Below are 144,179 nucleotides of genomic sequence, written 5' to 3'. Positions count from 1 at the left end.
ACGGAGTAGATGGTTGTTACAATTGCAATCCCTATGTTAGAGGATGTGAAACAAAGACATCTTTGTTTCTATTTATTTCCAGCTAGTTTGGTTAACCGTGACACGGATACCAGCCACGTGGACAAACCGTGATGCATACCTCGTGTACTCAGGCGGTATTTGATTATGAGACCCCCAGTGAAGATCCGGGTTAGAATCATCTTCCCGAGGCAAGTGAGTTAACTGACTATAAAAGTCCAGTTTCCACCCTTGCCGAACTAGGCTGGTATTATGGAGTTACATTTTGGCTGGACTAACGAGTCTATGCATAGTCCAATCAAAATCGCGCACTGAAATCGAAATCCGGTTCGTAAACGGCACGACAAACTCTAACAGCATGAATTGGCAAATTTACATATCTGTCGTATTTATGTGACAGATATATCTTATGCGGGTTACTAACTGTAAATAGATAGTTGAGACTTAACAGCGACAGGCTCAAAGCCGTTCTGGTATGACTGTATTAACATCTTGTAGCGTCAACCCCCTGACTGTGTATGTATAAACCCCCCTACCCACCCCCACCCCCCAAGACGTCATCTCCCCCACCCCAGCTTTGTCTATATGGCCTCTATTTAACAACCAGGCGTTTGTCGGATCGTAACCTGGTGATATAGATAAGTACACCCCAGCGAAAACGGGGACGTCGGTAGTGATACCGTTCCTGCTGCAATCTCATTTAAATCAGACCTCAGTTCTCGCTACCGGTAAACAAAGATCTGTGGACATCCCATTACGGGTCACGTCAGAACGACCTTCCATCCGACCAGTCAGTGAATCGCTTACCAGATTATGAAAGTGACAGTCGGAATGTGATTTCTAATCATGCAACCTCGAAAACTTTAACTCCGAACGATAGTGACGGGTTTAACGACTGAACCCATACAATCTAGACCATCTATTAGCCATACCAGAATGTCCTTTTGTTCAGGTTTCAAATTTGTAATCGAGAATTTGTCAAAATATGTTTCGAAGCGTAGTCGCCAATTTGAAATTAGTGCCGTAAAGCACGAGAAAGCTGCCTTCTGATTGGTCATTCCATTGTTCGGTCAAAGTTAATGGGATGTCCTCAGATCTTTGTTTAGCGGTAGCGAGAACTAAGATCTGATTTTAATGAGATTGTTCCTGCTTCAACATACACCATGGAGGTGAGTAAGAATATAAACACGCCTTGTTTTTTTTAAAACAGTATTTGATGAATGGTCTTGATAATTTAAAATGTGCCACACCCAAGATGTTGTAAAATACACCCGACACACGTGTTTCCGTTCACACCCTGCATACGCTTGTAGAGCATCGGGTACCTTCACTGAAATTTGCCGAAACAGAGTATATTTTATGTGCGCTTTTTGTAGCTCAAAGACAAATACGTCATCACTAGTCTTATCCAGACTCTAACAAATGTTATACTTGGGATAACACTTGCTTTGAAAAGTACAAATGAATGTATTTTGGGGGGCTGAGTCCCATCCGGGATTCGAACCTACGCTCTCAGAGTGAGGCACCTCGTCGCCAGCACAAAAAGTCAGCGACCTGTCCCACTCAGCCACCGTAGTGCAATTTCACGTTCGTCTATTTCCGTCAAGTCAGCGCCCTCTTTTGGCAGATTGCCGTACATGATCTGGCCCCACTTGCACAAAGCGATCTTAGCGCTGAGATGATTGTGACTCCCATACTTTAACACAGGCTTAAGATAATTTTAGCGCTAAGATCGCTTGGTACAAGTGGCCCCTGGACTACCAGTTGTCAGAGTTCCATTGTGGGGAAGATCGCTGACATTGTGTGATGGCGACTAGGTGCCTCACTCTGAGAGTGTGGGTTCGAATCCTGGATGGGACTCAACCAAAAAAATTACTTGAATTTGGAACTTTTCTGAGAGAGTGTAATCCCAAATAGTGCATTTGTTACATTTGACATCCTTCTGAAAAGGCATTGTGTATTCTTGTCCAGATTCATATCTGATGTCAGTGTCAAAACATTGTTGGGTGCTACGGTAGACGGTTGGCTATCGGGTGCTGGGGTCGAATGATAAATAATATTTGCAGAATAACCTGGCGAATTGTCTTTCCCGAACAATTAATTTTGGAACTTTGGATTTGAGCTATGCTATGTTGCTGCCAATCAACGTGTACAACTCTCCTAACAACTCACCTAGCAGCTCGCCTAGCAACTCACCGAGCAACGCACCTAGCAACTTGCCTAGCAACTTACCGAGCAACTAGCAAGAGACCAGGCAGCTCACCGAGCAACTCACCGAGCAACTCACCGAGCAACACAACTAGCAACTTACCGCGCAACTCATCAAGCAACACACCAAGCAGTTCACCGAACAACTCAACTAGCAACGCACCTAGCAACTTACCGAGCAACTCACCTAGCAACTCATGTAGCAACTCACCTAGCAACACAACTAGCAACTCAATGAGCAATACACGTAGCAACGCATCTAGCAACTCACGGAACAAAACACCAAGCAAAGCACCTAGCAACTCACCGAGCAACTCACCTAGCAAGTGTACACATTGTGTTTCCAGATATGTTTTCTGAAGTCACGTGGTTTTCCAGTTGGCGTGTATTAAGTCGTTAAATGAGTCAATGCGGAGTTCAATATAACACGAAAAATAATTCCAACCAATTTCAAGCCAGTTTCCATAGCGTGTAACAGATGATATCAGTTCCAAAATTGTTATTGTTAATAAGAAACCGTATCAAAACATCTCGCATGTAATAAGGTCTGTTCAATCTCACATTCTTTAATAACAATCATTTTATCAATTTTGTCGAACAAGGAATAATTACGCCATATTGCTCTAAATTACCCCGCGTGTCCCATTCGCGCTGGTTTATGACAAGTTTCAATTGAATAAAAATAAGAGAAAAACTGTTTCTCATTGAAGTTCTCATTATATAGGCAGCAGGGAGATAGGCGCGGAGGGAGTGTGTACATAAATTGTTATTATAAAATGATTTGGACATGATCCTCCAACGCTTTTGTCCCTTCCTAGTGTGTAGAAGGTTGCACGGAACTATCACGTGACAGAGAGCCCCACGCAACCATCACGTGACCGAATATTGTAATCATGGAAGTGGACACAAAGTCAATTAAACTAGGGAATTCTGGAATTCGAAATTGCAGAATATAAACAATCATCCCCCTCCCAACCCGTTTCATGACCCCCCACCCCATCCTAATCAAATACCCACCCGACCCAAAATCCCCGAAATCCCATGATGAAGTTGGGATATTGCTCCCTGTAACGTAAAACAACATTCACTCACTTTGCCCACAGATGATCACGAGCGCTGTAGATGTGCGTTCTGCACGTGCATGTCATGCACATGCCGACACGTGGCTGTTGCTGTTATTGGGCATCTATTACGTTTACGCCGGTGTCTACAATTATCTTCTATGCCCACGACTCATACTACTACTTCTGAACATATACATACATACTCTGTTTTGTATAACCATTTTTCTATTTTAGGACCATAATCTTGTGTGGAATACAAATTCCATTATGGCGTACTTAAACCACGTGTCTCTTCAGCCCTTAGCCTCAGGCTATCTATGACAGGACGTCGTATGCGGGCCAACTCTGTTATGATGTTCTGATAGTACAGTTCCAACAGACATATAAAGCCACCCCACCCCACCCCACCACTCCCTCCACCAAGGTCTAAACACCAGTTGCATATAATGTCAATTCCCATTACATCGCTTCCATTTTAGCCATACTTGTTTCGAGTGGCAATACCTATCGTTAGTTTTTCCTCCGTGTGTTTATCTGGTTGGGGTTCTTCCAAAAGATTATAATTGTCATTTGCGATGTCTGACCCTGGGTGGGAGCGGAGATCCCCCAAGACCTATGTGTGCCAGTAATAGATTCACGAATAGCCATCACACGCGAGTATATCTAGACGTTAGGGCGACACCTGGCGCCATCAGCGCTGATGGACGATCAACTTGGGCCTCAGCAGGCGCCTACAGTAGTCTGTCCCAGTCCTTGAACCATATTAGTTTCCCTTCCGCCCAGCCCTTCCTGTATTGTAAAAGCCAAAAATGAAGCAAGTCTAGATTTCCTTAAGTCCAGGTTCTGAATCTTCGATCTCACTGGGGCTCCATTTCAATTTAAATGGAGTTATTTGTTTCTATCAAAAATGTTTATTTTTGTACTGCTGCGTTGTGCAAGGCAGCGTACCTTATGTTTTAAGTGGGCCCCGCTTTATCCGGACGGTAACCTTCCAAGTAAAATCCGTATTCTTACATTTCCGGATTAACGAGTCTTGCCTATTTTAAATGTCAATATAATCATGTATGGACTTTCCAAAGAGTAACTGCTCAGACACCGGGTGTCCAGTTTTACAGGTTCCGGTCTAACGTGGCGTCATGATTTACGTACGTTTCTGCATAGATAGAGTTTTAGCCAGGTTAGCTGTGTATATTTTTCTGAATTAAGTTTCGGAGTGTTCGCTGAGAGATCTAATGTGACGTGCACACGGTGACAAATTCATGTTTTATAAACTCGAATTTCTTTAGGCACACGTCAATAGTTTTCTCATATAAAGTGCGGTATCGCATGTCAAAATGTGGTTGTATCTGATTACATGCTGCTGTGAATTGATTGTCTGGGTGAAGTGGATTTACTGCTGTGCGTTACTGTTACAGCTATATAACATGTAACAGCTATATGACTAATGAGTGAGTGAGTATGGTTTAACGCCGCTTTTAACAGTATTCAAGTTATATCACGGCGTGTCAGCTTAATGTGGGAGGAAAGCCCGAAGTGATGCAGGTCTCAGACGTTTACTACTTCGGTGAAACGCACGAGCACGGGTATGGTGCTGAAAATTTACTGCTGTGTGTTACTGTTACAGCTATATAACATGTAACAGCTATATGACTAATGGGTGAGTGAGTATGGTTTAACGCCGCTTTTAACAGTATTCAAGTTATATCAGGGCGTGTCAGCTTAATGTGGGAGGAAAGCCCGAAGTGATGCAGGTCTCAGACGTTTACCACTTCGGTGAAACCCACGAGCCCGGATATGGTTCTGACAAACCTAGAAACATAATCGGGGCGAACCGGGATTCGAACCCACAATCATAGGTTTCTGGCGTGCCCAAGGGACGCAACTCTGCACAGCGAATCGCGGCGCCTCAGACGACTGGGCCACCCGTGTCCCCCTATATGACTAATAGCTATATAACATGGTATCAGCTACACCACCTCGTGACGGCTATCTTCCATTGTATCTGATACATCCCACTGTAACACATGTTTACTATCTCTAGCATACCGAAACCACTTGAACTAATGGTACATATATCACCCGGTACATGTATCACTATAGCACATAACGACGACCATAGCACATAGTGACGACTATAGCACATGTTGACGACTATAGCACATATTGACGACTATAGCACATGGAGACGAAAATATCACAAACTGGCGGCTATAGCGCATGGTGACAACTATATCACATGATGACGACTATAGCACATGATGACGGCTATAGCAAATGGTGACGGCTATAGTACATGATGACGGAAATATCACAAGGTCACGACTATAGCATGTGGTGACGACTATAGCAAATGATGAGGCTATAACACATAGTGTCGGCTACAGCACATGATGACGGAAATATATGGTGACGGCTATAGCACATGATGAATGCTTTAGAACATGGTTACGTCTATTGCACATGATGGGGGCTATATCACATTGTGGCGACCATATATCATGGTACCGCTATATCACGTGCTGTGGACTATCGCATGCCCACTGCTATATATGACATAATTATTACTATTATAACATGGCAATTATATTAAATTACAGCGTAGACAAAGGTCTTATCGATTCATGTCATGCAAGCGTATGTCAAACTATAGCAGTGGAAGTGGTCTTAGCGATACAACTGTTGCAAGCGTCTGTTAAAATAAACGGTGACAATTGTCTTAACGATATAACTGCATCTTCCCGAGGCAAGAGAATTAACTGACTTTTAAAGTACTTTTAGTCCAGTTTCCACCCTTGCCGAACTAGGCTGGAACCCCTGGGCTCGATCGTAGCGCCACCAGTGGCAATTACCAGTTATGTCCCTTCTATGCCTCTCCGATTGACCAATCAGATTCCACCTCTCATATCACTTGCATTTGCTTCAAACAAAATGGCGGCGCCCAGTCAAGACGATCTGATCGATAATCAAGATCTATATTATGAGAAAACGGGTCTTACATAGCGAAGTGCATCAAATCACGTGAGCATCTTGATTAAAAACTTGAAAAGATTTGGAAAATATCTGTTGACAACGAGTTGGCGGTCCACATGCTGTGCAAATCCTGCAATCGACCGAAATCTGCATGACAGTTTACGAACCGGATTTCGATTTCGCTGCGCGATTTTGATTGGACTATGCATTGACGCGTTAGTCCAGCCAAAATCTAACTCCATAATACCAGCCAAGGGTTGAAACTGGACTTTTATAGTCAGTTAACCGTCTTGCCTCGGGAAGATGTACAACTGTTGCAAGCGTATGTCAAAATATAGCGGTGACAATTGTCTTAGCGATACAGTTGTTGCAAGCGTATGTCAGACAAAAGCTGGGACATTAGTCTTAGCAATACAACTGTTGCATGGGTCTGTCAAAATATAGCAGTGACAATGGTCTTAGCAATACAACTATTGCAAGCCTATGTCAAGGTATAGCGGTGACAATGGTCTTAGCAATACAACTGTTGCAAGCGTCTGACAAGGTATGACAATGGTCGTTGTGTTTATGAATCACATTCAACTTGTGTTCAATATTAACTATACCGTGCTGAAGAATAAATTGGTAATATCTCCCAAAACACTCTCTCATAAATATATGTAATTACCACATGCCATACCAAACACAAATGTTGTTTACCAATGTGATAGCAAATGTACCCTCAAATATTGCAACACACACAACACACAAGCTTCGTGTTCATCACAATGAATGCCCGTTACAAAGAGGAGGCCCATGAGGTGGAAGGCCATTAAGGCGATGACGTCGCCCCTGGGGGTGCGGTTTAAAGCTGGGGACAGCCCGACCCCCAGGCAGCTCTCGTGCACACACTTACTATTTTTCATGTCTCTGGCATCTGATGAGACGTCCCAGGGGTTGGAGAAAATGACATTTTGTATTTGTAAAACATCGTTATCTGTCATTGAGAGTGGCCTCTGCTTTGTGAAACGGTGTATGGACGTCCTAGGCGGAAACTATAAACGATGATGCATTGTGGGTTTTCAGAAGGATTTGTTTGATCGTTGGCTGACTGGTGACGTGAAATATGCATGCTTCTAATGACAATGCATGGTGATGTAACCACTGCTGTGTAGGCTGTTCTTCATTTCCTGAAGTTCACAGGGAAACCGAACGCTGTGGATGACAGAAGTTGTGCCAGGGGACGCAATCAGACAAGCGAAGTTTATGTCACTGGCCAGCCACCAAACACGCAAAATAGAAAAGGATTATTGACGCATGTTCACAGTGACAAAAAGGAATAATACTGCAAACCAATACTACAACTCATACCACCACCAATACTACCGACCCGTGAAGATCCGGGGTAGGATAGGTCTTGTCGTCTTGTTATGCTTGTCGTAACTGCGACTAACTGGATCGGGTGGTCAGGATCGCTGACTGGGTGAATGCATGTCATCGTATCCCAATTGCGTGGATCGATGCTCATGATGTCAATCAATGAATTGTCTGGTCCAGACTCGATTATTTACAGACCGCCGTCATAGAGCTGGAATATTGCTGATTGCGACAACACAAGTGATTCCGGCTAAGAACTGGTTACGACATTCTGCCGTTATTACATGGTTCTGTTACCCGTGTCTTCGTTAATAAATCTCCCCGTTATTACATGGTTCTGTTACTCGTGTCTTCGTTAATATATCTCCCCGTTATTACATGGTTCTGTTACTCGTGTCTTCGTTAATATATCTCCCCGTTATTACATGGTTCTGTTACTCGTGTCTTCGTTAATATATCTCCCCGTTATTACATGGTTCTGTTACTCGTGTCTTCGTTAATATATCTCCCCGTTATTACATGGCTCTGTTACTCGTGTCTTCGTTAATATATCTCCCCGTTATTACATGGCTCTGTTACTCGTGTCTTCGTTAATATATCTCCCCGTTCTTACATGGTTCTGTTACTCGTGTCTTCGTTAATATATCTCCCCGTTATTACATGGTTCTGTTACTCGTGTCTTCGTTAATATATATCCCCGTTATTACATGGTTCTGTTACTCGTGTCTCCGTTAATATATCTCCCCGTTATTACATGGTTCTGTTACTCGTGTCTTCGTTAATATATCTCCCCGTTATTACATGGCTCTGTTACTCGTGTCTTCGTTAATATATCTCCCCGTTATTACATGGTTCTGTTACTCGTGTCTTCGTTAATATATCTCCCCGTTATTACAGGTCACCCGTTACTTCATGTCCCCGTTATTACATTACCCCCGCCATCCTTCACTACTAACCCCCATCAATCACACACACACACACACACACACACACGCACGCACGCACGCACGCACGCACGCACGCACGCACGCACACACACACACACACACGCACCAACGCACGCACGCACGCACGCACGCACACACACACACACACACGTTACCACACACGTAACAACACACGCAAATACACACGTTACCACACACGCAAATACACACGTTACCTCACACGCACATACACACGTTACCACACACGCACATACACACGTTACCACACACGCAAATACACACGTTACCACACACGCAAATACACACGTTACCACACACGCACATACACACTTTACCACACACGCAATTACATACGTTACCACACACTCACATACACACGTTACCCCACACACGCACATACACACGTTACCCGGCCACACATACACACGTTACCACACACGTTCATACACACGTTACCACACACGCAAATACATACGTTACCACACACTCACATACACACGTTACCCCACACACGCACATGCACACGTTACCTCACACGCTCATACACACGTTACCACACACGCACAATCACTCGTTACCACAGACGCACATAGACACGTTACCACACACGCTCATACACACGTTACCACACACGCACATACAAACGTTACCACACCCGCACAATCATTCGTTACCACAGACGCACATAGACACGTTACCACACATGCTCATACACACGTTACCACACACGCACATACACACGTTACCGCACACGCACATACACACGTTACCACACACTCATATACACACGTTACCACACACGCACATACACACGTTACCACACACGCACATACACACGTTACCACACACGCACATACACACGTTACCACACACTCATATACACACGTTACCACACACTCATATACACACGTTACCACACACTCATATACACACGTTACCTCACACGCACATACACACGTTACCACACACTCATATACACACGTTACCACACACGCACATACACACGTTACCTCACACGCACATACACACGTTACCACACACGCAAATACACACGTTACCACACACGCACATACACACGTTACCACACACGCAAATACACACGTTACCTCACACGCACATACACACGTTACCACACACGCACATAAACACGTTACCACACCCTCACATACACACGTTACCACACACGCAAATACACACGTTACCACACACGCACATACACACGTTACCACACACGCAAATACACACGTTACCACACACGCACATACACACGTTACCACACACGCACATACACACGTTACCACACCCTCACATACACACGTTACCACACCCGCACATACACAAGTTAGCACACTTGTCATAATTAAATGTCCCCTCTTTGTCAGCTCCCGCAATAACGCCGTGAGGTTGCCGGAGCTGCCTCCCAGTGTTGATCACAAGACGAGGACGCATCTATCAGTTGAAGAGTTGTTGGAGATACCAGATGACAGCTCAGCAATACCAGGATTCCTAGTTTCTTATCAAACCCAGTTCTCAACATTCCATCTTATTTTCACCAACTTAAAATTCCAATATTTAGAGACCTCTCCAGCCTGACATCGTGTCCATCAAAACTATTTAGACGTGACAGCAAGGGGAAGATTTAAAAACAGATCGAGCTGAAGATATCTCGGATTCATGATTCTGTCGACAAAACTAAAGACGTGGGTGCTCAGCTGAAGGAAGGACGAATATGCCCTCACTGTGATCCAGCGAACAACACGGGTGTTCAACTGTAGCCTAGACGAGCCTCACCCACTGTCGGTGTTCAACTGTAGCCATGACTAGCCTCACCCACTGTCGGTGTTCAACTGTAGCCACGACGAGCCTCACCCACTGTCGGTGTTCAACTGTAGCCACGACGAGCCTCACCCACTGTCGGTGTTCAACTGTAGCCACGACGAGCCTCACCCACTGTCATCCAGCACTTATGACTTGGTGTTCAACTGTAGTCATGACGAGCCTCACCCACTGTCATTCAGCACACAACACCGGGTGTTCAACTGTAGTCATGACGAGCTTCACCCGCTGTCATCCAGCACACAACACCGGGTGTTCAACTGTAGTCATGACGAGCATCACCCACTGTCATTCAGCACACAATACCGGGTGTTCAACTGTAGTCATGACGAGCCTCACCCACTGTCATTCAGCACACAACACCGGGTGTTCAACTGTAGTCATGACGAGCTTCACCCGCTGTCATCCATCACACAACACGGGTGTTCAACTGTAGCCATGACGAGTCTCACCCACTGTCATCCATCACACAACACGGGTGTTCAACTGTAGTCATGACGAGCTTCACCCGCTGTCATCCAGCACACAACACCGGGTGTTCAACTGTAGTCATGACGAGCATCACCCACTGTCATTCAGCACACAACACCGGGTGTTCAACTGTAGTCATGACGAGCCTCACCCACTGTCATTCAGCACACAACACCGGGTGTTCAACTGTAGTCATGACGAGCTTCACCCGCTGTCATCCAGCACACAACACCGGGTGTTCAACTGTAGTCACGACGAGCATCACCCACTGTCATCCAGCACACAACACCGGGTGTTCAACTGTAGTCATGACGAGTCTCACCCACTGTGATCCAGCGAACAACACGGGTGTTCAACTGTAGCCATGACGAGTCTCACCCACTGTGATCCAGCGAACAACACGGGTGTTCAACTGTAGCCATGACGAGTCTCACCCACTGTGATCCAGCGAACAACACGGGTGTTCAACTGTAGCCATGACGAGCCTCGCCCACTGTGATCCAGCGAACAACACGGGTGTTCAACTGTAGCCATTACGAAACTCGTCCACTGTCATCAAGCACACAATACGGGTGTTCAACTGTAGCCATGACGAGTCTCACTCACTGTGATCCAACGAACAACACGGGGTGTTCAACTGTAGCCATAACGAACCTCGTCCACTGTCATCCAGCACACAACACCGGGTGTTCAACTGTAGCCATGAAGAGCCTCACCCACTGTGATCCATCGAACAACACCGGGTGTTCAACTGTAGCCATGACGAACCTCACCCACTGTCATCCAGCGAACAACACGGGTGTTCAACTGTAGTCTTGACGAGCCTCGTCCACTGTCATCCAGCACACAACACGGATGTTCAACTGTAGCCATGACGAGTCTCACCCACTGTCATCCATCACACAACACCGGGTGTTCAACTGTAGTCATGACGAGCCTCACCCACTGTCATCCATCACACAACACGGGTGTTCAACTGTAGCCATGACGAGTCTCACCCACTGTCATCCATCACACAACACGGGTGTTCAACTGTAGCCATGACGAGTCTCACTCACAGTCATCCATCACACAACACCGGGTGTTCAACTGTTGCCATGACGAGCTTCGTCCACTGTCATCCAGCACACATAATGGGTGTTCAACTGTAGTCATGGCGAGTCTCACTCACTGTCACCCAGCACACAACACCGGGTGTTCAACTGTAGCCACGACGAGCCTCAACAACTGTCATGCAGCACACAACACCGGGTGTTCAACTGTAGCCGTGACGGGTCTCACTCACAGTCAACCCGCACACAACACCGGGTGTTCAACTGTAGCCGTGACGGGTCTCACTCACAGTCAACCCGCACACAACACCGGGTGGTCAACTGTAGCCGTGACGAGCCTCGTCCACTGTCATCAAGCACACAACACCGGGTGTTCATGTGTACATGTGCACTGTATTTCTGTAAACTGTTCAGCACACAACACCAGGTGTTCAGCTGTAGCCATGACGAGCCTCACCCACTGTCATCCAGCACACAACACCGGGTGTTGAACTGTAGTCATGACGAGCCTCACCCGCTGTCATCCATCACACAACACCGGATGTTCAACTGTAGCCATGACGAGCCTCACCCACTGTCATCCATCACACAACACCGGATGTTCAAATGACGAGCCTCACCCACTGTCATCCATCACACAACACGGATGTTCAACTGTAGCCATGACGAGCCTCACCCACTGTCATCCAGCACACAACACGGGTGTTCAACTGTAGTCATGACGAGCCTCACCCACTGTCATCCATCACACAACACCGGGTGTTCAACTGTAGCCATGACGACCCTCACCCACTGTCATCCATCACACAACACGGATGTTAAACTGTAGCCATGACGAGCCTCACCCACTGTCATCCAGCACACAACACGGATGTTCAACTGTAGTCATGACGAGCCTCACCCACTGTCATCCATCACACAACACCGGGTGTTCAACTGTAGCCATGACGAGCCTCACCCACTGTCATCCAGCACACAACACGGATGTTCAACTGTAGCCATGACGAGCCTCACCCACTGTCATCCAGCACACAACACCGGGTGTTCAACTGTAGTCATGACGAGCCTCACCCACTGTCATCCATCACACAACACGGGTGTTCAACTGTAGTCATGACGAGCCTCATCCACTGTCATCCATCACACAACACCCGGTGTTCAACTGACGAGCCTCACCCACTGTCATCCATCACACAACACGGATGTTCAACTGTAGTCATGACGAGCCTCACCCACTGTCATCCATCACACAACACGGGTGTTCAACTGTAGTCATGACGAGCCTCACCCACTGTCATCCATCACACAACACCGGGTGTTCAACTGACGAGCCTCACCCACTGTCATCCAGCACACAACACGGATGTTCAACTGTAGCCATGACGAGTCTCACCCACTGTCATCCATCACACAACACCGGTTGTTCAACTGACGAGTCTCACTCACTGTCATCCATCACACAACACGGATGTTCAACTGTAGCCATGACGAGCCTCACCCACTGTCATCCATCACACAACACCGGGTGTTCAACTGACGAGCCTCACCCACTGTCATCCATCACATAACACGGATGTTCAACTGTAGCCATGACGAGCCTCACCCACTGTCATCCATCACACAACACCGGGTGTTCAACTGACGAGCCTCACCCACTGTCATCCATCACACAACACGGATGTTCAACTGTAGCCATGACGAGCCTCACCCACTGTCATCCATCACACAACACCGGATGTTCAACTGCAGTCATGACGAGCCTCACCCACTGTCATCCATCACACAACACGGATGTTCAACTGTAGCCATGACGAGCCTCACCCACTGTCATTCATCACACAGCACCGGGTGTTCAACTGACGAGCCTCACCCACTGTCATCCATCAAACAACACGGATGTTCAACTGTAGCCATGACGAGCCTCACCCACTGTCATCCATCACACAACACCGGGTGTTCAACTGTAGCCGTGACGAGCCTCACCCACTGTCATCCATCACACAACACGGATGTTCAACTGTAGCCATGACGAGCCTCTCCCACTGTCATCCATCAAACAACACGGATGTTCAACTGTAGCCATGACGAGCCTCACCCACTGTCATCCATCACACAACACCGGATGTTCAACTGTAGCCGTGACGAGCCTCACCCACTGTCATCCATCACACAACACGGATGTTCAACTGTAGCCATGACGAGCTTCACCCACTGTCATCCAGCACACAACACGGATGTTCAACTGTAGCCATGACGAGCCTCACCCACTGTCATCCAGCACACAACACGGATGTTCAACTGTAGCCATGACGAGCCTCACCCACTGTCATCCATCACACAACACGGATGTTCAACTGTTGTCATGACGAGCCTCACCCACTGTCATCCATCACACAACACCGGGTGTTCAACTGTAGCCGCGACGAGCCTCACCCACTGTCATCCATCACACAACACGGATGTTCAACTGTAGCCATGACGAGCCTCACCCACTGTCATCCATCACACAACACGGGTGTTCAACTGACGAGCCTCACCCACTGTCATCCAGCACACAACACGGATGTTCAACTGTAGCCATGACGAGTCTCACCCACTGTCATCCATCAAACAACACCGGGTGTTCAACTGTAGTCGTGACGAACCTCACCCACTGTCATCCATCACACAACACGGATGTTCAACTGTAGCCATGACGAGCCTCACCCACTGTCATCCATCACACAACACCGGGTGTTCAACTGTAGCCATGACGAGCCTCACCCACTGTCATCCAGCACACAACACGGATGTTCAACTGTAGCCATGACGAGCCTCACCCACTGTCATCCAGCACACAACACCGGGTGTTCAACTGACGAGCCTCACCCACTGTCATCCAGCACACAACACGGATGTTCAACTGTAGTCATGACGAGCCTCACCCACTGTCATCCATCACACACCACGGGTGTTCAACTGCAGTCATGACGAGCCTCACCCACTGTCATCCAGCACACAACACGGGTGTTCAACTGTAGCCATGACGAGCCTCACCCACTGTCATCCATCACACAACACCGGGTGTTCAACTGACGAGCCTCACCCACTGTCATCCATCACACAACACGGATGTTCAACTGTAGCCATGACGAGCCTCACCCACTGTCATCCAGCACACAACACGGATGTTCAACTGTAGCCATGACGAGTCTCACCCACTGTCATCCATCACACAACACCGGGTGTTCAACTGTAGTCATGACGAGCCTCACCCACTGTCATCCATCACACAACACGGGTGTTCAACTGTAGCCATGACGAGTCTCACCCACTGTCATCCATCACACAACACGGGTGTTCAACTGTAGCCATGACGAGTCTCACTCACAGTCATCCATCACACAACACCGGGTGTTCAACTGTTGCCATGACGAGCTTCGTCCACTGTCATCCAGCACACAAAATGGGTGTTCAACTGTAGTCATGGCGAGTCTCACTCACTGTCACCCAGCACACAACACCGGGTGTTCAACTGTAGCCACGACGAGCCTCAACAACTGTCATGCAGCACACAACACCGGGTGTTCAACTGTAGCCGTGACGGGTCTCACTCACAGTCAACCCGCACACAACACCGGGTGTTCAACTGTAGTCGTGACGGGTCTCACTCACAGTCAACCCGCACACAACACCGGGTGGTCAACTGTAGCCGTGACGAGCCTCGTCCACTGTCATCAAGCACACAACACCGGGTGTTCATGTGTACATGTGCACTGTATTTCTGTAAACTGTTCAGCACACAACATCAGGTGTTCAGCTGTAGCCATGACGAGCCTCACCCACTGTCATCCAGCACACAACACCGGGTGTTGAACTGTAGTCATGACGAGCCTCACCCACTGTCATCCATCACACAACACCGGGTGTTCAACTACAGTCATGACGAGCCTCACCCACTGTCATCCAGCACACAACACGGGTGTTCAACTGTAGCCATGACGAGCCTCACCCACTGTCATCCAGCACACAACACGGGTGTTCAACTGTAGCCATGACGAGTCTCACCCACTGTCATCCATCACACAACACCGGATGTTCAACTGTAGCCATGACGAGCCTCACCCACTGTCATCCATCACACAACACCGGTGTTCAAATGACGAGCCTCACCCACTGTCATCCATCACACAACACGGATGTTCAACTGTAGCCATGACGAGCCTCACCCACTGTCATCCAGCACACAACACGGGTGTTCAACTGTAGTCATGACGAGCCTCACCCACTGTCATCCATCACACAACACCGGGTGTTCAACTGTAGCCATGACGACCCTCACCCACTGTCATCCATCACACAACACGGATGTTAAACTGTAGCCATGACGAGCCTCACCCACTGTCATCCAGCACACAACACGGGTGTTCAACTGTAGTCATGACGAGCCTCACCCACTGTCATCCATCACACAATACCGGGTGTTCAACTGTAGCCATGACGAGCCTCACCCACTGTCATCCATCACACAACACGGATGTTCAACTGTAGCCATGACGAGCCTCACCCACTGTCATCCAGCACACAACACCGGGTGTTCAACTGTAGTCATGACGAGCCTCACCCACTGTCATCCATCACACAACACGGGTGTTCAACTGTAGTCATGACGAGCCTCACCCACTGTCATCCATCACACAACACCGGGTGTTCAACTGACGAGTCTCACCCACTGTCATCCATCACACAACACGGATGTTCAACTGTAGCCATGACGAGCCTCACCCACTGTCATCCATCACACAACACCGGGTGTTCAACTGACGAGCCTCACCCACTGTCATCCATCACATAACACGGATGTTCAACTGTAGCGATGACGAGCCTCACCCACTGTCATCCATCACACAACACCGGGTGTTCAACTGACGAGCCTCACCCACTGTCATCCATCACACAACACGGATGTTCAACTGTAGCCATGACGAGCCTCACCCACTGTCATCCATCACACAACACCGGATGTTCAACTGCAGTCATGACGAGCCTCACCCACTGTCATCCATCACACAACACGGATGTTCAACTGTAGCCATGACGAGCCTCACCCACTGTCATTCATCACACAACACCGGGTGTTCAACTGACGAGCCTCACCCACTGTCATCAAGCACACAACACGGATGTTCAACTGTAGCCATGACGAGCCTCACCCACTGTCATCCATCACACAACACCGGGTGTTCAACTGTAGCCGTGACGAGCCTCACCCACTGTCATCCATCACACAACACGGATGTTCAACTGTAGCCAAAACGAGCCTCACCCACTGTCATCCATCAAACAACACGGATGTTCAACTGTAGCCATGACGAGCCTCACCCACTGTCATCCATCACACAACACCGGATGTTCAACTGTAGCCGTGACGAGCCTCACCCACTGTCATCCATCACACAACACGGATGTTCAACTGTAGCCATGACGAGCTTCACCCACTGTCATCCAGCACACAACACGGATGTTCAACTGTAGCCATGACGAGCCTCACCCACTGTCATCCAGCACACAACACGGATGTTCAACTGTAGCCATGACGAGCCTCACCCACTGTCATCCATCACACAACACGGATGTTCAACTGTTGTCATGACGAGCCTCACCCACTGTCATCCATCACACAACACCGGGTGTTCAACTGTAGCCGCGACGAGCCTCACCCACTGTCATCCATCACACAACACGGATGTTCAACTGTAGCCATGACGAGCCTCACCCACTGTCATCCATCACACAACACGGGTGTTCAACTGACGAGCCTCACCCACTGTCATCCAGCACACAACACGGATGTTCAACTGTAGCCATGACGAGTCTCACCCACTGTCATCCATCAAACAACACCGGGTGTTCAACTGTAGTCGTGACGAACCTCACCCACTGTCATCCATCACACAACACGGATGTTCAACTGTAGCCATGACGAGCCTCACCCACTGTCATCCATCACACAACACCGGGTGTTCAACTGTAGCCATGACGAGCCTCACCCACTGTCATCCAGCACACAACACGGATGTTCAACTGTAGCCATGACGAGCCTCACCCACTGTCATCCAGCACACAACACCGGGTGTTCAACTGACGAGCCTCACCCACTGTCATCCAGCACACAACACGGATGTTCAACTGTAGTCATGACGAGCCTCACCCACTGTCATCCATCACACACCACGGGTGTTCAACTGCAGTCATGACGAGCCTCACCCACTGTCATCCAGCACACAACACGGGTGTTCAACTGTAGCCATGACGAGCCTCACCCACTGTCATCCATCACACAACACCGGGTGTTCAACTGACGAGCCTCACCCACTGTCATCCATCACACAACACGGATGTTCAACTGTAGCCATGACGAGCCTCACCCACTGTCATCCAGCACACAACACGGATGTTCAACTGTAGCCATGACGAGTCTCACCCACTGTCATCCATCACACAACACCGGGTGTTCAACTGTAGTCATGACGAGCCTCACCCACTGTCATCCATCACACAACACGGGTGTTCAACTGTAGCCATGACGAGTCTCACCCACTGTCATCCATCACACAACACGGGTGTTCAACTGTAGCCATGACGAGTCTCACTCACAGTCATCCATCACACAACACCGGGTGTTCAACTGTTGCCATGACGAGCTTCGTCCACTGTCATCCAGCACACAAAATGGGTGTTCAACTGTAGTCATGGCGAGTCTCACTCACTGTCACCCAGCACACAACACCGGGTGTTCAACTGTAGCCACGACGAGCCTCAACAACTGTCATGCAGCACACAACACCGGGTGTTCAACTGTAGCCGTGACGGGTCTCACTCACAGTCAACCCGCACACAACACCGGGTGTTCAACTGTAGTCGTGACGGGTCTCACTCACAGTCAACCCGCACACAACACCGGGTGGTCAACTGTAGCCGTGACGAGCCTCGTCCACTGTCATCAAGCACACAACACCGGGTGTTCATGTGTACATGTGCACTGTATTTCTGTAAACTGTTCAGCACACAACATCAGGTGTTCAGCTGTAGCCATGACGAGCCTCACCCACTGTCATCCAGCACACAACACCGGGTGTTGAACTGTAGTCATGACGAGCCTCACCCACTGTCATCCATCACACAACACCGGGTGTTCAACTACAGTCATGACGAGCCTCACCCACTGTCATCCAGCACACAACACGGGTGTTCAACTGTAGCCATGACGAGCCTCACCCACTGTCATCCAGCACACAACACGGGTGTTCAACTGTAGCCATGACGAGTCTCACCCACTGTCATCCATCACACAACACGGATGTTCAACTGTAGCCATGACGAGCCTCACCCACTGTCATCCATCACACAACACCGGGTGTTCAACTGTAGCCATGACGAGCCTCACCCACTGTCATCCAGCACACAACACGGATGTTCAACTGTAGCCATGACGAGCCTCACCCACTGTCATCCAGCACACAACACCGGGTGTTCAACTGACGAGCCTCACCCACTGTCATCCAGCACACAACACGGATGTTCAACTGTAGTCATGACGAGCCTCACCCACTGTCATCCATCACACACCACGGGTGTTCAACTGCAGTCATGACGAGCCTCACCCACTGTCATCCAGCACACAACACGGGTGTTCAACTGTAGCCATGACGAGCCTCACCCACTGTCATCCATCACACAACACCGGGTGTTCAACTGACGAGCCTCACCCACTGTCATCCATCACACAACACGGATGTTCAACTGTAGCCATGACGAGCCTCACCCACTGTCATCCAGCACACAACACGGATGTTCAACTGTAGCCATGACGAGTCTCACCCACTGTCATCCATCACACAACACCGGGTGTTCAACTGTAGTCATGACGAGCCTCACCCACTGTCATCCATCACACAACACGGGTGTTCAACTGTAGCCATGACGAGTCTCACCCACTGTCATCCATCACACAACACGGGTGTTCAACTGTAGCCATGACGAGTCTCACTCACAGTCATCCATCACACAACACCGGGTGTTCAACTGTTGCCATGACGAGCTTCGTCCACTGTCATCCAGCACACAAAATGGGTGTTCAACTGTAGTCATGGCGAGTCTCACTCACTGTCACCCAGCACACAACACCGGGTGTTCAACTGTAGCCACGACGAGCCTCAACAACTGTCATGCAGCACACAACACCGGGTGTTCAACTGTAGCCGTGACGGGTCTCACTCACAGTCAACCCGCACACAACACCGGGTGTTCAACTGTAGTCGTGACGGGTCTCACTCACAGTCAACCCGCACACAACACCGGGTGGTCAACTGTAGCCGTGACGAGCCTCGTCCACTGTCATCAAGCACACAACACCGGGTGTTCATGTGTACATGTGCACTGTATTTCTGTAAACTGTTCAGCACACAACATCAGGTGTTCAGCTGTAGCCATGACGAGCCTCACCCACTGTCATCCAGCACACAACACCGGGTGTTGAACTGTAGTCATGACGAGCCTCACCCACTGTCATCCATCACACAACACCGGGTGTTCAACTACAGTCATGACGAGCCTCACCCACTGTCATCCAGCACACAACACGGGTGTTCAACTGTAGCCATGACGAGCCTCACCCACTGTCATCCAGCACACAACACGGGTGTTCAACTGTAGCCATGACGAGTCTCACCCACTGTCATCCATCACACAACACCGGTGTTCAAATGACGAGCCTCACCCACTGTCATCCATCACACAACACGGGTGTTCAACTGTAGCCATGACGAGCCTCACCCACTGTCATCCAGCACACAACACGGGTGTTCAACTGTAGCCATGACGAGCCTCACCCACTGTCATCCATCACACAACACCGGTGTTCAAATGACGAGCCTCACCCACTGTCATCCATCACACAACACGGATGTTCAACTGTAGCCATGACGAGCCTCACCCACTGTCATCCAGCACACAACACGGGTGTTCAACTGTAGTCATGACGAGCCTCACCCACTGTCATCCATCACACAACACCGGGTGTTCAACTGTAGCCATGACGACCCTCACCCACTGTCATCCATCACACAACACGGATGTTAAACTGTAGCCATGACGAGCCTCACCCACTGTCATCCAGCACACAACACGGGTGTTCAACTGTAGTCATGACGAGCCTCACCCACTGTCATCCATCACACAATACCGGGTGTTCAACTGTAGCCATGACGAGCCTCACCCACTGTCATCCATCACACAACACGGATGTTCAACTGTAGCCATGACGAGCCTCACCCACTGTCATCCAGCACACAACACCGGGTGTTCAACTGTAGTCATGACGAGCCTCACCCACTGTCATCCATCACACAACACGGGTGTTCAACTGTAGTCATGACGAGCCTCACCCACTGTCATCCATCACACAACACCGGGTGTTCAACTGACGAGTCTCACCCACTGTCATCCATCACACAACACGGATGTTCAACTGTAGCCATGACGAGCCTCACCCACTGTCATCCATCACACAACACCGGGTGTTCAACTGACGAGCCTCACCCACTGTCATCCATCACATAACACGGATGTTCAACTGTAGCGATGACGAGCCTCACCCACTGTCATCCATCACACAACACCGGGTGTTCAACTGACGAGCCTCACCCACTGTCATCCATCACACAACACGGATGTTCAACTGTAGCCATGACGAGCCTCACCCACTGTCATCCATCACACAACACCGGATGTTCAACTGCAGTCATGACGAGCCTCACCCACTGTCATCCATCACACAACACGGATGTTCAACTGTAGCCATGACGAGCCTCACCCACTGTCATTCATCACACAACACCGGGTGTTCAACTGACGAGCCTCACCCACTGTCATCAAGCACACAACACGGATGTTCAACTGTAGCCATGACGAGCCTCACCCACTGTCATCCATCACACAACACCGGGTGTTCAACTGTAGCCGTGACGAGCCTCACCCACTGTCATCCATCACACAACACGGATGTTCAACTGTAGCCAAAACGAGCCTCACCCACTGTCATCCATCAAACAACACGGATGTTCAACTGTAGCCATGACGAGCCTCACCCACTGTCATCCATCACACAACACCGGATGTTCAACTGTAGCCGTGACGAGCCTCACCCACTGTCATCCATCACACAACACGGATGTTCAACTGTAGCCATGACGAGCTTCACCCACTGTCATCCAGCACACAACACGGATGTTCAACTGTAGCCATGACGAGCCTCACCCACTGTCATCCAGCACACAACACGGATGTTCAACTGTAGCCATGACGAGCCTCACCCACTGTCATCCATCACACAACACGGATGTTCAACTGTTGTCATGACGAGCCTCACCCACTGTCATCCATCACACAACACCGGGTGTTCAACTGTAGCCGCGACGAGCCTCACCCACTGTCATCCATCACACAACACGGATGTTCAACTGTAGCCATGACGAGCCTCACCCACTGTCATCCATCACACAACACGGGTGTTCAACTGACGAGCCTCACCCACTGTCATCCAGCACACAACACGGATGTTCAACTGTAGCCATGACGAGTCTCACCCACTGTCATCCATCACACAACACCGGGTGTTCAACTGTAGTCGTGACGAGCCTCACCCACTGTCATCCATCACACAACACGGATGTTCAACTGTAGCCATGACGAGCCTCACCCACTGTCATCCATCACACAACACCGGGTGTTCAACTGTAGCCATGACGAGCCTCACCCACTGTCATCCAGCACACAACACGGATGTTCAACTGTAGCCATGACGAGCCTCACCCACCGTCATCCAGCACACAACACCGGGTGTTCAACTGACGAGCCTCACCCACTGTCATCCATCACACAACACGGGTGTTCAACTGCAGTCATCACGAGCCTCACCCACTGTCATCCATCACACAACACGGATGTTCAACTGTAGCCATGACGAGCCTCACCCACTGTCATCCATCACACAACACCGGGTGTTCAACTGACGAGCCTCACCCACTGTCATCCATCACACAACACGGATGTTCAACTGTAGCCATGACGAGCCTCACCCACTGTCATCCAGCACACAACACGGATGTTCAACTGTAGCCATGACGAGTCTCACCCACTGTCATCCATCACACAACACCGGGTGTTCAACTGTAGCCATGACGAGCCTCACCCACTGTCATCAAGCACACAACACCGGGTGTTCAACTGACGAGCCTCACCCACTGTCATCCATCACACAACACGGATGTTCAACTGTAGCCATGACGAGCCTCACCCACTGTCATTCATCACACAACACCGGGTGTTCAACTGACGAGCCTCACCCACTGTCATCAAGCACACAACACGGATGTTCAACTGTAGCCATGACGAGCCTCACCCACTGTCATCCATCACACAACACCGGGTGTTCAACTGTAGCCGTGACGAGCCTCACCCACTGTCATCCATCACACAACACGGATGTTCAACTGTAGCCAAAACGAGCCTCACCCACTGTCATCCATCAAACAACACGGATGTTCAACTGTAGCCATGACGAGCCTCACCCACTGTCATCCATCACACAACACCGGATGTTCAACTGTAGCCGTGACGAGCCTCACCCACTGTCATCCATCACACAACACGGATGTTCAACTGTAGCCATGACGAGCTTCACCCACTGTCATCCAGCACACAACACGGATGTTCAACTGTAGCCATGACGAGCCTCACCCACTGTCATCCAGCACACAACACGGATGTTCAACTGTAGCCATGACGAGCCTCACCCACTGTCATCCATCACACAACACGGATGTTCAACTGTTGTCATGACGAGCCTCACCCACTGTCATCCATCACACAACACCGGGTGTTCAACTGTAGCCGCGACGAGCCTCACCCACTGTCATCCATCACACAACACGGATGTTCAACTGTAGCCATGACGAGCCTCACCCACTGTCATCCATCACACAACACGGGTGTTCAACTGACGAGCCTCACCCACTGTCATCCAGCACACAACACGGATGTTCAACTGTAGCCATGACGAGTCTCACCCACTGTCATCCATCACACAACACCGGGTGTTCAACTGTAGTCGTGACGAGCCTCACCCACTGTCATCCATCACACAACACGGATGTTCAACTGTAGCCATGACGAGCCTCACCCACTGTCATCCATCACACAACACCGGGTGTTCAACTGTAGCCATGACGAGCCTCACCCACTGTCATCCAGCACACAACACGGATGTTCAACTGTAGCCATGACGAGCCTCACCCACCGTCATCCAGCACACAACACCGGGTGTTCAACTGACGAGCCTCACCCACTGTCATCCATCACACAACACGGGTGTTCAACTGCAGTCATCACGAGCCTCACCCACTGTCATCCATCACACAACACGGATGTTCAACTGTAGCCATGACGAGCCTCACCCACTGTCATCCATCACACAACACCGGGTGTTCAACTGACGAGCCTCACCCACTGTCATCCATCACACAACACGGATGTTCAACTGTAGCCATGACGAGCCTCACCCACTGTCATCCAGCACACAACACGGATGTTCAACTGTAGCCATGACGAGTCTCACCCACTGTCATCCATCACACAACACCGGGTGTTCAACTGTAGCCATGACGAGCCTCACCCACTGTCATCAAGCACACAACACCGGGTGTTCAACTGACGAGCCTCACCCACTGTCATCCATCACACAACACGGATGTTCAACTGTAGCCATGACGAGCCTCACCCACTGTCATCCATCACACAACACGGGTGTTCAACTGTAGCCATGACGAGCCTCACCCACTGTCATCCAGCACTCAACACGGATGTTTAACTGTAGCCATGACGAGCCTCACCCACTGTCATCTATCACACAACACCGGGTGTTCAACTGACGAGCCTCACCCACTGTCATCCATCACACAACACGGATGTTCAACTGTAGCCATGACGAGCCTCACCCACTGTCATCCATCACACAACACGGATGTTCAACTGTAGCCATGACGAGCCTCACCCACTGTCATCCATCACACAACACCGGGTGTTCAACTGACGAGCCTCACCCACTGTCATCCATCACACAACACGGATGTTCAACTGTAGCTATGACGAGCCTCACCCACTGTCATCCAGCACACAACACGGATGTTCAACTGTAGCCATGACGAGTCTCACCCACTGTCATCCATCACACAACACCGGGTGTTCAACTGTAGCCATGACGAGCCTCACCCACTGTCATCCATCACATAACACCGGGTGTTCAACTGACGAGCCTCACCCACTGTCATCCATCACACAACACGGATGTTCAACTGTAGCCATGACGAGCCTCACCCACTGTCATCCATCACACAACACGGGTGTTCAACTGTAGCCATGACGAGCCTCACCCACTGTCATCCAGCACTCAACACGGATGTTCAACTGTAGCCATGAGGAGCCTCACCCACTGTCATCTATCACACAACACCGGGTGTTCAACTGACGAGCCTCACCCACTGTCATCCATCACAAAACACGGATGTTCAACTGTAGCCATGACGAGCCTCACCCACTGTCATCCAGCACTCAACACGGATGTTCAACTGTAGCCATGACGAGCCTCACCCACTGTCATCCATCACACAACACCGGGTGTTCAACTGACGAGCCTCACCCACTGTCATCCATCACACAACACGGATGTTCAACTGTAGCCATGACGAGCCTCACCCACTGTCATCCATCACACAACACGGGTGTTCAACTGTAGCCATGACGAGCCTCACCCACTGTCATCCATCACACAACACCGGGTGTTCAACTGTAGCCGTGACGAGCCTCAACTACTGTCATCCATCACACAACACCGGGTGTTCAACTGTAGCCATGACGAGCCTCACCCACTGTCATCCATCACACAACACCGGGTGTTCAACTGTAGCCGTGACGAGCCTCACCCACTGTCATCCAGCACACAACACCGGGTGTTCATGTGTATATGTACAGTGTATTTCTGTAAACTGTTCGAAGTGTTCCTTTGTTCATGTACACTTTTAGCCGGACAATTCTACCGCCACACAGAGCCATGTATGACACTTATATCTGTCACGTGTCTGTCATCGGAAGGGATTCTTATTACAAAGCAACACATCTTTTAGATGTGGGTTACCATGTATACGGGCATCTGGTTTTATAGCAACTTTAGGGAAAGTGGATTGTTGTACAATTTGTGAATGTTTGAAATTACACGCTTTCATCCTGTTTTATTAATTTATATATTTGTCGACACGTTTGTCTCTATGATCTTTTCATACTTATAACCAAAGTTTTAGCATTGGCGGGCCTCTATTCGCCACACGTATAAAACTTTTTACACAATAATCAAAACAAGCACCGCAGGTAAAATTCATTGTTTCATGATCCAAAACTGACCAATACTTAAAGAAACACTGGTCAGTAGTGCCAGATCAGCATGAAGTGAGTGAGTGAGTAAGGTTTTACGCCGCTTTTAGCAATTTTCCAGCAATATCACGGCGGGGGATACCGGAAAATGGGCTTCACACATTGTACCCATGTGGGGAATCGAACCCGGGCCTTCGACGTGACGAGCGAACGCTTTAACCACAAGGCTATTCCACCGCTTGGCAGCGTTTCCACATACGATAAAGCAGTGTTCTAGCATGAGCTTAGTATTTATATGGGATGTTTAAATAGTTCAAGTCCCCTGAAGAATCCGGGTTAGAATAGTTCTTCAGCAACCCATGCTTGTCGTAAGAGGCGACTTACGGGATCTGGTGATCAGGCTCGCTGACTTGGTTGATGCATGTCATCGAATCCCAGTTGCGTAGATCGATGCTCATGATGTCAATACTGGATTGTTTGGTCCAGACTCGATTATTTAAAGACCGCTTTCATATAGCTGGAATATGGCTGAGTGCGGCGTTAAACAAAAATAAAACTAACCAACATTGCTTGCAAATTAAGGATCATAATCAGTGTAGAATCTATCCTTTTAACAAACAAACAAACATATAGTTCAACATTTAGATTGATGTGACGGGTATGTTGGAGCCATAAATAAGAGACAGCTCGTTCTTGTGTCCTTGGCTGTCAGTGTTACGTGACAGATGCCCACATTACTCTCAATGATACCGAGGCGGTCGGGTAGCCTAGTGGTTAAAGCGTTCGCTCGTCACGCCGAAGACCCGGGTTCGATTCCCGACATGGGTACAATGTGTGAAGCCCATTTCTGGTGTCCCCCGCTGTGATATTGCTGGAAAATTGCTAAAAGCGGCGTAAAACCATACTCACTCACTCACTCAATGATACCACGACATCAGCTTTAATAACAGTTACTCCTTCACAGCCACTCGTAATTTGATGTTGAGTATCAGTTGCGTGTATATGTAGGTGTATGTTGTATTCTGGGGGCACAGTACAGTAGCACTAAGATTTAGGGGTGCGCACGCACAACGTCACCACAAACACGACCTGTTATCTTTACCAAGGGGAAGGTCGTATGGATAGATTGTATTTGATTGTGAGTTGAGCGTGTTGATTAGACACTGACAACATCAGCCTTGTGCTGAGGGCGACTTGAGTCGCCACTCACCATTGTTTAGTGTTTTTTTAGGTATCAGATACCTATCTTGTCATGATTATGCGATGTTTAGTGTGCAGACTTTGACTAAGGTACATCAGCACTTATTTAATCGCCTGTTTTTTTGTCGACGGAAATAGTGAGTGTGTGGGTTAAAATTTGAAGTCACATCGGCAATATTTCAGCCATATCGTGACTATTTGCCGGGAATATGCTGTCCTGTTCCTGTGCTCGATGCCATTGCTCGTCGAGCATGCTACCGTCGTTATATAACATTCCCAATCATTTGTTATGCAAATAATGAAAATGAAAACCATGAATCACTTCTCTTTACTCTTCAAACATCATCACATGCCTTTAAAATTTATAATTGAGAATCAGAAGAAATGATTAAATTGGTTTGTGGAATTAAATTAAAACGAAGCCAACGTCAGGCGCGAAGCCTGTTTCTTCCTTCAGATTATATAGGTCTTGACGAGTAGCTCCAAATCCTGTAATCGTCAATATTTATTGATTAATCTAAATACGACGTAATTCTGACAAAACAGTTTCAGATCACAAAATAACCAACAATTTCAATCAACCAGGCCACAGCGGCACTTCTTGGCCGGTATACTGGCCCATCTCATCACGTTTTGTAGATTCTTGTATTACCAATTTCATGCAATTCCGTAACACTGCGCGTTCCTCCCAGCCTCTCCGATTCATCTCTAATAGATAGTGTACTGAAACACGGACTTAATAACGCCATGGACTTAGTACAAAATTTGATAATGGCCAAAAGCGATGCCAGAAGTGATTGGTCAGACAACGAGGTGTGATCGCTTCAAGTCTGTCTCCGTCTTCCTGTTTCAAATGAACACCAGATCGCCACAACAGGAAATTTGATTGCGAAGGAAACAGATTATATCAAGCTTATAGCTTAACACGGCCGAAGCAGATGAAAAGGAAACGGGTTCCCACATCGAAATAAACCCAATTACTGGGAGAGACGACCCGACTGGGCATAGCGGCTATCGGTGTTGCAATGCCGTGCGTCTGTGGACTAACACTTGCTGTTCAACTGGATTGTTGATTGAGTGATAATGCTTCTATCCTATTATTACAGTTAGTTTTATTTTAGTGGTTAATATTGGTGGCGGACTGGGGACTTGGGGCTGCGTGTTGTGTCAGAACCATCTTCTATAAAGGTTGAATTGATCACTGTCAGCTGTCAACAGCGGTATGCACGTACATTTGAAGCAGGCAATCCCCCACACGACGAGATCGTCACATATATGTACTTGTAAATGTCTCCCGGTCAACCCTATAGATTGCAGTTTCAACACACAGGTAGTTAAGATCACGTAACTGATATTGTCATTTTACCATTAAAGTGAGTTTGGTTTTACGCCGCTTTTAGCAATATTCCAGCAATATCACGGCGGGGGACACCAGAAATGGGCTTCACACATTGTACCCATGTCGGGATTAGAACCCGGGTCTTCGGCGTGACGAGCGAACGCTTTAACCACTAGGCTACCCGACCGCCCTTTTTTTACCACTCACTCACTCACTCACTCACTCATCCCTACCTTCGTACTGACATCGCCGTTATATAAATAATCCGCGTAACAGATGTAAAACGGCAGTGTTTTTATTGTTAAACAATGATTGTAACTGTAATACATTGTTTCTGTTGAAGTTCAGTGCGTTGCATTTAGATAATGATTAGTTGTCAGGAATGTAGTACTATTTAATGTAAGCAGTGGTGAGGAAGTTACTATGTTTTGCTTGTGTGATGTGTAAACTTCCGGAACAGCGTGGACTGCAGTGGAGTGAGTGAGTGCGTGAATGAGTATGGTTTTACGCCGCTATTTGCAACATTCCCGCAATATCACGGCGGGGACACCAGAAATGGAAATTCCTTGTTTTATACCCTTAATGCCGAGCGACAAACAGTTAACAACAAGTACCATCTTTTAAAGTCGTTTGGTATCACGCGGCCGGGGATCGAACCCCCAACCTTCCGGGCGGACAGTCAACTACTGGACCACCTTGTCGGTCCTTACCTTATGTAATCAGCAGGTGATGACATCGTCGTGATGAATTACTCGGTGCAACAGTGAAGTAACTGTATGTGACCAGCAGGTGTGTACGTTTGTTGACGTTATTGCACATACGTGTGTATAGTCTGGAAGGTAATATAAGGTACCGACGTTTACTACAAAGGGTGCACGGGAATCACGCACGCACGATTACGGTGTTAGCGTTGGGCGTCTCAACGTGCGTGATTCCCGTGCACCCTTTCGAGTTGAGTTGATTGGTTCAACTGTGTCATATGGCCCTGTGACGCAGGGGTGGCATTATGCAGATGGCGGTTTCAATGAATGCTCGTTCCACCCGTGACGAACAGGTCTGGTTGTTGATGAAATATAGTGATAGCTAAATAGACAGATTTGTTATTCATGCACCGATTGTCTTTAAATGTAATATCCAGTTATGTGTGACTGTTTAATAACCTCATACCAACTTTGCCTCGGGTAGGTCCAATAGTTTTTCAGATATTGTAGTATACGTCGGTACCTTAAATTACCTGACCGCCTCCGTGGTCTAGTGGTAGAGCCCGGAGAGCGGAAGGTCCGGGGTTCGATCCCCGGCCGCGTCATACTAAAAGACGTTAAAAGATGGTACTTGTTGTTACCCTGTCTGGCGCTCGGCATTAAGGGCTAAAACAAGGACTGGTCGGCTCGGAGTCAGTATACTGTGTCTGAGTGGGGTATTCATGTTAAACTGCGGCATGGTATCTCAGTGAGCTAGCACTATAAATCGGCATCAGTCCGGACTAGTACAAGCAGCACACTACTACTGCTACAACTACTACTACTACCACTACTACTACTACTACTACTACTACTACTATTACAACAACTACTACTACTACTACTACCACTACCACCACTACTACTACTACTGCTACAACTACTACCACCACTGCTACTACTACTACTACTACTACTACTGCTACAACAACTATTGCTACTGCTGCTACTACTACTACTACTGCTACTAATAATACTATTTTGTTTGTTGTTTAAGACAATTTTGAACAGTATTTCAACGATACTAAAGTCTTGGATTTCAAACATCAACAAGATCCGAGTAAAGGGCTTATTTGTTTGTTTGTTTGTTTGCGGTCTGTAAATAATCGAGTCTGAACCAGATAATCCATTCATTGACATCATGAGCATCTATCTACGCAATTGGGATACGGTGACATGCATTAACCAAGTCAGCAAACCTGACCACCCGATCCCGTTAGTCGCCTCGAACGACAAGCATAGTCGCCTTTTACGGCAAGCATGGGTTGCTGAAGACCTATTCTACCCCGGATCTGCACGGGTTATTAATACTAATAAAGATAACAGTCCATTTATAACGCGCATTACTCCATGCCACACAAACACACACACGTACATGCACGTCGCTATATAAGTGCAATAATCTTGGACGCGACGTTAAACTCCATTTCACCTCACCTTAAATTACCTTCGAACTATACATACAGACTGGTTTATTCAGTAATACGGGCACGGCCTGAAGTTCAGCTGATTCTCAAACAACGTTTTATGATTGGAGAAGTTACACGTGTGTACGTTTGGTGATCTGTAGCTTGACATTGACAGGTGATGATTGTCGTATTTGCATGACTCACAGCCAAGGCATAACTGAAAAGTGTACATCACTTCCTGTAAACCTGCACGAGTTATGCCCCTTTATACTGTTCCGAAATTACTTCAAGAACCATACGGTATTCAGCTTGTTTGCCATCAACCTCATCAGATCCATGTACTACTGGGACACTCGTTAAATGAGAGATCGATGCCTGTCAGACAGTTTGATCAAGCAGATAAACAAAGCGGGGAAGTCGGAGCTAGGTACCAATTAAACGTACGCTACTACTACCACTACTACTACTACCACTACTACTACTGCTACAACTACTACTACTACCACAACTACTACTACTACTACTACTATTACAACTACTACTACTACTACCACTACCACCACTACTACTGCTACAACTACTACTACTACCACTACTACTACTACTACTACCACCACTGCTACTACTACTACCACTACTACTACTACTACTGCTACAACTACTACTACTACTACCACCACAACTACTACTACTACTACTACTACTACAACTCCTACTGCTACTGCTGCTACTACTACTACTACTACTACTACTACTACCACTACCACTACTACTGCTTCTACTACTACTACTACTACTGCTACTAATAATACTATTTTGTTTGTTGTTTAAGACAATTTTGAACAGTATTTCAACGATACTAAAGTCTGGGATTTCAAACATCAACAAGATCCGAGTTGAGGGCTTGTTTGTTTGTTTGTTTGTTTGCGGTCTGTAAATAATCGAGTCTGAACCAGATAATCCATTCATTGACATCATGAGCATCTATCTACGCAATTGGGATACGGTGACATGCATTAACCAAGTCAGCAAACCTGACCACCCGATCCCGTTAGTCGCCTCGAACGACAAGCATAGTCGCCTTTTACGGCAAGCATGGGTTGCTGAAGACCTTTTCTACCCCGGATCTGCACGGGTTATTAATACTAATAAAGATAACAGTCCATTTATAACGCGCATTACTCCACGCGTAAAAAACACACCAGCTACGAAGGCAATGCGTTAAAGGCCAGTTTCACACAGTGCCGATTATGGCTCCCGTTTGAGATCAGACAGCGCTAAGACACGAAAAGTGAACTAGTCGGATTACTATCCTCAATGATCTGGAATGTCCTATCATTGTCGTATACGTTCGTAACAGAGTCCTACGGATCGGGAAAGGTCGAGAGATGTCGACCAAGCACTCCTGACAGTATGGTGCGTCCCGTTACATTCGGGAAACTCAGCCGACTTTGTCGAGTTGGATTACAAACGTGACTATGTCGTGACAGATTCTGCCGTATCGGATCAAAATCGTAACAATGTCCTATGTTGTATGGACGGTGTCCTGTGGATCAGTACGCTGTCGTGATGAACGTGCATGAATTGTTCATTGCCGTTTCTTGTCGATTGAGTCCAGATCTTGCCGAATGCGAACCGTCTTTGTCGGTTCACTGCCCGGTCACTGTCTGATCTCTGTCGGATCGCATACGGGAGAATCGGGACGCTGTCGTTTTTTACCATGCTGACGATACAAATCGGATCAGATTCGGATAAGGAACGGGAGAATCGGGACGAATTCGACTGGAAACGATTGAATCGGGACACTTCCTAAACAGTTACTGATTGTTTGTGAGTAGTAAAAATCCTGAATACGTGACTGAGCCCTTAGACGAGTTCTGAACTTAAAGTTTCTAATTCAGAATTTAAGAATTCAGAAATCAGAAGTTGAAAGGGAAGACTATTCTATTCAGTGGCTGTGGCAAACGGGAAGGCTCGATGACCATAGTTGATTGACTATAAGGCGCTGTAGTCATTGTGCGCACCCCTAAAGGCATGCTAGTTTACGAAGTTTGAAAGCAACAGCATGTGTCATCGCCTCACCGATGGCTTGACACATATAGAAGCGCCAGTAAAATCCCACTGTAGTCCAAAGATTCAGGGAGAGAATGTTCACGTTACGGCGAGAGCACTCAGTCCTGGTACCTAAACGTCAAAATGGTTAGTTGAATCCGAGGCGGGGGAGGAAACACTTCCGCCCCTATCCCCCCTCCAAAACGTTATATGTGTTTACATGAAGCGTGTCTCTTCCATATATACTCATCAACAAAAGTTCCTGTGACACCAATATTTTAGTGTATTTTTCAAACAAGTAAAGTTTGGTTTTCAATATTGTTGTACATGTATGGAATTAAGTCACAAATCGCAACTGCTACAGAAAAGCATGCATTCCATGCAAAAGTTGACTTTTATGCAAGCCCCATGCATTTCACTACCCCAAAAACGGGTATTAAACATGTGCGTTAACGGGATTCCATATGCATTGTTTAGCATCGTGCTGACAACAACCACTCCGAAAAACAACAAAATTACGCAATTATTCAACATTACGAAATGCCACGCCTGTCCGAAAATGAGTTTCTGCGAGCCATTGGTATGCTTGAAGCAGGATCGAGTTAACGTGATGTTGCAAGACAATTTAACGTCCGCAGAAACACCACTTGGTGTCTATGGCAACGTTGGCAACAGACGAATGCAGTCAGAGACCATCCTCGGAGTGGCAGGCCACGCGTAACCAATAATCGACAAGACAACTGGATTCGAACAACACAACTACGAAATCGATCCCTGGCCTTCGACGAATATCTCCACAAACCGTACGTCGCCGCCTCAGATGTGCAGGGATTGTCGCCAGAAGACCCGCCAGACATCACATTTTGACAGGAAACCACCGCCAAGCACATCTACAGTGGTGCAGACAGCGTATACGCTGGACGGCCATGCAGTGGGGACAAGTTCTATTCACTGACGAGCTTGTTTTCACCTCAGCCAATGGACGGATTCGAGTGTACCGACGTCGAGGTGAACGTTACGTCAATCATTGTGTCATGGAAGAAGCGGGGGCGACAGCGTTAGGGTTGGATTACAGCAAGACAGGGGACCTGTTTGATAGTGGTAGAGGGAAATCTCAATGGACAGCGCTACCGCGACGAGATCATCGGCCCTGTTGTTCTACCGTTTTTGCGTCGTCATGGCCCAGGCATTACCTTTCAACATGACACTGCCCGGCCTATATTGCTCGACTTGTTCAGGATTCCCTTCAACAAAACAACGTGAATGTCATCCCCTGGCCGGCTCGCTCCCCTGATCTATCACCAATCGAGCACATGTGGGGTGAGATGGATCGGCGCCTTCGACGTCAACCACGTGTTCCACAGACACTCAAGGAACTTCGAAACATGATCCAGCAGATATGGACAGATATCCCACAGGACTTTGTGCGACGCCTGGTCCATTCCATGAGACAAAGATGTGTTGCTTGCATCGCAACCAGAGGCGGACACACACGCTATTGATTTGTAAATTGACATTTTGGCATGTTTTTTATGAAAACACGCATTTTCTGAAGTCAGTATGGCAAATTAAACCATTTGAACACTTACAGGAGTCTTTTATCTGTTGCAAACCGAAATTGTTTCAGATTTGGTAAAAAACATAACTTTGCATTAAATCTTATTCAATGTCACAGGAACTTTTATTGTTCAGTATATATTCAACAAAATTCTAACAAAAGCACATCTGAGAAAGCAATACATTCACGAACGTAAAAGTAAAAGCTGGCATTTCATTGGTATGTTCCGCGTCATTCGCATCGTATGGATAACATCCAGGGGCAAAAGTTAGTAAATACACTGTATGTGGAATCAGATTCCTTGTCTACTGCAACAGCAGGAAGTGTGAGGACAAATGATGTGCGTGATGAAGATGGGTGAGTAAAATTGGTCTGACGCCGCTTTCTGAGCAGCATTACCGTTATCCTACTGCATGCTGGCTTGTATCGTTTCAGAAACGTCCAAGACAAGCAGGTCACGTGACGCAGGGTTTTTTTTGGTGATGGCCGCAGCAATGCTGACACACTCACGATCATAGTGAGGGGGGATCTGGATCTGAACCCATGCTTAGCGGATCCTTAAAGGGAAGCAACTCTGCACATGATGTAAATGATGTAAGGTCTCTCGCCTATCTCACCAACCCTTAGTAAAACACACACGCTGTCAATCACACACATAATAACGACACAAATATAATCATACATGATTTAGGAGCAATCAGTAGTATGGTAACATGCGTTGTCAGATCAATAGGGTTAACAGGAAAACGATTGGTAAATATTGCGTTATATGCACACGTCAAGTAATATCGTCAAAATGATGAAGAGTTTTACACAAATGTGTACAATTATCTATTCTGCACCACAATGTGAAATACCGGAAACGGAAATGATTAATGAACGAAAGCTCTTCACGTCAAAATCTCGCCGACACGAGAGCTATAGCGTATGAAGTACAATCTCAGTAACTGACAATTGGCAAACAATGGTAACTTCGGTATTATACATGTTTCACATAAAGTGTTTTCAGTTTTGGTTTCAGATGTCGGACTGTTGGGTAATAAATATGTCCTGTGTAAATACACATCCTTCTAAGACATCCACATGGCAACACTGGACCTTTCCGTGCAACCGCCTCGTACCGGGATCGCGCGACTGATTACGAATAGCATTTTCCGGACACAATTGATCACTGACAAGTAAAAGTAGAAAGTGACGGAGTTGCGATGTTGATCCGAAAGATACTTGATGCACACAATTTGTCCTTCTATCAATACGATTCATACAAGTACAGTAAAATACGGTTATAACGAACTCAAAGGGACTACTTATTTTAGTTCGTTTTAACCGTAGTTCATTATACGCATATATACAGCATAACTACAGGAAATAGTCAGGACCAAAAAAGTAGTTCGTTATATCCGTCAGTTCGTTATAAGCGTGTTCGTTATAACCGCAGTTTACTGTATACTGCAACGCAGCGGATGTAGCGAGGATCCCGGCTAGTCTGACCTTGTGACATGAAGTGAGTGAGTTAGTTCAGTCTTTCAATTCTATCACAGCGTGTTAGCTTGATAGTAAGTCCATCAGGGAACAGACGTTTAGCGCTTTGGTGATAGCCACGAACACAGGTGTGGTGTGGACAAACCTAGAAACATCATTCGGGTGAAATCTGGGATTCAAACCCACGTCATAGATCATGGTGCGTCAAAGGGACGCACCTTCTGTAGAGCGAATTGTGACGTCATAGACTACTACGCCACCCGTGTCACTCTTTATGACGAGCTTGACGGTTGCAGCACATCACTTAAACTCTCATAGCTTCATCACTTTCAGGAATAGTCTCAGTCCTCCCGATATGCTTACCCTTTTTGCCTGAGATTTTTAAAGGTCCATTCGTATAATTTTCACCGCCAATTTGCCTTTTACGCCAAGTGGAGTCTGTTCCGTTGGATAATTGAGACTGGTTATTCTCTGGCGTTGACGTTATATATCATTATTATAACACATCACTTAAATTCAAACAGTTTGATCTGTTTCATGGGTCTCATTGTTTCAACACGTCACTTAAACCCAGTTTCATCTGATGCATACTGGGGACCCGTGAAGATCCGGGTTAGAATAGGTCATCAGCAGCCCATGCTTGCCTTAAAAGGCGACTATGCTTGTCGTAAGAGGTGACTAATGGGATCGGGTGGTCAGGCTCGCTGACTTGGTTGATGCATGCCATCGTATTCCAGTTGCGTAGATCGATGCGCATGGTGGCAATCACTGTCTGGTCCAAACTCGATTATTAATAGAGCGCCGTCATAAAGCTGTAATATTGCTGAGTGCGGCGTTAAAGAACAAACAAACAGCATACTGGGCCTCGTTGCTGCAACATATCACTTAAACTCGTACAGTTTGACCTCCTTGTAATGAGTAGCGACATAAAGCACACCCGTGCCGTCGCAGCAGACGCGGTAGGGGAAGACCATGCCGTTGGGGCGGGTCAGAATGTTCCTCATGAACTTCCCCTCTTGGTTGATGTGGATGACGCGATGTTGTCGCGAGTCGGCCACCAAGATTTCACCGGCTGGCGTCACGGTCATCCCACACGGGTTTTCAAGTTTCCTCTCGTGAATATATCTGAACAACAACTGGCCTCGCTCGGATACACACACAATGGCGCCGTTGTGTTTATCATAAACAAGAACCTTATTCGGGAAGATGGTCTGAACGGTGAGAGGATGGTTGAACAAAGTCTGACCCTCGTCGTCGGTGGCGATGGATTTGAGAATGTTCCCGCTGTAGTCAATGATGTCGACACAAGGCCGGCCATCAAGCGGCGCACTCACAGCCATCTTCTGGAAGCCCAAAGTCGCGATGTCATAGTAACGTCTCTGAGTAGGAATGATACTGTGAGGGTGAAGGTCAGGGATGACGCTGATGACCCGGATGAGGCGTGATTTGGGTACAGTGAGGGCAACCCTGTTGTCAATGTTTGTAATCCCCGTAGTGTCTTTGTCAACAGACAGGTAACTGGTACGTATTTCCCCGTCTTCTGTATAGAAACATTTGATCCTGCAGTTGGGACGGTCTATTGCCACAATGACCTTCTTGTTATTGTCCGTGACGACGGTGAAATCGTATACCCATGGTTCATGGGTGTCCACAGGGAGGCTGAAGCTGATGGTGGTTCTGTAAACGGGGTCTTTACCTGCCACCGCCGTTGCTGTCGCGGGGCTTAAGGGGGGGCGGCCGTTCATGGATACGAAGACTGGAGATTTCGGAGACGCGGCGTTGCCTTTCGGAGTTGTGTTTTCTGAACATATGAAATACTAAGTCAAAGATGGGTTCCTATGTACAAAAAACACACAAATGCGGCGTTATATTCACTGACGTACACTCTACCGATATTTCTTGACTGGAATTGTATTTTGAGGGGCGGTCGGGTAGCCTAGTGGTTAAAGCGTTCGCTCGTCACGCCGAAGACCCGGGTTCGAATCCCGACATGGGTACAATGTGTGAAGCCCATTTCTGGTGTCCCCTGCCGTGATGTTGCTGGAATATTGCTAAAAGCGGCGTAAAACCATACTTACTCACACTCACTCATTGTATTCTGAACTTTGTTTCTTAAAATGTACTACATAGAACTATTGCCTTACTGCAACACATTATTGGAACTTCTAGATTGATATCCAAAGTCAGTTATACATTCAGGAAGATTGGAAGCTTCCATTCCATCCCAGTTGTGTTACCTTTGACCTTCATGCAGAGCCACACGTGACTTTTCCTGGCACCATGTAGCATCACCTCGGGAATGTCCTCTGCAACGATATGCTCGAACTCAGCAAGCATCCCGCCGATATTCGCCTGCAGCTGCAGGAAATCAGCGCTGCTCACCACCCGGTAGCATACCTGGTTGTGTCTAAAGCAACAGAAATGGTAGTCTGTATCTATTTCACTAAGGATTTAACACAGATTTTGTTCGGTTTTTTTTTTGTAGTTATTTCAAAGTCATCAATATTTTATCTATATAACGACGACCTGTAAAATACTGAGTCTACGACAGACAATTCAGTGATTGGAATTAGGAGCCAAGTACCACGAGGTAGTCACAGAGCATGACACACACTCCCATCAAATTTAGCAATGGCTTGCTGGGGGCCTGTTGTAATCCGGGTATAAATAAATAAATAAATAAATAAATAAATAAATACATACATACATACATACATACATACATACATACATACATACATACAAAGGTTTGACACAAGTCTGTGGAGTCATAAAACTGTCGGTACTCACCTTGCAGATTCGCATACAGCCTTTGACCCTGACACCAGCAGGGTGTTCCCGCTTTGCTGAAGCCTGCTCGCGACTTCCATGAGGAGAGTGCTGGAACCCGTATGTGTGGATGCCCACACCACTACCAATCCAGAGGTGTCGATATTCTCCGTCAGCAGCACAAACTGATCCTTTGTAAGTAACCACAGACCCCCCTCCTCTTCGTCCTCAAAGTCTGCCTCATCCACAGCTTCCGGTGCGGGGGACTTGATCACCTGTAATGCCTTGGATACCGCTACTGAAGCCGCTAGGGCTTTTACAATGTCCCTAAATTTCTCTTCGTTCATGCTTAACGAGTCGGGGATACAGAAAGAGGATGAATGGGACCGAATTCTCTCAATGGCAGTCTGAAAGGAGGCCTCAGAGGCAAGGTCACTCTCCTGAAGAACACCATACAGGGCACTGAAGTGTTCATCGGTAAAGTTACGGACCTGAGACACGAAGCCCTTGGTAATCTGGAGGTTATAGTCAACGAGCTCAGGTGCTTCCGAATTTTTCACGACGAGCGTCATGACAACGACAGGCGCGCTTTGTGACACGATACACACGTCACAGACGACTTGCTGGGGCACCTTTTGGATGGGGATATTGATGGTGACAGAGAGGGAGTTAGCAAGATACACCAAACTCTGTTCATCTGAGGTGTATTTCTCTTCTATCCGGGAGCACAGGCTCTTCACCAGTGTAGAGGGATTCTTGCCCATATTCCGGGGGTAAAAGCTCACACCGCCTGCAACGTTCATGGAAGTAGATGTCATTAGCACTTTTACAGGTGGGTAACGCCAAATATTGATTCATTCTTTTTACCCTTGTGGTGATTATGACTGGCAAAAGAGAAAAGAAATATCAGATTTACAACTTTGATTTGAGAATCAAACCAGAGCAGAGAGATAACGGCTCTACTTATGCAGTTGCCAAGGTGACATCAAAAAAAAAGAAATTTTACTAAAGACATCGTATAATATTATGTGTGAGTGAGTGAGAGATTGGATGAGTAAGTGAGTGTGTGATCGAGTGAGTGAGTGGGTGAGTGAGATTGGGTGAGTAAGAGAGAGATTGAGTGAGTAAGTGAGAGATTGAGTGAGTGAGTGTTTGTTTGTTTGTTTGGTGTTTTACGCCGCACTCAGCAATATTCCAGCTATATGACGGCGGTCTGTAAATAATCGAGTCTAGACCAGACAATCAAGTGATTGATATCATGAGCATCGATCCACGCAATTGGGACCGATGACATGCATCAACCAAGTCAGCGAGCCTGACCACCCGATCCCGTTAGTCGCCTTTTACGACAAGCATAGTCGCCTTTTACGGCAAGCGTGGGTAGCTGAGTAAGTTAGTGAGAGATTGAGTGAGTGAGTGAGTGAGTGACCTTTGGGCGTTAAGTGACTGGCAATGTCGTCGAGGGAGTTTCCAATCTGGTGCAGCTTCGGCAGAAACGGGTCGTTGCTGGGAAGCTCGAAAGCGCGACAATTCCCCTCCTGTACCCGGGCTGAAATGAAAGGGGTGGAGTGTAAAGACATTTATCTCAACAACTGTACCCCAATACCACCCTAAACTACAAAGCGAAACACAATAACGTTTCGTGAAGTGTCTGTATTCCTTATGTCTCCGATCGTGAAGATCCGGGTTAGAATTTGTCTTCAGCAGCCCATGCTTGTCGTAAGGGGCGACTGACAGGATCGGGTGGTCAGGCTCGCTGACGTAGTTGATGCATGTCATCGTATCCCAATTGCGTAGATAGATGCTCATGATGTCAGTCACTGGATTGTCTGGTCCTGACTCAATCATTAACAGACCGCCGTCATATATCTGGAATATTGCCGAGTGCGGCGTTAAACAACAATCAAACAAACAAACAAATCCTTTTGTCTTCATATGTATGTCACTATCTGGTGGGCGTTCGCTCGTCACGCCGAAGACCCGGGTTCGATTCCCGACATGGGTACAATGTGTGAAGCCCATTTCTGGTGTCCCCCGCCGTGATATTGCTGGAATATTGCTAAAAGCGGCGTAAAACCATACTCACTCACTCACTATCTGGTGGAGGCTATCTGGTGGAGGCATGCTAGTCTACACAGTCAACACATCTCCGATATATCAGTACCAACGGCAGTACCTATATTAATATCAGTACGGCATACCTATATTAATAACGGCAGGTCCCATTTTAAAATTATCATCAAATCAAATTCTTCTCAAATGGATAGACACTGCTGTTAATATCTGTCTCCAGCATACGTCTGTCTGTTATAAACACTGTTTGGAAAAGCGTAATCATATTATTAAAACTTCCGTATTAAGTCTGAAATAACAGTTCCTACGCCCTGGGAAACCACGAAAACGTGACATACGGGAAAACACGGAAAACGTGTGACATACGGGAAAACACGAAAACGTGTGACATACGGGAAAACACGAAAACGTGTGACATACGGGAAAACACGAAAACGTGTGACATACGGGAACACACGGAAAACGTGTGACATACGGGAAAACACGAAAACGCGTGACATACGGGAACACACGGAAAACGTGTGACATACGGGAAAACACGGAAAACGTGTGACATACGGGAACACACGGAAAAAGAAAACACCACAGAAGATCAGGGTTAACGGTAAATCAGAGTAATGACGTCACCATTTATATCAGATTTACAAATCTTCCTTTTGTAAGATATTGGTGCATAGGTAAGCCGTCAGACGTGTTTGGTCACAGTGTCAAGTGAGTGACCACGCCTAATGTATCTTTATGCACACAGTAGTCGCTTGTGTAAACCAAACACGGAGATAGCTTCTGTATCCATTCAGCGGCCATCGGGCGACAGTTTGATCATTCAGAAGACCTAGGGCGATGTTAACATCTCTAAATAGTAACTCGGACTCACTCCGTGAATACTCTTGTGATATTACCAGGCCAACTACTTCCGTGTTATTAAGTGCAGTACTGTCAACGTACTTACGGACCAATTTTATCTGCTGATTGATCTCACAAACGGACTTTTCAAATTCAAAGTTTTCCTTATAACGACACTTGAGATACCACGTGACTACCTGATCTCCGTGACCTTCCACCGCAGAGTACAAAATGCAGAGACGTTACAACGTCACCAGCGTGTTTCAGTCCAGCACGACATCGCGGGAACGAGACAACACGTCCATAGTGACATAGACGGATAATGGAAATTACACCACAACGCGATTAAACTTGTGAGCTTTCCAGCAAGAATATGAATGAATTCGGATTCAAACGTTATCCACTCTAGTCAGGGACGTGTCCTTTGGTATCATCTGAATTCTACCCCTGTACTCATACTTTAACACATGAAGACTCGAGGCCCCGTAGTGATTCCATGGTAGACGAAGTCCCAGTAAAGGACCGGACATTTGATGTTCTGGGGGAAGGGGGGATATTGTTTTGAGGCCAGATTTTGTTTTCAGCTATAGCTGCAAAACCTCATTTTTTTTCTTCTGAAAAACACATTGCAGCAATATAATTTTGGTAGCAGACAAAAAACATTCTGCAATAATGTGAACCATAATTATTATTTTTTTTTATATAATATCACAGGTCACCTGTAGAGTATAAAATGGTCGGCCCCTTAACTATGCTGGTAGTAAGAGGCGACTAAATGGATCGGGTGGTCTGGCTCGGTGACTTGGTGGGTCGTGTGTCATCGGACGACTGCGAAAATCAACTACTAGTTTGTCTGGCCCTGACTTGGGGGCACTGGTGGCCCAGTCGTCTAAGGCGCCGCGATTCGCTATGCAGAGTTGCGTCCCTTGTGCACGCCAGAAACCTATGATTGTGGGTTCGAATCCCGGTTCGCCCCGATTATGTTTCTAGGTTTGTCAGCACCATACCCGTGCTCGTGGGTTACACCGAAGTGGTAAACGTCTGAGACCTGCATCACTTCGGGCTTTCCTCCCACATTAAGCTGACACGCCGTGATATAACTGGAATACTGTTAAAAGCGGCGTTAAACCCAACTCACTCACTCACTGGCCCTGACTTGATTACTTCCAGGACTCATAAGCCTTTAGGTCCCCATTTCTTTACGCTAGGCAGGGATGGGCCACTAGGTGGATTATTTACAACCAGTGAGAAACACGGACATTTAAGTTTAGATCTCGCTTTGTATGTCTGGAGTTAAGCACCACTTCCATATGATGAAAACACTCCCGCGTCGCTTTGTGATGGTACAGACGCTGACCAGACCAGACGGAGCTGGCGCCCTGGTATTGCAGACAGATAGGTGTTGCTTACATATACAGTAAACTACAGTTATAACGAACTCAAAGGGACCACTAATTTTAGTTCGTTATAACCGTAGTTCGTTATAAGCATATATACAGCATAACTACAGAAAATAGTCGGGACCAAAAAGTAAGTTCGTTATATCCGTCAGTTCGTTATAAGCGAGTTCGTTATACACTCGTCCTGCTGTAGACCTTTGTTTGTTTGTTTGTTGTTTACCGCCTCACTATATTCCAGCTATATGACGGCGGTCTGTAATTAATCGAGACTGGATCATGACAATCCAGTGATTGACATCATGAGCATCGATCCACGCAACTGGGATACGATGGCATGACTCAACGTAGTCAACGAGCCTGACCTCCCGATCCCGTTAGTCGCCTCTGACAACAAGCATGGGTTGCTGGGGATCAATTCTAACAACGACGCTACAAACTGTCGCAAAAATATTCCAGAAGTGGAGTTTGTGACATAATTTCAAAAACGGAGCTTGGGTGGCGAATGAGTCCAGGATATTTCTCATTTAAGAATGGAGAATCGAGGATGGATTCCACTAGGAACGGAGGTTTCGCCGTAAAGTGATCAAACGTAAAACAACGCAAGTTATGACGACGTTGAACGACCGCCGACGTTAACGCCGTTGTGGAATCAGGTCCCGTGGTCATCCATTTTGTGGATACACTGCAGCCGGCGTTGAGACCACGTATACATTCTCACCGCTAGACTTACCCGTCATGTCGACGATGAATCCAGCGTCCACGACGTCGTCCCCAGCGTCCTGCGTCACTGGAACAAACATGTAACCATGGTAACAACCACCAAGAACATAATTGTAACAGTCGTAAAAACTTTGGTTATACACTCGCAAAAGAACGCATGGTAACAATCGTCAATAACGTAATGTTAAACTCATCACTAAAACCACTGTTAAAATCAAAACGGTCAATCAAAATATGATTGGTTGTTGTTGGTTTGTTGTTTAACGCCGCACTCAGCAATATTCCAGCTATATGACGGCGGTCTGTAAATAATCGAGTCTGGACCAGACAATCCAGTGATTAATATCATGACCATCGATCCACGCAACTGGGATCGATGACATGCATCAACCAAGTCAGCGAGCCTGACCACCCGATCCCGTCTGTCGCCTTTTACGACAAGCATAGTCACCTTTTACGGCAAGCATAGTCACCTTTTACGACAAGCATAGTCACCTTTTACGACAAGCATAGTCACCTTTTACGGCAAAATAATAAGTTAAACATTATCACAATGACAACTGTGAGTAAAATCTTATAGTAATATTCAAGAAACACCGCGTGTTCACATTTAACGACATAATATCAGCCACGCAGCGGCTATAGTGAAACAACTATACTACTCAAAATAAGTTAAGGATCACCCGATTCTTTCACATTACAATAATAAATCTGTCATGGCATGACATATTAAATATAGTAACATGAAAGAATCGGGAGGTCCTTAACTTCTTTTGAGTAGTATATATTTTACGATCATTTTACTCATTCCGTGAGTCTTTTTCAGTTGACAACGTAGATAAATAAGTAGAAATGGTCCTACCATGGAGCTTTCGGCGTGTTTGTCAGTGGAGCCAATGTGACGCTTACCTACACGAGACACGACACTAAAGACTTGCCTGAATTACCGCCACGTGATTGTAACCCTAGCCCCAGCGGGAGTGTTCGCAAGGAGGAAGCAGTGTTCATGCCATGATCACGTCACCGGGGGATATGTTTAACGAGGAAAACATGTTCGAAAAGCGAGTGGGCCGGGTGTTGGTTTAAAGCCGCATTGAACGGTATTTCAGTTTTAACACGGCGTGTCCTCTTGATGTGGGAGGAAAGTCTGAAGTAGAACACTACGAATACTTAAACATTGACAGGGCGAAAATGGGATTCGAACCCACGTTAAAAGGATCCTGGCACGTCTACGGGACGCAACTCTGCACAGCGAAGAGCAGTGCCACACACGACTCTTGGTTAATTGATGGGACCTGTGTCAGACACTGCGGAATACCGAATGTAATCAGGCAGTGGTTTGGTTAACTGTCCGTACTTCCAACTATCAGATTACTCCGCGCCGAAACGCCGTGATATAACTTGAATGCACTTAAAAGCTGCATTAAAGCCAACTCAATCACCCACTCACTCCGCGCCAAAAAGTAACATATTTCATTTTAGCCTTTAAGGCATTTGTATAAGGTCTGTGTAAACGCTCGGACTATTTTTAACAGCATGACACGAAAAGAATATGATTCAGATGTTGTACGGAATAGAACCGTGGTAATGTTTCGTCAAGGGCGAACTCCCTGAACAATTTCCTGAACCCGTGCCTAAAAAGTGAGTTAGTGAGTGAGTTGGGTTTAACGCCGCTTTTAACAGTATTCCAGTTACATCACGGCGTGTCAGCTTTATGTGGGAGGAACGCCCGACATGATGCAGATCTCAGTCGTTTTACAACTTCGGTGAAACCCACGAGCACGGGTATGGTGCTGACAAACCTAGAAACATGTTCGGGGCGAACCGGGATTCCAACCCAAAAGCATAGGTTTCTGGCGTGCCCAAGGGACGCAACTCCGCACAGCGATCGCTGGGCCTTAGGCGACTGGGCCACCCGTGCCCCCTGTGCCTGTAAAGAATACGTTGACTTCTGATTTATGTTGGAAAGCGTGAGTTGATTTAACGGCACCGTGAACAATGTTTCAGGAACATCACGGAGAAAAGCCACAAAGTACCATTTGTCTGTGAAACCTACCAGCATGCGCACGCATAATCGGCACGAATTTTGGACTCGAACCCACGACCAGCTAATCCTGACACGATTAAGGGACGCAACTCTGAAACGCGCCTTAGAACACTGATCATGAGTAACACGGTAATAGAAATAATTACAGTGTAACCTCGTTACGACGGACAGTAGCGTTCCAAGTTAAATAGTCCCGACCAACAGGTTTTTGTTATTAATGAATGAAGGTTATGGATGCTGTAACTTTGTATAAATGAACAAGATTCAGTTGTCCGGATTGTTAGTTGTCCGGATTAACAGGGTCGGACTGACGAGGTTTCACTGTATGCGGACGGTACTTACCTGGACCACATCCTTCCATCTTCTACTTCCTGTCTTTGAAAATGTCTGTGAGTTTTCTGATCATCTTGAACCACCTCTTCCCGCCCACAGGGACAATCCCGTTCTTACCCAGCCGAAACGACTTGGGACCCGAGTTCTCGTAAAACACGATCCCAGTAGTCTGCTTGACGGAGACTTCGACGACGTAGACGTCGACGTCGGTGTTTGCGCTGTTGTTCCGAGTGTACTCACTGGCGTTGTGGAAAACAATCTCCACGAAGTTGTTCGGGATTTGAATCTTTTCTCCGTCGTAATTACAGATAAGAAGATTCTGATTCACAACGTCGACAATCCTGTCTTTCAGAGGACCGTGGACATTCACTGGCAGAGGAACGCCGTGGACTTGCACGATCTTCGTAAAATAGTCTCCATGTTTGGATCCCAATTCCTTTTCTTCGATTCCAAGAAAAAATGATCCCCCCGATTCCACCTTGGTAAAGGCACTGATGTACTCACGGAGCCTCAGGTCCCTCCAGATGTAATCACACAACGAACTAACGTTCTTCAGAAGTTCCTCGCGTTTTTTGGTTTCCACCAAGAATGCTTTGAGTTGTACGTTCCTGCTCTCGTTGAGCTGAGCGAGGTTTTGGAGATTACCTCGGATCTGAGGGTCTCTGTCCGAGAACTTCCTTCTTTGGGCTAGAAGGGAGAGGATGTTTGTGGTTGAAGGATTCTCGATCGCACTGTCCAAAGGAATCTTTGTCTTGAAGTCGGTGGTGGATATACTTGAGGATGATTTTACCGTCAGACACACGAAACTGTTCGCTGCAGCGAATTCCAGTTCATCGGACAACCACACACGACTGTAGGTATCAACAAACTGTTTCCCGTCTTCGATCAGCTTATTTAACTTCTCATCCACAAATTCGTCAAAGTATCCCAGAAACCTGTCTCCTCTATCAAGTCCTGTGATGTGCACGAGCAGGATGCCTCCCTTTGAGTTCCTCAGTGCAGTCACCTTCTTGACAAGTTCCTCCAACTTGTTCACCCTCTCTCTTTTCCTCTCCTCTTTCACCTGGTTGAATATAAAGGTCAAGGGAATGAAGGGGGGCAACCTACATGAGCCGTGTTTCACGCCACAGTGAGAAGTGCGCCGGCTATATCACGGCAGGTGTAGCCAATCGAGTCTGAATCCGACATACTGGCATTAGATTGATGTTATATTGCGATGAAACACTTACTACAAACACCAAGCAAATCAATGGACAGTTCAGTCGAAAGATCTTGTCAAAGTTAGGTAATAAATATATAACGAGATCTCGCGAGAGCTTGACTTCATTTAAGATGGCGACGCACATCGATTGATAGCGTTCAATCGTATGTTATTTGTTTGCTGGTAAGTAATTTTCCGGGTGCTTGTATATGTGACGTAAGTAAGGTAGGTTGCTTGTGGGAAGGCCGTTAGACGTTAGTCTTGATCGGGGTGCTCAGCATGGAAGCTGAGTGTAGCCGAATACTGACATGGCATGACATAAAACACAGTTGTGTCATCACTGTATCATTCCGATCTAACACTATAGGTATATGGGGCGGTCGGGTAGCCTGGTGGTTAAAGCGTTCGCTCGTCACGCCGAAGACCCGGGTTCGATTCCCGACATGGGTACAATGCGTGAAGCCCATTTCTGGTGTCCCCCGCCGTGATATTGCTGGAATATTGCTAAAAGCGGCGTAAAACCATACTCACTCACTCACTATAGGTATATAAGTATAAAACCTTTTTCTTGTATGGTTTGTTGTTGAGGACGGTGACTGCAATGTCCATACACAGGAAGGACGACTCCTGACTCCTGTCCTTCACCTTGCCCAACACTTCCTCACACTGATCACAGGAACCTGCAAACACAAAGGTCACAGAGGTCAGCGGCTAGTTAAAGGGAGACTCTGCTCCGTGTCCAGTTCAGATATTTGTGTATTTTCCCTGTGTAATAAGCTGTCACACTTGCTGGAACTGGCAATTGTCCGAAGCCATTTAAAGAGGTAACAGCCTTGAACTGGTCTGGCACGACGTTTAGCTGACCCCTTCCAGGTCAGAGGTCATGTATGTAGTCTCTTCCCTGACATTCTTCTGTTGAGAGAAATACTCAGTAACCAATCGAAACACCACAGTTCCCGAATAACGATTGCGTTTGTGAGCTTTCAAAGGTTCCATTCGTGACAACAAGCAAAGACTAGGACTCAACCACTTCTATCTAGATTGTATGTATTTCAAGACGCCGAATGCGTACACGAAAACCCCACACTTTAACTACATAAAGTATCAGTTAACTAGAAAAAAAACCAAGACATGCATTGTAATGAAAGCGTAACGAAGCGGCCATCGGGCATCAAATTACATCCGTCGCATGCCTTTTGTGCAAGCAAGTTAATGTAGGACGTACGCCAGGTTTTGTTGCAGACGCGTTTTTGCATCCCTTTCATAACTCTGGTTCGAGGACAGCACAAACTGCTATCTCTCCAAACATGCAGTATAGAGCAGCAGATCACTAGTGTACGAAAATATCACATGTGAGATTTTGTCGGACCGTTTGCCTCGTCCTTCTGCACAGATAATCACCAATAGTAAACAACAATCTTCCTGTAACGCTGTAGGGATCGTCCATTATATTTCTGGGGGGAGGGGCCGGACCAGGTTATTCAGAGTCACAAAACAAATTAAATCCCTGAGGAAGAATTCTTAATTTTCACGTTTTTGGGAACAAATTATTTTTCTAAAACAATGTGTTATTAATAAAACAATGGGATGTTAATAAACAATGTGTTATCAATAAAACAATGACATGTTAGTAGACAATGTCTTATTAATAAAACAATGGGATGTTAAAAAACAATGTGTTATTAATAAAACAACAGGATGTTAAAAAACAATGTGTTATTAATAAAACAATGGGATGTTAATAAACAATGTGTTATTAATAAAACATTTGTTCTACTCCTGCTTTCCCAGAAAAATACGCGTGGCCGAATAATAACCTGTCTCCCACAGACATCTCCGCTCCATTGTGTCATTCTACGTAGGATCTCGCATTAACATTGCTTTCTTAAAGTTTCGGCGGGATACGCTCATCTTTGCGCGAACACCTGTTATAATCACTATTTGATAGTGATTCATAAACACATGATCATGATACAGTCGGAATGGTACAATCACCTCTGCTTTATGCAGATATTTCTATTGGATATGGAAAGGGGTTTGTCGTTTTATTTATGAAACAATGAGATGTCACTGGAATGCCACGTGACCAGGGGTGTTTTCGCTGTTTGGCGGACATATGCGCCTTCAGCAGCACGGAGTAGATGGTTGTTACAATTGCAATCCCTATGTTAGAGGATGTGAAACAAAGACATCTTTGTTTCTATTTATTTCCAGCTAGTTTGGTTAACCGTGACACGGATACCAGCCACGTGGACAAACCGTGATGCATACCTCGTGTACTCAGGCGGTATTTGATTATGAGACCCCCAGTGAAGATCCGGGTTAGAATCATCTTCCCGAGGCAAGTGAGTTAACTGACTATAAAAGTCCACTTTCCACCCTTGCCGAACTAGGCTGGTATTATGGAGTTACATTTTGGCTGGACTAACGAGTCTATGCATAGTCCAATCAAAATCGCGCACTGAAATCGAAATCCGGTTCGTAAAGTGTCATGCAGATTTCGGTCGACTGCAGGATTGGCAAAACATGTGCACCGCTAACTCGTTGTCAACAGATATTTTCTAAATCTTTTCATGCTTTTAATCAAGGTGCTCACGTGATTTGATGCACTTCGCGATGTAAGACTCGTTTTATCACAATATAGATCTTGATTGTCAATCAGATCGTCTTGACTGGAAGGACATAGAAAGGACATAACTCGTAATAGCCACTGGTAGCGCTGCGATCGAGCCCAGGACTTCCAGCCTAGTTCGGCAAGGGTGGAAACTGGACTTTTAAAGTCAGTTATCTCTCTTGCCTCGGGAAGATGGGTTAGAATAGGTCTTTATCAACCCATGCTTGCCGTAAAAGGCGACTATGCTTGCCGTTAGAGGCGACTATCGGGATCGGGTGGTCAGGCTCGCTGACTTTGTTGATGCATGTCATCGTCTTCCAATCAGTGCGTGGATCGACGCTCATGATGTCAATCACTGGATTGCCTGGTCCGATTACTTAATAGCTGGAACATAGCTGAGAACGGCGTTAAACAACAAATAAACAAAACAGATTCTGAGACCAGCAAGAAAAATCATGGGTCACGTGTTAGGATCACAGAAACGTGTCATGAATAACACTGGCAAAAAACACCACAATGTTGAATATAAAAAAAAAAATTCCAAAATTTCAAAAAATATCAAATAACACAATGTATTATGTATTTAGCGATGGAATAAGTGAGTGAGTGAGTGAATCGGGTTTAATGCTGCTTTTAACAGTATTCTAGTTATATTACGGCTTGTGAGCTTAATGTGGGAGGAAAGCCCGAAGTAATTCATGTTTTAGACGTTTACCACTTCGGTGAAACCCACGAGCACGGGTATGGTGCTGACAAACCTAGAAACATAATCGGGGCGAACCGGGATTCGAACCAACAATCATAGGTTTCTGGCGTGCCCAAGGGACGCAACTCTGCACAGCGAATTGCGGCGCCTCAGACGACTGGGCCACCCGTGCCCCTAGTGATGGAACAATCCTCAACGACTCTGTGGTTGTCACACTACGATCATGAGGCGAGGTGAGGTGAAATACGGTTTAACGTCCCGTCCAAGATTATTGCACTTATATAGCGACGTGCATGCACGTGTATGTGTGTGTGTGCCTGCTTGTACTAGTCCGGACTGATGCCGATTTATAGTGCTAGCTCACTGAGATACCATGCCGCAGTTAAACATGAATACCCCACTCAGACACAGTATACTGACTCCGAGCCGACCAGTCCTTGTTTTAGCCCCTTAATGCCGAGCGCCAGACAGGGTAACAACAAGTACAATCTTTTAACTTTTTTTTGTATGACGCGGCCCGGGATCGAACCCCGGACCCTCCGCTCTCCGGGCGGATGCTCTTCCACTAGACCACGGAGGCGGTCACTACGATAATGAAAATCATGCAGGAAATACGTAATATAGAGAACATTTGTCTTTTTCTTGTCAAATAACTAGTATATCTCCTTTCCTGATCTGCAAAGTTGATATTTTCACTCGTGGCTGCGCAATTCATGACGGTGCGTCATACCAAAAGACTTTAAAAGATGGCACTTGTTGTTGCCCTGCCTGGCGCTCGGCATTAAGGGGCTAAAACAAGGTCTGGTCGGCTCGGAGTCAGTATACTGCATCTGAGTGAGGTATCCATGTTAAAACTGGGGCATGGCATCTCAGTGGCTAGCACTATAAAACAAGTATTAGTCCGGAGTATTACATGCAGTCACCCACACTTACACACGCGCAAACACACTCGCACACACGCACACGCGCACGCGCACACATGTGTTTTTAATTCAAGGTCGATAATGTTGCAGGCTAGTTCGATGTTGTTGTCGAGGTGAGAATGGTTAATATAGTTTTGGACATACCAATCCTTGTCTTTAATGGGATAGACCATTGAAGATCCGTGGTAGAATAGGTCTTCAGCAACCCATGCTTGCCATAAAAAGGTGACTATGCTTGTCGTGAGAGGCGACTGACGGGTATCGGGTGGTCAGGCTCGCTGACTTGGTTGATACATGTCATCGATCTCAATAGCGTGGATCGATGCTCATGATGTCAATCACTGGATTGTCTGGTCCAGACTCGATTATTTACAGACCGCCGTCATATAGCTGGAATATTGCTGAGTGCGGCGTTAAACAACACACAACAACAACTTTAATGGGATAACGGTAAGTACTCACTTACACCAAACACGCCGTCGTTAGGGAGGTTACGAGGCAAGTCATGTTACCGACTGAAGGGAATGCCCCCTAGGTAGACTGTGTCCTGTATCGAATATCGACCATACATCGGAAATCAATGATTTCGGCAGACAAGTGATTTGGCTGATTTCTTCAAATAACACAAACGTCGCCAGTTAGGGGACTGTGGTCACGTGATGCCGGTGTATGTCTACAGTATTCTTCTCAGGCTTCCCGGCTTCTCAGGGATCTTGTCTTACAGGTGTGCTGAAAAAGACTTGGTTGGGACTCAAGTGGCCATGGAGGGGTTGGTTCCTTGTAACGTCACACTGACCGATACTCCCTTGTTGAAAACTGCATATCACATGCACGGTATCAATAAGTCATAGGATCCATGAACTTAAAACGGGCGGAATGCTACACGAATGGTTGACACGAAAAGGGCACCCTTGGAACTTAGGGACCGACCATTTGATATTCCGGGGGGGTGGGGGATATATCGAAAAAATTAAAGTGTTCCCGATAATTTTTGTAAAATTAATAATATTTCAGACTCTTGAAAAAAACCATCTGCCACCAAAATTACATTTTCGCAAGGTGTTTTTGTTTTTCTTAAAAATAATAAGGCTCATAGTTTTAACACACACACCCTGTGACTTAAAATTGGATCTTCCTGGATAATAGTGTGTGTTGCTAAAATATACACTGTCACGTATCAGTTATTCAAAAACGTCACTTCAAATTTGGTTCTCACGATAAGACTGAAGATGAAATGTTATGTTAAGTCCCATTGTTGATACGGATAACATGTACCATGAAAACCATCCTCGATTATCCAGGGTGGTGTTGTATCTCCATTCCATTGATGTACATACCCTTGACCAATACCCCACCAAAGGCTTCGTTGCGGAAGTGACGTCACGATCACAACCTGGCACAGAATTTCTGCCGCTGATAAGCTTGAAATCCACAACCAGTCAAAATTACTCTTCTTTACGAGTTCGGCATGCGTTCTTAATAGAAAGTATGCGTTCAAAGTTGTGGCGTCGTTCGAGCCAGCCCTGTCCGACTCACGATGTCATCTCTGTTTGCATTCGTGACCAACTCGTGTTATTTCGGGACAAGCCGAATAGCAATTCGTGCCCCTCTCGTGGCCATTTTTGCGACCGGGTTCCGTCTTAGCGCAAACGGGCATACCTAAAACAATTGTCAACTCGTTGCGTAATAGTTCACACATTTTCCAAAGATTTCCCACATTATTTCAGATGCAGTTTAAAGCACATCGGGACGTGTGGAATTATACAGTATGATTGAACACATTTAACTGGGTCTTTGGTATATTTTTAGATGCAAGACATATGTAAATTCAAAAAATATTTCTGAGGGATTCTTTGACGAAGAACTTGAAATCATACGCGCATTCTGATTGGTTTGTCGTATTTTCGCACATAACATTCATCGATAGGGGGACGAGTCTTCGTGCAGGTTACGGAAAGGGGCGAGTGGTGACGAATGCTCTGTTTGTACCGCTTTTGTCGACTACTCCTTGTAACCTGTATCGTGTAATTTGATTGGATGGCTAGTTTTGGAGTCGTGCTAACGACTCAAATCGAAGTTTTGGTAGAGAATTGATCCAGGGTATCTTGGTAGCGAATGGGTCCAGGGTAGTTTCGATAATGGAATGGAGATAACATATCTCGATAATCGAGGATACATGAACTTGCGGCCGATATAATCGACTGCAGCACCAAATGTACCCACACACAGGTCTGATAATCACGACAGGAAGTTAAGAGAGTTACCTTCGCTTGTATCAGCGGTTGTGTTGTGCGCGCTGGTTGCCATGGTGAATGGCGAGAGACTTCAGTTGTTGCATTCTGAATACCCGCAGCCTGAAACATTAGATCGAGACTATGGAATACTGTGTTATACATGCAGGTAAATACACGACCAGACGGTCATCAGGACGGAGGAGGGTGGCCAAATGGTTTAAGCGTTGGATCATCGCACTGAAGACCTGGGTTCGATTCCCAACTGGCTACAATGCGTGGAGCCTGTTGCTTTTAATCCCCAACTTGATATTGTTAATATAACGACAAAAGCGGCGGTATAGCCTATTCTTTCACTCACTAACCCTTGCGGGTCGTATGTGAGTAGGGAGTAAGTTTACGCCTCTTGTAACAATATTCTACCCAGACAAGGCGGAGGACTCCATCAGGCTCACACGTTGTAACCATATGGAGAATAGAACCAGGTTCTTGGCGTGACGAGCCAACACCTTAACTACTGGGCTTCCCTATCGCTCCTCTAAAGGGGCTCTCACACTTTGCCGAGTTGCGTCCCGAGTATGGACCCGAGCTGACTCGGGGGTATTCGTATGGAGCTTGTACTCATGTCGTTTGGGTTTACTCAGTGCTACGTTGCACTCCACGTGCAAATCTACTGACACTGTTACTGTGTCGGTCACACTGTCTGGTAACGTCCCGTGGTGCAGCGAGATTGTATGTGGACTTGGTATACTGTCAAGTGTCCTCCATCACTGATAGCGTTATCCCTGCCGACAGCCGAAAGCGGGATGCACTATGCACATCTGTCAACATTACACAACACGAGCTGCTCGCGTGTGGCCTGATAAAGCCAATATTGTTTTCGCATATATCACATATGATGTGACCGATATCTCATATGAAAATATGACGGATATCACATATGATTATTTAACTGGTTTTGCATATGATGATATGACTGATATCTCATATGATTATATCACTGGTTTTGCAAGATGATATGACTGATATCTCATATGATGATATGACCGATATCTCATATGGTTATTTGACTGGTTTTGCATGATGATATGACTGATATCTCATATGATGATATGACCGATATCTCATATGGTTATTTGACTGGTTTTGCATGATGATATGACTGATATCTCATATGATGATATGACCGATATCTCATATGATGATATGACTGATATCTTATATGATTATATCACTGGTTCTGCAAGATGATAGGACTGATATCTCATATGATGATATGACCGATATCTCATATGGTTATTTGACTGGTTTTGCAAGATGATATGACTGGTTTTGCACATGATGATGTGATATTCCCGCCAAATTATTTAGCAGCTCGTCACACTGTCTGGTAACGTCCCGTGGTGCAGCGAGATTGTGTGAGGACTTGGTATACTGTCAAGTGTCCTCCATCACTGATAGCGTTATCCCTGCCGACAGCCGAAAGTGGAATGCACTATGCACATCTGTTGTCAACATTACACAAGACGAGCTGCTGGCGTGTGGCCTGATAACGCCAGTATTGTTTTCGCATATATCTCATATGATATGACCAATATCTCATATGAGTGAGTGAGTGAGTTGGGTTTAACGCCGCTTTTAACAGTATTCCAGTTATATCACGGCGTGTCAGCTTAATGTGGGAGGAAAGCCCAATTGACGCAGGTCTTAGACGTTTACCACTTCGGTGAAACCCGCGAGCACGGGTATGGTGCTGACAAACCTAGAAACATAATTGGGGCGAACCGGGATTCGAACCCACAATCATAGGTTTCTGGCGTGCCCAAGGGACGCAACTCTGCACAGCGAATTGCGGCGCCTTAGACGACTGGGCCACCCGTGCCCCCTATCTCATATGAAGATATGACGGATATCACATATGATTATTTTACTGGTTTTGCAAATGATGATGTGACTGATATCTCATATGATGATATGACCGATATCTCATATGATTATTTGACTGGTTTTGCATATGATGATATGAAAGATTTATCATATTGATGATGGATCACACATGATCATGAGACCAGTATTTAGTAATTTGATATATAATGGTGTCGTACATTATGTTAATCATATGATAATCATATGATGATAGACCAATATTGCTAAAAGCGGCGTAAAACCATACACACTCAGTCACTATTACATGCTAAGGGGAGACAACCGCTGAGGGTGGTAGTGGTTAACCGTAAACTCTTAATTTGGTCATTTCCTCATAATCTACACTTTCTTTGACACTGGCCAGCATATAGAAACTATCTACTGGACTTGTTGGACCTCTGGTGGTCTTGAACGAAGGTGTTGATAATTACAGATATATCAATGCAGGTGACACCAGAAATGGGCTTCATACGATATATCTATGCATTAACAAATGGTACACAACTACGGTTATAACGAACTCAAAGGGGCCACTGATTTAAGTACGATATAACCATAGTTCGTTATAAGCATATCACAGCATATATACTGCAAATGGCCGGGACCAAAAATTATGCTCGTTTTATCAGTCAGTTCGTTATAAGCATGTTCGTTTTAAACGCAGTAAACTTAAATCATACACTTCTTTATTCGTTACGGTTTGTTTGTCCAACAAATAGACCAAGATTGTCATACTCGAATCAGAACGATCTGGATAAACGAGGTTCTCCTGTTTACCCTACATGCATCTCGCACGCCTACTTCCTGTTCTCTTATCATTTTATTGTTATCTACTGAGTTGGACTAGTCAACACAATGGCGCATCTTACTGTATACCTTACAGTATTGTTTACAACGAGACACCATCACACAAAAGACTGTATGCTTTAATAAAAAAAATACGTGTAATTACCCGCTATTTTCCATTGAAAGGTAAACAACAATATCCAAGATAGCCTGGAATACAAGGTAGACACAATAGTGTAAAAAAGCGACGTTTCGGTATAGATCCTTCTACCGTTGTCAAACGACCAGTCAAATTAAAATTGTGTCTACCTTGTCATCCGTCAACTTCTAAGTAATGCCTATCAAACAATAGGCTGGAATAACTCATGTTTCGGAAGACGTGAAGAAAGATGGGCTCTGCTCAGCACGAAAAGATAATCAACACAAACTTAACTCGAATATTGTTTAAAGAGACTTTGAGCCAATTTGTTAAATAAGTGGTACAAAGTGCCTTTCAGAAAACCACATTATCCACCCTACAGGACTTTGTATATGTTCCATAAAATTTAAAATCTAAAAATATTCTTTCATTGTTCTCGTAATTTTGAAAGCCCTGCCCCCGGATATAAAATCAACATTTATTGTTCAATGCATTTCCGAATAACATGTTTATGTCTCTGCGCTAAGTCCCTCTGTTTATGAAACCACCGATTGTATGCACGCGCAGTTTGACAGCAAATTAAATGGTCACTGCTTCCTGGTTGTAAGGACTAGATATCCCAAAGGCAGATAAGGGCATACAGTATCTATTTAAAGCACATATATGACGTCTTGCATCACTTGAATGAACTGCGTTGTTGAATTAAAACCCACAGGTGACAATGTGGGAAAACCTTAAAAGCTTACATTACATTTCGACAAAACAAGTTTCAAAACTCAGAGCTCCAGATAAGCTTTTGGTGTTGTGGGTATTTTACTCTTGCATTTTAAAATCATTGGGTATCAGTAATTCTATCTGGGTATTCAAATTTCTGTTACCCACTAGTTTTTACACATGTGGGTATTTAAGTTAAATATTTAAAAACACTATTCATCTAGTCCCTACAAACTGGTGTCGTGTGGGTTCGAGAGCTTTATAGGACTCAAAAATACCACGATACTTCCACAAGAAAGTGTGATGGCAAATGATCATGATGTAACTGTCATCGTGGAGTTTGGCAGATTGACGGAATGCCCGTTTATAATTTCAAAATAACTTGCTGATTTGCTAATCGAATACGCAGTGTTACTTTACAATATTTTGATGATACGCACAAGTTTTATTTTTGTAGCGTATCTGTAATGTTCGTTGCGTATTTGATACGCTTGGATTTTATTTTACTGCGTATTTCTTCATTTCTGATGCGTATTTTACGCAGATACGCAGCTTATCTGGAGCTCTGAAACTAACGACGTCTTAATGTTTCGGCTGAACCTGTACTGAGTAATACTAAAAGTACTCATGCAGATGAAAAAACCCTGTTTTGCTGGATTTAATAATCGACACAAAGCATGACATGTAAGTTGTTGTTTGAGAAGGGAATATGTTACTTTTACGTTCTGATATTTTGACGATGATTCACTATCCCACAATGCCACTCCCAAATCACTAACCACTGATAAATTACATGCACGTGGGTTTCAAGCACCTGTTTTCACCTGTCGTCAAGGTGTCATAGGTCATGAACATTCACCTTGATCTACTAACACCTGGTTATGCTCAGTTTCACAATAGTCTGTTTTGTTCATATTTTTACACACTTTTACCTGTAAAAAGACATAAAAACGCTGTATTTGTGCCAAGGCCCAATTAGTACTAATTGAGTTGTTTGAATATTTATATATTTTGTATATTAACTGCATTTATTTAAAATCTGAGATCGAAAAAACAGGTTTTTTTCATTTCCGTGAGTACTTTAGTATATCAGTGTTTACAAGCGAGTCGAGGCAATGCTAATCTTGCTATGAGATAGAGCATGACTGTAAGCAGAATTCAGGGTTGATATTTGATGATATTAGTCATGATATGGCGTTAGGTTAAGCGGGAGGTCGTGAACAATCTGATTCACTACCGCTAAACAAAGATCTGAGGACATCTCATCACGGGTCACGTCAGACCGACCTTGCGCGAACTTTGACCGACCAATGGAATGACCAATCAGAAGGCAGCTTTCTCGTGCTTTGCGGCACTAATTTCAAATTGGCGACTACGCTTCGAAACATATTTTGACAAATTTTTCGAGGTTGCATGATTAGAAATCACATTCCGACTGTCACTTTCATAATCTGGTAAGCGATGCTCTGATTGGTCGGATGAAAGGTCGTTCTGACGTGACCCCTAATGGGATGTCCTCAGATCTTTGTTTAACGGTAGCGAAAACTGAGTTCTGATTTTAATGGGATTGTAATCTGATTATATTCAGATCGTAGTTCTCGCTACCGCTGAACGAAGATCTCAGGTCATCCCATAACAGGTCTACAAACTTTGACCGACCAATGAAATGACCAGCAAGAAGTGGACATTAGCCAATCAGAAAGCATCTTTCTCCAGCGTTACGGCACTAGTTTCAAACTGGACACTTCCAGTCAAGACTACGCTTAAAAAAATATCGATTCGGGAATATATAAACTAAAAAATAAAAAATGCTTGAATGTGTAATAGATGGTGGAGATTACATGGCAGTTCTCCCCTCGAAAGCCGCCATGCGTTAAAATGGCGCAAGCCAATCAGAATGTGCGTCAGGATCTGGGTATTTAAATTAATTTTTTGGCAGTATGTTTTGGTACAAATAATGTGGAAAAATGCAGATTGTCGGTTCCAACTAATCACCGAGGCCGCAGACCGCCGAATTAAATTCAAACTATACCAAAGCTGACTACTTATAAGGTTGCAATTATTTTTCTCTTAACGCCTTAAATTTGAACGGTCGTTGGATATTCAAGTGTGTGTGTTTGTTTGTTGTTTTACACCTGTATGATGGATGCTCGTACATAGTCATAACTTGACCAGGGGCGGTCGGGTAGCCTAGTGGTTAAAGCGTTCGCTCGTCACGCCGAAAACCCGGGTTCGATTCCCGACATGGGTACAAAGTGTGAAGCCCATTTATGGTGTCCCCCGCCGTGATATTGCTGGAATATTGCTAAAAGCGGCGTAAAACCATATTCACTCACTCACTCACTAACTTGACCAGGCAAACCAGTGACTGACATTGTAAGCAACGATCCATGTCGTCGGGGTGGCACCAAACCAAGCCAAGTGATCGTGTCTGACCGCCCCATCCATCGTGCCGCATGTTGTTCCTTCATAATGTAATTATGATGAATTCACTCAAAAAGTGTATACTATTTCTTAACGCTATCCGTGAAAAGACGTATTCAGTCATGAAATAAATACAGTAAACTACGGTTATAACGAACTCAAAGGGACTACTATTTTTAGTTCGTTATAACCGTAGTTCGTTATAAGCATATATACAGCATTACTACAGCAAATAGTCGGGACTAAAAAGTTAGTTCGTTATATCCGTCAGTTCGTTATAAGCGTGTTCGTTATAACCGTAGTTTACTGTAAGTATTAAATTGCCGTTTCAAGCAAGGTAAAGACAAAATCAAAACTACCACTGAATATGTCTGCGAAATTTATCGTTGAAATTATGAAAAAGCCCAAGCCACCTTCGTCATCTCATGTCTAATTTTTAAACCTTATTTATAAATAAGTAATTTGCTGAAAATTAAGGAGTTGAATTCCTTTGTAAATACACATTTTTCAAAAGGATTCATTGATATCAGAGAGGTTCAATTATTTAACAACAGGAATAAGTGAGCGCTGCTGTACGCCCATCTTCCTGAGGGAAGGGAGTTAACTAACTATAAAATTCCAGTTTCCATCCTTGCCGAACTGGGCTGGAACGATGGAGTTATATTTTGGCTGGACTAACGAGTTTATGCATTGTCCAATCAAAATCGCGTAAAGAAATCGACATCCGGTTCGTAAAGTGCCGTACAGATTTCGGTCGAATGCAGGATTTGCAAAGCATGTGTGCCGCCAACTTGGCGTCAACAGATATTTTCTAAATCTGTTCATGTTTTTAATCAAGGTGCCCAAGTTATTTGATACACTTCGCGAAGTAAGACGCATTTTATTTCCATATAGATCGATTATCAATCAGATCGTCTCTACTTGGCGCCGCCGTTTTGTTAGAAGCAAATGTGAGGCGTTATGAGAGGTGGAATCAGATTGGTCAATAGGAGGGGGGGATGGGGGGGGGGGGGGGGGGGGGGGGACAAAGAAGGGACGTAACTCGTCATAACCACTGGTGGTGCAACGATCGAACCCAGAGTTCGACAAGGGTGGAAACAGGACTTTTACAGTCTTGTTAAAAATAGTTCTCGTGTTCATACACTAAAACGGAAGCCATGTTTAAATATTTGTACCTAAGATCCTCTTTCACCAGAATCGCATTACACAACCGACACCGACCAGCTTCGACCCACACCCGCTTCACTAATTACAACACATTAACAGTCACAATGTCTGTTTGTTGTTTAATGCGGGTTTAATCTTCACGGGTAATCTAGACAGTGGAATCCGGTTTACACAGATGTGTGGATTAGGGGTGGGTGGGGTGGGGTGGGGTGTGTGTGTGTGTGTGGGGGGGGGGGGGGTGTTACAGGACTTTACATGAGCTTTTCAGTATCATGTCTCCAATAAACTCAAATTTTGCTTAATATATGACCATAGAAAATTAAGGATCGCATCGCAACTTTGGTCGTATTCGCCGAGATTGGAATTGTTTGTTATTGGCATACACCCACCTCCCCACACCTGGACAGACCCAACACCCGGCTGACTGCTGTAGGTATGTATACAGCAACGCTATGTCAGATAAAAGTAGGTTACGGTGAAGGACAGACTGACTGATCCAGTCTCTCGATGAACATTGCTAACAACTGGATGTCTAAAACAAACGTGAGGTACCTGGATGAAGACAGGTGGAAAACAGATATCATGCTACTCACCTGGATGCGACGCGCACCTGTGTGGATGAAGCACTGTGCAGCAGTTAGGAAAGTAGCCTCGGACAGATCGCCCGGGAACTGACGTGTTTTTGCGACACGCTCATGTCGTTTGTTATGTAACACTAGTTCAACATATAGATCAATGTCAGTAGTAATTTAACAACAGATACTTGTACAATATGCGCAGAATACTATATTTCCGCGTATAGGTGAACAATATGACATGTTTCGCAAACACGTTTCTGCTGTTTTCAGTTTAGAACATATCCAAGGGTGTTTATCGCTCGAACACATCTGTTTGCACAGTGATATGTGTTACACCGTTATCTCGGATCAATGCCGGGGTCGTAAATTGGGGAATTACACAAACGTTTTTTTCATTTGAATTCATCGGAATTTGAAACAAAATCTTTTCGAAACACGTTTGGGTACAGTTCTGTGTATCCCAACACGGTAACACCGCGGGTACAGTTCTGTGTATCCCAACACGGTAACACCGCGGGTACAGCTCTGTGTATCCCAACACTGTAACACCGCGGGCACATCTCTGTGTATCCCAACACTGTAACACCGCGGGCACATCTCTGTGTATCCAAACACAGTGACACCGCGGGTACAGTTCTGTGTATCCCAACACTGTAACACCGCGGGCACAGCTCTGTGTATCCCAACACTGTAACACCGCGGGTACAGTTCTGTGTATCCCAACACAGTAACACCGCGGGTACAGTTCTGTGTATCCCAACACGGTAACACCGCGGGTACAGCTCTGTGTATCCCAACACTGTAACACCACGGGGACAGTTCTGTGTATCCCAACACGGTAACACCGCGGGTACAGTTCGGTGTATCCCAACACTGTAACACCAAGGGTACAGTTCTGTGTATCCCAACACAGTAACACCGCGGGTACAGTTCTGTGTATCCCAACACAGTAACACCGCGGGTACAGCTCTGTGTATCCCAACACTGTAACACCGCAGGTACAGTTCTGTGTATCCCAACACAGTAACACCGCGGGTACAGTTCTGTGTATCCCAACACGGTAACAGCACGGGGACAGTTCTTTGTATCCTAACACAGTGACACCGCGGGTACAGTTCTGTGTATCCCAACACTGTAACACCGCGGGTACAGCTCTGTGTATCCCAACACTGTATCACCGCGGGTACAGTTCTGTGTATCCCAACACTGTAACACCGCGGGTACAGCTCTGTGTATCCCAACACAGTAACACCGCGGGTACAGTTCTGTGTATCCCAACACGGTAACACCGCGGGTACAGCTCTGTGTATCCTAACACTGTAACACCGCGGGTACAGTTCTGTGTATCCCAACACTGTAACACCGCGGGTACAGTTCTGTGTATCCCAACACTGTAACACCACGGGTACAGTTCTGTGTATCCCAACACTGTAACAGCACGGGGACAGTTCTGTGTATCCTAACACAGTGACACTGCGGGTACAGTTCTGTGTATCCCAACACTGTAACACCGCGGGTACAGCTCTGTGTATCCCAACACTGTATCACCGCGGGTACAGTTCTGTGTATCCTAACACTGTAACACCGCGGGTACAGCTCTGTGTATCCCAACACTGTAACACCGCGGGTACAGTTCTGTGTATCCCAACACGGTAACACCAAGGGTACAGCTCTGTGTATCCCAACACTGTAACACCGCAGGTACAGTTCTGTGTATCCCAACACAGTAACACCGCGGGTACAGTTCTGTGTATCCCAACACGGTAACAGCACGGGGACAGTTCTTTGTATCCTAACACAGTGACACCGCGGGTACAGTTCTGTGTATCCCAACACGGTAACACCGCGGGTACAGCTCTGTGTATCCCAACACTGTATCACCGCGGGTACAGTTCTGTGTATCCCAACACTGTAACACCGCGGGTACAGCTCTGTGTATCCCAACACAGTAACACCGCGGGTACAGTTCTGTGTATCCCAACACGGTAACACCGCGGGTACAGCTCTGTGTATCCCAACACTGTAACACCGCGGGTACAGTTCTGTGTATCCCAACACTGTGACACCGCGGGTACAGTTCTGTGTATCCCAACACTGTAACACCACGGGTACAGTTCTGTGTATCCCAACACTGTAACAGCACGGGGACAGTTCTGTGTATTCTAACACAGTGACACCGCGGGTACAGTTCTGTGTATCCCAACACTGTAACACCGCGGGTACAGCTCTGTGTATCCCAACACTGTATCATCGCGGGTACAGTTCTGTGTATCCTAACACTGTAACACCGCGGGTACAGCTCTGTGTATCCCAACACTGTAACACCGCGGGTACAGTTCTGTGTATCCCAACACGGTAACACCGCGGGTACAGCTCTGTGTATCCCAACACTGTAACACCGCGGGTACAGTTCTGTGTATCCCAACACTGTGACACCGCGGGTACAGCTCTGTGTATCCCAACACGGTAACACCGCGGGTACAGTTCTGTGTATCCCAACACGGTAACACCGCGGGTACAGTTCTGTGTATCCCAACACTGTGACACCGCGGGTACAGTACTGTGTGTTAACTGTTACTCTAAACGCATGACAATACCATCAAACTTCCTTGTCTGTTTTCACAAGGTTTTTAGTGTACTCGGTGACACTAATAACCAATCTGTAAAGCCATGGAATCCATATCCTCCTTATAAATAATAATTAATCATCAATATATATACTTATCACAGCTACGATGCCTTTAGCTATATGTTCCAATGTCATCCATGGTTAGCGCTCAGCTCTATATACTTACATAACCATAACGGGGAAAAGAGGCCTATATCGCGTCTCCACGTATCACAAAGTCTACCTTACTGCATAATGACGACGATCGTAAAGCATGTAGGCCAGGAATAAACCCAACAAAGCAGGCAAAACACTTGTAGATAACAACTCCTTTATTACACTGTAATAGCGAGGCTTCGGAAAAGATGCTATAATATACTTGCTGTCACACTATGATAAAAAAACGTCTTCTTTGTCATCCGTCAACGTCTAAGAACTGCCTATCAAGTTAAGAGTCAAGAGTTAAGTTACAGCCGTGAGATTGAATATCAGAATGTTTGTCCTATTGATGTCCATGGTGTCATCAACCTGTATGCAGGTCTGTCTGTTTGTTGTTTAACGCCGCACTCAGCAATATTCCAGCTATATGACGGCGGTCTGTAAAAAATCGAGTCTGGACCAGACAATCCAGTGATTGACATCATGAACATCGATCCGCGCAATTGGGATCGATGACATGCATCATCCAAGTCAGCGAGCCTGACCACCCGATCCCGTTAGTCGCCTTTTACGACAAGCATAGTCACCCTTTACGGCAAGCATGGGTTGCTGGAGACCTATTCTACCCCGGACCTTCACGGGTCACGGTAAAAAACAGATCCATCATCTTAAAGCTTTTGCATCGCAAATTCAGGTAATACCAAAGATAGTGAGTGAGTGAGCTAAAATTTAACGTCGCATCGGCATTATTTCAGCCATATAGCGACGAGACCAAGTTGATATATACACAATTTATTCCAGCCTGGTTCCCTGGGTATGCTGCGCTGGCGCTAAGTGTAGCGCCAGCGCAGCATACCCAGGGAACCAGGCTGAATTTATTCATGAATACAAAGTTGTATTTAAAAACAATTTATCAAACATATTTGGGTATAACAATATCATTTATACAGTTTTTAAAACATGGGCAATGCCAAGGACAAGGGATCTTCATCTCCGCGTATAACATATTCGTTGAGCTATTGACCTTTTTCACCCTTCGCTACTTCCGGTTTGAAAGCGAGGCTTGGAGAGCAGAAGGTGAAGTCTGGATAGCACATGAAACACATGGAGATGTCAACAAGGCATGCAATCGGGACAAACTGTGACAATTTAACCATCCCGGTACATTTATCGTAAGTATTGAACATTATTCTTATTGACAAACTATTCTACTGTTATCTGGTCTCCTTACCGATATAAATTTGAGTCTGGCCGTTCTGTTGTGATTTCAATTTAAAATATCCATGACCACCTGGTAACTCCCAGTGCAGTTTATGGTAGCTGGACAGACTTAATACAAATTCTACTGAAATCTTGTAAAAAATAATTCATTGTTTACACACCATTAAGCCAAACTATTTATTGTGAGTTTAAATAACTTTGCGGGTTGTATTTGAAGTCGAAATATTGACCTTTTGACCATATCTAGATATATGTCAGAAACTAACTAAATTGATATGTTGATATAATGTATTAAATTGTAACCTACAGAGAATTTACAATCGTAACAAATCAGAAGTTTGCATCAGTTTTGTATTTGATGTAAATTGTAATGGACTCAAATGCATTCCAATAAAATATTAGACCTCTAGATCTACTTGTGCTGTTGGGATTGTGAACAGTTGTAATTTTGATTGTCAATGTTGACAGATTAGATAGCATGAGGTGTAATATTTCAACTGAATTATTACATAAAGGGTGTGTAAATATTTAAAGTAAAGTACAGTTTGATCTGCAATTTTGGTAACAATTAATATTTCTACCAAAATGATATTTACTTTACTGTACCAATTTAATCATGTCATGAAATGAACAAAAACCCAACTAATAATGTCCAGTAAATGTTCAATCTACATGTGATCTTTATATAATTTACAGAAACATAACTCTTTAACAGTTTGTATTCAAATATTTATTGATTATTAATCATATCAATTTATATATAAGAATATAGTTGTGCTTACTGTGTCATTTTGCAATGATTATATTGTTATGATGTAATATTTTACTGTTGTTAACAATCTTTAGAACTTTAGTTTATTTCAATCACGTCAAGTGGTGTGATCATTTTGATATTTTTTTATAATTCAATCGAAACGAGAAAAATAAAAAAATATAAATACATAGAAGAAATTTGTTTTCCTTGTCAAATAACGATGATAGCATGAATTTATCTCATGCTCCTTGTATAGCATGCTCCTTGTGAAAATTCATTCCATTTCTTCTTCGAATGTACCTTATATGATGATTTTAGGGAGACATTACTGACAGTTATCGATAATCTTGGAGGACAAAATACTCTACATAGTATTCTTTTTGGTGATTCAAACTTAGATGTTTTCCTGAATACAAAAATATTCTTGTCTGTACACAAATTTATAGAAACGACTAACATATTCAGTAGCTAGCATATTATTGTTTCCAAACTGTTAATCATTAATATTGTTAAATCTATATTCAACACTAAAATGTATAATATTAGGATATGTATGAGATGCACACTGTCTTCACTTTCCAGCACATTGTACATATCCTTCATATGAGCACTGTATATATATTGCGCACTATGTTTCCACAATGTGAAGCTTCAACTGTAAATTGTTCATTTTCATTATGCAATATTATGTATAACTGTATATAGGGAGAAGGCGGTAATAAGTGCTGCCCTTTGTCTTTTTGGACAATAAGATATGTTTAATAATATTTCATCTTGTGATCTGACAAAGTTAATATTTTCAAGTCAAAATATCAACTTTAGTAAACCACATGAAGAGATAAATATTGCATTTGACAAAATAAATTCAAGTCTTATATTTTCTTTGTGATCTTCATGACCTTACTCAGAAAACCATAGTGTCAATGAGGCAGACTGACTGTAGGTGTGACAAAACGTGATATTTCACCTGATTTTAATAAAAATCTTATTTTTTTCACTCTAGCGAAAGTATGTTTTCAGCATGGTCATGATTAAATACATACCGGTAATACAAATATCAAAACGTGTTTCATTAAAACAAGAGTGAATTTCTGTGTGACATTGATATAAAGAGCTGTAGTACACTGTCATTAAATTGATGCATCTGTTGAGTTTACCCTTTACACAGAATATACTGTTTGAGTTTTCGACATATCAGATGAATTGATGCCTTCAAGATTGTTCTAAAGTACATGTAGCATGTAATGTTACACACTGTGATTAATTTTCCTTAAACTTCTCTATTTCAGAAGAATGTTGTTTTCTAAATAAGCAATATTTTGAGAGAAGGTGAATATGCATTGTTTATAAAAAATGTTATGAAGTAGGAATATTATTACAATATAATAGAATTATTCATTTCAGGCCAGCCAGTCAACACAATGAAGTACTAGTATCCAGTGACGGATGTCTGGAGGAGCTTTCTGCTGACAGTAACACAATGGTTACAATGTGCGTCCTGTCAAAGGACAAGGAAGTGAAAAGCCATATTCATTCAATCAACAAATGTGGTTCCTGTCACATTTCTCTTAAATAGGACGATGAACTGAAAAGCCTTATTCACTCACAAATCAACATGGCCAATATTTATCGGACACTGAAAAAGCACATTGTACCATTTGTTTACAAGCAAGAAAATTATTTTCTCCTGGAATTTAATTAGGTGCTTTTGACTGACAAAGACACCCAGTCCATGTTAAGTTTTGAAAACTTATATTGTGAGAAATAAAGATATGAAAATTTTGGTTTGTTTTTCTTTGTCAAATATGAGAAATCTAGATTGTTCCATCAACATAATTTGTACCGATACATATATTTTATCTTGGCTTGATTACCTATTGAAGTTGATTCCTTTTTATCTTTTGTTATTTTATCTGTACTCATATCTGATCAAGACATTTTCAAACTATTCAGGATAAATGTATTAGTAGCTTCCTTTTGATATACAATTACCTTTCATCATACAGGATTAGGTGAGGGTGTTCAAGAAGTTGGTAGTTGTATCAATTCTTATATTTCTTCAATTTCATGCATTATTTATATTTATCAATTTTTAGTTTCCTTTTAACTAATTTTAAACAGTTCACACATTATTACTTTTGTAGTGCACGGTACAATCTCAATGGGCAATAATCAGTTAAGTAAGTGATGTTTGAAGAACAAGTAAAGTATCATCTGTCATTGTACACACTGAATAGGGTTATCGCCCCTTCTGAATATTTATTTTGACACACGAATTATTTTCATAATTAACATTGTAATATATTAAAATGAAAATCATAGCAGAAAAAGTGTCTTTTGTCAACTGGACTCATGGCAAAACGATAGTGCGTTGTGCAGCAAACACGACTATGAAACGTGAAATAAACATGATCTCAATCTTGATCTAGAGTTCGCCAAGCCACCCATTGACTGAGCAATTTTGCAAAAGTACACTGACGTGTTTCATGTTATGCGGTTTATTTACGATAGAAAACTTCTGTCATTGAATGTACTGTCACATTGTACCTATATGCCGACGAGGTTATGATAAAACAATCTATTTCTGAAATACGTTTCTCGAAATGCACCTTTCGATTCACTTCCGGGATCCTGACAGCAAAATGCTAATTCCAGTGTATAACAGGCATATTTTAGTTGGACCTCATGATTAAATGTGAAATATCTTCTGTATTAGATACAGAGGATACCATTTTTTGTTTGTTTGAAATGTCCATCAGTGAAATGCACAACATGCTGTCTATTCCCTATGAGCTGATGTGACTCTCACTGCATGGAGCTATGCTCTCAAAGCCTCGTTTTCGATCCAAGATGGCGAAAGTGTGAAAAAGGTCAATAGGTAGTTGTGAGATTTGTCTATGTGGATTTTAGGGAAATCAGACTGCACACAAAATTGTGACGTCACGATTCGTCGCGCGCTACAATGAACGAGGCATATGTTGCAGATGGAAGGGGGGGGTGGGGGGTGGGGGGGTGGGGTGCAATGCCGTAGGTGTAAACAAAATGCGATAGCGAAGGAGGGTGCAATGCCGTAGGTGTAAACAAAATATGTAACATTAAAAAGACAGACAATAAAACAAGTTGCCAAGACAAGACCCTTAGAAATTGGGCCATATTACGACACACCATGAGCAACCCATGCTTGCCATAAAAGGCGACTATGCTTGTCGTAAGAGGCGCCTAACAGGATCGGGTGGTCAGGCAAGCTGACTCGGTTGATGCATGTCATCGTATCCCAATTGTGTGGATGTCAATCACTGAATTGTCTGGTCCAGACTCGATTAGTTACAAACTGCTGTCAAAGAGCTGGAAAATTGCAGAGTGCGGCGTTAAACAACAAACAAACAAACAAGCACAATACAGTCTTCTCCGTATATTTTCCATCCCGTCGACAACAGTCATAATCATGAGTGAGTGTTACAATTTAACGCCGCATCGGCATTATTTCAGCCATATAGCGACTCATAATCAAGAATGCACACAGCGATATCACAGGTCCATGCCCAGGTCGGGATGATTATTAGTGTATGACGCACTCTAGTACTCTGGTACTTAAATGGTCTGTTTACAAAATCCTGAAATAATTTTGGCAACACGAAATTGATGGTATTACTATGTGTACAATGTAAACACATTCAAGACATGTTTAGGAATGTTTCAATCCCAAGCCGAATACACATTTAATGTGTTCTACCTAAAGACGCTTAGGGCCTCACCACCTAAACACATCCACATTATCTAAACATGTTAAAAAAAAGAAGATTTAAAACATGTTTAAACATGCCCGACAGTGTATGTACATAAACATAATGATCAAGTATGGATGCATACTTTCGTTTGCCCGACAATGTATGTATATAAACATAATGATCAAGTATGGATGCATACTTTCGTTTGCCCGACAGTGTATGTACATAAACATAATGATCAAGTATGGATGCATACTTTCGTTTGCACGACAATGTATGTATATAAACATAATGATCAAGTATGGATGCATACTTTCGTTTGCCCGACAGTGTATGTACATAAACATAATGATCAAGTATGGATGCATACTTTCGTTTGCACGACAATGTATGTATATAAACATAATGATCAAGTATGGATGCATACTTTCGTTTGCACGACAATGTATGTATATAAACATAATGATCAAGTATGGATGCATACTTTCGTTTGCACGACAATGTATGTATATAAACATAATGATCAAGTATGGATGCATACTTTCGTTTGCACGACAATGTATGTATATAAACACAATGATCAAGTATGGATGCATACTTTTGTTTGCCCGACAGTGTATGTACATAAACATAATGATCAAGTATGGATGCATACTTTCGTTTGCACGACAATGTATGTATATAAACATAATGATCAAGTATGGATGCATACTTTCGTTTGCACGACAATGTATGTATATAAACATAATGATCAAGTATGGATGCATACTTTCGTTTGCACGACAATGTATGTATATAAACATAATGATCAAGTATGGATGCATACTTTCGTTTGCCCGACAGTGTATGTACATAAACATAATGATCAAGTATGGATGCATACTTTCGTTTGCACGACAATGTATGTATATAAACACAATGATCAAGTATGGATGCATACTTTTGTTTGCACGACAATGTATGTATATAAACATAATGATCAAGTATGGATGCATACTTTCGTTTGCACGACAATGTATGTATATAAACATAATGATCAAGTATGGATGCATACTTTCTTTTGCACGACAGAGTATGTATATATACATAATGATCAAGTATGGATGCATACTTTCTTTTGCCTGGCAGTGTATGTACATATACATAATGATCAAAACTGGATGTAAACCTTCGTTTGCCTGGCAGTGTATGTACATATACATAATGATCAAACCTGGATGTAAACCTTCGTTTGCCTGGCAGTGTATGTACATATACATAATGATCAAACCTGGATGTAAACCTTCGTTTGCCTGGCAGTGTATGTACATATACATAATGATCAAAACTGGATGTAAACCTTCGTTTGCCTGGCAGTGTATGTACATATACATAATGATCAAAACTGGATGTAAACCTTCGTTTGCCTGGCAGTGTATGTACATATACATAATGATCAAACCTGGATGTAAACCTTCGTTTGCCTGGCAGTGTATGTACATATACATAATGATCAAAACTGGATGTAAACCTTCGTTTGCCTGGCAGTGTATGTACATATACATAATGATCAAACCTGGTTGTAAACCTTCGTTTGCCTGGCAGTGTATGTACATATACATAATGATCAAACCTGGATGTAAACCTTCGTTTGCCTGGCAGTGTATGTACATATACATAATGATCAAACCTGGATGTAAACCTTCGTTTGCCTGGCAGTGTATGTACATATACATAATGATCAAACCTGGATGTAAACCTTCGTTTGCCTGGCAGTGTATGTACATATACATAATGATCAAACCTGGATGTAAACTTTCGTTTGCCCGACAGTGTATGTACATAAACATAATGATCAAACCTGGATGTAAACTTTCGTTTGCCTGGCAGTGTATGTACATATACATAATGATCAAACCTGGATGTAAATATTCTTTTGCCTGGCAGTGTATGTACATATACATAATGATCAAACCTGGATGTAAATATTCTTTTGCCTGGCAGTGTATGTACATAAACATAATGATCAAACCTGGATGTAAACCTTCGTTTGCCTGGCAGTGTATGTACATATACATAATGATCAAAGGTGGATGTATATTTTTGGGGGGCCGGCACTGTGTGTGCATATACATGTATATATATAACGCTTCCACTATACAAGGATGTGATGAACGAGTCAGGTTTAGAAATAGATCTCAGTAAATGTTTGTGGGTTATCAGGTTTTGATAACGCTGATCAGACCCCCAGTGACAGCGATATGACTCTCTGCACCCAACCCCGCATCCCCTCATCTTATCTGCCCAAGGAGAGTATTATCTGCTCAAGGAGTGTACACAACGCAACCCGGGTATTTTCTGGTCAATACGTGGATTTGTCAGCCAAAAACCTTTCATCACTTCGAGTTCAAGAAGTTTGTTTTTGACTGTGTCGGAGTTACGTCCCCTTGTCATACGTTCTCAGACTTTTCATCCCACTGTTTCAGGCGGAGATGTTTAGACGTGTCTCATACCACAGCCAGCTAATCGCAGCTGAAACGGCGTGAGACGTTATCTATGTTTCGATCCTATGTCTGTCCCAGATCAAATACACGTCACAGGTTGACGAAACATGCCCAAGTTCAAGCTGAAGGGGGACATTACCGTCAATCATCACATCTAGCATAAGGTGTGTCAAAACACATGGACAATTCCGAACATGATCATTTCCCCACAGGCCAATTCCCCACTCCCACAATCCCCCTGACATTTCTCAACACGGATGTTCTCCACATTGAATATACATATAATATAAAACAGACAGCATACAATTTATAAAGTTTTATTTACAACTTGACAAATTATGATTATATAAATTATAAAAGCCATATTTACTTGTCAAGTCCACTTAAAAGTCACCATCTAGAAGCTGTCACAGATTAACATGGATTCAAACCAAGTCTATCTTCCTTGACATAGAATGCATGAACTGGTTGAGTGACTACCATCCGCTTAGGATTGGCATTTCGTTATCTGACACCATATTTCTTTTACTTTTATACAGTAGAAATGTAAGAGATCTTGGAGATGATAAAATATTAAAGCCAGTGATGAGATGTCCTCAGATCTGTGTTTAGCAAAAGCGAAAACTAAGATCTGATTTTAATGAGATTGGTCAGAAATCAGCTTTGCGACACTTCCATATCAGACTAAGCTTGAACAATATGTTGACAAAGTACTCGATTAAAAAATTCAAAACTGAACAAAAGAACATTCTGGAATGTCTAAAACATGGTCGAGAATTTATGGCAGTACATCACACAGGCTATGCAGCGTCTCCTCCGTTCAAATCTAGATACAAGTGTACGATGATTTGACGGCATCAGTCGTACGGGCTGTAACTGTCATTCGGAAGACACCGGTAACCTTTTCGAGATTGCATGATTTGAAAACACATTCCGACTGTCACCTTCCTGATCTGGTAAGCGACGCTCTGATAGTTGGGATGTGTCGTTCTGACGTGACCCGTAATGCCATGTCCCCAGATCTTTGTTTAGAGATAGCGAGAACTAAGATCTATATCAATGAGATTGAAGACAAATCCTATCTACATTCAGACAACATGGCAGTCCGCATGTTCATTTCCAATACACCTGGAAAAACTGGGATGTTGGGAAACGTCTGGACCCAAATCAAACCTATTTCCGAGTTTGTTTGTTGCAGTATTCCAGCTATATGGTCTGCATAATCGAGTTTGGACCAGACAATCCAGTGATTTACATCATCGATATACGCAACTGGGATACATGCTTCAACCACGTGACCACCAAATCCCGCCAGTCTTCTCTTACGAAAAGCATGGTTAGCTGAAGACTAATTCTAACCCGGATCTTTATAGGGGACATTCAAGTTAATCAGGTATCTGACGCACCTGCTGATAGGTAGCTGTGTGTGATGTCATTGAGATCATCTTCCTATTGTGTTATTCCAGCGGGACATGGACACAGCCAGGTAGCTGTGTGTAGGTCATTGAGATCACCATCCTATTGTGTTATTCCAGCATGAATGGAGTGAGATCGTGATGTCTGGCAGGCTATGAATGAAACATCAGGTTGTTCTCTGTACAAAAGATGTCCATGCACAGGCTTTACGGAAGTTGCGCAGTTGGTGATGCCCATTAGGAACTGAAACCTCTGTTAACATCCACACGGTTTCACACTTAAACGTCCTGGGTCGGACACAAGTGAGTGAGTGAGTTTTGTGTAACGACGCTTTGAAAACAACCACAGTTACATCACTGCGTGTCATGAGGAAGTGTAGATGTTGGACGTTTATCACTTTGCCTTAACTCGCGAGCACGGAAATGGTGCTTACAAACCATGAATCATAATCAATCGAAACTGAGATTCGAACCCACTATCATAGGTTCCTGGCACGCAAAGGGACACAACTCTGCATCGTCTGGTCCACCACTGGGCCAAAGTGGCAATATTTCGACCATAGATATATGTGAATTTAAACAGAAAGAACATCGCGTCTGCTGTTGTTGAATGTCCAAGCTGTAGTGAGTGAATGGTGTTAAACGCCGCAGTCAGCAAAAAGCCAGCTGTTGCCATTGGTTAAGAAATCCAAGAAATCAAGACAACAAGGACAAACTATTATTCCAGCTTTACAAATTGCCTTAGAATGAGATCTTTTACTCCGATATGCCTCTTTGCGTTAGTGTGGCTCCCCCTGTGGAATTACACCCAATCTTGCCATTTGGCAGACAATTCTTACATTTACATACTGAAACTGTAGAAAAAATTCAATTGTTCAATTACTTATCTTTGATCAACATGAATATGTTCGAGCTCTTACAAAATAAAAAAAATCGTTCGCGTTTGTGTTCGTTTCGCATTAAAGCATTAAGAGTTACTTCCCTTTAGGATAATTTTGCCAAGCTCCTCACAGCGATAGCCCGTTCGCGGAGCTCTCTATCGCTGCCACCAGTCAAAACTCCCCACTGTGAATAGGTGGCCACAACCATGCTTGGAGTTGAACTCGCAACCGAATGACCGTTATGTTTACAAACAAGTGACGACTGTCGTGACGCCGAATACACTTATCGCTGCTAAATTACTTTCTTCGTTTGTCAATTTGAATTTCTGTTTCATTAAAACTATCGTGTTATTGATATAGTAAGAATGTAAGGGAGAAGTTGGTTGATTTTCCGTTAGTCTGCAAATCTCGAACCAATCTGATTATTAAAACAACAAAGTAAATTCATCTGGAAAACATGGCCAGTCGTAAACCTTTTCAAAATGAAATATCATGGCATTCCCAAAGACATAAACAAAAGTATCAACGTCACTACATATGGGGTTAGAGGGCAAATTTCAAGCTTCTTGTAATGGCCGTGCCCACACTGGTGGCAGCGATGTTACCGAGAGTGTAACGAAGGTGTCACGCGCTGGGAAGGAGCTTGTAATTTTGCGTCGACCCTGCGTATTGTCCGGACGCCATGATAGTAAACCATGTTATGTTCGGCTTGTCTAACTCGCCCGAACCCGTAATTGGGTGTGTCCGTGGCGACGGCTGTCTTCACAGAAGTTTAATCCCCAGTACAGATCAGGACACTGGTAGTTATAATGCTGGAATGCTTATACATATTCAGTGCCACCCGTGAAGAACAAGTTAGAATAGGTCTTCAGCAATCATTGCTTGTCGTAAAAGGCGACCATGCTTGTCGTAAGAGGCGACTGACGGTATCGGGTGGTCAGGCTCGCTTTCTTGGTTGTTGCATGTCACCGTATCCCAATTGCGTGGATCGATGCTCATGATGTCAATCACTAGATTGTCTGTCCGGACTCGATTATTTACAGACCGCCGTCATATAGATTGAATGTTGCTGCGTGCGACGTTAAACAGCAAACAAACATTATTGTGAAAACATATTACTAGATTTGTTTTCAAACAAATATTCAATGCAAATTACATGCCTAAATTCTCCGTGACGCCTAATTATCTTTATAGAGTCTCTGAACACTATCTTATGTGGCGCCGAAAATGTCCGTCGATCTGCACTGCTGCCTATGTAGCGCCACCTGTACACACTAAATTAGTATTTTTATTGAGTCCAACGCAGTCCATCATGTGCAACGCGACTTCTCTCATTCTAATATAGCCAGACAGTGGCACCCGTGTTCTCTTGTCGAGGGATTCACTGAAATTCAATGTCTATGTTGTGAGCTCCACATAAAAGAAACCGACAAGTAATTCTTGCAATTCTTCAACAGCTGGTACCATCGCAATGGGTCAAGGAGCAGCTTGGCTGTCTGAAGCACCTCACAGATCTGTCCCGTATATCTACCAAGAAACTAAAGCCAGCTGGATAGACCTCACTGACACCGCATCCCGAGGGTTTTGTTTTCAGCCCTTTCACAATTTCTCTCCTCCCAAAATGAGAGACAAAATCATTACCTTCTAGCTTCATGAGGGGCGTTGGGGTAGCACAGTGGTAAAAGCGTTAGCTCCTCACGCCGAAGACCCGGGTTCAATTCCCCACTTGGGTACAATGTGTGAAGCCCATGTTTCATGTCCCCGCCATGATATTGCTGAAATATTGCTAAAAGCGGCGTAAAACCTCATTCACTCAAGCTCGGGGACGATTGCCCAAGCAGCTGTCGACTTGTCCGCCTGCCGTACAAGCTTGACTCTTCTTAATGTGAACAGAAATTGATTCAGTTCTCCGACAGATTGAGGTTATATACTTTCTGTGTATTCTGCTTTCATATATTCAAAAGAATCTCATCATCGAACTTATATTGAATTGAGTTTCCTTGGTGATTCAATTCTGTAGAATAATTATTCTACACAATACCTGCACAGCTGAAGTACTTACTTACTTGCTTATTAACACACTGATTTTGTTTTCAACAAATTCCCGGATGCACGCTTTTGAGTCACACTCATCACTGATTTTCATTGATCCATTCATATTTTTGTCACCTTTATTTTACTTTTCGTGGATAATCGAGCCTGGTTATTCTCTGGCGTTGACGTTATGGCCATTGATAAAGTCAACTGTTCAGTTTCATTTATGAAATCCCTTTCAAGAGTAACCAGTTTGTCATCCAGATAATCTATAAACAATTGTAGAGAATTACATTCTCCTTTTACCTTTGACTTAGTCAGTATTCTGTAACGGTAAGTCGTGGATCGTGCTTTTCCACGTGCACCGCGCACCCTACACCACCTTGGTCACGTGACTAACGCACCAGGCTTGTATAACACGTGCTCCCAAACCAACCTGAACATTTTACTCAGCATCACTCAATTACTGTAAATATATGAATCATTTGGAAATATTTATTTCATTTTGAAAGGCTGACCAGATTTCTTAACTGAGGTATGCGTGAGGTACACAATGAAAAGTTGCTTGACTGTGAACACTTTTAAAATACTCCGTCAAAACACAAAAGATATACATTTCAATGTGTTGTCAAGAGAATATACAGAAAATAGAATTCCCTTATTTAATAGATAATAGATAATAGAATGAGTTGCTGCTGGCACCTTATCGTAAGGACCCCCAGCTATACATCTATCCCTATTGCGTGGATCGATGCTCATGATGTCAATCTGCTTTAGACTCGATTATTAACAGACCGCCGTCATATAGCTGAAATATTGCTGAGTGCGGCGTTAAACAACAAACAAACAAGAACAAAAATAATAGTACCCGACACATCCTCAGACAGGTCTACAGGTTTTAAACCCTCAAAGAAGAGGGTTCAGTGATGTATCTCTTAACGAGCTCTGAGTCCGCCATGTTGTGTGCTAGAAGTCTGTCAAACATCTCACTCTGGGCCACGGTGAATATGTTCTTCCAGTCTCCCACCACCCCTGGAACACAACAAGCATTATTTACTAAAGGGTAGCCCAGTGGTTAAAGTGTTTACTCCTCACAACGAAGACCCGGTTCGATACCCCATATGGAAACGGTGTGTGAAGAAGCCCTTGGTTTCTCCCGTCGAGATATGGCTAGAATCAATGTCATATTATCTGAGGGAATTATTACACATATTCACGCTTTCTAGCCAGAACAGGACATACTGCCTGGCTTGAACTTCTGCTGGCGACGAAATAGCTGGTGTAAATTCTCTCTGGGGGCATATGTTGTCGTAACATTCCCATTCGTCACTACTCGCCCCTTTCCGTAACCAGCAAGACGACTCGTCCTCCTATCGATGAATGGTATGTGCGAAAATACGACAAACCAATCAGAATGCGCGTATGATTTCAAGTTCTTCGTCAAAGAATCCCTCAGAAATAATATTTGATTTTACATATGTCTTGCATCCAAAAATATACCCAAGACACAGTTAAATGTGTTCAAACATACTGTATAATTCCGCATGTCCAGATGTGCTTTAAATTGCATTTGAAATATATATGATGTTCGGGGAAATATATGTGAACCATTACGCAACAAGTTGACAATTGTTTTAGGTATGCCCGTTTGCGCTAAGACGGAACCCGGTCGCAAAAATGGCCATGAGAGGGACACGAGTCGCTATTCGGCTTGTCCCGGAATAACACGAGTTGGTCACGAATGTAACATTCCATGCATGGAATACTAAAGACATACCAGTTATGAAACTTGCGGGCTGTGAAGCTTTTGTTTCTGGTACATATCCGGATCTCCGCTTCAATCTGGGGACATGTTCTGTCGTAAAAACTACGTTTGGGGTACTGGGGACATATTCTGTCGTAAAATCTAAGTTTGGGATACTGGGGACATGTTCTGTCATTGGGGAACTGGGTATATATTCTGTTGTTAAATCCATGTTTGGGGTACTGGGGACATATTCTGTCATTACGGAACTGGGTATATATTCTGTTGTTAAATCCATGTTTGGGGTACTGGGGACATATTCTGTCATTACGGAACTTGGTATATATTCTGTCGTTAAATCCATGTTTGGGGTACTGGGGACATATTCTGTTGTTAAATCCATGTTTGGGGTACTGGGGACATATTCTGTCATTGGGGAACTCAGTATATACTAGTTTTCTGCCGTGAAAGTCTAGGAATGACCCACCTTTCCTGTAAATGATGTCCCGGTTGTCGGAAAGAAGTGTATAATTCAGTTTGTCCACTGCCATGTTCTTGAATCCACATTTTTCGGCGATCCGGGAGCACAATTCGTCATTCCGAGACAACCCGAGAAAATCTGACAGCCTCTTAACAGATTCTGTAGGATTCTGAAACAATCCGAGGTGGCCTTGTGTACCATGTTATGTCTACAACAGTGACATCAACCATCAATTCCTGTATCACCTGATGTATAACCTCGGCGCGCAATGCAGGGATCTGTTCACTAGAGATATAGTCTGGCAATGCAGGGATCTGTTCACTAAAGGCATAGTCTGGCAATGCAGGGATCTGTTCACAAGATGTATATTCTGGCAATGCAGGGATCTGTTCACTAGAGGTATAATCTGGCAATGCAGGGATCTGTTCACTAGAGGTATATTCTGGCAATGCAGGGATCTGTTTAATAGAGGTATTTTCTGGCAATGCAGGGACCTGTTCACTAGAGGTATGGTCTGGCAATGCAGGGATCTGTTCACTAGAGGTATAGTCTGGCAATGCATGGATCTGTTCACTAGAGGTATGGTCTGGCAATGCAGGGATCTGTTCACAAGATGTATATTCTGGCAATGCAGGGACCTGTTCACTAGAGGTATGGTCTGGCAATGCAGGGATCTGTTCACTAGAGGTATAGTCTGGCAATGCATGGATCTGTTCACTAGAGGTATGGTCTGACAATGCAGGGATCTGTTCACAAGATGTATATTCTGGCAATGCAGGGATCTGTTCACTAAAGGTATATTCTGGCAATGCAGGGATCTGTTTAATAGAGGTATATTCTGGCAATGCAGGGATCTGTCCACATGATGTATATTCTGGCAATGCAGGGATCTGTTCACTAGAGATATAGTCTGGCAATGCAGGGATCTGTTCACTAGAGGTATAGTCTGGCAATGCAGGGATCTGTTTAATAGAGGTATATTCTGTCAATGCGGGGATCTGTTCACAAGATGTATATTCTGGCAATGCAGGGATCTGTTCACTAGAGATATAGTCTGGCAATGCAGGGATCTGTTCACTAGAGGTATAGTCTGGCAATGCAGGGATCTGTTCACTAGAGGTATAGTCTGGCAATACAGGGATCTGTTCACTGGAGGTATATTCTGGCAATGCAGGGATCTGTTCACTAGAGGTATAGTCTGGCAATACAGGGATCTGTTTACTAGAGGTATATTCTGGCAATGCAGGGATCTGTTCACTAGAGGTATAGTCTGGCAATGCAGGGATCTGTTCACTAGAGGTATAGTCTGGCAATACAGGGATCTGTTCACTAGAGGTATATTCTGGCAATGCAGGGATCTGTTCACTAGAGGTATAGTCTGGCAATACAGGGATCTGTTCACAAGAGGTATATTCTGGCAATGCAGGGATCTGTTTACTAGAGGTATATTCTGGAAATGCAGGGATCTGTTTACTAGAGGTATAGTCTGGCAATGCATGGATCTGTTCACTAGAGGTCTAGTCTGGCAATGCATGGATCTGTTCACTAGAGGTATAGTCTGGCAATGCATGGATCTGTTCACTAGAGGTATAGTCTGGCAATGCAGGGATCTGTTCACTAGAGGTATAGTCTGGCAATGCAGGGATCTGTCCACATGATGTATATTCTGGCAATGCAGGGATCTGTTCACTAGAGATATAGTCTGGCAATGCAGGGATCTGTTCACTAGAGGTATAGTCTGGCAATGCAGGGATCTGTTTAATAGAGGTATATTCTGTCAATGCGGGGATCTGTTCACAAGATGTATATTCTGGCAATGCAGGGATCTGTTCACTAGAGATATAGTCTGGCAATGCAGGGATCTGTTCACTAGAGGTATAGTCTGGCAATGCAGGGATCTGTTCACTAGAGGTATAGTCTGGCAATACAGGGATCTGTTCACTGGAGGTATATTCTGGCAATGCAGGGATCTGTTCACTAGAGGTATAGTCTGGCAATACAGGGATCTGTTTACTAGAGGTATATTCTGGCAATGCAGGGATCTGTTCACTAGAGGTATAGTCTGGCAATGCAGGGATCTGTTCACTAGAGGTATAGTCTGGCAATACAGGGATCTGTTCACTAGAGGTATATTCTGGCAATGCAGGGATCTGTTCACTAGAGGTATAGTCTGGCAATACAGGGATCTGTTCACAAGAGGTATATTCTGGCAATGCAGGGATCTGTTTACTAGAGGTATATTCTGGAAATGCAGGGATCTGTTTACTAGAGGTATAGTCTGGCAATGCATGGATCTGTTCACTAGAGGTCTAGTCTGGCAATGCATGGATCTGTTCACTAGAGGTATAGTCTGGCAATGCATGGATCTGTTCACTAGAGGTATAGTCTGGCAATGCAGGGATCTGTTCACTAGAGGTATAGTCTGGCAATGCAGGGATCTGTTCACTAGAGGTATACTCTGGCAATGCAGGGATCTGTTCACTAGAGGTATGGTCTGAAGTGAATTTTCAAACTGGGACATATTCTGAGCTGAATTTTCAAGCTAGGACATATTCTGGGCATTTACAGAAGGAATCTTGTGACCTCATCACCTGCTTGGTGTCCTCGTAGTTCATCACCAGGATCTGCTGGTCATGTCTCTTTGTCTTGATGACCTCCTCAAAGTTCTTCACATGCTCACACCAGGAGCCCCACTGAACTGCAAGGATATCACGTGGTAGACAGTATGAGTGAGTGGACGGGTGAGTGATTGGGTGAGGGAGTGGACGGGTGAGTGATTGGTTGATTGAATGGACGGGTGTTTGATTGGTTGAGTGAGTGGACGGGTGTGTGATTGGGTGAGTGAGTGGACGGGTGTGTGATTGGGTGAGTGAGTGGACGGGTGTGTGATTGGGTGAGTGAGTGGACGGGTGTGTGATTGGGTGAGTGGCTTAGAAGGGACACAAATCGTAATAGCCACTGGTGACGCTACGATCGAGCCCAGGAATTCCAGCCTAGTTCGGCAAGGGTGGGAACTGGACTTTTAAAGTCAGTTAACTATTTTGCCTCGGGAAGATGGACGAGACACGAGTCCGCCATACTGTGTGCAATAAGCCTGTCAAACATCTGTTGCCAGCCTCATCTGATAAACAGGTGGAAGGTTGAACTGGTTCAGCGTCCTGTTGATAGGGGTGGACTTCAATGCCACTGTGATGGGGAAGGGATCAGGTCCAAGAGATGCACACGAAGGTGATACATGCACGATAAAAAAACAAACAACTTCCACTGATAAGAAATGTATATCACCGCCCAGATGATACCATTAAGGTCAAGACCCGTAAAGATCCGGGGTAGTTTAAGGTCTTCGGCAACCCATGCTTGCCGTAAAAGGCGACTGTGCTTGTCGTAAGACGCGACTAACGGGATCGGGTGGTCAGGCTCGCTGACTTGGTTGATGCATATCATCGTATCCCAATTGCGTGGGTCGATGCTCATGACCTTAATCACTGGATTGTCTGGTCCAGACTCGTTTATTTACAGACCGTCGTCATATAGCTGTAATATTGCTGAGTGCGGCGTTTAAACAACAAACAAACAAATCATCGAGGCAACCCACATGGGTACAATGTGTGAAGCCTATTTGTGGTATCCCCCCGCCGTGAAATTGCTGGAATATTGCGAACAGTGGCTCTTAAAAGCAACATTGCTCAGACCCTGTTCAACAAATCAAGGGGCGGTCGGGTAGCCTTGTGGTTAAAGCGTTCCCTCGTCACGCCGAAGACCCGGGTTCGATTCCCGACATGGGTACAATGTGTGAAGCCCAATTCTGGTGTCCCCCGCCGTGATATTGCTGGAATATTGCTAAAAGCGGCGTAAAACCATACACACTAACTCACTCACTCACTCACTCACTCACTCAACAAATCAATCGTAAGGACACAAGTATCGTAACTCTATAACATTGACTCATCGCATCTCTCGGATCGCTTTGTGAAACGGGCATGTGTAGCTTGTGTGTGTTGGGGGCGACAATACCTTTCCCGTTTATGAAGAGCTCCAGGAAGTCTCCCCAGGTTCCGTCGTAGCCCATCCCTGCCTTGTTGGCGATGTAGAAGTGGTAGAACGACACAGCCACGTCCCGGGGGTCGCGCAACACGTACACAATCTTGTTCCGCAGGGTGATGACATCTCTCGGGAGGTCCTCGTAAAACAAGTGCGTGTTGAGAACCCGGGGGGACGAAACAAGGTCAAGGTCACGTTCCTTAACTTGAGAGAGCATCGCCTTTCCTTTCCACACAGGAACGGTCTCGTCTCGACCAATCAGAAGCATCGAAGTCAATTCAAAGGTCCAGTGTGTTCCTTAAAATATATAATGAACCGTAAATCATTTATGAGTGAGTGAGTGTGTGAGTGAGGTGGGTTTAACGCCGCTTTTAACAGTATTACAGTTATATCACGGCGTGTCAGCTTGATGTGGGAGGAAAGCCCGAAGTGATGCAGGTCTTAGACGTTTACCACTCCGGTGAAACCTACGAACACGGGTATGGTGCTAGCAAACTTAGAAACATAATCGGGGCGAACCGGGATTTCAACCCACAATCATAGGTTTCTGGCGTGCCCAAGGGACGCAACTGCACAGCGAATCGCGGCGCCTTAGACAAACTGGGCCACCCGTGCCCCCAAATCATTTATGAAGTACAATAGTCAACAGCAAGGATGTAGTATCTGATCTTTACATGTGGTCGATAATGTGGGCGCATGCAATGACAAAGTAGACACAATTAATGGATAACAACTTCAATTTAAATCTTTATTATACTGTAATGGCGACGTTTTGGATTAGATCCTTATACCGTTTTCAAGCATTGCTGAAATATTGAGGTGAGGTGAAATTGGGTTTAACGTCACGTCCAAGATTATTGCACTTATATAGCGACGTGCATGCACGTGTGTGTGTGTCTGCTTGTACTAGTCCGGACTGATGCCGATTTACAGCGCTAGCCCACTGAGATACCATGCCGCAGTTTAACATGAATACCCCACTCAGACACAGTATACTGACTCCGAGCCGACCAGCCTTGTTTGAGCCTTCATGCCGAGCGACAGACAGGGTAACAACAAGTACCATCTTTTAACGTCTCTTGGTATGACGCGTTAAAATGATGACAACAGAAGGATGATACTGTAACAACATGATGGACAGAGAAAACAAAATGAGGAAGCCAATAAGACAGGAAGCCAATTGATCAGGATTATGTACACATAGGTGGGGTGATTATTACTGTATGAGTTCATAGTAGGCGATGAGATTAAATAGCATTGATCTCTGTTGATCGATGGCTTGTGGCGGCGAATGTGGACTGCTTGTGTTAGTTTTCGTTCAGTGAAGTCATGGAGGGGCGATTCGCTGTGCAGAGTTGCGTCCCTTGGGCACGCCAGAAATCTATGATCGTGGGTTCGAATCCCGGTTCGCCCCGATTATGTTTCTAGGTTTGTCAGCACCATACCCGTGCTCGTGCGTTTCACCGAAGTGGTAAACGTCTAAGACCTGCATCACTTCGGGCTTTCCTCCCACATTAAGCTCATACGCCACGATATAACTGGATTACTCTTAAAAGCGGCGTTAAACCCAACTCACTCACTCACTCACTCACTCACTCATGGAGATTATTGGATACGATGGTACACTAGATCAGCCAGAAACATCGAGCCTCCCATCAGTGAGGAGGAAAGTTGGTAGAGATCGACATTATGGCTCCTTCCTATTGGGAATTGCTTGAGTCTGTCCTCCTAGAAGCACACCAGTAGGGCAGGACATGCTTACCCTTCTTGTGAACACCTGGTCTCATCACTGATTTTCAGTGATCCATTCATATATTCTTCACCCCTATTTTGGTTTAAACATATTTTAATTTCAAAAGAAATCTGTATCGGTAAACCAGCGAAACGTGCTTATGTAAATACCCCTCCAGGCCATAACTTAACAACAGCTGGTTATATATAAGATAGTGCTAAACATAAACATACAAAATGCACAAATGAAATACACGAGGCCTATACATTGAAGCAAGTCTGTTAGCTAAAATAATGCACGTTTCCATTACTATGCATACAATTAAGCTACTCAGATCTTTTGCTTTTGACAATGAAATCGAGAACTGATTGAAGAATAGCCATGTTTGTAGAACTGCTGACTGAACAAGTGCCATGTAATATTGTTTTAAAATCATACCCATGAGTGTAGAAATACATAGTGTCTCTGATATTTGACAGGTATTATATTATTTGACAAGCTTCAAAATGATATCCACAGGTGCAGTCTGGTATATCTGATACATGTCGTCTAAACTTATCAGTGTTTAAGACACTGCAACCAAGCCTGAGGCGACAGTGAACAATTTGGCATGATCTATGACCGTAGTTTAAGTCAAATTATTAATAATTGTATCAGAACGATCCCTATTTTGACTTATGGCCTTATGGACAAAATCTGTTTCGGTGGATAATCCAGATGGGATTTTCTGCCACAAAAATTACAGTGTTGCAATGTGTTGTTTGGTGTTGTTATTTTTTAATATTTAGGGTCAGAGTTGTTTGGGTTTTTTTTAAAATCCTAGGAATGTATAGTGTTTCCTTTCGGTGTGTTTCACACCTATTTAATCGTAAGTGTTTCTTTTCGGTGTGTTTAACACTTAGTCAGTTCTTACTTTTTCCGTTCGGTGCGTTTAACAACTGGTCAGTAATTAGTGTTTCCTTTCGGTGTATTTAACACCTAGTCAGTGGTTATTGTTTCCTTTCGGTGTATTTAACACCTAGTCAGTTCTTACTTTTTCCGTTCGGTGCGTTTAACAACTGGTCAGTAATTAGTGTTTCCTTTCGGTGTATTTAACACCTAGTCAGTGGTTATTGTTTCCTTTCGGTGTATTTAACACCTAGTCAGTTCTTACTTTTTCCGTTCGGTGCGTTTAACAACTGGTCAGTAATTAGTGTTTCCTTTCGGTGTATTTAACACCTAGTCAGTGGTTAGTGTTTCCTTTCGGTGTATTTAACACCTAGTCAGTGGTTAGTGTTTCCTTTCGGTGTATTTAACACCTAGTCAGTGGTTAGTGTTTCCTTTCGGTGTATTTTACACCAAGTCAGTGGTTAGTGTTTCCTTTCTGTGTTTCACATCTAGACAGTGCTTCGTGTTTCCTTTTGGTGTAGTCAGTGGTTAGTGTTTCCTTTCGGTGTATTTAACACCTAGTCAGTGGTAAGTGTTTCCGTTCGGCGTATTTAACACCTGGTCAGTAATTAGTGTTTCCGTTCGGTGTTTTTAACACATGGTCAGTCGTTCGTGATTCCTTTCGGTGTATTTAACACCTAGTCAGTGGTTAATGTTTCCTTTCGGTCTATTTAACACCTAGTTAACCATAAGTTAATCATCGATAAACTAAAAGAACCCATCGATTTGGAACAGCTCCTTCTCAAGAGGGAATAAATCTTTTAGACATCGATTTAATCCTTCAAAAAGGGAAGTAACTCTTACCTGATCTGGGGTATCCACAAATGATGACGTCATCTTCCCGTAACTTAACGTTAGGGATATTTCTGATAATATCTTCCTTGATAACAAGTGGAAATCTTTTCCCTCCAATGTCTAAATATTTATGAAGATTACCTCCCTTGTCGTGCTCTGTCCGCAGAGCCATGTTGAACACCAGGCAGATGTGTCTCTACGGCGCTGTAACCAAACACCAGCTACATACGAACACATAGCGGCGAAGGGATTGTACGGCAATCTCTTGTCTGCTTTATCATCAAGATATATATCAACAACGGCCAGCTGTGCTGATGTTTTAGCGTTTGAAATGTAGAATATAATTAATATATTATATTCATCAGCAGCACGGCCAGTGCACATACATTGTCACATTGAAATACGTAACAATGACTGTTGCTTGTTTATTCATGTCAGTCAGGAACAACATCAGTTGAAATATTGAAGTTATTTTTAACCTAGAGAATGAAACGGCATATCCTTGACAATCCGGTGTATACTATCGACAAAAGATAAGGGAACTATATAACTGTTTGAATGTCGCTATCGTTCAGGTGTTCATTTACAATGCCGTGGCGTGGCGTTCTGAACGCTATGTCACAATGAAATTTTCGATAATGTATGAACAGCACGTGCACATAGAAGCCAAGCACAATCTTAAAACACTCAGAGTGAGTGAGTGAGTGAGTATGGTTTTACACCGCTTTTAGCAATATTCCAGCAAAATCACGGCGGGGGACACCAGAAATGGGCTTCACACATTGTACCCATGTCGGGATTCGAACCCGGGTCTTCGGCGTGACGAGCGAACGCTTCAACCACTAGGCTACCCGTACGCCCTAAAACACTCAGAGACAGTATCTCAATGAACAGTCAAAATGGTGAAATGTGGGTACGATAAAGAGGGGGAAGTTGCCCGAATGGTTGGCAAAGCGAAAAGTGTAATTTCTCCACTGAGTGCCGTCAAACGGGTGGGGTTGCGTGAGACCTTGCATGGCGTGGTAGGCCTGAAAAAAACGACACCTAGACCAAGATCGTTTCATTACATTAATTGCAAAACGCAATATATTCAGATATGCTCCTGATATAAATAGAACAGGAAATACAGTCACAGGAAGGCGAATTTCAACATCTACCGGTAAAAACTGCTCTTTGCAGCCCGCCTGAAAGCAAGACGTCCTGTGAAAGGTGTGACGCTAGTTAAACGTCACATCGGCAATATTTTAGCATATCGTGACGAAAATTACCATAGGCAAAGAGTGGGCTGTGCTAGGCAACACCAGGAACGGGATGTGCGCTATGGCGTTACACATGTTTACAGGCGAATCAATGTTTTGCCTCCTATTCACAGATGGCAGAAGACGTTGTTAGCGACGTAGCGGCGATCGGTATGCCAGGGCAACAATTCTTGACCATGATCGGTATTTGGGCGGTAGTGTCATGGCGTGTGGCGGTACCACACATGCCAGGCGAACTGATTTGTTGGGTAGGGTAGTAGCCTAGTAAGAAAGGCGTTCGCTCGTCACGCCGGAGGCCCGGATTCGATTCCCCACAAGGATTGTGTGAAGCTCATTCTGGTATCCCCCGCCGTGACATTGCTGAAATATTGCTAAAAATGGCGTAAAATCATACTCACTCACTCTATAGTACCGTGGTCATCGGGTTGATCATTCTCTTGAAAGACAACTGAGTGAAGTTGCAGTCTTAGAATTCTACAAATAGTTCCACGACTTCCCGCGTCCCCTCAACAGGCACCGGGCAAACAGCTAATGATTGACAAGTGACGTCGTTAATTTCATGATGTGTTTGCGTAAGGGGATTCCCGCGAATACCCGGGTTAGAATTGGTCTACAGCAACCCATGCCTGTTGTATGAGGCGACTAACGGGATCGATGCTCATGATATCAATCACTGGATTGTCAAGTCCAGACTCGATTATTTACAGACCGACGTCATATCTCTAGAATATTGCGTAATTAGAGTTTGGCGTTAAATAACAAACAAAGAAATAAAACACAAACGCCTGCAAAGGCACATTCATTTTGGGATATAATTTCGCGATTATTTTATTATATTTTCAAGTGAAAATCAAACACATGACAAAAACAAATGAGAGGGATAGTTTGTATTTTGCTGATCAGTTAGTGTATGATTACAGGGCCCGGGATCATGAAAGTGGTCTTAGCTCAAATTTTGCTAAGCACGAATTTTGTCTTAAGTTTTTAAGATTTTGCTTAGCTAAGATTCGGTCTAAGACTGGATCTTGAAACGGCCTCAGCAAAATCTTAGCTAAGTCTAAGTCTAAGACCGTCGTCATAGGGACACGCGCACGTAATATCGCACTACTGTAATCATTGGATGCCGAGGTTATTTTTCTGACACACATTTTCCAAAGATCGGAAAAGAGAAGGTTGTGCGAGAATTGCGCTCACCCGGTACTGGATCTACCTCTGGCAAAAAATTACGCAGTGATGTAGAAGATCCGGGGTAGAATAGGTCTTCAGCAACCCACGTTTGCCGTAAAAGGCGACTATGCTTGTCGAAAGGGGCGACTAACGGGATCGGGTGGTCAGGCTCGCTGACTTGGTTGATACATGTCATCGATCCCAATTGCGTGGATCGATGCTCTTGATATTAATCACTGGATTGTCTGGTCCAGACTCGATTATTTACAGACCGCCGTCATATAGCTGGAATATTGCTGAGTGCGGCGTTAAACAACCAACCAACCAACCAACACAAGATACTTGTCACCTCTAGGTCACCACCTGTCGAGTTACAACTATGATCCCTACTTTCTCAAACTGAAAATATCCCCACTTTTAGATTTTGATAAAACATGCCTTTGTGGAAAGTAGTTGAAAAATAAACCACAATTCTTTGTAGTCCGTATGTGTATTGTGTGAGTCGCCCATCCGTGCTGCACGAGAAATCATTGATGATCATGATGCACGTGCGCCAAGCTTGAACTTAACAAATGGTATAATCGGTTGTACAAGGAAATATTTAATAATATGCTTCTCCTGAAGTTGTTTTTTCTCTTCGAAGGGATATCTAATTACTTCAATTTACCATGGACATTTTATATAGATAGCATGGTGTAAACCAACAATGTACATGTTATGTACTGAGCAGGGAAAGAATTATTACACGTCCTCAAATTATAGGGTGCGAGTTAGAGCTCCGCTGGCGATCGGTTTTTCAGACAAACTTTAAAATCCTTCACTTGACTGCAATAAATGTCGCTAGTGTGAAGTCATCACTGTCAGGGGCGGTCGGGTAGCCTAGTGGTTAAAGCGTTCGCTCGTCACGCCGAAGACCCGGGTTCGATTCCCGACATGGGTACAATGTGTGAAGCCCATTTCTGGTGTCCCCCGCCGTGATATTGCTGGGATATTGCTAAAAGCGGCGTTAAACCATACTCACTCACTCACTCATCACTGTCGGAGTTTGTACAGGTCGTTGTCCGCTCCCTGGTGACCGCACCAATCGATGTGAATGACCCCTGGTAGTTCTGGCCACTGTTTCAAGGACAGGAGTATGTCACGTGTAGTTGGATATATCTTACCACCGTCATATTTGTCAAACTTCCGGATATGAACATTTAAGTCAACGATCCCGGTCTCAGCTTAACATACACACCATCAGTGAGATGCAGATGACATGTGGGATGCTGGGGGGATGGGTGTCATCATGCACATTATAATTACGTGTACGATCCAGTTACCAAGGATTGAAGGAAAGTATTTGTTTGTGGAATAGAAACTAATAAAAATCCAAACACTTTCCCGAATCCTCGGTGACACGAAGCCAGGTCAAGCTGAGGCGGTGCTTTCCGCTTGAAGCTGAAGTAAAATCTCCACATCCAGGCCAGGTAAATTATTATACTACAACCAAATGTATCACAAAAATGTCCACTGGTATTTTCTGAATTGAGGAAATAATGATCGTCCGGTTGACAAAGAATGCCTTGAAATTACTTAAAGCCATTGAAACACACTCATCGCGTGCTAATTGGTCAGTTCAGTATTTAAGCGACGTTGAGAACAAAACAATAAGACTTCGTCCGTTGTTAATGACGTAAACGATGGTGACATTACTTCATCTAAATAATACATAGTGACGAAAGAAGATCCGCAGGAGTGATAGTGATCATGCGTTGTTGTTTTTTTTTATCTATTTCTTAAAATGGCAAATAGCAGCACTATATATAAATAATCTGCTAGAAAGTAGGAAGGACCGCATCTGTGGTCTAGTGGTAGAGCGTCCGCCCAGAGAGCGGAAAGTCCGGGGTTCGATCCCCGGGCCCGCCATACCAATAGACGTTAAAAGATGAAACTTGTTGTTACCCTGTCTGGCGCTCGGTATTATGGGTCTAAAACAAGGACTGGTCGGCTCGGAGTCAGTATACTGTGTCTGAGTAGGGTATTCATGTTAAACTGCGGCATGATATCTCAGTAGGTTAGCACTATAAATCGGCATAAGTCCGGACTAATACAAGCAGCTAGACACACACGTGCATGTGTAAACGATGATTATATCCTACCTAAATATTATCCCGGGGGAAGTTTTACTCTCGAGTATAGTATAGGATAGGATTAAACACACTGGTATGGGTTCAAATTCACTAGGGAGAATCATAATGACACTAGAGAATTTCATCCCCGGGATATAAAAATAGGGTAGGATAATATTCACTCTTACACATGCACGTCGTTATAAGTGCAATAATCTTGGACGGGACGTTAGACCCAATTTAACTTCACCTAGAAACAAGTAATCGCGGATTATCTGCCCCTGGTTAATGAAGGATGCGAGTCCTTCACCAACAATTCCTCATAGCTCTTGGAGCTTCTGCTAGTATTGGTTACCGCTTACCCAACAATCTATCGAAATGCAAATTGCATCGATAACTCTACATGATTCCACTGAGCGCGTAAACGTGTTTAAAGCGGCAGCAAAGGCTATTGATTAACTGGATTACTGACATGGTGTCCTCAATTGACACTCTCAATTAACAAAAGTAACAATCGCAACTGTTTGAATACATTGACGACACTCGACCAGATATACGGAAGCCTTTCAGGGCCATTTGGTTTTTTTGGTTTTTTTATACTATCTTGACATTTCAAGATATTAAGTTAAAATTTCAAGATATAGAAGTTGAAATTTCAAGATAGTAAGTTGAAATTTCAAGGTACTATCTTGACATTTCAAGATACTAAGTTGAAATTTCAAGATATAGAAGCTGAAAATTTCAAGATAGTATCTTGAAATTTCAAGATAGTATCTTGAAATTTCAACTTAGTATAAAAAAAATAAATTAAATAAAAATGGCCCTAAAAGGCTTCCGTACAGATACGTCATTCAAAGCAAAATCACAGATTTCCTGAGTGACAGCAAGTGTCTCTTGTGTCTGTACGTCAACAAACTACTTCAATAAAATATTTATAACATGTGTTTGGAGCAGTCGGGTAGCCTAGTGGTTAAAGCGTTCGCTCGTCACGCCGAAGACCCGGGTTCGATTCCCGACATGGGTACAATGTGTGAAGCCCATTTCTGGTGTCCCCCGCCGTGATATTGCTGGAATATTGCTAAAAGCGGCGTAAAACCATACTCACTCACTATAACATGTGTTTACTTATGTTAAGTATTTTTTGGTCATTTATGAGATGAATAAACATAGTGCACACTTTTGTTATTTATTTATTTATTTATTTATTTATTTATTTATTTATTTATTTATTTATTTATTTATTTATTTATTTATTTGTTATTTGTTATTTTAAGTAACAATGTGGTCACGTGACTTTACACAAGCTGTCTGACGGTGGGGGACACTAGAAATGGGCTTCACACATTATACCCGTGTGGGGAATCGAACACAGGTCTTCGGCGTGACGAGCGAACGCTTTAACCACTACGCCACTGCCCCATGGGATTTCAGAATTGTTGATGGTATCGACGTTCCTATGCTATACATGTGAGAGGCACATATATTTGGTTGTCGTGTCAGTTAAGACATGGAGTTTTAATCCCTTTTCCACAAGATGTCAGCAAAGATGACATAGCAATAAACTCGCATATAGTCTCTGAAATAACGTTATGTATGAGGTTAAATGAAAATTATTCTATAAAGGAGTATTAAGGAACCTTCAAGTCTCTCGGGGGCACGGGTGGCCCAGTCGTCTAAGGCGCCGCGATTCGCTGTGCAGAGGTGCGTCCCTTGGGCACGCCAGAAACCTATGATTGTGGGTTCGAATCTCGGTTCGCCCCAATTATGTTTCTAGGTTTGTCAGCACCATACCCGTGCTCGTGGGTTTCACCGAAGTGGTAAACGTCTAAGACCTGCATCACTTCGGGCTTTCCTCCCACATCAAGCTGACACGCCGTGATATAACTGGAATAATGTTAAAAGCGGCGTTAAACCCAACTCACTCACTCACTCAATTCAAGACTCTCAATTTCTGGAACAGGTAAGGGGATGCGTATACGCTGCTTGAGATGAGAAGGGGATAAGAGTGGATTGGGGTGAATGGTTTATAGTTTATAACAGATATGCTCTGGGATCTGTAAGAGAGACACCACTTCCAATTTCTCCCTTTCCTGAATAAAGGTTCACACTGTAGGCAAAGTACAATTCTCCATTGACACTACAATCGCTCTTTACGCCTTAATCTCGTTTCTTTGCGTTAAAACACAGCAAAACATTTGACTTGCCCTGCATGAATTTCATTAGACTTGTCGACAAGTGGTTAGGGGGGCATAAATACAACCCATGTAAGTGCTGATAATGTGGATTTTGTGCAGGTCTATACATCACTGTATCATCAGCATTTCTTTCATATGTCAAAGCCTGCAACAGTCACGCCCATTTAATAAGGGGTATAACTCGTGCTCGACTTACTCTCTAGCTAAAGAGACAAGAAAGAGAAACTCGCTATTCCAGCCAATATAATTAGTCTATATAAGAGTTTGGTCCGATAAACGAGTCATTATCCCAACATGGCACAGCCGGGCCAAGGAACGTTACCTGCTCTTTATGCCGATTTAAATCGGTTTGGACAAAAACAAGAGTATGAAAGAGCAATTAAGGTTGCGAATAAAAGTAAGTTACTCTAATCCGGTCTTTCATTTCACTGAAAAGCGACTAACTTCTTTTTCCTTCGACCATTCGAGGATATGGTCAACAAGCAAACGCCATATGCCATATGGTTCCCCAGCCTTCACCAGTGAAGTGGTTCAACAGCTTACTCAGTCATGCTAATGTTGTGCTTATTCGTTTCGAAATTTACATTTCGTAGTTTTCTTTCCGGGAATTTGAGGGTATACAGGATACAAGTTTCTCAATCACTAAAATAGTTAACTTTAAGTGCGTCGTCTGATTCTTGGGAAGTGAACTCAACCCAGCCAGATAGCCTAACTAGTCAGTACCTGCCAGACATTCATTAGTCCTTCTAACAGATAGTTTGAGCATGTTTCTCTTAAGCACCCGTTTGTTCACCACACTTGTTTATTTTCACGAGGGATAGCAAATGCTGTATCATAATCCTGTTCAGTTCAGTCTGCAGACATTTTCTTCATGTGGCATGTTCACAGACATTGTTGTGGATGAAGTTTCTGTTGCCAGTACCATTAACATGATTACCGTACACTTGCAATTGTTTATTAAAGGTACTTGCATCTGTACCACGACATTGCATTAAAAGGATAAAGATGTTGAAACTCTCTTCACTAGAAGCCACTTAACAGACATTGTTGTACTTGTAACTTTTATATTATGTTGCCCATGTCTGACTATATAGTGGTTATCGTGTGTATTCATTTGATATCAGCCTGTGAACATGGTGAAAAATAATTGAAATTGTATAAACAATTAAACATGACGAAAGTGGTGAAATAATTGCACTTATCCAACTCATTCACCATGCTCATCCCCACATCTGTTTGTCAACCACATTCATGTTAATTATCTTGTATCATGTTTTGTACAGTTCTCCAACAGAACCCAGAAGAGGAGGAGGCATTTCAGTGTAAAGTAGTCAGCTTCCTTCTCCTGGACCGCTTCGAGGAAGCCCTCACTGCCGTACACAAAGACAAGAAGCTGCAATTGTGAGTCATTGGATTGCGTACATGGTGTAGATATTGTTTCATTAGTCACATTAGCCTTGCTCGGCAACTTGTGGGTTTCGTCGTAGTTCATGAAATCTTAGAATAGTTCTATATATCTTCGGTCGCTTAGAAAGGTGAATACTGAGACCCAAAATGATTATCATTTAAGATCATTTATTTAGTATGATATTGGACATTGTTAGATGCACATGTGACCATTTAAACATGTTAATTCATTTTATTAAAACAACTGATATCATCTAAATTTCTACATGATATTGTGTAGATTGTTTTTTAAAAGAATGAATGAAATTCACTGATTAATTTATCTTTAACAGGAATCTGAAGTTTGAGAAAGCCTACTGCGAGTACCGTCTGAACCGTACCCAGGAAGCATTGACGACCCTCCGCTCCATTACCAACCCAGACAGTCGCAGCAAGGAGCTCCTAGCACAAGTAGTAAGCGACTCACTCACTGAACTAGGGGGAAATCATCCAGTGGTATCTGTTGTAATCCACTTATTTTAATTCAAGTGGCTGTTTGAGATCCCTGAAGATCTGGGGTTAAAAAGGTCTTCAGCAACCCATGCTTGCCGTAAAAGGCAACTAAGGGGATCGGGTGGTCAGACTCGCTTCGCTGGCTTGGTTGATGCTTGTCATCGTATCCCAATTGCGTGGATCGATGCTCGTGACGTCAATCACTGGATTGTCTGGTCCAGACTCAATTATTTACAGACCGCCGTCATATAGCTGGAATATTGCTGAGTGCAGCATTAACAGACAAACAAACAAACCATAACTCGATGGAACATTGCTCAAAGTATCAACAACAAATCAGCCCCCAACTGTCATGATTGTTAATCTGCTTCCAGCTGTATCGCCTAGAAGAGTACGAGGAGTGTTACGACCTCTACCGAGATATCGTCAAGAACTCACAGGTTTGCAGTTACATTTTCAATACAACCATCTCACAGGGATGTGAAATCTCCGCGGAAACGCGGAAAATCGCGTTTTTTAAAACAGTTGTCCTCGGAAAAAATCATCTTCCGCGTAAAAATGTAATAAATTTTTTAAAAAAAACACTCCGAAAAATATGATCGAAAACCGGACAGTTGGGGCGGATTGTCCTGTTTTCGATCAGAGCTTTCACCAGCATAGGTTTTCGGACATCATACGTTTTCTGTCACGAATACTTGCACTATCTCAGATAATGATTCAGTAAGAGTTTTTGTGTTTCTATTGTATTTGCAATGGACTTGACTATGTTACCACAGAGACCATGGTCACAGCTTCCCTTTACTTCCCTCGACAGTGTTTTAAGGAAACAATACAGCAAGCTCACATATGATATGTATTACGATACAAAGGATACAATACGATATGTATCGCTTCACACATATATACGTCAAAATTTTATTGTGAAGAAGTTTCCATGCGATTTGACTCATATTGCATGGAAACTTCTTGACAATAAAAATTTCACAGCAATTTCAAAAGGAAAAGCTGGCGTAGAGACATGTTCTTAACAGATATGTTTAGTAGTGAATTTGAAAACGCTTATTACAACACATTTTGCGATCTGTAAATGAGTAACGAGTAGTAAAATATTTCAGCAAGTGTATCGTCTTGCATAGATACAGAAAGAAATGTATTGTCGTCACATGAAAACTCACGATGCACCTGTACACCTATGTATGGTTTCACCCCTACTGGACATGGGTGTTTCATGTCTTCTCCATGCACATGTTATCTCCATCTTGATCTGCCTGTAAGACTCACCATCCCTGATTACAGGATGACTTTGATGAGGAGAGACAGACCAACCTCACTGCTGTTGTAGCAGCGCTGCAGATGTGGAACGGCAATGATGTGGTGAGTAAGGATGTCATTGTTTTGGGCGCTATTGATGTATTGGTAAATTTTGAATGTCGATGCATTATCGATACAGATTTATGAATATCGATGCTAAAATATTAAGATGATTAATTCACTGCCACAACAGCCTCGTTCATATCTAGCGTTAAATTGATTAATTGAAGGTCAGCAAGGGTAATTTACATACAGAACAATTAATTGTATTTTTGAATAATATATTGGTATACCATGGTGGCTCACATGACCTGTGTTTAACACTCTCACAATAGATTCCTCTCACATTCTTCACACTCCCTGTCCATCCTATCATAGACTTGGTGAAGTCTTTTCACTCTACAGTCTTCTCTGTGGTACAGTTCTCTACGATGGTCAAGTAGAACAGAAAGTGTGAGACCAGGGTTTGAAATTCCTGGTATTAGAGATGCACCATTTGTCTCGTGCAGGATAAGCCTGTAACGTTTGGAAATCACATGTAGCATAAGAATAAGATTCTGTGGTAACACTTGACTGCTTGTTAGTTTTGTCATGAAGTGGCATGAAGTGACATTGGAAAGATCTCCTCTTCATTATGTCCAGTGTTCCATGTTTTAGGATGACCCTGGACTGGAGGGATCCTATGAGATCAGCTACAACAGCGCGTGTTACTACATCGGCCGCGGCGAGTACAAGACGGCCGAGGAGAAACTCCGCAGTGCTGAAGGTGGGTTCAAATTAGCAGCTTAGATTTCACAATGAAAAGAATTAATCATTGCTTAGGTTTGATGATGAAAAGAACTAATCATTGCTTAGATTTCATAATGAAAAGAATTAATCATTGCTTAGATTTGATAATGAAAAGAACTAATCATTGCTTAGATTTCATAATGAAAAGAATTAATCATTGCTTAGATTTGATAATGAAAAGAACAAATCATTTCTTAGATTTGACAATCAAAAGATCTGATCATTGTTTCAATTTGATAATCAAAAGAACTAATTGTTTAGATTTGATAATGAAAAGAACTTATCATTGCTTAGATTTATAAATCAAAAGATCTAATTGCTTAGATTTGATAATCAAAAGATCTAATCATTGCTTAAATTTGATAATGAAAACAACTAATCATTGCTTAGATTTGATAATCAAATGAGCTAATCATTGCTTAGATTTGATAATGAAAAGAACTAATCATTTCTTAGATTTGATAATCAAAAGATCTAATCATTGCTTAGATTTGATAATCAAAAGATCTGATCATTGCTCAGATTGGATAATCAAAAGATCTGATCATTGCTTAGATCTGGTAATCAAAAGAACTAATCATTGCTGATTTTAATGGTTAGTTGGATGTTTTCTGTGCACACCTGGACCCACTTGCACAAAGCGATCTTAGCCCTAAGATGATCTTAACTCCCATACTTTAACATAGGCTTACAATAGTCTTAGCGCTAAGATGGTTTTGTGCAAGTGGGCCCTGGTGTGGTGCTGTTGATCTTCATTATGTTCATGCCAACCTGTGTTCCACAGCTGAGTTGAAAAATGATCCCGAGTTGGCTGAAGATGAGTTGGAAGAGGAGCTGGCGATCATTAGGTAAATAGCGTAACCATGGTAACAATAAATAATATCTGAGTAGGTTCAGTCATGTTCAGTAGCCAAGTGTACCTCCATTTTCCCACCTGTCTGTCCTGCTTGTGATGTGAAAACTGACCAGCTTGTAGTAGAGGTGGGACAGTCCACAAATACGTCAATGCATGGTTTCATGCATGTTTCCTGAAGTGTTTGGGTGAAAGTATCCATACAGAACAATGTTACACAGTCAGTTGTATGTTACATGTAGGTTATATTGTATAGTCACCTTTCTTTCAATGAACAGGGGGCACGGGTGGCCCAGTCGTCAAAGGTGCACGCCAGAAACCTATGATTGTGGGTTCGAATTCCGGTTTGCCCTGATTATGTTTCTTGGTTTGTCAGCATCATACTCGTGCTCGTGGGTTTCACCGAAGTGGTAAACGTCTGAGACCTGCATCACTTCAGGCTTTCCTCCCACATTAAGCCCACACGCCACGATATAACTGGAATACTGTTAAAAGCGGCGTTAAACCCAACTCACTCACTTTGAATATTCAGGACTTTGTATTTGTATTTTCCCAGCCCTAATTTGCATTTTACATCTGAATGTGTAGAGTCCAGCTGGCGTATGTGCTGCAGCAACTCCACCGTAACAGCGAGGCCAACAAGTTGTACAACCAGGTCCTGCGGAACAAGCCGTCCGACATCGGCCTGGTGGCGGTCGCGTCCAACAACATGGTCACCCTCAACAAGGTGAGCAGGCTGTGCCTCCAGAACGTCACGCTGCTTTCAACATCTTTGTCAGCTTCATGCTGGAGGGATTATTAAAGTGTCACTTTGATCACTTTGCTGAGTAGTCTTGTCTCTCACAGGTGGTCGGGTAGCCTAGTAGTTAAAACATTCAATCATCGCGCCGAAGACCCATGTTCCATTCCCGACATGGGTACAATGTGTGAAGCCCATTTCTGGTGTCCCCCGCCGTGATTTTGCTGGAATATTGCTAAAAGCGGTGTAAAACCATACTCACTCACTCTGAGTGTTTCAAGAATGTGCTTGGCTTCCATGTGCACGTGCATCATGTGCTGTTCATACATTATCGAAAATTTAATTTGTGACATAGCGTTCAGAACGCCACGCCACGCCACGCCACGGCATTGTAAATGAACACCTGAACGATAGCGACATTCAAACAGTTATATAGTTCCCTTATCTTTTGTCGATAGTATACACTGGATTGTCAAGGATATGCCGTTTCATTCTCTAGGTTAAGAATAACTTCAATATTTCAACTTATGTTGCTCCTGACTGACATGAATAAACAAGCAACAGTCATTGTTATTGCTGGGATATTGCTAAAAGCGGCATAAAAACAATACTCATTTACTCATTCATTTGTTTCTCACTGAAGGTTAGTCATTTTATCGTGTCATGGGGAGGGAAGGTAAATGTCTCCCCCCCCCCCCCCCCACCCCACCCAACCCATACCTCACCCCACATTTCAACAAGTCCTCATCCTGATGCCACATGGGGATGTGAAGGTAGAATTGGTCCCCAGCAACCTGTGGTTGTCACAAGAGGTGACTTCAGTGATGAAGTGGTCAGAATCAGTTGTACCCCAAAGTTGTGGATTGTTGCTCATACTATCAATCACTGGATTGTCTGATTGACTCAATTATTTACAGCTGCCGTCATATAGCTGGAATATTGCTGAGTGTGGCATATACAACAAACAAACAAATCATACTAAGAACAGGTCCATGACAGCCTGTCATATAGCTGGAATATTGCTGAGTGTGGGGTTAAACAACAAACGACCAAACCTCATCCCTTGTATTGTCTCCGCAGGACCAGAACGTGTTTGACTCGAAGAGAAAGATGAAGGCAGCCACAGGAGACAGTCTGAAGCACAAGCTGACGTCCAACCAGAAGACCAACATCCAGCTGAACCAGTGTCTCCTGCACATGTACTCCAACCAGGTGACTGCTCTCATCCATGTGTAGGGTGTCCAGATAACAGCTGGACAAGTAGGGTGTCTAGATAATCGCTGGACAAGTAGGGGTGTCCAGATAACAGCTGGATATGTTGGGGTGTCTAGATAACAGCTGGACAAGTAGGGTTGTCTAGATAACAGCTGGATTTGTTGGGGTGTCTAGATAACAGCTGGATATGTAGGGTTGTCTAGATAACAGCTGGATATGTTGGGGTGTCTAGATAACAGCTGGATATGTTGGGGTGTCTAGATAACAGCTGGATATGTAGGGTTGTCTAGATAACAGCTGGATATATTGGGGTGTCTAGATAACAGCTGTATATGTAGGGTTGTCCAGATAACAGCTGGATATGTAGGGTTGTCTAGATAACAGCTGGACAAGTAGGGGTGTCTAGATAACAGCTGGATATGTTGGGGTGTCTAGATAACAGCTGGATATGTAGGGTTGTCTAGACAGCAGCTGGACAAGTAGGGGTGTCCAGACAGCAGCTGGACAAGTAGGGGGGTCAAGATTAAGGTACTGTTGCATACACCCAGTTGTTCACTCATGTCTACTTTGTGATTCTGTCAAGCATCTGCCACTGTCTGCCACCTCTTCAATGTGCTTCTTGAAGCTAACACACATTCTAAAGTAAAGCATGGACAAAGTTGAGACAGGAAATTAAGGCACCTGCATCAACATATTCCTTCTTCTACAAGAGGATAGTCACGAGATTTGTCACTGGGAACCACTCATGCTGTATATATGGGCACCTTTCCAAGTACCTGCAAAACTCGCTCGCTCTTATTAGGCCTGTTGGTCCTATGTCTTGTATTATCTGCATGTAACAGCTGATAGGATCTGTCATTGTACTTTTCAGGGAGATTTGTGTCACAACCTGGCAAGTAAGCTCATGTCGCAGTACCCCGACATCGACACCCCGGTGCTGATACAGGCCGCACAGTATGTCAAGGACAAGGATGTGAAGAAAGCTGTGGCTTGTCTGCAGGTACGTCAGCTGACTCGTCATGCAGTGTACAATCTGACAACTGATCTTCATGATGTACTGATATTTCCCTACAAGATGTCCTCACTAATATTTCCTTACATGATGTCCTAACTAATGTTTTCCAACATGTCCAAACTGATAATGCCCTACATGATGTCTTAACTGATGTTTCCCTATGTAATGCCCTGATAATTCCCTACATGATGTCTTAAGTGATATTTCCCTACATGATGTCCTAACTGATATTTCCCTACATGATGTCCTAACTGATATTCCCCTACATGATGTCCTAACTGATATTTCCTTTCTTGATGTTGTGTTGCAGACGTACGTCAAATCCCACCCGGATCAGTGCTTCAGTATTCAGCTGGTTATAGCCCAGCTGTACCTGAGTCAGGGCGCAGTGTACCAGGCATGTGACGCCCTCAAGACCCTTGGAGACATCGCCTACAGACCAGGCATAGTAAGTCATACCTCCACCCTCCTTTGTAATTTACACAACCTCTTGGATTACAATAGGTCCCTATGCTGGACCAAATTGTCCGGGTGGTCAGATGCTGTGACTTTGTTTATTGAATGTCCACTAACCAAAAAAGTGTTGATCGTTGCTCACATTATCAATCACTGGATTGTCTGGTCCATACTCAATTATATATGCAACCTGATGTCATATAGCTGGAATATTGCTAATTGCGGCTTTAAACATAAATTTTTTTTTCTTTGAACAGGTTGTATTGTTAGATATTGAAAATAAACATACTATGAGCTAATTTACCTATAGATTCACAGTGCTAAGTGGAATTTGAACCATGCATTCAATGCGAGATTTTAAATGTTCAATTCAGCGACTTAAGCGTCCTACTTTTGTCGGATCCATGGTACCTCAGACCTAACCTCATGCCTCTTGAGGTCATAGTGGAAAGTTGACACGTTACCATGGTTACATTGTTAAGTGCTGCAGTGGTGTTGTGACGTGCTGTTGTAGGTGTCTGCACTGGTGACGTTGTACTTGAGCCAGGAAGACAAGGATGCAGCCTCCGAGGTCCTCATCAAGGCTGTGGCCTGGTACAAGAAGAATGAGGTCAGTAGTACACACTGACCATTGCCTCCAGAGTTATCCGCCATGTTTGTCTGATGCTTCCAATATTGCTGCACACAACAGTGTCACTGTTTGAAAAATAGGGAGACAAAGCTAAAAATAAGCAGAAAAATATTCTCTGCTTGCAATTGTATGGTTTTATATGATTAAACCTAGAAACAGAATATCAAAGCAATCCATAGACATCACAAATAGACTTCAACATCGAAAGAATACATGAAAATAGAACTTCCATAATGGTGACCTCATCAGTGACATTTACTGGGGCCACATTCAACAGACATGTTATATTTTGTATTAATTGTAATAAAATATTTTGACAGACCTATCCTCATGACATTTATGAGTTAAGAGGTAAATGTTTATATGTTTTCAGCTCAAGACATGCTGATGTATCTTTTATGATTCGATAGTGCAGCTTACTTTTTCTGTTAAGACAGTTACATTTGCCTCAAGTAACCTCACATTTCACGGGGCGGTCGGGTAGCCCAGGGGTTAAAGCGTTCGCTTGTCACGCTGAAGACCCGGGTTCGATTCCCGACATGGGTACAGTGTGTGAAGCCCATTTCTGGTGTCCCCCACTGTGATATTGCTGGAATATTGCTAAAAGCGGCGTAAAACCATACTCACTCACTCACATTTCAAGTGAACTTTGTTACATGTTTGTGTGTTTGTTGGGAGATAAACTTGGAAGTATAAATACTAAGAACAAACTGTACTTGAATGTGCATGGGGATGTGAGTCAGGTGGTAAGTGAACGTGTGAGCCATTGTCTCCTGCAGCCCAAGTCTGATGACCTCTTGACCATCACCCGAGCTGCCGCCAACTTCCAGCTGAAAAATGGCAATGCAGAGCAAGCAGCCAAAATGTTGGAGGATCTTCGCAAGTAAGTTGTGATCTCAAACTTTCGCAAAAGCCTTTAAGCACTACCTCCTAAATTACATCATAAGTGATGTAGTCATCTGATACCGCTTCAGGAAACCTAATAGCACTATGGCTGCCAAAATAGTGTCATGAAGAACATAAATTTTACAGTACTTTTGGTTTACACTGTTTCACGAAATTTATGTTGACATTAAGGATTGGACAAGTCCAAATTCATTACCTGGATACCCGACCAATGTTAGAAATAAAAACAATTGCCAGGCTGCCGACTTTAGAAGCTGCAGGCCCTGACTAAACTCTTCAGGCCCTCTTTAAAACTGCAGCTTATTGTGACAAATAAGTCGACAATAAATTTACTGCAGGTCGTAAGGACCAATACAAATTTGTAACAACCTGCCCAACATGAGATACCTGCCTTGGGCTTACAGGCAGGCGCTTAATTTGAACACTGTACCTGACCCCCTATTACCCGGCACGACCCGGGTACCTGCTGTAGGACTCGAAAGTTGGGTGCAAAACACTTGGGAATTGTTTACCACAGCTGTGGCAAAATATTCAGAAAATCGGATGAAAATGATCTGATCCAGCATACACTCAAGTTGAGGCTTTACCTTTATCAAACACATAAAAGTGAGAAGGAATGCATGTATTGTCAGGAAATGGAAGCTACAAAACAACTTCCATGTTCATAAGAAACCTCTGCCAAATGCAGAGTCAATGATATGATTCCGACTATTCTGAAGAAGTGCGAACAATAGCGCCTTGTAGGTAACGTTGGAGTTATAGTAGTGAATTTTTGTCATTAAAACATGTGACTAACCATGGGTCTGTGTAGTCCTGTGGGTACCGTGATCATTCTCAGAGCCTGTCCCAGCCCTAGTGTACATGGTGTAATATGGTGTTCAACAATGCTCTCATTGCGTTTACTTGATACTTTAACATAACACCAGGTGTCCTGATCAAAGACATTGGATGTATCGCCTTTTTGCATTGGAAATAAGCCCAGGCAGATTGGCAAATTCTGCTGATTCACATCTTCCCGAGGCAAAGGAGTTAAGTGACTATAAAAGTCCAGTTTCAACCCTTGCTGAACTTGGAATCTTTCTAAAAGCAACTTGAAAAACATTCTCACTTTGATTCCTGCCTTCTAGATCGAGTCCAAATGATCCGCGAGTGTTGGCGCAGCTAATATCTGCATACTCCCAGTTCAACCCGGGCAAGGCTCAACAGTATCCTTCCTCACAGCAGTTGTCTCCCTTAGCCATTCAGTCATTGAGTCATCATCATCATCATCATCATCATCACAGGAGAGATGCACATTTATTTTTTTAGTACACTTAAATTCAGTTTGCTCAAGAATATAGTTTGTTCTTATACTTAAATATCAATGTTGATGTTCTTGGGAAGATAATTCACCGGGTTCAACTGGTTTCAGGAAGATGTAGTCCTAGTAATCCTCGTCATAAGAGGAAACCAGGATTAAGACCATCATGGTTTCTTCTGCATATTTGATAGACTGTGTCTGAGGAAATAAATTAGAATTAAGTGACATGAAACAGATATAGAGATTACTATCATGACACCAACTTGATTTAACACATCCATAACACTAACCATGATATTGCAGAATTATAAGTCAAGAAACTTAACAACAGCAGACTATAAGACAAAATATGAACACCTTAACACATGTCAGAGTGAGCAAAGACTTGCCCCCGGTGGAGGAGATTGCACAGAGTGTGGACGTGGACGCCCTGGAAGCAGCATTCAGTACCCTGGGGCCCAAATACATGAAGAAAACCATCAAGTCTGAGGCATCCCCGGGAGGGTAGGTACATCTTGTCTTGTGGTCTGCACGTAAAACAATTAGGGAATTATGTCCCTTTGCATGCCTCGTGATATCACCTCTTGTTTCTTGTGATGCTGAAGGTTCATTTGTACTCTCAATCCTTTCATTCTGTGTTGTGCATGTATGGAGATTCTTTGTGTTTCATTGTGTGACTTTCTGCCTTAGATCTGGAGATGCTCTCATTCAGAAGAAGAAGAGAAAGAAGAAGAAGAAGGGTGGGTACAAAGATCGTATTCCCTGTTCCCTGGAACATATGAACAGTTGTCACATATTGAGGAAATTGTTCATTAATTGTTCCTGTAGTTACTTTATCAGGAAGTCAATTGTTCATGTGTTACAATTTGTGTTACAATTTGTGTTACTAATGTTTTATCCTTATGAAAATCCGATTGCTTGTGTTCACACACAGGCTTGATGTGCCTCCTTGTTCAGCTTGTACTGTTCAGTAGAAGCCCGTAGAACTTGTTGTATCACTTGTACCCCTGGATCAACTTCAATTCTGAGCTCCCATTTCTTCTGCAACAGGTAAACTGCCAAAGAACACTGATGCATCCACCGACCTTGACTCCGAGCGCTGGTTGCCTAAACGCGAGAGGTCGTACTACCGTGGGAAGAGGAAAGACAAGAGGAAGGATATTGGTAGGTTTGCTGTTTTCCCGAGTGTAATCACCCAAATAGGTCCTTGCTAGAACATGAGAGATGTTAATTACCCCAAGAAAGCCACAAGAGACACCGAAAATTGATATTGTAGAGCTACAGATCAGCTGTGTATTTGCGTAAAATACCCCCCCAAAATATTCAAAACCTAATCATTTTCAATTATTTAGTAATTTCAAATACTCAAATGTATAAAAACAGCACTCGTAAATAGCCAATGAAGCTTTTTAAGCATGCGTACAACGGAGCTAATTTCCAAAACACAATTACAAGCTAATTTACTTTCCAAGTCAAGCCTATGTTTCGAACCTCAGATTTTACAACAAAGAAATTGTTAATGTGTCCGAAAACAAATTCCACACCACCCCAAAATATTGAATGGTTGGTCCCTTACGTTACAATAGAATCAGAAGCACTTGAGGATTCTGGGTTAGAATAGGTTCCCAGCAGCCTTTGCTGGTTGTAAGAGGTGACCAAATGGATTGGTGGTTGGTTTGGTGACATCCTGATACTGTGGCATACCCTGATGGAAGGGATCATTGTTCACAATATTGATCACTGGTTTTTCTAGTTCAGACTTGATTACTGACAGCTGCAGTCAGTTGGCTGGAATATTGCTGCGTGCAGTCAAGCCTACATTTCGAACCTCAGATTTTACAACAAAGAAATTGTTAATGTGTCCGAAAACAAATTCTACACCACCCCAAAATATTGAATGGTTGGTCCCTTACGTTACAATAGAATCAGAAGCACTTGAGGATTCTCGGTTAGAATAGGTTCCCAGCAGCCTTTGCTGGTTGTAAGAGGTGACCAAATGGATTGGTGGTTGGTTTGGTGACATCCTGATACTGTGGCATACCCTGATGGAAGGGATCATTGTTCACAATATTGATCACTGGGTTTTCTAGTTCAGACTTGATTACTGACAGCTGCAGTCAGTTGGCTGGAATATTGCTGCGTGCTGCATTAAGCAACAAAGAAACAATAGAGTCTGTTAGTCTTACTGTTGATGTGTACATTGCATTGTTTAGTTGTGATATATAAACCGCCTCCTCTGTGTCCAGGTAAAGGAACTCAGGGGGCAACAACAGGAGCTGCTGCTGACATGTGAGTACTGATGGAATCTTGGGGAGGAACAGGTGCTTGCTAGAAACAGGCAAATAGGGAATAGCTGACTGTCTGGAAGGCCATCTCTTGGTCCCTCCTGTGGAATGGACCCGTGATGATCCAGGGTAGAATAGGTCTTCAGCAACCCATACTTGCCGTAAAAGGCAATGAGGCTAGTAACAGCATCGGTTGGTCAGGCCTTTTTACCTGGTTGATGCATGTCATCGTATCCCAAATGTGTGGATCCATGTTCATGATGTCAGTCATATAGCTGGAATATTTTATATTCTATTAAACAATAAACAAACCTGTGGAATGGCTGACTGTCAGGAGGCCATGTCATTGTCTGGGTTCTGGCTAGAGTAGTATGACTTAGGAACAACATATTATCACATTCTCAGCCCCCCCACCACCAATCCATCCACCCACCCTGAATCCATGCATGTGTCCCCTACATCAGGGGGGGGGGGGGGGGGGCACGGGTGGCCCAGTCGTCTAAGGCGCCGCGATTCGCTGTGCAGAGTTGCGTCCCTTGGGCAGGCCAGAAACCTATGATTGTGGGTTCGAATCCCGGTTCGCCCCGATTATGTTTCTAGGTTTGTCAGCACCATACCCGTGCTCGTGGGTTTCACCGAAGTGGTAAACGTCTTAGACCTGCATCACTTCGGGCTTTCCTCCCACATTAAGCTGACACGCCGTGATATAACTGGAATACTGTTAAAAGCGGCGTTAAACCCAACTCACTCACACCCTACATCAGGACATTGTTGTAATTCTAAGGTGTGTAAGACTCACTATTTTGTTCTGTAGGGATATGGGCAAGTCCCCTACCGGAAGCGCTGCAAGTTCCCCCCGCCCTGGACAACCCACCTCCCCCTCAGTGGGCACCACGGGGGCATCAGGGGGCACGGACGGACCCCGGCAACAGAAGCCAGCTCAGGCCAATAAGAAGAAGAGGAAGAAGGGAAATCGGTGGTAGACAGAAGAGCTGCCTGACTGTCAATATGAAATGTGGATATGGTTAAATAAAATGATTACTGATTTTTTGTTGTTGTTGCAATTATTATCTTCCTTGGAGGGAATTCTAGGTCTGTCAGCACCATACCCGTGCTCAGGGGCTTCAACAAAGTGGTAAACATCTAAGACCTACATCACTTAAGGGCTTTCCTCTCATCACACTGACACACAGTGAAACAAGTGGACTACTGTGTATCACAGTAAGGAATGAACAATAACTAGCTGCAAATTTATAGCTATGTCCTACACAAATACACAGCTGCCATTCCTTGCTACAATAATGTTCATGTGGAATCCAATGCCTATTTGCCCCTGACTTTCACAAGCTCTGTGCGAGTGCTAATGAAACACTCAACATGTATACCGACAAGTTTTCCAATCATTGTATAAGTGCTGGTCAGAAAGTTCTAAGCCTTACAAACAAAACCAACGATTGTGAAAGTGTTTTTAATTATATTTTTCAACATAATCTCCCTGGTTTTCAATAGACTTCTCATATCAATAGTGAAGCTTTTCAATTCCAGTCAAGAAGAACTTTTCTGAAAAACATCCTTTACGGCAGCTTTGAGGTCATCGTTGTCGTCATAGCACTTTCCATTAAGGTGTTCTTTCAGTTAAGGGAACCAGTGGAAATTACTTGAGGCCAGGTCTGGTGAGTATGGAGGGTGAGGAAGCTCTTCAGACCCACAATTTCGCACAGCAGCAGCAGCAAGTCAAGAGGTGTGAGAAGAGGTATTGTCATGAAGTAGTAGGACTCCAGCAGTCGGTACACCTTGCTGCTTTTCTTTGATAGTCTCTCAGGCAATGAAGCAAAGAAGGCACCGGTAACCGTCTTTTGACTTTCTAAGTTATAAAGTAATCAACAAGGATCACACCCTTCGTATCCCAGAATACAGTGGCCATAACTTTCTTCACTGATCTTGAAGACTTGACTTTCTTTGGTGCTGGAGAAGTGGAATGGTGCCATTCCTCCTCAATCAGCTCTAATTTTTAAAAAAAAATTTATTATTTTTTTTTTGTGGGGGGGGGGGGGGGGGGGGGCAGTGTCAGTTGTTTTTCTTTAAGATCTGAAATTAGCAACTTAGGCACCCAACGAGCAGATGTCTTATTCATCTGTATATTTTCATGAATATAAGTTTCAGCGGATCCATGCACTTCGCCAAATAAGACTTTATATTGCAAAAACGATTTTGATTATCGATCAGATCGTCTTGCCTGGGCGCCGCCATTTTGTTAGAAACAAATGCAAGTGAAATGAGAGGTGGAATCTGATCGGTCAATAGGAGGGATCTAGAAGGGACATAACTCGTAATAGCCACTGGTGGCGCTACGATCGGGCCCAGAAATACCAGTCTGGTTCTGCAGGATGGAAACATGACTTTTACAGTCAGTTAACTCCCTTGCCTCGGGAAGGTGGATCGATTCTTCATTGATGGCAGTTGAGGGACGTCCAAACCTAGGGTCATCACCAAGGCTTGTTCAACCAGCCTTAAACATAGCTGCCAACTTTCGACAGTGGAATAGCTAGGGCATTATCCTCAGTACTTTTCTCAAAAGTCAAAAACTTGATGACTCCTCGGTACCCTTTCTTTTCCATTTCTGTGTCCATTTGGACTCCTATCACGTTCAGCTGGCTGTCACTAATATACAAACGGGCTCAACAGATTAAGTACACTTGCAATGAGCTATTCAAACAATGTACTTCATTGACTAGTTCCCTTTGTTTTGGCCCATAGTTGAGAGTTCGTCAGGCTTATAATCTTTTGAGGGGGCACGGGTGGCCCAGTCGTCTAAGGCGCCGCGATTCGCTGTGCAGAGTTGCGTCCCTTGGGCACGCCAGAAACCTATGATTGTGGGTTCGAACCCCGGTTCGCCCCGATTATGTTTCTAGGTTTGTCAGCACCATACCCGTGCTCGTGGGTTTCACCGAAGTGGTAAACGTCTGAGACCTGCATCACTTCGGGCTTTCCTCCCACATTAAGCTGACACGCCGCGATATAACTGGAATACTGTTAAAAGCGGCGTTAAACCTAACTCACTCACTATAATCTTTTGACCAGCCCTCGTATATGATAACCTTAAGGCGCCTTTATCAGCTGTAAAGTCTATGGGGTCAGAGTTTGCATGGAATTCTACTGCCATTATTCAAGCTGAAGATGCTGCTTCTTCATTCTTATGACAGGCACGACTCGGCCGACTCGGCATTATTTCGTCTGTATGTCGGCGATCTGTAAATAATCGAGCCTTTAGCCTTTTTATCAAAGAAACTAGGCTTTGATATAGGCTAGTGGACACGCTTTCCCCGGGAAGATGGGGCCAGACAAACCAGTCATTAACAGCGATCTCATCATCGGGTACAAGGACACGCAATCGACCGAGTTACCGAGCCTGACCATGTGCACCGGATGCGCTGAGGCTCTTCTTTCTTCGCAGCTCGACCTCATATAATGGGGAATCCCGATGAACACTGCGTGAAGTTCTGACGATGTGGACTCAAGTTTCTAAGAGCGCCGCTTTCTGTTCTATAGAAGTGAAACGACTCAAGACGAGCTCCACCAGGTTTAGTTCAGTCGTTAGCGCAAATGTTGCATCTTCCCGAGGCAAGAGAGTTAACTGACTCTCCACGTGGAAACTTAAAGTCAGTTACCTCTGGCCTCGGGAAGATGCAAGGTTACGGATATCCGTGTATTTCTCAGATCTAAAGAAACGCATTGATCTGGCTGTGTTGTGGGTGGCCCAGTCCACAATTTATCCATATACGGTACATGTGAGCACAGCGTGCTTCATCTGTTCTCACTCCGAGCCGACCAGTCCTTATCCCCTTTATAGCGAGCCCCAGGCAGGTTAACAACAAGTACTATCTTTACCCTGGCGTACGGTCTCTCCACTCTATACCACAGTGGCACGCGTACACGCGCGCACGCACGCACGCATGCACGCACGCACACACACACATATATATACACACACACCTCGCTATATATAGGTGCAATGATCTTGAATGCCTCGCCACACCTCGCTATATATAGGTGCAATGATCTTGAATGCCTCGCCTCACCCCATGTCATATAGCCAAACGCACCGATGACGCATTTTGAATATGTGTATTGGATCCGATATATACTCAATTGCAAAAGAATCTGTTATTTTTAATTTATTGAAAACTCAACTTGAAATAATGATGAAGGTATGGCCAGGCTCCGTGACGTGGTTGATTGCGTGGCATCGCACCTTGATGATTTGATCGTTGTTCGAAGTCAATCACTGGATAGTCATCTTTATGTGACCATACTAATCTATAGTTTCTCTAACCGATACGGGGCGGTCGGGTAGCCTAGTGGTTAAAGCGTTCGCTCGTCACGCCGAAGACCCGGGTTCGATTCCCGACATGGGTACAATGTGTGAAGCCCATTTCTGGTGTCCCCCGCCGTGATATTGCTGGAATATTGCTAAAAGCGGCGTAAAACCATACTCACTCACTCACTCTAACCGATACAGAGTTGTGTCCCTTTGATGCCAGTTGGCCTGGTTGATTGTCACGTCAATACTTTATGGATTTGTATTACAAATATTTTGATCCAAATTTACTACCCGACACTACCTGGATACCCGACCCCCTATTACTCGACACTACCTGGGTACCCGACCCCCTATTACCCGCCACTCCCCGGGTATATGACCCCCTATTACCCGCCACTACCCGGGTACTGGACCCCCTATTACTCGCCACTACCAAGATACTCGACCCCCTATTACCCGCCACTACCCGGGTACTGGACCCCCTATTACCCGCCACTACCCGGGTACTCGACCCCCTATTACCCGCCACTACCCAGATACTCGACCCCCTATTACCCTCCACTACCCGGGTATATGACCCCCTATACCCGCCACTACCCGGGTACTGGACCCCCTATTACCAGACACTACCCGGGTACTGGACCCCCTATTACCAGACACTACCCAGATACTCGACCCCCTATTACCCGACACTACCCGGATACTCGACCCCCTATTACCCGACACTACCTGGGTACTCGACCCCCCTAATACCCGACACTACCTGGGTACCCGACCCCCTATTACCCGACACTACCTGGGTACTTGACCCCCTAATACCCGACACTATCTGGGCACCAGGTTCAAGAGTTGAGTACAGAATGTCCGACAGGGAATTGTGTCACCTTAGCTCAGGCAAAGATTGTTTAGTGGCACGTATTAAACAACCAGTCCTGATCATGCGTGAATAACCAGAACGAAATGCGAACATTAGCGACTTGTAGTGTAACCATTGAGGTTTGTGAGGTGGCATACCGAGTTAACCGTCCCATTGCCATGTAAGGTATCCGTGTATTTCTCGGATCTGAAGACACGTTGTCATGTCTCTGTTAATGTGGGCTGTGAGTCATGCACGGTACTGGCTGGTTGGTTTCAGCGCCCTTGTTCTCGAAGTGGGGCTATATTTGTATGAAGTGTCCATCCACCACAACTCGCTTTAAGATGAAATAATGACGGAACCCAATTCACAATGTATTGTTTCATTTACAGTACATGTGCAGTTGGCTTTCTTCATCTGACCCATCTTCCCGAGGCAAGGGAGTTAACTGGCTATCAAAGTCCGGCTTTCACTCGGGAAGATGCATCATACCAGTCTCCGAGTCGACCAGTTAGCTTTTTATCCCTTAATGCCGAACTATCCTGACGGGGACCGATTCCGTGGTCCTGTGGATAACGCGTCTGACTAGGGAGTGGAAGGTCGGTGGTTCGATCCCCTGGCCGCGTCATATCAAAAGACATAGCCATGGTACATTTGTTGTTGCCCTGCCTGGCGTTTGGCATTATGGGGAATAAACAAGGACCGGTCGTCTCGGAGTCAGAATACTGTGTCGGAGTGGGGTATCCATGTAATACTGCTGAGTGGACTAGCACTATAGGACCGACATTAAACAGGACAAGTACGTGCACGCACGTCGCTGTAGTGCAATGATCCTGAGTGCGACCTTAAAACACCTCATCTAATTAAACCGTCCATAACGCATGTCTAAAAGGTGTGTTGGATCCGATATATACTCAAATGCAACTATTACCGTATCTATTTATTGAAAACTCAAGTTAAAAATAGTTATGACGTTATGGTCAGTCTCGGTGACCTAGTTGATTGCGTGTCCTCGTACCTTAATCATTTGATCGTTACTCATAATGTCAATCACTGGATTGTCTCGCCCAGGCCTATATTTAAATGAACAAATATCCATAGGCCGAGCACCAAGACAATGAAACCAGCGGCAACCTGCCCACAATCACAGCTAGATCAGTACGTTTCTTCGGATCCGAGAAATACATGGATGCACTTGACACCAATCACGGAACTAAATCTAATAGAGCTCATTTCACTTCTATAAAGCAGAACGAAACCCTTTCAAACATTATCAAAACGTCATGGGTTTGTATACACGACGTTCCTAAATACGCCCCCCTCCCCCCCCCCCCCTTGTGTGTAGATACAGACATTCGTACTTGGTACACCGGAACCCAACCCCATCTCACCACACCACACCATCACCCCACCACACCTACCAACCCCACCACCCTACCCACCACCTCGCAACACTAGCCCTACCCACCATCACCCCACCACCGTGCCCCACCACCCCTACCCACCATCACCACACCCCACCACACCACCATCATCACCCCAACCCACCACCTCGCCCCACCACCCCTACCCACCCTCGCCCTACCCACCATCACCCCACCACCTTGCCCCACCACCCCTACCCACCATCACCCCACCACCCCTACCCACCATCACCCCACCACCCCTACCCACCATCACCCCACCACCTCGCCCCACCACCCCTACCAACCATCACCCCACCACCTCGCCACAGCCCACCACCATCATCACCCCTCAACCCCACCCGACCACACCACCACCTCGCCCCACCAACCGTCACCCCACCACCCCTACCTCACCATCCCCTCACCCCACCAGGCGGTCGGGTAGCCTAGTGGTTAAACTCACTACCTCACTCACTCACTCACCCCACCACCCCTACCCACCGTCACCCCACCAACCCTACACACCCCACCCCACCATCCCCTCACCCCACCACCATCACACCACAACCTCGCCACTACCACACCACACCATCACCCCTGGTGTGGTATGCCCCCAGGACATCACGCTTTTCGTCACAAACTGAGCTTGGGCAGTCGACGCGGTAGGGCATGGATTGTTACTCAAGCTTATTCAATAGTACTGGTTTGCCGGGTCCAGGCCCGATTGACTGACTGGTGTTATTTGATTACCATCGGAAAAAAACCCATTAGTCACTGACCCACTGACACAACAGCCACCCGTTACACCCTTTGGACATCCCTGCTCCTTACGTTTCCTTCATATGGAAAACTGAAGACTAAATCAGGACGAACTCTTTCTTTCTTAAATGGTGGCACGGGTGGCCCATGCAGCCGTCTAAGGCGCCGCGATTCGCTGTGCAGAGTTGCGTCCCCTGGACACGCCAGAAACCTATGATTGTGGGTTCGAATCCCGGTTCACCCCGATTATGTTTCTAGGTTTGTCAGCACCATACCCGTGCTCGTGGGTTTCACCGAAGTGGTAAACGTCTGAGACCTGCATCACTTCGGGCTTTCCTCCCACATTAAGCTGACACGCCGTGTTATAACTGGAATAATGTTAAAAGCGGCGTTAAACCCAACTCACTCACTCTTTCTTAAATGTTCTTCAGCCATAGTTTACTTCTCGGATCGACAATGCCGCAGTTCTGTCAGCGGAAATACAGCCAGCTGCGTACAGACAGGACGAACGTATGACTGCATTTCTTCAGTTGTGTCAAAGGAAAAACTCGACTAAGTGGAGAACGCGGATCTGTATTGCATTGATCCATAAAGCTGTGTTGGCGATATAAATAGATACCCGATGATGTCACCAACTTCTGATTATAAAAAGGAAGTCTTCCCGTGTGTCTTCAGTGACCGAGCTGGGGTGATCAGGCGTTACCTCGCAGGTACAGATCCCCAGAACACACATGGATATACATATGGATCACGTAATCAAGGTAAGTTTCAATATTCACATGCAAGAGCCGACAGCGTGTACTCTTCAGTGACAAGCGTCGCTTCCCTCTGCATCGTGTTGATGGAAGAGTCTGTGTGTATATAGACGTAGAGGGGAACGCCTAGCTGGCACCTAGATGCGACCAAGAGATCCACCCACACGTACGTGTTGGTGTGATTGTAATGTTGCATGTTAAATATATGTTTTTAATGTGAAACTATCATGTGAATACCTAATTGATTACATTCATGTTGACAACCATATTCGTCTTTGGTCAATGTCATTAATATCAGATCGTAGCGAGAACAGTTGGGGGCACGGGAGGCACAGTCGTCAAAGGCGCTGCGATTCCCTTTACTGACATTCAAACACAGTGAGAAGTTTGTTTTTATGTCCATCAGTTCAGTTTACAAGGACGAAATGGGAGGACTGGCCACACAAGCTCTCAATCGGATGTACTCGACGTATTCCGCTTACTACATAATATTTTGACTGAGGCTAGCAGGATTTCTTTTACAGGAGGTTATCTACCCCTAATATTCCATCTGGAGTGACGTCCCTTTAACAAATATGGCCGACTCGACTCATGTGATTAGAGAGAAAACTACGACTGTTTCTTAATCGTCCGAAAACCCGTAACACGGGGATACATTAGTAGGAAATACAAACTAAAGGCGTTAACACTTATAAACGTTTATGCCGTTCTGTAAAGAGGTAGTCTGATACCAAATGTTGCCACGTGGTAGGTACGCTATCATCACGTGACTTTATTTGACGTCTGTTTCCTTTTGTTGTTTTTGAGATCATTTCTGGACGAATGGTCGAGTTCTGGGAAAATGTCCCTTTGGAATACATTAGGAATCTCTCCCAATTCCAACATGTATATATGTTGAAAATGTTGATCAAGGGCGAATTTAATAACCAAATATTGGGGTAAGAAACACTATATTTATTGATCGATCTTTTTTCAATTTCGTCTTTCTCTGATCTACAACTATCATGGAAGTATTTTACACGACATAACCATCACCTCAATTTTAACTTGAACGTCCTATTGTTTTCTTAAAGGTAGTACATGTATATGCCTGTTGTTATAAGTTAGAGAGAGTTGGGATTTTAGTTTGAGATATTTTTAAACCTTAGACTGCTTAAAACTAAAGATAATTCGCACCATAACGTGCCAGATGAAAGAAAATAGGGCCAAATATAGATTTAGTTCGCGAAACAATTTCGCGTGTTGAATGGTGATATTTTTGTTGAATTCGCCTTTTAAAGGAACAAAATATGTAGATCTACACGTCATTCTTGAATGCATTTATGGTATGGTGTCTATTTAGGGAGGTGAGGGACACCTGATTCACTACAAGGGCGTGTACAAGTCGGTGGTAGGCGGACCATGTGACTTCGTTTGTCCCTCCTGACATACATCACCCGGATCCGTCACGTGATTGACCTCGAACACATCCGTGCACTTCTCGGATAGACAGATATATAGTCACTTATATAGCTATCTTGAACATGATTCAGCCTATCTAAACAAAAATCATTTCCGAGATTGAGTTCTCTACACCCGTTTGCGCCATTGGCATCAGCTCTGAATTAATCACGTGATATCTATCGACCTACTTGTTGGAGCGGCGTGTATATCACGGATCCTATACAACATGACACACAATATGCGAAGCCTTGCATAAAGTACAGGTAGGACATATTTCTCAGTTGGCCCTTTCTTTAACTATAGGTGTACAGACTTTATTTTCCAAGCCTTAGCGTATTCAATATGGTCATAATTACAATAATTTTAGAATTGAACACATTCAAAAAGAAATTGTAGTTACTAGAGCTCTAGTTAGTTAGGGTATTGTCGGTAAAGTGAAATTAAAGAAAAGTTTACAGAACTTTGAAACTTGGTGTCTGTCCATTATGGATTAATGCTCCAAAATGTTATGTATATTGCTTGATCATAATATTCTAGTTTGACTAACTCGTATTACTTCTTGAGTAGAAAAAAAACAACCGATCTAGATATTACATTACATTCACGTTGGTGCATTTTCGGGTTTGCGGATCTTATGGATCAGTAATAAAACTTATTGGATTTAATTATTACTTACAAAACAAGTTCGTATAACGTTTGCAAACGTTTTTACATAAATATGGGACTAGGATTCACATGCCATCAGTCATGGCCACTATATAGCGACCTCCATCGTCTTGTTTGGCTGAATGTCGTCTTGTCAATACTGCAGTGCCCCTTTAGTCTGTATTTTAGAATACTATTACTATTTGTATGATGTGTTCTAAATCCTCCAGTGAAATGTTCGATAGTCTGTGACAAACGAACAGTGCTGTAAAACCTTCGCGGTGATGTGTATCTAAAAATAGATGGGTATTCCCAACTATTAGTATTTATAGTACGGGTATTCACCTTGCAAACCGGCTGCCGTTCCTAGTTTCACAAAGCAGCAACAAATTACAATGTATTTTATTGTAAATCAATTTGATTGGATGGATTTAAGCAGATATTGATTACTATATTTTTGTGTGCCCCACTTTATGTTTCCGACTGGTTATCTGTGATAACTCTCATCCGTACACTAGGTGACCTTGGCAGGCAAATTGGGTTTGGTTTAGTTTGTTGTTTAACGCAGCACTCAGCAATATTCCAGCTATATGACGGTGGTCTGTACATAATCGAGTCTGGACCAGACAATCCAGTGGTCGATATCATGAGCATTGATCCACACAAGTCAGTGAGTCTGACCACCCGATCCGTTAGCCGCCTCTTACCACAAGCATGTCGCCTTTACAGCAAGCATGGTACAGAGCTATTCTACCACAGGTCTTCAGTGGTCAGGCAAATTGTTCAAAATTGTTCTATTTTTGTATACTTGATGAGGAATTGGGAAATTTTAAATACAAATTATGGGGGTTGATTTAACTGCTGGTCCATTGGCCCGTGGCCAGTTAAAATTAGGAAAGGCTTGCTGAAAGCTAAAGTAGAAGGCCCATCTGGCTTGTCAAAATTTCACCCCTTCTCCGTATTTGTTTAATTTTTTAATTGGACTCTACTGCTGAATTATGTAATTTAGATGAGAAAATATTTATTGGGGATGAGGTCAGGTGAATGGTTAACTCAAAGGTCGATCATCTCAATAGAATGACATGCCTGGCAGCTATTTTGTAATGTTTTGTACAACAACAACAACAACAACTTTATTTGCTCCTCAAATCACCACACAGAAATGAGGCAAAGGGAAGCCAAGATTTAATCTCAAGAGTGCAGGAAATGACATTTTCTGACTGTTTATCTGTGATACCTCTCCATAAAGATTCTCGGATCAGGGTCCTATCCCACAAAGTGATCTCAGCGCCACGTGAGCCTGTGTTAAGAGTTGCGATCGTTGCTTTAGTGTCACGTGACCGACAGGTGTCCTTCTCTGATCCATGGTCATACATCCACACCTTGAATCGTTACCCTAGTTTCAACAACACCCATATTGATTTAGAATTGTCCTCACTTGAATTCCTTGCAGGGTGTATAGTATACCAATAATTATACAGAGACTAGTTTGGTTTAATTGTCAAATAACATGTTTATCTCATTCTTCATCAAATAGTGACAGTTGATATTTTCATGAGTGACTTTAATTTACTTTAATTAAATAATTATTTGCCACAGTTTAGTAACTGATGACATTGTGAGACCATGATGTCACTTGGCAGGGTTAGTAATTGTCCTATAGTCCTTGCCAATCTGCCCAATAGTTAAGGTATCATAAGGACTAGTAGATATTTACCATTTTTAAGGGTTTTGCTGTATGTTATGTTATCATTATAAGGACTAGGGGACCAAAAATGTTAGTTTCTACCGCTGCTTGGACTTGTTCATGACATGTAATTGAAAACTCTAGTTACTTTTTTTTTCTTAAATAAAAAACAGATTGTGGAAAGTGTTTAAGCAGCATTTTCTCAGAAACCAAAAAGATAAGTTGTTGTTGGTTTGTTGTTTTACGCCACACTCAGCAATATTACAGCTATATAACGGCGGTCTGTAAAATAATCGAGTCTGGACCAGACAATCCAGTGATTGATATCATGAGCATCGACCCACGCAATTGGGATCGATGACCTGCATCAACCAAGTCAGCAAGCCTGACCACCCGATCCCGTTAGTCGCCTCTTAAGACAAGCATAGTCACCTTTTATGGCAAGCATGGGTTGCTGAAGACCTATTCTACCCCGGGTCTTCACGGATACCAAAAAGATAAGAGATATTTTGGTATCATATGGGTAGCATGACAAAGGCTCACCAACCTCTGCCACATCCATCAATGACATATCCTGAAATCCACTGGACCGATGATTCTGAAATTTCACATGCTTGTTCCCACCAGTGGTGACACCAGAATTTGTTCAAGAGGTTCAAATCCCTTTTCATTATGGCAACTTTGGCAGCCATATTGAAAAATAACTCCTATTTACTGCCATTATTGTTCAATATGTAATGAAAGTTATTGTATAAGCAGTTACATGTGATTTTGAGATTTTGACCTTGATTTGACCTTTATGTTTCAAAGATGCCTTTAAATTCTGTCAGAAGGCATTTTTTCTCTGTAAACATATTCTCCTCTGAATGTGCCAGACACAGGAAGCTCGACCTTCGAATGTACTTTTCTTCTCATGGTGATATGATACTTTGTTGAAATCATGAGTAATTTAGGATCTTTAAGGATTTCAGTGTTGGTGCTCTGTTAATGAAATGTCCAATTTCATAAAGAATTCTGAACTTTTGTGTGCATGATCATGGCTGTAAAACAATTCAAGTGCCTGTGAAAGAAATTCATCTTTGGTAGATTCAGACAAAGTTGCAAAACCAGGATTTGTTTCTTTTCTATCAGAATCTCTTGAAGCAAATTTTCGATGTGTGTCTCCATGATAAGGTTGGAGTGTTTTAAACTTAAACAAACAATTAAGTTTTTCAAACAATTGAAATTGATAAAATAGTTTTGCCAGATTAATAAACCGTTGCTCAAATGTAGTTATTTGTTTTATCTTTATTAGTTAGTCATACACATTTATTTGAATATCAATATTGACAGTGGCGTTTGTTGACTAGATATCCAGGTGAACTATGCCATGTCACTATATTCTTTGTGTTATTGTGCATGTGCATGTCATCCACCACCTCCATTAATGATGCCCATGTTGATCTAATACCAACAATCCATCTCTAAACATTCCTCCACCATCAGTCATGTACAGGTATATACATTTTAATGAACCTAAAACCTACTACTTCGGTTTTTATTTTCAAAATCTTCAAAGCATAAGGACACAACATCTTATATTTTTGCAGTATCCTGTTATGGGTTGACCTATGCAGCATGACCTACTCTCACAAGAACACGTCCTTCGACACCCAGGAGGTCCTGCAAATACTGCATGAGCCAGACTGGACACGGGTCATCAGGCAGCCGCCGGTCAAGCCAAGGGCAGGAGATGTGTTCCTCTATCACTTCACAGAGGAAAGCAAGAAAGGTGAGATTCAAAGTTTTAGTAATTAATTGCATTTATGAATTTGTTGGATATACAACATTATTATTCATGTCTTCAAGTTTGTTTTCTGTGAATATTAATCTAACAAATATAGAAATTACTAATTGATAAGGTTTTGTTTTCTGTGAATAGTAATCTAACAAATACAGACATCAATAATAGATAAGGTTTTGTTTTCTGTGAATAGTGATCAAACAAATACAGACATCAATAATCAATAAGGTTTTGTTTTCTGTGAATAGTGATCTAACAAATACAGACATCACTAATCAATAAGGTTTTGTTTTCTGCGAATAGTAATCTAACAAATACAGACATCAATAATAGATAAGGTTTTGTTTTCTGTGAATAGTAATGAAACATGACATTTGGGTGAGGGGTGAGGAGTTCGAAAATTTCCAAAAACCCTGAGTAACTCAGTCACGGCCTCCAACATTTAGTTTTGAGACCCTGCTGTCTTCATACAAATTTGTTGTTCAATCTACCCCTGAAAATGGGAATATGTTTGGTTTGCTCCAGATTTGAGCCCAAATTATGGGACTCTGAGCAGGGCTAGATAATTTGCTGCATCTTGAATAAATGAATCATAATTTATTCATCTGTTAAAAAAACTAAAATTCCTAAAACATTATTTTACCTGTCTACTTATTTCCAATAATGAAGGTTCCATACATCCTGAATTTCATGAAAGAAGATAGAATCTTTGGTTTATTAGTGATGATGACAGACAATGTAGTGATTGACATCATGAGCATCACTTGCATGGATCGATGCTCATCATGCCAATCACTGGATTGTCTGGTCCAGACTCGATTATTTACAGACCGCGATCATATAGCTGGAATATTGCTGAGTGTTGCGTTAAACAACAAACAGCAACAGCAACAACAACATATGCCAGCCAGGGTCCTAAACATTCTTGTTTCCAACAGATGACTGGAAGTGTGACCAGTACCACTTTCACCATGATGGCACCAGGAAGCAACCCAAGAGGAACCCAAAGTTCAACAAGACGTTTTTTGTCATCAGGACGAGTCATGGCAAAGACAGCCGGTTCAAGAAACATGCTTACATTCTGCTGGGAGATAGTGGCAATCTTGTCCTGTTCCAGTATCTGGGAGATCACTCTGTGGCACTAGACTTGCCTCATGGGAACTCCAGGGACCCCGCTCAGATATACACGCGTCTATGTCCGTCCGTCATCAGAAGCATCAAGAATGTCTCAATCCGAGTAAAAGAGACGTTCAAACAGATGGAGAAGGATGCTGGGACGTCAGCAGCACCGATGATCAACAAGCCGCGATCATTAGAACAGATCAGAAACATCCGATTCCGGGAAAGACAGAAAAATAAATTGAAAGGAAAAGGAAAGAAAAAGAAAAAGAAGAAAATGTTGGTAAAAAGAAATGACAATGAGACAGAAGAGCAGACCCCATTACTTAAAGATGCAATAGGTGATGACAATGAGCAGATATCAACGAGGGATGATTCAACAGATGTGCAGTCTCCGCACAACAGTGATGTTTCACCCAATACCCAGAATAAGCTGCTCGAACTAGCTGATGTGTGCTCTAACAGGTATGTTGAAAACCAGACCACCCCGGAAGATCTGGAGGGTAAGGAGAATGGACATGCTGACTCAGCACCCTTGGGCACACCGAAATCTACACACACGGATGCAGGTCAACATTGCAGTGCTGACATGGATAACATGAAGGGTAAATACCCGGAACACGTTTCTGAAGACGATGTCATTCAGTCAGCAGATGGAACTGGTCACTGGTCCACACAGGCAGGAGCTGCAGACTCTCCTTCAGGATGCGAGGACCCCTTGGACAGTGCTAATGTTGACACAGAACATACAACCGATCATACATACAGTTCTGCTACATATCTCCAAGATCAGGGCGTGTCTTCCAGCAGTCAAGCCAGTAACATCAGCATCGGCGGGAGAACCAGAACTCAGAATCACTCATCAATCTCGTCAAACAAAGATTTAGTCCCAGATTCTCCCTCTGAAAATTTACAAACGGGGTGTAATTTTCCCCTAACAGGCATTAACTCCTGCACATTGGAAGTTTTCATTCAAGATACCAAAACCAGCGGGCAGTTACAAACAGTTCGAGACAAATTATTTGAGATTGAAAAAGAATGGCAGTGTTCTAGAGCCATTGCTAATACTGCCAATCAAATTGGAGCTTGTGAAATCGCTGTCCAGAATCATTTGCCTGTCAGTATCACAGAAACAAATCCCTTTTGCCCTTCTGTGATGACAGTACAAGCTGGAAGTAAATCTGATCAAGACTCTTCCTGTCAATTTTCTAACGTGACATCTGTACCTGACTCTGTAACATCATTCCTATCACAAGTCAAATCGGCATGGACTGCTCAATTCAACATGACAAGAAGCTTTCTGGGTAGCACAATGCATGGACAGTGTTTGTCGGAGATGCTACATGGTTCTCTCGACCTTCTTGCAGCAGTGCTTGTAGGAGCCTACAGCACCCGCTGTACCCCTGTCTCACTACTGGAGACCCTGTATTCACACCCACACCACCTGGAGGAGATTACGCCTCTCCATGCAGAGGTAGACCCTGATGCTAAGTACAACATTGGAAACTACACTTTGTCGGGAAGGGACATCAATAGGCTTGAAGGTTCATCATGGTTAGACGACAGTGTAAGAAATCTCATCATTAACTCGTAATTCTTCTCTCTATGTACCTCTGAGCTTACACTTTATGTTAAGTACCGGGGTAAACATCTTTTTGTTCACTATGAATTGTATTAAGTTTTTTGATTGACAGTTCTTAGAAGTTGACTGATGACAAGGAGACCACAGACTTGCTTCACAATGGTATAAGGATCTTTATGAAATGTTGCTATAATAGTATAATATAGAAATTGTTATCCATAAACATTTGTCTACCTCGGTACTTTATGAATTGTATTAATCTGGCGTTTTTAGTACTTTTATTATTCATTATATGAAGACCAATATGCTATGTTGTGTTTCAGGTCATTCATTCATATCTGCATCTCCTCACGGTGAAATATAAGCAGCAGTATGGCGGCAAGGTGTTTGTCTTGGAATGCTTCCTGGCCACGCTATGGGAGAACCACAATTACACAGAGTGGCTGTTCCAAAAGGTAGACGTTCGCTTCCATGTAAACAATTTCAATACTTTTCATATCAGTAGAAGTCCTTGTACAGATGGACCTATTAATTAAGCGATTAACATTACTGCACTGTGTGATATGAGGAATAGCTCTGAGTTAAAGTGTTAAATATATACAGGTGATCTAGCTTTGCATTGAAAAGACAGCATGTTTATCTCCCATTCTTTCATGATAAAATTAAGTTAGAACTCTTTAGTGTTAGCTCTATGGTGTCAAATGTTTTCAGTGGGTTCTTAATCTGAATTAAGGAAACACCAATGATTAAGCAAAGTTTGGTGCAGTGTTTGCGCAAACATATTTTTTTATATCTTTAGCGTTTTCTTGCATATAAAATAGGCATAGCAAGTGTGTAGAACAGCAACTTTGTAAACCAACATGAAATCGGCATCCCTAAAGAACATTAAGCAAAACTCTCAAGTTTCAGTTCTACCTCACACGTCAATATTACAACGTCACACCACTCATTGTTTAAACATTGCAGAAAACATGATGTCACAGTCGGCTATAGAAAAGCCCCACATTTCAAGTCGTCTCAGGTCCATTAAACTTGAAACACACGCTCTTATCTGATTTCTATCATGCTTTCTGCCCAAAATGTATTGCCACAAATACTTTGAATATTGTAGAAACCACAACTCTGCAGTTTCTAACCTGTAATGACATAAATGTTATAATCATTTAAAAACTATGAACAATGACTGAGAAAGAAGTTTTTTTCTATAAATATAAGCTTCTACAGTGTTCCAGCCATCTCATCGGCATTTTCAGTCAGAGGTGTTTATTATGATTTGATACCCCTGATTAACCAATCAGATTCAGAGTAATTTAAAAATTCATGGAAGAACTATTCATAGTGTAAACTGTTTTCCAAACCGACAACAGTCATAGATTATAATTGTCCATTGAATACCCTAACATTTTACCATTTGTGTTTTATCTCAAGGACTACTCCAAGTTTCTAACAATGTCTCACAAGTGCAACTTCAGATATGGAAAGAGCACACGTGAAGGGTTGACACTTTAACACGTTTATATACATTAAGAGTTGTTGCTTTCAGGAGCACCTGATTGACTATGATTGGATCATGATGCCGGTGTGCCGCAGCAGTCACTGGGCGTTGATGGCAGCCAACGTCAAAGACAGAGCCATCAGTGTCATCGACTCCAGACCTTCAGTTCATCGTCAGACAAGCCTGGTACATCACTGGATGTAAGTAGGAAAGATATTGTCAGCTAGTGAGGCTCATCTGACATAAAGTCTAGTCATGGCCATGTAGTCAGCTGCTTGTGAGGCGTGCATCGTGTGTCATCGTTGTAAACATCTTCTTAAAAAAAACACTGGACATACTTTACATACTTGTTCACACCAATGATGATATCCCAGTTGTTTCTAGAGGTTCGAATACAAATTCAATATGGCCACTATGGCAGCCATATTTGAAAAGCTCTTTATGGCCATTACGTCATTTTGTCAAAATGGAACATCAATTGGTACATGTGTAGTAAGTAGTGAGGCTCAATATATATGTTCCAATTTTTCATACAAACTTTTTATGGTTAATATTCATCCATTTTGTTTCAAAATGTCATGAAATTTGGTTCTGGCTTAATTGGTGGTGGAACTGCACACACGTTCTGTGTTTTGCAATATTTTATATTTTTACCTTCTTTTGATCATGCCGTCAAAAGGCATAGCTGCTTTGTAAACATCTCCTCTCCTGAAATTGCTAGACTGCTGACAGCAACTCACTTTCAACTTTATAATAAAGGCAGTATCGTGGAAAGATCAATAATCTGACAATTGTTTGTTGTCATCTCACTTAAGCTGCGTAGTCATTTCTATGCACTGATGTCCTTTAGCACGAATCATTCCATGGTCTTGTCAATATGATTGAACATTTTATTAAGAATTATGTGTCAGTTACCAGGTATATTACTCAAATGTACGAGGGATTGCAGCCATATGGCAACGCCTATGTATGAGACTTAACTCTAATGTTGACAACAGACTTGACTAACTGTATTGACTCATCAGGAAGTACATGCAGTGTCGCAGTGACCAGACAGGGGAGGATCTGTGTGTGTGGCAGGAGTCTCACTGTCCTGTCTTCCCACAAACTGACGGCAGCAGCTGTGGAGTGTTTGTTCTTATGGTAGGTAACGAGGGTCATTTAAGAATATTTTACAAATCATACGACCCTATTCTCACTTTCAGAATAGATATAATATTGTAAATAAAAGTCCTTTGTACAATTCTGATTATGTCATGAGCATGCATTTATGAATCACTATCAAATATTGATGATACCAGGTGTTCACGAAGAGATGAGCGTATCCTGATCCACCAGTTGTGCCCATCACAAACACATGCAAAGGCATGTTAAATGTTCTCCAATGAACATAAGATACAACACCATGAGGAATTTTAGTACTACTGCTTAGCAAATTTCCCTTGTTTTGATTTTGTCAATTCCAGCAGAAATTCTGCATAAAAACACAAATCAGCAAGAAGGCAAGCATAATGACCATGAGGATAACTATCTATATATAGGATTGCCTATACAGAGGAGAGGTGAAATGGGGTTTAAAGTCGCATTCAACATTTTGTATTTACATAGCAACTTGCATACATGTGCGTTGCCGTGTGTGTGGCTGCTTGAACCTTTTCTGACTTACACCAGTTTTAGCACAATAGAGCCATGCGACAGTTTAACGTGGATACCCCACTCAGACACATTATGCTGATTTTAAGCAGGCCAGTCCTTGGCCTAGTATCATCTTTTAACCTCTTTTGGTAGGGCATGGCCGGAGATTGAAATATTGACCTTCCACTCTCCAGGTAGAAAATCTATCCACTGGAATACGCAGACAATGTGGAATGGACATGTCTTCAGGTTTTTTACACATTAAATAATTCACTTAAAATGACGCCTCCATGGTCTGGTGGATAGAGTGTCTGTCTGGAAAGTGGAAAGTGTCCTGTTCACATGCTTGCATGTGACATAGATGATGTTCAAATCTCTTCATTATGTTCAAATCTCTTCATTATTTCAGTGTGCTGAGGCGTTGTTATCTGGAGTCCATCCGGCAGTAATGAGGAATTACCATGTTAATGGGTACAGACAATACATAAAGAGCAGACTCATGTCAGCTGTGCAGGTGGCTGAGGACATCTCATTGATGGAAGATATGGAGGGTGCACCACTGACAGTTAGAGAAGTGGTGCAGGTGTCTGAGGACATCCACTTGGTGGAAGATAAGGAGGGTGCACCACCGACAGCTGGAGAAGTGGTGCAGGTGTCTAAGGACATCCACTTGGTGGAAGATATGGAGGGTGCACCACCGACAGCAGGAGAAGTGGTGCAGATGTCTGAGGACATCCACTTGGTGGAAGATATGGAGGGTGCACCACCGACAGCAGGAGAAGTGGTGCAGGTGTCTAAGGACATCCACTTGGTGGAAGATATGGAGGGTGCACCACCGACAGCAGGACAAGTGGTGCAGATGTCTGAGGACATCCACTTGGTGGAAGATATGGAGGGTGCACCACCGACAGCAGGAGAAGTGGTGCAGGTGTCTAAGGACATCCACTTGGTGGAAGATATGGAGGGTGCACCACCGACAGCAGGAGAAGTGGTGCAGGTGGCTGAGGACATCCACTTGGTGGAAGATATGGAGGGTGCACCACCGACAGCAGGAGAAGTGGTGCAGATGTCTGAGGACATCCACTTGGTGGAAGATATGGAGGGAGCACCACCGACAGCAGGAGAAGTAATGCAGGTGTGTGAGGACATCCACTTGGTGGAAGATATGGAGGGAGCACCACTTATAGCAGGAGAAGTGGTGCAGATGTCTGAGGACATCCACTTGGTGGAAGATATGGAGGGTGCACCACCGACAGCTGGAGAAGTTTGTCCAGTGGACAGTGAGAGACAAGGCAGAAGACTTGCAACAGAAGTTGGGCAGCTGATCAACATATCTGTAGTGACACCCACATCTACGACTGCACCGGTCTTATGTGCTGCCACTGATGTGGAGAGTATGACAGAAGAATTAAGGTCTGCATCTAAAGAGGAAACAACTTCTGAGAATGTAAAATCAAATGACTCACAAAGGTCATCGTCAAAGGATGTGATTGTTCTCGATACTGAGTCTGCACATGCTCAAGGAGCTGGCTCAGCTGATACACAATCTCCTCTGTTAGGTAAGTTTGATTTTATACAAAACACACTTCAAATGCAGTAGACAAGTAGTCTGAATGATACGTAGATCACCTTCAGGTTTGTGGGTCAGGGAACTAAAGTACCCTCATCAAAAGCAAGTATACACAACCCCTTATTGATGATGACATCAATGGGCATGTGGTCTCTCTCCTGTTCTCTTGAGAAAGTCCTGGATTATTTGAGCAGAGTGGGGCCTCGATTATTTGAGCAGAGTGGGGCCTTGATTATTTGAGCTGATTTGGGCCAGGCATTTTCCTTTTGCAACAGCATCCCTTGTGGATGTCTTATGAGAAAGGGAAGGACAACTGGGCGTTCAATTGTCCAAATCCTGCCGGACACCATGACGTCACTGCCTCCAATGTGGAGCCACTTGTTCACCTCCCCATCACCTGCATCCAGCCATCCAGATGGAACAAGCTCAACCTGTTCTCGTTGCTGAACAGTACACTTGAAAGTCATACATTGAGACCACTGTCTATTCGTCGATGTTGACAGGTCAAGGCCATTCTGTAGGATTGTTCCTCAATCTGGTTGTTTCGCTGAAGTGTCTGGCAAATGGGCAGTTGGCTGAATCCTAGTGTTCTTGCAATATGGACATGTATTGCCCATCAGTGCCATTCCAAGACCGTCTCACTCTGTTTTGGTGATAACTTTGGTATTTGATCATCAGCTTATTAAAAAAGATCCATCTATCATTGAATGCTTTTTATCTATTTTTAGTAGGTTCATTCATATTTGATATGATGCCATCCTATTTTGGATAGCAAGATAATTAATTGAACATTTATATCAAACAGTGTTTGTGGCTGGTAACTTTTCTGTCAGGCTGCATGAAATTTTCCTCCATCTCCCCAACTGTCTGGAAGATAAATCTAAGACTTCAGTTTAATTATAACTCCTTGTATAGATTCTCAAGCGGTTGTTTACATTATTTCAACTTTATCAAGATGAGATTTGTGGGCAGTAACTCACCTGCCCGACTGTATTGTAAGGTTTTAAGATTATTTCAAACACTGATATAATACTCTTCTTTCAGATCCTGACCTACAGCCATCAGCAGATCTGAAATCACAGTGCCAGATGTTATTTCAAAAACACAAGATCCATTTTGCTGCCCTTACAGTTGTTTGTCTGCAAGATGGAAAACTCAGCATGTCACATGTTGAAGAAGCATCTGAGAACTCGTTACTTAAAACCCACATGATGTGGGCAAGCACCTTGTCAGGAGCTGATAGCATTAAGCTGAATAACATGTTTACAACATCGCTGCATCACATGAGAGGAAATCTACTGACGGAATCCGATGGGATATTTACACTTCAGAATATATATGCAATTACAATTGTCACTGCCATACTGACAGATCATTCAGCAGATTACATGGACATCATCGATATCATGTTCCTGTACAGGCATGTCAGACTGCTGGACGAACACTCTGCTTCCTGTGAGAAGTTTGTCATCTGTTTGAGTAGATTCCAACAGAGGCTTTTGATGAAGAGATTTTCACATGAGATACTCCAGCATAGGTTTGCCTTCGTCCTGTCACATGAGGCATGTGGATCTCACTCATTTTGTGTTCGACTTTTGAAGGAAGTCCAGAGTGGGATGGAGGAGGATACTTTGAAAGACTTGGTCCAGACATCTGACAGAATACATGGTTGTTCCTTCTCTCATTGGCTGTCAATGGGAAAGCACCTGGAACTGTATAGATCAGTGGCTGTGTTCCTGTCAGATAGTGACACTTGTGAATGTATGATAGGTTGTTGTCTGACAGGAAATGCTGCCCTCCTGGAGCTAATACTCCAAACGATGGATTCCGAGGTAGCAAATTCAGCCCTGCCAAAGTGTCGATATCTACCTGTTATCGCTGAGCCAAGTGACATAAAAATACTTGACACGCACCTGCTGCCTCCGCTCCATCTGGCTTGTTACTATGGCAACCGAACTGTTGTTTCTATTCTAACTGAGCATAACTTTGAAATCAACAAGCAGGTTTCAGGTGGCAAGGAAGATGGAGCAATACCAGCTGAATCCACACCAATCTCTGTGGCTTCACTCCAAGGACACACAAGTACTGTGGAACTCCTGCTGAAGCATGGAGCCAACGTTGAAGTTGTTGATGTCAATTACAACACTCCTCTGCACATCGCATGCATTCAGAGACATAGAGACATTGTCACTACTATGGTTGCAGCCTGTAGAGGAATTATGTCTGAGAGAAATATTGACGGGAACACTCCAATTCATTTAGTTTGTCAGACAGGAGACATTAATATTGTTGAAATTCTTTTGAATCTTGATTGCGATTGCTCTTTGTTGAACTATGGTAACTACCTACCACTTGATATAGCATGTGAGCAAGGGGATGAAGGTGTGGTAAAGGCATTGCTACACAAGTGGGGTTACCCAGTACCATATGACGGATCCGACACACCCCTGCACAAAGCATGTCGAGCAGGCTTCCCATGGATTGTACAGCTCCTTCTTATGTATGATGCGGAAAGATCAGTAAATGTGGATGCTGGACACCCACTGTTGATAGCTATTAAACAGAACAGGCCTTGCATTGCAAGTATGTTGATGACAAAGAAGACATCCATGTTAGTGTTGGATGGTTATGGTAACACAGTTCTGTGGAGTGCCTGTAAAGGGGGACATGTGGAGATAGTGAAACTATTGGTGGAGAATGGGCTGGATGTATCACAGTCTGATTATGATAACACAGCTCTGGAGAGTGCCTGTGAAGGGGGAGATGTGGAGATTGTGAAACTATTGTTGGAGAATGGGCTGGATGTATCACCGTCTTATTATGGTGGCAGAGCTCTGTGCAGTGCCTGTAAAGGGGGACATGTGGAGATTGTGAAACTATTGTTGGAGAATGGGCAGGATGTATCACATTCTTATTATGGTAACAGAGCTCTAGAGAGTGCCTGTGAAGGGGGACATGTGGAGATTGTGAAACTATTGTTGGAGAATGGGCTGGATGTATCACAGTATGATTGTTGTGGCAGAGCTCTAGAGATTGCCTGTGAAGGGGGACATGTGGAGATAGTGAAACTATTGGTGGAGAATGGGCTGGATGTATCACAGTATGATTGTTGTGGCAGAGCTCTAGAGATTGCCTGTGAAGGGGGACATGTGGAGATAGTGAAACTATTGGTGGAGAATGGGCTGGATGTATCACAGTATGATTATGGTGACACGGCTCTAGAGATTGCCTGTGAAGGGGGACATGTGAAGATTGTGAAACTATTGGTGGAGAATGGGCTGGATGTATCACAGCCTGATTATGGTGACACGGCTCTAGAGATTGCCTGTGAAGGGGGACATGTGGAGATAGTGAAACTATTGTTGGAGAATGGGCTGGATGTATCACAGTATGGTTATGCTGGCAGAGCTCTAGAGATTGCCTGTGAAGGGGGACATGTGGAGATAGTGAAACTATTGGTGGAGAATGGGCTGGATGTATCACAGTATGATTATGGTTACTATCTGTGGAGTGGCTTTAAAGAGGGGCATGTGGAGATAGTGAAACTATTGATGGAGAATGGGCTGGATGTATCACAGTCTTATTATGGTGGCAGAGCTCTAGAGAGTGCCTGTGAAGGGGGACATGTGAAGATAGTGAAACTATTGTTGGAGAATGGGCTGGATGTATCACAGTCTGATTATGGTGGCAGAGCTCTAGAGAGTGCCTGTGAAGGGGGACATGTGAAGATAGTGAAACTATTGTTGGAGAATGGGCGGGATGTATCACAGTATGATTATGGTTACTATCTGTGGAGAGCCTGTAAAGGGGGACATGTGGAGATAGTGAAACTATTGATGGAGAATGGGCTGGATGTATCACAGCCTGATTATGGTAACACGGCTCTAGAGAGTGCCTGTAAAGGGGGGCATGTGGAGATAGTGAAACTATTGGTGGAGAATGGGCTGGATGTATCACAGTATGATTATGGTGGCAGAGCTCTAGAGAGTGCCTGTAAAGGGGGACATGTGGAGATAGTGAAACTATTGGTGGAGAATGGGCTGGATGTATCACAGTATGATTATGGTGGCAGAGCTCTAGAGAGTGCCTTTAAAGGGGGGCATGTGGAGATAGTGAAACTATTGATTGAGAATGGGCTGGATGTATCACAGTCTGATTATGGTGGCAGAGCTCTAGAGATTGCCTGTGAAGGGGGACATGTGGAGATAGTGAAACTATTGGTGGAGAATGGGCTGGATGTATCACAGTCTGATTATGGTTACACAGCTCTGTTGAGTGCCTGTGAAGGGGGACATGTGGAGATTGTGAAACTATTGTTGGAGAATAGACTGGATGTACCACAGTCTGATCATGGTGTTTCAGTTCTAGGGAGTGCCTGTGAAGGGGGACATGTGGAAATTGTGAAACTTTTATTGAAATTGTTGCTGAAGAAATGTGTGGATGTGTCCTTCACTTTCAAAGTTTTGTTAAGAGTCTGCGCAAACAGACAAACTGATATATTTAGGTGTTTCGTCGACAGAATGGAAACAGAACAACGACTGTGTGATATATTTAGTCAACAGGACGAAGATGGAAACACAGTTATACATTATTGTTGTGTTACAGGCAGCAGGGATGAAATTTTGATGCTCCTGACTAAAGTCCCATTTTCTGTCTTCAACATGGTTAATGTTAATGGAGACACACCACTAGATCTAGCAGTGAAACATGGTCATATACACATAGTGAGAGATCTTATTACTTTTACGGAAATAAGTTATGCAGCACCTAAACTGTTCAAAATGGCTATTAGACTTGGTGATGCACATACAGTAATGCTGTTGTCAAAGAGATCTGTTGGAAAAATAATTGGAAATAACTGGAACAAAGAGGAACTCATGAAACTTTTGAAGGATGTAGCTAATGAAGGTAGTTTTGCTATTTACCAGATTCTCAGCAACATGTTACAAAAAGCATTGAACACAAAAAAGTTGGAATCTTGGTGTCCATCAGTTCATATTTGTAAAGACCTTATTCAAAATGGGTGTTGTGCATCTGATGATGTTATGACAAAGCTGTTGGGCATGAAGAATGCTCTTCTGTTGGACATGTTAATAGATGTGGGATATTTGAGGACAAGCAATACCATTCACAGTACAAAAGCCATGGATATAGCATGTAAGCTAGGACTAGCAAATATTGTTGAAAAGATAGCCCTTTTTGGTGTTCCTGTCATCTGCCAGAATAATCCTGGCCAAATGTTTTTGCATACGGCATGCAGGTATGGCCATGACAATATCACAAGTCTGCTCATCAACAAAGGTGCAGAGGTAAACCAAGCTGATGATAGTTTGAATACACCTTTGCACATAGCATGCAGAAATGGAAATATATCAAATATAAGAATTCTTTTAGAAGCCAGTGCACATGTCAATGCAAGAGACACCAATGGCGCAACACCCCTTCTGTTAGCATGTAAGTTGAGACACAGCAAGGTTGTCAAACTATTGATGGATGTTGGAGCAGATGTATCAACTTCAAATGATGCTGGTGAAACATGTCTCCATTTGTGCTGTGAACGAGGAAAACTGTCTCTAGTTGAAATGCTTCTGGATGCAGGAGCACCTGTAGACAGCAAGGGACCTAATGACATAACCCCACTTCTGATAGCATCAAAGCATGGATATACAGACATTGTAAAAACACTTGTGCGTCATGGTGCTAAAGTATCTAATATAGACATTAATGCCAATTCATGTCTTCATCACTTTTGCCGACTTGGAAAAACTGAAACAGTGAAATTTTTACTTGATGCTGGAGGTAATGCGTCTATTGCAAACAAGGTAGAAATGACATGTTTTCACATAGCATGCCTGATGAACCATCTGCAGCTTGTGGATATGCTGCAAGGATATGCACCAGCTATTACCTACAACCAAAGTCAACAATTCCAAATAATGTCAAAATCATGTAAACGTGGACAAGACTCAATCGTTGACCTATTAGTAAAGAATGGATGGAATCCGTCCATTACAAATGGGAAGAATGAAACACCTCTGCATATGGCCTGCAAATACAGACAGACACTTGTACTAAGGGTTCTGTTGAGACACAATGCTAATGTTTTTGCAAAAAGCGATACAGGAGACATACCATTCACAAGTATCCTTGCTTGTCCTCGGATGTTCAAGGTGTTTTGTCAAGTGTACCCAGATGTATCCATGTGTGATGATGAAAGGAACAGTGTTCTACACCAAGCGTGTATGAAAGGACTCCAAGAGTGTGTTGGTATCCTGTGTGAGAGGGGAGCAAGGGTAGACATTAAAAACAGCCTTGGCTATTACCCAGTTCATGTGGCTGCTGAAAACAATAATGCCCCCATCTTGAAAACTCTCTTGAAATATAATGCTGATATATCAGTCAAAGATAATGAAAATCAAACCCCTCTTCATCATGCTTGTGATGAGGGTCGCACCGAATCTGTTTCTATGTTAATTGAAGCAGGAGCTGACATTGATGCCAGAGATTCACATTCATCAACACCTTTACACCTTGCTTGTAGAAATGGACATCTTCCTGTTGTACAGTTCCTGACAGAGAACAACGCAGATATCAACCATCTTGATAATCAACACAACTCTGGCCTTTGTATTGCCTGTGAGAACGGTCATGCAGACATTGCATCATATTTGTTTGGAAAGGGTGTTTCAATTCACATCAAGGGACATCGTGGAAACACACCACTCCACAGAGCATGCTCCCAGGGCCATGCCACCATTGTAGAACAGTTGCTTTTGAATGGGGCAGATCCACTAGTAGAAAACACAAATGGAAATATTCCTTTGTATCATGCTGTCCTCTGGGGCCATGTTAAAGTTATAAGGGTACTTCTCGATAAATGTCTGCCATTGTTTCAGCTACATGTCAAAGGTCACAGATTTCTTAAAGAAGCGTGTGCACGAGGTCATCTTGACGTAATACAAGACCTCCTTGATCATGGTGCAGGTGCGTCACTTCAACAATGTGACATGAGGCCACTAGTGAATGCTGCACTGGAGACTAACAGACTTGAGTGTCTTATCAAGATAGTGAAAGATGTCCTTGATGATGCAGATGTTAACGGGAAAACCATCCTCCATATACTGTGTGAATCTGACAATACTCCCCTGGACTGGATTAAGAAGGTTGTTGAATGTGGGTCAAATGTGTGTCCACCTAGCTCAAAGGATGGGAAATTGCCCCAACATATATGCAGTGAAAATGGGAGAGAGGACATCCTGCACTTTATACTTGACAAGGGTGGTGACAAACTTGCTAAAGACAATGCTGGTTGGACTGTACTTCACTATGCCTGTGTGAATGGGAACTTTGTCCTTGCAGAATGGCTGATTAAGGATGGATTTGATATAAATATTCAAGACAACTCTGGAAATTCCCCACTGGATTTGGCAATATTGAATAGCAGATATGAAATAACTTGTCTTTTTGATCTTTCATATATATGTACACAACATAATGCACATTTAAACAGTCACTCAGTCAGGCACATCTGTTGTGAAAATCAGGTAGAATTTTTGTCATTGTGCCTCAAATGCAGGGTAATGTTTAACTGCGACCTGACAGGTAACAGCCTCCTCCATGTGGCATGTGATGAAGGGAAACCAGAGATTGTTCAACTGCTCACATCAGCTGGATGGTTTCCATGTGAGACAAATGCAATAGGAGAGACCCCGGTACACTTAGGATGTGGAGATCCAAACATTTTGGCTGTTATATTCAACACAGTTCTAGACAGGCAACTTTCCAAGAAGATGATGATGACTCAAGACACGGATGGCAATACACCTTTACATGTTGCTACATATGAAAGGTGTTCTGAAAATGTGGCATTGCTGCTGGAAAGAGGGGCAGATGTAAACATTGTAAACATGCACAAGCAAACGGTCTTGCATGTGGCATGCCAGTGTGGGGATGAAAATATAGTAGCTTTGTTTCTATCAGCGAAAGCAGATATATGTGCACTAGATGCACACGGTGACACACCATTGCATACTGCTTGCCAAGAAGGACACATCAATGTCCTTAAACTTCTCTTACTTCATGGAGGTATGTTAGACTGTGTTAACAAACAAGGACAAACAGTCCTTCACATTGCATGCGCTTCTGGTCAACCAAGTCTTCCTGACATTTTGGAAGTGGTTGCTGATAAAGATGCTTTGAAACGAGCACTTTGTGTCAAAGACTGGGAAGGAAACACACCTATACATGTTGCTGCAGGTGTAAACTGGTCAGAAGATATGAATCATCTCGTAAAGGTTGCAGATGTTAGTATGCGGAACAACGTCAATCAAACTGCTCTACACATAGCATGTACAGAAGGAAACAAGGCAGCTGTTCACTGTCTCCTCCGGGCTGGATCAAACGTAGCTGAAACATACCTCATAGGGGACACACCACTCCATATTGTGTGTCACAATGGATGTCTTGATTTGGTAAAGATGGTCATTCAACATGGAGGTGACACTGAGGCTGTTAACAAGGCAGGGAGAACACCACTGCATGAAGCAGCCTTCTGTGGACATGTGGACGTAGTGAAATATCTCAGTGAATGTGGTTGTGATATTAAGGCACTAGATAATACAGGAAATAGTGTTCTGCATCTGGCATGTAAATCTGGAAGCTCTGGCACAGTGGAAATGTGTCTTGCTGAAAAGGTTAAACCAAACATATATGGCAACACCCCTCTCCATGTTGCTGCCGGGTCTAGCAACAAAGATGTGGTAACAATGATTCTATTGAAAGGATATAATGTGAATGCTGCCAACAAGCATGGAGAAACACCGCTTTTCTTTGCCTGTTATCATGGAAGGACTATCACAGCTACAGAATTACTCCGATCTGGGGCTGAGATGGATGTTTCTAACACTGAAGGATACACACCATTACACATGGCCAGTCTGATGGGACATCTGGACACAGTGCTTCTTCTTCTGGCATTCAAACCTAATCTTGAAGTGAGATCATGCAGTGGGAGCACCCCACTTCACCTAGCTTGCCAAGGTGGGTCTGTAGGTGCTGCTGATGCTTTACTGAAGGCTGGAGCTAGAGTTGACTCGGTTGACAGGGATCTTAACACCCCACTACATATTGCCTCAGACAACAGCAGTGAAGACATGATCAGCCTGCTGGCAAGGTGGGATGTCAGTGCAGGTCCAAAGAATGTATTAGGTGACACACCTCTTCATGTGGTCTGTAAAAGAGGATTTGAACACATGATCATCAGTGTCTTAAAACTAACATGTGACATCCTACATGAAAACAAGGAAGGCAAAACACCATTGCAATTAGTGTGTGAAAAAGGGTTTACACATATTTTAGAAATTCTTCTAAACAGACTTTGGGTATGTCAGAACCTCAAACAACCAAATCTTCAGAAAGATTTGACCAAGTGTAACCATAAGCTTTACTTCAGTAGATACCTTCATATGGCCTGTGAAGGAAAACACTGTGGCATTGTCAAACATCTACTACAGCACAATGCTGATGTGAATCATAAGGGCAAGACAGGGGACACACCTTTAGTAACAGCATGTAGAGTAGAAGCTCCCGACATTGTGAAATTGTTGGTGGAGTGCGGAGCTGATATACTGTTCCAAGACAAAGATGGACTGTCTCCGCTACACATCACCTGCAGAAAGGGCAACAAAGATATTGTCAATGTACTTTTGGAAAAAGGAGCAAATTTTGGAGTGATGGATAAACATGGACGTTCACCATTGTTTGAAGCTGTTGAGAATGCACATTTAGAAATTGTGTCATTGTTGATAGCACTGGGTGCAAATGTGCGTCTTCAAAACAGATACTACCGCACACCACTCCATGAAGCATGTTGGGAGGGACATACAGAGTGTGTAAGGATGCTCATGAGAGCAGGAGCGGAGTTAGATGTTCCAAATCGCTATGGCAACACGCCCCTCCACAATGCATGCATGCAGAGACACAGGGAGGTAGTGGATGTTCTGCTTCAGGGTGGAGCTGAAGTCTCACCAGTGAACAAGAGGAACATGACCCCACTTCACTACGCATGTCTCTTGGGACTGGCTGGCACTGTAGATCTCCTTGTCAAGGCAGGGGCAGATGGTAATTTCACAGACTCAAAAGGCAGGACCCCTGTGGACATGTGCTCAAGACAAGACCTTGTCACCATCTTGACAAATAGGTAAACAATAAGTCTGCATTATGCATTTCCTTCCTTTAAAAATTGTATATGTGTACAGTCAAACTTAAGTGGGTACTCTATCCAGTTTAAACAATTTAATAGTTATGATTATATTTCTCACACATTGATATATAGGGTGGAATGAGATAGTTTCAATTCTTTCAGTATTATATTTTAATGATTATGGATTGTATCCTGATGACGTGTATCATTGATCATAATACTGATCACTGGATTTGTCTTGTCAAGACTTGACTGTTTACACCCTGCCCTATTATTGCCGAGTGTGGCGCTTGGCAACAAACAAACACTTCTTTTTTACTGAAAATTGTGGTGTTGTGTGAGTGTTAAGTGCTACCGGTAGGGCAGGACATGCTTACCATTTTCACGAATCCCTGATGCAAAACTGATTGTCAGTTATCCATTCATGTAATTTAATGAATGTGTTTTCTATTCCAGACATGCTGCTAATTCTGGGAGAAAGAGAACAAGTGGGAAAGTGTGTGATGGTGACTTGCCTCCCAGTAAGCGACGACGGTTTCAGGACAGTCTTGACAAGGTATGTATCATGTTAATGCAACAATATCGTGTGTAACAACTTGGAAAACAACATACTGCAAATATATTTCTTTTTTATTTAAATTCTTATCTGTACTCATCAGTTACATCCTAAAAACTACTATAGAGATGATTTAGATCCAAACCTGTATTGTAAAGCTTAGTTTGTCTAAATAATACTGGCCTTAATAATATGTAGCTGGTAGTATCCACCCTAAAAAATGATGGATGACAGAGTTCATGAGGAATCTTTATTCAAGCACCCAACAACACACTTGTAATTAAAGAAGACCAATAAAACAGAAAAAAAAACATAACTGCATGTTAGACTTTGCCATATGTGATCATGTATATAACACAATTACAAGGTAACATTAAGCAAAAACTCACACAAATTCATGCCACATTCATCCCATTCAAATTATATTAAAAAAAACAGAATATAAACAAACAGATTCTACACCTAGAATCAAGAGAAATGTTTTGGAATTCAGCATTAAATCATATATAATACAGACCGAAAATAAAGGCTAGCCTTACGCAATCGGTGGGCAATGCCAAGGACACCCATGAACTATTACATCCTTTGTTGCTATCGAGATATCACTATGACACAACCTGATCAAGTAAACTATAAACTTTACTCATAAATAAAACATATAAACATGACTAGACCAATTATCAAATCAAGCTATACATAAATACAATTACACTAACTCTTCAACAATATTATAACTCTGAATTTACATACCGGTAAGTACAACCTTCTACATTTTCTTGCCAAATAGAAATAACATAACTTCATGAACATACCTTTAAAATACATCTTATACAGATAACCAAACAAAGCAATGAATAAACTTCAAACCTTAAACATACTACTGACAAGTACCCAATCAAATGTAATAGGCCATATAAACACTCAACATGTGACCACAACAGAAACTTCTTTGAAGACTCTGACAAATGAACATAATGGGAGAGTAAAGCAGAGTGATCAAAAGGTCACACTACCAAACTATATATTCACACTTGTCACCCAATCAAACCCTTCAAAAAACTTGAGATACACTTCACCACCAGAAACATTGTCAAAGTTGTGTTTATGAGATACACTTCACTACCAGAAACATTGTCAAAGTTGTGTTTATGAGATACACTTCACTACCAGAAACATTGTCAAAGTTGTGTTTATGAGATACATTTCACTACCAGAAACATTGTCAAAGTTGTGTTTATGAGATACACTTCACTACCAGAAACATTGTCAAAGTTGTGTTTATGAGATACACTTCACTACCAGAAACATTGTCAAAGTTGTGTTTATGAGATCTGTTCAATGTTGAACATTAGCAAGAAACCTGAAATAGATCTGAATGTACATAAAAAGAATAAAACAACAAAACAAATTGTCTGCTTGTTTGACTCTGCTACAAATACTAAAAAAAGTAATATTTGATATTCTTTGGGAGGCTTGGAATTGTTATGGACAGAACATATTTTCAATCACCGCTTCACGACATACAAATTTTTGTCTGAGAAGAGGAACTGAACAGTTTTTATTTCAAAGGTCTAAAACATTAGGCAATTCTTTTTTTCATGTACCACACTCCACAGCTATTTGTTAGTCATCTAATAGCAACCATGTATGATCTAATAAAACCCTAGACATTGGATGTCTCCTGTATCTCATAGTCTTCCATGACATTCTAGTTATTGGTCAACAAAAAATATATCTTCTAAATATATATTTCACTCATTCTAAATATTTCACTCCTAACTAAAGACATGCAAGCCCTTGTGAAAAAAATTCTTGTTCAATGTCTGTTACAGTCTAAAGACCAAACTGACAAGAATGAAGAGATGGAACTTCTGTCTTGGAGTCTGCTTACAGGACACTGCCACTACCTCTGATATACACTGAGTGGGGGATACAGACTTCATATCCCCCTGTGAGGCACATGGATCAGTGTATACCATAATATGGCTGCTCGTTATGTGCACATTATCTGGCAGCTCCACAATGTGTGTTCAGATAGATAGGTGTGTGATCTATGTATTTGATATGCACACTTATAGGCATGCTTATATGTAGCAAAAAATGGCTTTAACATTGATTTATGGATGTAATTATGGAAATGTATATCAGGATGTCAAAATAGAAAGTCATTTAATGAATATTAATATAAGTGTAAGAAATGTGAATATGGACACTGTGGTTAGGATTTAAACAGAATATTGTTGTAGTAAATGCATTTGAATCCAACTTAATGTAAATATGTACATATAGCAGTTATGTTAGGATGTGCAAAATAGAATATGATTACCGGTATAACAGTAGGTGAATAAATAAAATTAATGTAAATATGAATACTGATGTTAGGATAACCAATGTAACCTATCAATATATATGACCAACCATGCGATAAGGGACCTTATGGGTGAAAAATCACATTTTGACTTTTCATAATATTTTAAAACTTCAGCATCTCCGGCACACAAAAAAACAATTCACAAGCTTCAATTCATATTTATCACAGAGATACATGACATTAAACATTTGAACTCATTTTTCTATTATAACTGTTTATGTAATAATTACAGTTTTTAGATATAATGCCTGATGAATTGAAAGTAAACCTGAAGGGTTTTGAAGTAATGTTTTTATTTCATTGCAAACTAACAAGAGAAAAATAAGATGTTTTTTGTACAGTCTGCACACATGGCAATCTTCACTGAAGTAAGTTCACTTATGACTTATAAAAAAAGCGACAATAAACATTTCAATACACATAAGAAATCATAAGTAATAAGAGTTGATTGTACAATTCTGACACTATGATAAACGTGTTTATGAATTACTCTTAAATAGTGATGATCCCTGGTGTTTATAAAATGGTGAACATATCCTGCCTCACCAGTGCCACGCATCACAAACACATGGAAAGACAAGTCAATTGTTCACTTTTCCTCTGCCTGTTACGCATTTATAGTAATTCAAAAAAGATTTTATTGAAAGTGTTGTATTCGTTTGTAAATAATACGACGACAGAAGATACAAGTTAAATACCCATATGTTACAAAAGCAGATGACAAACAAAACTTGACACATGTTCTTGGTAGAAGAAATGAAATTTCTCAAATATGTGTTGATTCTTAAAATGTGTAAATAATCTCAATAAATCTATAATATACCAGAAACATGACATGGTCTTTCCTAAAATATAAGTTATGTGCACCTAAAACATTGCTTGTAATAACTATGTAGTGTGGGCTGATACTAGAATGTAAACTGGGAATATACATTTATATGCAGCTCATGTAAATATGGACACCAATGTTAGAATGTGAACAGAGAATATGCAATAATATGCAGCTCATGTAAATATGGACACTAATGTCTGGATGTAAACATAGAATATGCAAATATATGCAGCTCATGTAAATATGGACACTAATGTTAGAATGTGAACAGAGAATATGCAATTATATGCAGCTCATGTAAATATGGACACTAATGTTAGGATGTGAACAGAGAATATGCAATTATATGCAGCTCATGTAAATATGGACACTAATGTTAGGATGTAAACAGAGAATATGCAATTATATCCCGCTCATGTAAATATGGACACTTATGTCAGGATGTAAACAGAGAATATGCAAATATATGCAGCTCATGTAAATATGGACACTAATGTTAGGATGTAAACAGAGAATATGCAAATATATGCAGCTCATGTAAATATGGACACTAATGTTAGGATGTAAACAGGATATGCAATTATATGTAGCTCATGTAAATATGGACACTAATGTTAGAATGTGAACAGAGAATATGCAATTATATGCAGCATGGACACTAATGTTAGCATGTAAACAGAGAATATCCAATCATATGCAGCTAATGTAAACATGGACACTTATGTCAGGATGTAAACATAGAATATGCAATTATATGCAGCTAATGTAAAAATGGACAGTAATGTCAGGATGTAAACATAGAATATAGTTTCATCAATATGACCTTTAATGTAAAAAATGTAAATATGGACACTGATGTCAGGATGTAAACATAGAATATGGTTTCATCAATATGACCTTTAATGTAAACAATGTAGATATGGACAGTAATGTCAGGATGCAAACATAGAATATGGTTTCATCAATATGATTCTCAATGTAAACAATGTAAATATGGACACTTATGTCAGGATGTAAACATAGAATATGGTTTCATCAATATGATTCGCAATATTTGAACAATGTAAATATGGACACTTATGTCAGGATGTAAACGTAGAATATGGTTTCATCAATATGATTCGCAATATTTGAACAATGTAAATATGGACACTGATGTCAGGATGTAAACATAGAATATGGTTTCATCAATATGACCTTTAATGTAAACAATGTAAAAATGGACACTTATGTCAGGATGTAAACATAGAATATGGTTTCATCAATATGACCTTTAATGTAAACAATGTAAATATGGACACTAATGTCAGGATGTAAACATAGAATTAATCAATATGACCTTTAATGTAAACAATGTAAAAATGGACACTAATGTCAGGATGTAAACATAGAATATGGTTTCATCAATATGACCTTTAATGTAAACAATGTAAATATGGACACTAATGTCAGGATGTAAACATTGATTATGGTTTCATCAATATGACCTTTAATGTAAACAATGTAAATATGGACACTAATGTCAGGATGTAAACATTGATTATGGTTTCATCAATATGATTCTCAATGTAAACAATGTAAATATGGACACAAATGTCAGGATGTAAACAGAATATGGTTTCATCAATATGATTCTCAATGTAAACAATGTAAATATGGACACAAATGTCAGGATGTAAACAGAATATGGTTTCATCAATATCCATTTCAATGAAACTATGTAAATATGGAGATATACATGTCAAAATGTGAACATAGAAGATGCTTTTATCAGTATGAATCAAAGTGTTAGTAATCTATACATACAAGGAACCATGGAAATGTATCCAGGTAACAGTTTTTCCACTTAAAGGGTTTCACTTATTAGATATAAAATTATCATAATTATTTAGTGAGTGTGCCAAAGGAGAGTATCTACTGAAGAGGTTTGTTCACTTGTAAGGTTTCTACTTAGCGAGAATTCACTGAATATTAGTTTCATCAATGTGACCTTTAATGTAACATATGCAAATGTGGTCACAATGTCAACAAAAATTATGTTTTTATCCACAAGTTTCAAGTGCAACTAATGTAAGTAAGGATTCTGATGTTCAACTTCAGAATGACCTTTATCCGACCAATGAAAGCGTCGCTTACCAGATCATGAAAGTCACAGTCGGAATGTGTTTTCTAATCATGCAACCTTGAAAATGTTAACACGGGGTATTCCTAACGACAGTTTTGGCCAATACGACTGATTCCGTCAAAATTATCGTCTATCTCTCGGATAA

The 144,179-nt window shown here is 43.4% G+C and overlaps 4 protein-coding genes across 7 annotated transcripts; 2 read left to right on the top strand and 2 right to left on the bottom strand.

Annotated features, from left to right (window-relative positions):
* Positions 1-36,896: 36,896 nt before the first annotated feature.
* Positions 36,897-46,466, bottom strand: LOC125378250. Of its 2 annotated transcripts, none has more exons than XM_048393578.1 (6): positions 46,360-46,466; positions 43,981-44,037; positions 40,364-40,483; positions 38,956-39,724; positions 38,403-38,572; positions 36,897-37,966 (listed from the first exon to the last, which is right to left on the bottom strand). In XM_048393578.1, exons 1-6 carry the CDS (start codon positions 46,376-46,378, stop codon positions 37,047-37,049), a joined length of 2,055 nt encoding a protein of 684 aa, XP_048249535.1. In that variant the 5' UTR covers positions 46,379-46,466; the 3' UTR covers positions 36,897-37,046. The 2 variants fall into 2 exon arrangements, with proteins under 2 accessions (XP_048249535.1, XP_048249536.1); XM_048393579.1 differs by lacking the exon at positions 46,360-46,466 and adding an exon at positions 44,833-44,945.
* A 31,171-nt stretch (positions 46,467-77,637) lies between these two features.
* Positions 77,638-86,944, bottom strand: LOC125378364 (sulfotransferase 1B1-like). The gene is made up of 5 exons (XM_048393808.1): positions 86,772-86,944; positions 83,282-83,605; positions 81,859-81,965; positions 79,274-79,436; positions 77,638-78,074 (listed from the first exon to the last, which is right to left on the bottom strand). The coding sequence occupies exons 1-5, from the start codon at positions 86,932-86,934 to the stop codon at positions 77,941-77,943; spliced, it is 891 nt and encodes a 296-aa protein (XP_048249765.1). The 5' UTR covers positions 86,935-86,944; the 3' UTR covers positions 77,638-77,940.
* A 6,790-nt stretch (positions 86,945-93,734) lies between these two features.
* On the top strand, positions 93,735-107,940 carry LOC124136591 (signal recognition particle subunit SRP72-like). The gene is made up of 19 exons (XM_046502557.2): positions 93,735-93,891; positions 94,778-94,895; positions 95,234-95,354; positions 95,768-95,833; positions 96,690-96,767; positions 97,362-97,470; positions 98,278-98,341; positions 98,935-99,073; positions 100,166-100,297; positions 101,172-101,300; positions 101,626-101,763; positions 102,286-102,381; positions 103,182-103,285; positions 104,436-104,513; positions 104,981-105,112; positions 105,299-105,348; positions 105,659-105,772; positions 106,855-106,897; positions 107,708-107,940. The coding sequence occupies exons 1-19, from the start codon at positions 93,789-93,791 to the stop codon at positions 107,874-107,876; spliced, it is 1,983 nt and encodes a 660-aa protein (XP_046358513.2). The 5' UTR covers positions 93,735-93,788; the 3' UTR covers positions 107,877-107,940.
* A 6,921-nt stretch (positions 107,941-114,861) lies between these two features.
* Positions 114,862-143,224, top strand: LOC124136592. Of its 3 annotated transcripts, XM_046502560.2 has the most exons (11): positions 115,605-115,928; positions 116,333-116,696; positions 120,355-120,536; positions 121,487-123,234; positions 123,573-123,704; positions 124,793-124,944; positions 125,770-125,887; positions 126,789-127,938; positions 128,994-138,147; positions 138,607-138,706; positions 140,539-143,224. In XM_046502560.2, exons 3-11 carry the CDS (start codon positions 120,383-120,385, stop codon positions 140,617-140,619), a joined length of 12,789 nt encoding a protein of 4,262 aa, XP_046358516.2. In that variant the 5' UTR covers positions 115,605-115,928; positions 116,333-116,696; positions 120,355-120,382; the 3' UTR covers positions 140,620-143,224. The 3 variants fall into 3 exon arrangements, with proteins under 3 accessions (XP_046358515.2, XP_046358516.2, XP_046358514.2); XM_046502559.2 differs by lacking the exons at positions 115,605-115,928; positions 116,333-116,696 and adding an exon at positions 114,862-114,996; XM_046502558.2 differs by lacking the exon at positions 116,333-116,696.
* Positions 143,225-144,179: the final 955 nt, after the last annotated feature.

This window comes from Haliotis rufescens, unplaced genomic scaffold, assembly GCF_023055435.1.
Source record: "Haliotis rufescens isolate VD_foot unplaced genomic scaffold, xgHalRufe1.0.p SCAF_12, whole genome shotgun sequence".
Lineage (NCBI taxonomy): Eukaryota > Metazoa > Mollusca > Gastropoda > Lepetellida > Haliotidae > Haliotis > Haliotis rufescens.
This window is presented reverse-complemented; position numbering and strand designations above follow the sequence as displayed.

What these genes read in the sequence shown, in the direction of transcription:
- LOC125378250 (XM_048393578.1), bottom strand. An exon ending in ATTCATCGTCGACATGACGG is followed by an intron (nt 40,484 to 43,980) that starts GTAAGTCTAGCG and finishes CTTTCATTTCAG; the next exon opens with CCCGGGTACAGGAGGGGAAT. An exon ending in GCTCTGCATGAAGGTCAAAG is followed by an intron (nt 37,967 to 38,402) that starts GTAACACAACTG and finishes TCATATGTTCAG; the next exon opens with AAAACACAACTCCGAAAGGC.
- LOC125378364 (XM_048393808.1), bottom strand. Translation starts at nt 86,934, where the DNA reads ATGGCTCTGCGGACAGAGCACGACAAGGGAGGTAATCTTCATAAATAT. An exon ending in TTGTGGATACCCCAGATCAG is followed by an intron (nt 83,606 to 86,771) that starts GTAAGAGTTACT and finishes ATATATTTTAAG; the next exon opens with GAACACACTGGACCTTTGAA. An exon ending in GGACATCATTTACAGGAAAG is followed by an intron (nt 78,075 to 79,273) that starts GTGGGTCATTCC and finishes GTTGTGTTCCAG; the next exon opens with GGGTGGTGGGAGACTGGAAG.
- LOC124136591 (XM_046502557.2), top strand. Translation starts at nt 93,789, where the DNA reads ATGGCACAGCCGGGCCAAGGAACGTTACCTGCTCTTTATGCCGATTTA. An exon ending in AGGAGCTCCTAGCACAAGTA is followed by an intron (nt 95,355 to 95,767) that starts GTAAGCGACTCA and finishes ATCTGCTTCCAG; the next exon opens with CTGTATCGCCTAGAAGAGTA. An exon ending in GAAACTCCGCAGTGCTGAAG is followed by an intron (nt 97,471 to 98,277) that starts GTGGGTTCAAAT and finishes TGTGTTCCACAG; the next exon opens with CTGAGTTGAAAAATGATCCC.
- LOC124136592 (XM_046502558.2), top strand. Translation starts at nt 115,813, where the DNA reads ATGGTCGAGTTCTGGGAAAATGTCCCTTTGGAATACATTAGGAATCTC. An exon ending in CACAGAGGAAAGCAAGAAAG is followed by an intron (nt 120,537 to 121,486) that starts GTGAGATTCAAA and finishes TGTTTCCAACAG; the next exon opens with ATGACTGGAAGTGTGACCAG. An exon ending in GTGGAGTGTTTGTTCTTATG is followed by an intron (nt 125,888 to 126,788) that starts GTAGGTAACGAG and finishes TCATTATTTCAG; the next exon opens with TGTGCTGAGGCGTTGTTATC.